We start from the raw sequence: 134,441 nt of genomic DNA on the forward strand, positions 1-134,441 counted from the left end.
TCAGGGCTGGACTACCTCGAGATACCAGCCCAGGCTGATATCCGGTAAGCTTGCTTTTTCGGTCTTAAGTTTTGGCCCCCAAGGCCATTGCCACCTGCACACCTGCTTTCACCTACTAGCGCGGTTTTGACCGTTTGATCTTGTTTTCCCTATTTACTGTTAACGAACATGTTGTCAAATCTCGGGCTCGATACCTTTTTATTCTCCGAAATTTGTTTCACTTGTTCCACACACATCATATCCTTGCCTTTTTGTACTTGCTGTGCTGCACCCCCAGTACCTACATACCCCTGAGATATTTCCGTTCTGTTTTCCTGTCGGTTTTTCACGCCATGCACCCGTCATTTCTTCTCTTGTCTTCTAGAAGGAAGCACAGCAACGATGTGCTGCTGGGTGGACTGGAAAAAGGAAAGAAGAGGATATGCAAGGAATGAAAGGAAGAGCCCCTCACCTCCCCCTTACCAGCAAAGCATACATAATACCTTTTTTTCTCGTTGATTTTTTCTCTTCCGGAATTTGTTTCTTTCGTTTTTTCCCTTACCGCATCTTGATCTATCGCGCTCTCTTCTCTGCCCTTTCCACCTCTTCCTCGCACCCCTACGAAAGCACCCGTGCGTCACGGCAGTGGCTGCATGTTCAACCAGTCCTGTCTGGGTTTTACCTCTGTGGACTGCGCGTTTGCCCGACTCATGCGGTACACCTACAGTCTGTGTGAACAGCAGTTCGCTCGAATGCATTACCTCCACCGGCTGTGTATCACAGCGCCCGTTGTCTGTCTCACAAAGAAACTCGGTCGCACTCTCGGAATTGTTGTGCGGCGTAGACAAATGCGCACAGCGTTAGCGACGCTTGCGAGGACCTGTCTACTCGTCTGTTTTGTTTCTCTCGGATTTCCTTTCACTTTCCCCACTCCTGGCGTTCTAGTTATATCTTGTTTTTGTAGGACAGGCCCTTCATTCATATCTCTTCTACTGACGAGGCACCAACCGTCTAGATACAGTCAAGAGTCCAATACTTCCACACTGAACCTCGACAGCTCGACGCAGTCGACGGGAGTCATAAGTCTATATTCCCCCAGCCAGCCGTCGGTTTTCAGCCAGGCCACCACGTACCAGGGCGACAACAACGGCTCCTTTTACCCACCGTCTGCTTCGCCGCATATCTTTTCGAGTCTAGACGTCCGCACACGGCTTGGCACCGCGTGAGTTCTGCCGTTACCTTTCCTAAGGCCCTGCTCACCTGACTTTTATTTCCTTTATCTTCACTTATATTCCCTCCGCCTCATGCTACTCTTTGCCCCTGCTTCAATCAGCACTTCTCTATGTTGTTCTAGTGGCTTCGTTTCTATTTAGCCACGAGTTTGACCATGTCACTGACACTGCGTGATACCAGAAACAACAATCCATCGTCTGGTTTGGGACATGCCCACCGAGCACAATTGCCACATCCAGCTGCCCAGATTTCCACACGGGACCTGTACTCGACTGCGACACCGTCCTTTAGACGGGCTACAGACCACTCCACTCGGTCGCCCTCGTTCCCGGGAAGTCACCGTCACCATCCCCTCTCGCCAACGCCCAGCCCCAATCAGACCTATACGGCACCATACAAGATGGATACCGGTACCTTTGGGGGCAAGCCTCAAATCCCACCGCTGATGGAAACGACGTCGTTTGGCAGCCTTCAGTATGTGGATGGTCCTGGAGCCGGTCAACCCGTCAAGCTGGAGATCAACGGTACCATTGACAAAGGGTTTTTCCTGGCCGACAAAGAGTGGACATGCTACCGGCGCAACTACTTCTCTTGCATATGTTCATTTGCCGTTTCGCCACATTACCCGGCGTCGGGCTTGGCATTTTTGCAGACCGACGGCACAAGAAACATAATTCACGGGTTTTCCATAAGCATCTCAGCCGTCGTGTCCGACAATGACAACCATGTCATTGAGTTGGTCCAGCACACCCCAAAGAGAGACAAGGGGCCCACTGCGCGCCCTGAGAAGGTGCATCTCCTCCCGAAGCCGCCCCAGCCAGCACATCACAACATGGGTATGTACAGCGCAGACGGTGGTATGTCCGTGGGTGGCCGGTACGATCATAGCTATGGCCCGCCACAAGCCGGACACCCGACAGAGCACACGTTTGAGCGGATCCAGTTCAAGCAAGCAACAGCCAACAATGGGAAGCGCCGTGCCGCGCAGCAGTACTACCACCTCCTTGTCGAACTTTGGGCGGAGGTAGGCGCACCAGGAAGTAGTGAGTGGCGTACCGTCAAGATTGCACACCGCAAGTCAGCCAAAATGATTGTACGAGGTCGGTCACCGGGCCACTATCAGGCCGAACGGCGCGGCAGTACCAGTAGCGGCCCTGGCGGTTCTGCTGGTAGCCTGGGCTACGGTGGCTCGCAGGTGATGGGATCCGACTTTGGCTCGACCGGGTCGACTCTTCTTCCCGCAGCCTACGGCAGCTCGTACGACCCGCGGTCTGGTCACTACGGTGGTGCATCACGGCACCATCAGCAGCAGTCACAGCACGACGTCGATATTGACCATCCAGTCATGACGGCCGACGAGGTGAAAAGCATCGCGGAGCCGAAGGAATACCAGTACTTCCCGACGCCCATCTGCGATAGTACGCACGACGCGCGGCACCCGGTGGATCTGTTCTCTCACTCGCATCAGCGAGGCGACCACGAGACAGCGCTCCCTCACTTGAGCACGAGTGCGATGGATGCAACAAGGGCAAAGAACGACGGTTCTCACCATGGACATAATACGTTCTACCCGGGCGAGAACTTTTACCCAAACCGCTGCGGCCGTTACGAAGGCAAATCGAGCTCCAACGGCTATTACCCGTCTCTAGCTGCACCAACATCCAGCGTTACCATGTCATGAAAAACCAACTGAAAGTGGTCACAGCACGAACAGCATGCCACGACTTGATTTTTTTTGGGCCTCCACCAACAGACCGGTTTTGTTCGGCTTGGGATTATGTCAGCGCTTCCGTAATGTTTTTATAATGTGTAACGACTCTGTTTAGATGATATCTGTGACGAATGAGGGGAGGGGAACAAAAAAGAGCATACAAGACGAAAACAGGACGGAAAGGTGAATTTGTGAGGCAGAGTCACGGATACAACACTGCAATCCGAACAACTCGATCTGTCACACTGCATTGCATCACCCTACCAGTCCGAAGGACATCGACAACGACAACAAAAGCAAAGGGCATTTGTTTTTGAGGTGCTATCTTGGATGGACGATAGTGCAAGGAGGGAACAATCTGGAACCAAAAACTGCTGGCATATTTGGAAGGATACGAAGAAAGAGAAGCGAAGCGGGGCGCAGGAAATTTTATCTGATTTTGGGGGTGCACTCGGGAAAACATTGGCATTGTACGCAACTGAATACCCGCGCGCTCACTTCTTTTGTCTTGGCCTTTTAGCATCTCATTTGGATTTTTGAATTTTTGTTTTCTCGCTTTTCATCATTGTCGTATCTCCCTGTCGAATTTGATTTGATTTTCTTTTTCGCATCCGATTTTGTCCCGTGGTGACGATGGCGACTGGTGGCTGTTGGGTCTGGCCTGTCCAAAATCAAACCCAAAAAAGCCTAGTTCACACATGGTTCAATATTGGGCATGTATGTTGTATTTTTTTTGTTTTGTCTCCTTGCTTCCCGCCCTCGTTGCTCAGCCTTGTCGGGGTCAAGCCCCTGCAAGAGCAAAACGATAAATTCTGGACAGGGGCCAACAAAATCTACTGGCCACCCTTCAACGGATCAATTTATTTTGTGGTCTCACTTTTGGCGGGCCTTATCACACCGCAACTTTGCTTTTCTCGGCCAAAGCAGAGAGTACTTGTCACTCATTGCGGCAGAGACATTGATGAGAAATGGGCATCGTGCAGGGGTGGTGCTGGGGGGGTCGGTAGGTGGCCTGAATGGAGAGCCATAAAGAGAAAACTTTAAAAAAAAAAAAAAAAAAAAGAAAGAGAGAAAGAGAAGAGAAGAAAAGAAAAGAAAAGAAAAGAAAAGAAAAGAAAAGAAAAGAAAAGAAAAGAAAAGAAAAGAAAAGAAAAGAAAAGAAAGACAAAAAGACAAAAAAAGACAAAAAAGGCAAAAATCAAGGTCCTACCCGGAATCGAACCGGGGCTACTGGAAGGTGTTCTGCGACGAGATCAGAATCCAATGTCCTAACCGCTAGACTATAGGACCCATTGTGTTGGGCTTTGCCCGTTGTGTTGTGGTGCCGGCGCTGCAAACAGGCTTACAAAGGCAACAGTGCAGCCAGCGATCGCATATGGCCTGTGACATTTTCTGACCATTCCAATGCTACGTTTTGCTTTCGTTCTGCGTCAATACAACATACTTGCGAGATATATGCGATTTGGGAGAGAGAAACAGACAAAATAAACACCGAATGCCGGGCCGCTACCCACTCAAGGGAGTCGCTTCACGGCCTTGTATAGCATTGCAAAAGTCAAGTGCAATATTGTGTTGGTAGCAACGCATAAACGCGGCTGCAGTTTGTACAAGTTGATAGCCACAAATCAAAAAGAGCACATCAGTCCAGAGCAAACAGTGTCCCATTTCAAAGCCCATTCCCACCAATGGCCGAAACCGAAAAATACAAGCATATATATCGCGCCGTAAAATACAACTGAAGAAAAATGTGTGCGAAAGAAGAGAAACAAAAGCAGTGCAGAATAAGGCAGAAAGGCGCAAAACATGCATCAAGACACCTGCAACACTTGCAAAGGGAAAACAGAAAGACTACGCCCCGTCTAATCGAAATCCATTGCAAACTCGTCGTCCTCGTCCTTCACGTCGTCCTCGTCGTCGTCATCGTCCACATACACTGGCTTCTTCTTGGTGGCTGTGGCCGCCCGTGCCGAGCGCTTAGGGGCAGCCTTTGTGGCTGCCTTGGCGGCCGGTTTGGCTGCTGGTTTGGCAGCCGTTGATGCCTTGGACGCGGCGGCCTTGCCCGCAGGCTTGCGCGGGGCAGGGGCCGCCTCCATATCGTCCATGCTGTCGTCGCTGTCAAACAGAGCCGCTCTCGCTTGCGCCTTCTTGGTGGCGTACGCCTTGGCCGCCGGCGACAGCTGCGTCGAGGCCGATGCGCTCTTGGTCTTGGGCTCCTCCTTGGCCTTGGCCTTGGCGCCGCCGCCGCCGCCAGGACGGCCGCGGCCTTTCTTGGCGAGCGTCGATCCTGTGCTCAGCGCAGTCGCGTTGCTCGGCCGCGCATCGTCGTCGTCATCGTCGTCTTCCGACTTGATGTCGTCGTCGCCCTTGGTGGACTTGCGCGGCGACGACAGGGCAAGGGCCTCGTAGTTGGTATCGTCGTGGCTGTCAAAGTCAAACGACTTGGTCGACGGCTTGGCGCGGACGGTCTTGGGCAGCACCGAGGAACCGCTACCACTGCTGTCGCCCTGGCTCGTCTCCGGCCGCGACATGGCAAACAGGCTCAGCCGGCCATTGGCCGATGAGCCGGACGTCTTTGCCTCGGAACCGCCGATGCCCTTGACCATGGACCCGACATCGCCAAGCATCTCGTCGTCGTTGTCGTCCTCGTCCATGTCGGATTCCGAGTCGAGCGTCCACGTCTTGGCCTTGGTCGCCGCCGCCCGTTTGGTGCGGCCGCCAGCAACCGCACTCGCAATGGTCGGGATCACCTCGTCCATTTCGTCGTCGTCGCTCAGGTCGACGACGCGGTCAGCAGCTGCAATGGGGGCGGCTGCTGTCTTGGACTTCTTGGGCTTGGCCAGGGCAGCAAAGTCGTCGTCGGAGAAATCGTCCTCGGCGCCGTCGGCACCCAGCTTCTGGCTGGCGGGCTTGGTCTTGGGCTTCGCCGAGAACATCTCCGCAAACCGCTCGGACGTCTTCTCCACTGGCTTGGCCGCATTGAGCGCCTTCATCGCGGCCGACACCTTGGGCGCACGTGCAGGCTTCTTCTCCACGTAGTCGTCCTCGTCCTTGACCTTGCGGCCACGGCCACCGCCAGCACCAATCTTCTTGGACGCACGGCGGCCCATGCGGCGGATGCTGGTCTGGACATCGCTGTCAAGCAACAGCTGGTTCTCCCACTCCTTGATGAACTCGTCGAGATCCGCGCACCACAAATCCTTCTCGCTCTTCGAGTTGAGTTCGTCATACTGCTCCTTCTTGCCATCAATCTGCTTCTTGAGCCGCTCCAGACGCTCCTGCGTGAACGACCAAATGGCCATCGAGAGCAGGTAGTCATAGTCGCGAGCAGAACCACCATCCTCGTCCTCTTCCTCTTCCTCGACATTGTCTTCGTCGTCCTTGGACTTGGCCCCCTTGGCGTCCCCGTTGTCCTTGGGGAAGGCCTCGTACTTGCGCTCGCGCAGCTCCTGCACGATGACGGCCTTCTTCTTCTTCGACACAACCAGCTTGCCCTCCATAATCTCCGAGATGAAGCGGTATTGGTTGCGGATCTTCCGATACTCCATGTGGTAAACGCGCAGCCAATGCTCCTTGCGCTGCGTGTAGACACCAAAGCGGTAGTTGTAGTACTCCTCCATGATGTCCTCGACCTTCTCGTAGCGGCGGATCTTGCCCTCGGTGTCGAACGCGACCAAGTTCGTCGTACCGATGGTCTTGGAGAGCTTGAAGCGCTCGATGAGGCCCTCGTCGAGCGCGCTCCGAATGTGCTTGTCGTCCATCTGGATGATAAAGTGCACATTGCGGTGGTCGTTGAATTCCTTGTAGTCCTTGATCCAGGAAGGCGACTTTTCAGCGCGGATGACCTCTTCCAGTCGGGCCTTGAAGTCGTCAGTCCAGACGCGGACGGGCAACTCCGTCACATTGATCTCGTTGGGGTGCTTGTCGTCCTGGAAGACGATGCCGTTGAAGCGGAACCGGCCGGGTTGGGTCGGGTCCTGCTCAGGTGTACCCTTCCAGCCGCGGAACCAGGGAACCATGGGCTCAAAAGGCGCCTCTTCGCCGTCCACATTACCAAGGCGGCCCATGCGGCGCTTCAGATTGTTGACAATGTCCACGGGGTTGTAATTGGGAATCTGCGTGCTCCAGCCAGTACCAATGCCGTCGGCACCGTTGATGAGAACCATGGGCACAATCGGCGCGTAGTTCTTGGGCTCAATGATGCTGCCCTCATCCACGTTGTTCTCCAGGACAGGTTCATCCATCGGGCTAAAGACACGGCGGGCAAAGGGAGACAGGCGCGTGAAAATGTAACGAGCGCTGGCAGCATCAGAGCCGCCAGAAAGACGAGAACCAAAGTTACCACTGGGCTCGAGACAGTTGACATTGTTGGAGCCGACAAAGTTTTGCGCCAGGCCGACAATCGTCTGATGCAGCGACTGGTCGCCGTGGTGGTACGAGGCCAGCTTGGAGACCGTGCCAGCGAGCTCAAACACCTTCTGGTCCTTGACGTAGTTCTTCTTGAAACAGGTGTAGATGACCTTGCGCTGGCCAGGCTTGAAGCCGTCGAGGACAGACGGGATGGAACGCATGTTGTCCGCCATGCTGAAGAGAATGAGCTCTTTGTTCACGAAATCAGTGTACGTGATGCTCTTCGTGGACTGGTCCAAGAACGTGCCAGGCACAAAGTTGCCAAGCCACTCCTTCCGCGCATCCGCCTTCTTCTTGGAGAAGGCAAGGTCGAAAAGCTGCGCCTCGTCACTCTGCATCACCTTGAAGTCCTTCAGATGGGCGTCGAGGTTGGTAAAGTACACCTGGGCATCCTCGTTGGAACTGGAACCCAGACCCTTGAGGTACTTGTGGTCCCACCGCTTCACTTCCGCCGCATGGTTCTCCTTCCACTCGTCGTACTCGGGGATCGTGTAGAAGGCCTTGGTCTTCGTGGGCTTTTTGGGGTTGGGGCCTTGCCAAATTTTGACAACGGGCGTGATGAACTCCTGGAAGAAATCCGGAATCAGGAGCAAGGACGGAAACTGAACTTGCAAGAAGTTGATGAGCAAGCCCTTGATATGACTACCGTCGTGGTCCTGATCGGCCATGATCATGAGGTGACCATAGCGGAGACCCTTGGTGTCGGTATAGACCTGCTTGTGCTTCAGACCAAGGAACTGCTTGATGTTCTGAATTTCCTTGTTCTTGGTGATCTGGTCGATTGACGCATCGCGCACGTTGAGCAGCTTACCGCGGAGCGGGAACACACCGATGCGGTCGGGATCGAGAACGGCACGACCAGCAACGGCTAAACCACGCGCAGAGTCACCCTCTGTGAGAATGAGCGTGCACTCGTGGCCGTGCTTTGTGCCTGCCAAGTTGGCGTCAACAAGCTTGTCGTTGCTTATACGAGAGCGCTTGTTGCCATCGCTCTTGGACATCATCTTGTCGGCCTTGCGCTCGGCAAAGTGAATGATGTTGTTGATGGCGTCCGAGTTGCGGATCTTCTTCAAAAAGGCGTCGGAGAGGACACATTTGCTGCCAAAGGCGCTGACTTTCGTAGTCATCTGCTCCTTCGTTTGCGAGTTGAAGGCCGGGTTGTCGATAAAGCAGTTGACAAAAATGAAGATGTGGTTGCGGATGTGGCTCAGCTTGAGAGAGTGGCCCTTCTTCTTCTTGTTGAGGTCCGTCAGCAGAGCAGTGCAAATCTGGTCGGCAATGTAGTTGACGTGTGTGCCACCAGACGTCGTGGCAATGGAGTTGACAAAGGACACCTGCTGGAAGGTGCCGTCGGACACGGTGAAACCGATTTGCCAACGCCTGTGCAGCTTCGTGTCCTCGAACTGAACGGTGGCGGTATCGGGCAGCACCTCACCCGTCACTTCTTCGTCGCGCTCCTTGGCAATGGCCTTGGCGTACAGGTCACAGTACTTCTTGAAGCCGACCTTGAGGTGCTCGCCGTTGAGGTACACCTTGACACCGTCCACGACACCAGCCATGTCGTAGACGCGGCGGTAGATGAGGGCCTCCAGGTCATCGTCGATGCCGTCAGGCATGTTGAAGCGCTTGTAGTCGGGCGTGAAGGTCACGCGCACAAAGTCGGAGGTCTTGTTCGACGTGATCTTCGCCTTGTCCATGACAGACATGTTGTTGTGCCATGACTGCTTGTAGCGCTTGCCGTTGGTCGAGTCCTGGCACTCGATTGTGAAATCGGTGGAGAAGACGTTACATAGCTTGGCACCGTAACCGTTTCTGCCACCAACGGTCTTCTTCTCGTTGTCGTCGTAGTTCGAGCCCGTCAGGAGGTGGCCGAACAGCAGCTCGGGAATGTACACCTTCTCCTTCTGTAGACAGGGGAAATAGGGCGATTAGCGACTGTACATTGTGCCCCGATGGTCTCTGATCTCTGATCTCTGATCTCTGATCTCTGATCTCTGATCTCTGATCTCTGATCTCTGATCTATGATGTGTGCGCAAAACATACCTGGTGCATTTCAACAGCAATACCTTTGCCGTTGTTCTCGACGCTGATCTCGCCCGACTCGCGGCTAACAGTGACCTTGAGCATGGTCATGCCAGGATCGCGCTGCTTGTTGTCGGCAGCGTTGACGAGAATCTCGTCAAAGATCTTGTACAGGCCGGGGACGAAAGAGACGTTGCGTTTCTCCATCTGGGTCGTCTCTTTGTTGAAAACCCACATGGGCTGCTCGAGATGCTCGACGGAGCCAATGTAGGTATCGGGACGCTTGATAATGTGTTCGAGCTGTGTAAGTTTCTGGTACATCTCCGACGCAGTCTTGTTGGACGTGGGCTGCGACGGTGCGGGCGCATCGTCGGCGCCGTCAAAGTGGCTAACGCTGTCGTTGGCAATCTCCGCGAGCGGCTTGCCGGCCGACTTGGGCTTTTTTGCGGGAGGCTTCTTCTGTTTGCTGGCACTGGGCGGGGTCTGCGACAGGTTGCCAACGCTGCCGGAGCCGAAATCACCGTCGCTGGCATTGTCCTCGTCGTCGCTCGTGGGTTTCGCTCTCTTCTTTGACGCGGCCGGCTTCCCCGCCAGCTTTGCCAGTGCGGCCTTTGTGGGTTTCTTTGGTGCTGCCTTTGTCGCAGCGGCTTTCTTTGCGGGCGCCTTTGCCTTCTGTGAGCAAATGTCAGTATGGCCCACGTGCACGTGCAGTCCAGGGGATCGGAGTGACACCTACCGGCGCCGGCGAGTAGTCTTCCGAGTCGTTGTCCATGTCAAACGCCGGGTCGCTCATATCGTCGTCGAAATCCATCTTGGCGATGAACAGAGGAGCGGTCTGACGGGGGAAAGCGAATGGATGCGCCCCGGGAGCGCGGTTGGGTGTCGAAGACCGGCTGTGAAATTCGCACGTCGTTCGCGGCTCAAAGAGGGGCAGTGGCCGCGGGGAGTGCTGAGACAGGACGTCAATGCAATACGTCGAAGGAAACAGGGCACGCAAGGATCTGGTCCTGTGAACCTGGCGGACCGGCGATGTCGAGAGCGTGGTGGGTGCCGCTGTTGTCGAGGGCGTCGAAGGCGTCGGGAGTGTCGAAAGTATCGAGAGTATCGAGGGATGGTGTGAGAAGTGTCGCCGTTGCAGATTTGGGACGACTGGGAATGAGCGGCCGGGGACGGTGAAAAAGAGGGGCTCACATAAAGCAAGTGCGACCCTCTGGCTTGCTGTTTTGTTTTTGTTTTGATATTCCAATTTGGGAAGCCACGGCCGTAATGTAAACAAAGTAGGAAGGCCCCTGGTCGCCATGCTACCTTTTCTGTGTTTTGCCCCTAACAAGCCCTGTTTGGTTCATTTTCGCCGAGGTGTTTCGGCCAAAACGCGTCAGCGACACGACTTAGTCATCAAAGCATTCTTTGCCTGGTCAGTTTAGGAGTGTCACGTGCCGTTGTCGTTTTGCATGAACCTTCCCCTGAATGCCAATTCAGCTCAGCCACAACAACAAGCCACAACTGCCACCACAACAGCCGAAACAACAACAAACGGCTCTGCCTCACGTCGTCGGCAAGCAATGGGATATGGGAGGGAGGAGAGGGGTGAAGCAGGGTAGACAGCAGGCACCGCCCGGACATGGCTACACAAGAGGATAGCCTCCTCGCACTGCATGAACACAAACACGACCACGACCACAAACACGAGCATCTTCTCATGCGGCATGCCCCCCTCCCTTGTCGAGCACGACGAGACGGGGATGGGGAGGATGGCAGGTGCAAAAGCAAGAGCATGAGCAAGAAGGGGACTGACAGATTGCGACGGACCAGCCTGCCGAAGGCACAGCTGCCATTCCGACACCAAAGAGGCGCGAGAGCGGTCAAGTTGCGTGCAATGATGAAAGAAGACGACACACCTGTGTCATGCCATATCTTGTCTTGACCTGAGGCCGGTGTCGGCAGTCTCATCTATCCCTTCTCGTGCCATTGCTTAAAGGGGATAGACACTATTCTCGTGGCCCGTCTCGTCGCCTGTTCTCCGTTTGTCCGCTTGCTCCTCGTCATATTTTTTTCGATTTTGCTGAGGTCCCTGAACACGCGTTGTCAGTCACTCCTGTCCGACTCTCCCGCTCACGAAGCACGCAGTTGCATAGACATTGCTCTTGCGCTTCTTGTGATCCCTCGTTATTCGCTTATCGGGTGTGGTACAGACAGGTCTACCCGCCGACGTTTGCCACATCATCCCGTATTCGGAGGCTCGGTAGCTGTCCCATGTTGATTACACAGTTTAAAGCCCCTGGGCAATAAACAAACAGGGAAGAAACTCTCGTATGGATTGTTTGCTTTTTATTTTATTTTTTTGAAATTGTGTTCCTCAAACCCCTTGTGAAAGACTTTTAGCAACGAACGACGCGACAAGAGCTCGACGCAAAGCGCTGCCGTCGTCATTAAGCCTTGACCAGAGCTGCCACCTGCCAGATGCCATTGTTACCAATCCAGTCGCCGCGAAAGAGCCGGCGAATTGTGATACAGTGCACGGCAGAAGGAGTACAAGCTCTTGATCGATCCGGCAGACAGTCGCATCTTGCACACACCTGCTCATCCTGTAGCTTAATTCTGGTCGCCGGGATCTCTTTGCCTAGCCAGAAATGGAAGACGCTATAATACACGACATCATCGGTCCCGGCGGTATCTCCCTCCAACCCATTCCTTTGTCTAATTGCTTTGCGGGTTTGTTTTTTTGTTTTTTTTTTTCGAGAAGAAAATAGTCAATATGCCCAATTCCTACAGCTGCCTTGCCGTGGTGGACAGCATGAATTCTGCTTTAGCGAGAGCCAGGCACCAACAAAAGAGGTGATTAAACAACATGAACACTGCAACAAAAACCATACGAGTCTAAAAAACAGTTTATTTGTCGACGACGTTTGGCCTTCGCCACAGGCATCTAAGGCTATATTCAAAGTAACGTAACTCTTCGCTTTTGCTCGCATTACTTGATGCAACAAGCCCGCTACCTTGGATAACCTTTGTTAATCTGTCGAATTCCCGTTTTCACCTCCCTTATTCCCTATCCCGTTACCTGTACAATTACTGGTCAAGTCACACAGATGGTTTTGAATCAAGACTCCTCGACCTTTGTGGCACTGGCTTGCTGGAAGAATCCACGCCGGGTCATGGACCAACCCCCTTCCCCCCTTCTCCATATTTTAGTGGCCATTCTTCCATCTTCTTGAAGCACAAGGCCGCTGTAGCGATTATTACACAAACGGTACAAAAACTTTTCAACTGAAACACTGCCCGTTGAGAATACGAACAAAGTTGCTTTGAAACCAGATTATCTCTTTAAGTTTTTTAAGTAGTTTTTTTTTTGTTGTTTTCTTCGTCTCTCCCCGCCTGGTACCATAGTCCCTCTCTCGCCTTAACCTTCATTTGTCTTTTTTGTGCTCCCTAACTCAGACGAGACAAGGAGATAAGGAGACAAAAAGGTTAAAATGAGAGACCGTTTTAGTATTATGCTTGTTGCTATTTTGTTACCTTGGCGCCATCTACGGCGAGGCTTATTCTCTGGTCTTGGTGCCATGCTGTGATACAGCTAACGCATGAGATAATAAAAGTGGAAACTGGAAACACGCTCTCCATGAACCAGCAGATCGGCTACAATTTTCGTCCTGAGGAGAACATACTCTGGATGATTTTGTGCCATCCGAATAAATTAATGTTGAAAATACGCTGAGAGAGTAAGAAGGGCACGTTTGTTCCAAATACACACAGTCAAGGGTACCGGCGAGGATGAAAAAGTAGGACATCAAGTACGCGCCACAACAGACGCGGATGCAATATAGCAAGTCAACGGCCAAGGGGTCAGAGGGATGTAGCGTCAGTGCGCATCCTTTTTATTTCTATCTCTTTGACTTCCGTCCTTCCGCCGTTGCACGCACAAAAAAAAGAGGGAAAGAAAACGAAAAGGCAAAGGCGAAGAATTTTACTCGTACAACAGATCCGATCTCTACAATCTATGTCAGGAGCACACCTGCAAATGTAGAGGTGAAAAGTGAAATCAGAGCCAAATCCTTGCAAATCCAGCAACTCCAAACATATCGACCGTAGCTTGCCTTGTTCATGACTGAGAGCTGAAAATTTCCTATTTTACTTCTACTTTGCAGGTATACACACAAAAGGTAGATAGTTACTTCCATTTAAAAAAACAATACTCTGGAAAATAGATGATCTTGGACAAGGCGGCGAGCTGGGCCGTCGTGCTCACCGACTTCTGATACTGTTTTCTCAAGCTCACTGGCCCGTAGACTACTTTATTCTGGCGGTGTTCGAACGTCTCTTTCATGCATCATTCTTAATTAACGAGTAGCTGCAGATGCCACGTGTGTCGAGTCAAGCGAGCAGGCCGTCAGTTTGTCTCTTTTGCCCTAGGCTGGACGACCGGTCTCGTATTTGATTGATTGATTTTTCGCCTCTGGTTTGCCCTTTCATTTTGTTGGCCGTCCTTTGTTCTACAAGGACTTTGCCGGTACGTATGGGAACACGTCGGTCCACGGATGGACGGCTGGCAAAGGCAGGCAGGAAGGAAACGAGGGGAGAGGGAGGAGACGATGGCAGGGAGAGACAAGGGCTCGAAAAGAAAGAAGAAAAAAAAAGATGAGACATCCAGATATGAATTCCACGGTTAGCCACCAGTTCATGATGTGTCGGCGCTGCAGGTAACCGTGCCACTCGTCTCGTGCCTGAGAGAGGGTGAAAGGAGGTACTGAATTTTTCCAAGGTTGCAGTTGTTCGATTCTTGCATTTGAACTTTCGATCCCTTCTGTTTTGGCAAGCTGCGAACTCACCTCTTCACCTTCACAAAGGCGGTGACCCGCAACTACCCGCCATCTCATCTGTCATTTTCACCTCGCCTCTTGGCCAGCCACAAACTCACATCTCTCGGCCAGACCGTGGATTCAAATAGAAGTCATGGCGAGGAAATGGTAAATGGCCAGTGACGTGGGGCTCCGGCATGGGCGACGGCGCTGTCTACCTGCCTATCCCCATCGACAATATTGGACTATTGGAAAGAGGCGGGCCGGGGGCGAAGGGTCTTCTTTGTGGTTGCTCACTTGTCTGATATCATATTTTGGTATTTTGTATTTTGTATTTCGTTTTCTGAGCCCTTCCGCCTGTCATTGATTTTTTTTCGTCATATTTGTGTCGTCTGTCCCGCCCTGCCTAGACTGGTTTCACGGTGTTGCCGACTCTTCGCTAACTTGCGTCTTCTCAGGCTCCAGTGATGCTCACATTCTTGTCCAGTGTACCGCCGTTTGTGCCCTTGTGTTTTGATTTCGCCGTGATTCGCTCCCATTTGGGAAGGGTGATGTGCACCTCTTCATCTCCTGGTCTCCCCATCTGCCTCGTAGCCAGTCCCTGTGTATCCCAAGGTCCATCTCTGAACCCGCCGCTAATATTCCGATGCATACTGCCTTGTCACTGGCAAAGTTATTGGCAGTAGGAGGCAAACCAACCGTGGCAATATCATGCTGGTTAGCGTATGCACAAGCAAAACAGGCCAGCGGACTGTTTATTTGGCTTCTCTTTTGGTTTCCATGCAGCCAGCCTTTCTTCTCTGGAGCCCAATATGCGGCATGCGAGTCCTGGAGGCCAACAGACAAAGGGCCCGGCCCAGTCGATTCTCACTTCTTCTTTCTGCTCTCTCGTTTCTCTTCTTTTCCACTCCTCGTTGTATCCGTTTGTTGCAGCTGTTCGGTCCACGAGGGTAGCTAAGACCATGTCTTGTTTCTTGTTGTTATTATCCATTTCCCGCCATTCTCGTTGTTCCTCTTTCCCTTCAACCCCAACAGTGCCCGTCTTTGATCCGGTTCGACAAGATTGTCGACGGCTCTCTCGGCCTCTTTCTCGCCTCTGTCTCCCTTTTCCAACGAAAAATCGACTCTGTCACTTTTGTGGGCAGCAAGAATTAAAGTGTCGCCAACCGCTCGTTTTTCCTCGCTTCGTCGCCCGTTCCGTGGTCGTGTTCGATCACTTGTCATTTTATAGCTTGCTCCGTTTCTCAAGCTGCCTAACCCTCTCCAAGAAAGCCCGCCCAACACCCCAGTCTCCGACAATTTCGGCGGTGATCGATATGTGCAGGGAGACGGCCGCCAATTTACAGCAAAAAGACTGCACAAGGGTCCAAGAGTCGCCGTTGATTCGCACGTCTTCCAAGTATTTTCTAGAAAGGAGGCCCGACTCCAGTTGATCATGAGACATCGTAAACAAAGAAAGGAGAGGCGGCAAGGGCCAAGCACCCAAGCACCCAGGACAGAACCCACTCCACAATGCAGGCCATTGCCTCTACATGCTGCTGTCCTTGGTCCGTCTGTTGCTCAAGCACGCACACCGACAATAAAAATGAGGTTCAGGTGGCCCAACGCCTGTAGAACATGATTTTGGGGCAAATCGAGGCGGCATCTGCAAGGGCTGTCTCTGACGAGATGGGAACCCCGTCATGGGCGCGCGAGCGAGAGAGACAGACGAGAAAGGATGGCCAGATCGGTGCCTGACACCTGCAAGGCGGAAAATAAGGTGAGCAAGATGAAGGTACCGTAGACGCACAGGTGTAGAGAAACCAGGACATGGCGGCGAAGACAGCAGGAGAGACGATCCGGCAAGGTGTAGGTCAACGTGGGCCGGAGTTCGGGCACAGACGTTTTGTTTCACACATGGATACATCCGAGAATAGAAGGAAAGACGGACTCTCAACATTGAAGGGGAAGTTGCAACAACAAAAAAAGGAAATTGTTAAAAGTGGAAGGGGCAGCTGGAAAGTAGGGAACTTGAGGCAAGAGCCACCAGGCGGTACCTTCCACACCTTTGAATATTGGGGGTGGAAGGTGAAGCCTCACCCACAGCGGACAGGCCGTTCTTGCCCGCTTGGTACGAGCGTACTGTCTGTCATGAAGCACACCCGCCCTGACCTCTGGTCGTTGCTTCCTGCTGTTCTGCTGTTTCTCTCCACCGCTCCTACCCAGTATGGCTTTGTATGCGTGCGACCATAGCCATATAAGCCTTCGCCCCCCTCGCTCTCTTCCAGCTGCCTCTTTTCTCTCCCCTTCTCATAGCCATTTTCACACTGTCACCGGCCACCTTTTCACTCCTTGTGCTCATTGTGCTCATTCTACCCTATCCCGTTTCTTTCTCCCAGTCTCGTCGCGGTTGTCTGGTCGAGCACAACATCACCCTTGGTCACTGGGAACCCCAGCTTGCACCGGTGAGCCACCCCCTGGCGCTGTCATTCACCTGAGCGCCAAACAAACAAGAGACGGTCAATACAGGCACGTCAAAGGCCGTCTTACAAGACGGCACTCTGGTGCTCACCACTTTCACCTATATCACATTGTCGCACTCCTCCCCTCTCCTTTGTCTTCTATCAGTTTCTCTACCGCTTCGCATTCGCTCAGTTGTTCTTTTCTTCGCGTTTTCATTTCTCCCCTCGTCTTCTCCCGCCTCTCTCGTTCGGGTCCATTTAACTCGGCCTCCTTGTCTTGTCACGTTGGGCTGCCGTCATTTTCAAACGAGAGGCTCAAAATATGTCCGTGTCAACCCTCTTGCACCCAAAGGGACCATCTGAGCAGGTCACAACATCTCCATCCCAGGGTCATCCCGGCCAGACATTTGGATCTCCATCGAGCGTCTCATCTCCATCGTCCTCCTTCGCATCAACGCCGATGGCTACGATGATGGAATCACCGGCCACGGCGTACAGCGACAACCTGTACCAGGTGGCCAGCCGGAGCCATATGGTCAGCGGGTCGTCCCAAGGCCCGTTTGTCGAATTCGCTCGAGCGCATCCCAAAGGCGCCGTCCGTTTCCGCCCGTTCGAGCACGGCCTCAATGCCACTGCGAGACGGAGTATCGAGGAGTTCCAAATTTATCCATTCGAAAGCATCGAGGAGTTTTGTCGACACATCCCGTATGCCAGCGGCAAGAAAGACTTCTTTGAAAAGACAGGCCGAGAAAGCTTCGAAGGTAAGAGACCCTTGCATTGCTGAACGTCTCGACCCATGCTACTTGTTGTCCAAGTCATGCTCACCGATCAGTCTTCCAATATGTCTTCAAGGTCCCAGGCGATGACAAAGAGTACCACGTCATGTGGGACTACAACGTCGGCCTCGTTCGCATGACCCCGTTCTTCAAGTGCTGCAAGTACAGCAAGGTACGTGACAACAGCGTCGGTGTGGAGCATGAGCACCCAAAGATGAGATGAATCAATTCCCATCGGACGGTGAACGGGCCGCGGCCGAACTACTAACACGATAAAAATATCAGACGACGCCGGCAAAAATGCTCAACCTAAACCCGGGGCTCCGCGAAATCACGTACAGCATCACCGGGGGTTCAATCATGGCCCAAGGTACGTCTCGTCTTCTTTCATGGTGTTGGTGACAGTCATGCCCACATACTCACAAGCGAAATAAAAGGCTACTGGATGCCTTACTCCTGCGCGAGAGCAGTCTGTGCTACATTCTGCTATCACATCGCCGGGGCCCTCATTCCGATATTCGGACCAGACTTCCCGTCTGATTGCTTGCCTCCCCAGTCGTCCGATTTTGCACGCATGGTCATCGACCCAATTCTTGTTGCAGAGGCAGCTCGAGAGACGGAGCTCATGCGACAGGACGTTATTCGGGCGATAGAAGATGGGGCCACGACGTCATCTTTCCATCAGAGTCGGATCCGACAGCCGCATGGCGGCTCGCAAGGCACATACCAGCAGCCAGATATCCATTCCCGTCCTTCAAGTATGCATCGCCGAATCCTACCACCGCCCGAATCTCTGTACGTCCGCCACATCGCCGACGCGCTCGAGGACGGAAGGCCACAACTGGCTCCAATCAACTACTCGGCGCCGCAACATGATGACCTTCTCCTCCCATCGCCTGTAGAGCACGGGAGACTGCCTCCCCTAACTCGAATGCCTGTTCCCTCTTCAGTCACATTGCCAAATCTCTTCCGCCGTGACGCGCATACACGGAATCGACATGGCCACGTGAGAAACAGCCACAACTACACTACAGACCACACTCACCAGCGAGAGCACCAATCGCTGCCCTCTTTGAGAACGGGTTATGAGTGCGACATCCCCAACTCAACTGAAGAGCTTTCCAGACACACTCAGCCAAGGCGGCCACATTTGGACTCACCGCCGTCGCCCCGTCTAATTTCATCAGACCAGCAGGTACGCTGGAGACCGAAAGTGGAGGAAACGCAATCGTCGGTGCCGCGGGTCGGCAGTGCCCTTCAAGCGACTCTTTCGAATCCTGGCTTCGAGCATCGAAGGGGTGTCGCCGACAATGGACACCAAGATGGCCACTTTGCACCATCGTACTGCTACCCATCTCCACCACGCAGACAACACGCTCATCTACGCCATTCCAGCGAGGACGAGAAGAAACCACACTCGGGACCTGTGCATGTTGTTGTCAAGGACGAAGTGAAGTACGCGACGGCCCTAGAGACAGACAAGAAACCAATAGGGCCAGCCGACAACCAAGGGCACGATGTGCATTACCATCCCCTACAGAAAACGCCAACTAAGCGCCGCAAAGCCAAGGTCAGTGGTGGTGTGGCGGGGCCATCGTCGTCATCTTCGTCCTGGAATGCCACCGATGTGGATGCGGCCGAAGTGCTCGTCAACTTCAGTGTTAAGATGCAGGCACCTGACACCTTCAATGACGGCCGCCGTCCAGACACAAAGAAGCCCAAAAACGACCCACGACTCATCGCAAGCATAGCATCGCTCCTGTGTGACGATGAAGTTCCATGCAACAAGCGGCGCAAGTCCTAGTCGGTGAACAGGAAAGGGCAGAGAGAGGAAGGCACGTGTGATGGGATCCATGGAGTCTGGTGATAGGAAAGGCAAAGACTGTTCGGTTGAATTAATTTGGCCATTTATCTCGAAAAGTTTCGAGCTCCACTGAGTCCGTCACAGCGGTCTTTTTGTATATCGTCATTGTGAATTTTTTTTATTTAATATGCGATTTCTTGTCTACTTTGTTTTCCTATTTTACGTTTTCTGTTCATTCTCGATTTATTCTCGGTGAGGATGAGGATTGGATGGTCGGTGGACGGAGCCGAGAGGCGTGAGGCATTGTTCTTGGTTTTTTACTTGGTATTGTTCATTGACATTTAATTGATTTATTACTTATTCTTTTGGTATATTTGTCGTTTTTTAAAGGTAATTTGGTATCAATGATAATTCAAAGTCCTCCCTCACTTTTCGGTCTGCTCCCCTCGTTCTGCAGCCTTCTTCTCTTTGAATTCACGCACCCACGACTCGGCCTGCTCCCTGGGCACGACAAAGACGCGAACAACCTCGTCAACAACTTCCACGCTCGCCTGCGCCAGGATCTTGCCCAGCGCCATCTTCTTGCCGACCTTGACCAGGCTGCCGGCGATGGTCTCCATATAGCAGTCAACGCCCGCCGGTGCCGCATAGTCCTTGGCCGTCGTGTCCCACGGCACCGGCAGGATGTACGCCAGGTGGTCGCCGAGGCTCTCCGTCTCGTTGAAGGCCTTGATAAAGTCGGACTGCAGCTTCAGCGGGTACAGGAGCACCGTCGGGTAGCTTACCGTGCTCTTGGACACGTCGAGGTCGTACGTGCCGTCGTCCTCGGGCTCCAGCCGCACCGCGGCATCCTCCATCTCGGGCGGCTGCGCCGTTGTGCGCGTGCGCACACCACGCAGGCGCAGCACCGCCCGCAGGCGCTGTTTCTTGCGCGTCTCACGCGCCACGCGCTCGTCCTCGCGGCGCTTGCGGGCCGCCACCATCTCGGCGCGCGCGGCAATGTCCTTGCTGAGGCGCAGCAGCGACGCGTTCTGGGGGTCGACGGCCAGGCCGCCCGCACAGGCCTCGTCGGCCTCGTCGGTCTTGTCGAGGGCCAGCAGCGCCTTGGCACTGCGGAACCAGGCCTTGGTGTTGGCCGAGTTGAGGCGCAGCGCGCAGCCGCAGTCGAGCGTGCACGACCGGTAGTTGCGCAGCTCCAGCTGGCAGGCGGCGCGGTTGCCGTACAGCTGGGCCAGCAGGGCGTGCTGCTGGGCGACCTGGTCCGGCGTGTCCGGGTCGTCGGGCAGCTTTCCGTCCTCGTCGGCCTCCAGCTTGGGCGCCTCGCCGCGGGCACGGCGCTTGTCTTCGGCAGCGAGGAGGGCAATGCCCTTGCCGTAGAACTCGCGGGCGTCGGCCCACTTGGACTCACGGAAGCACTCGTTGCCGCGCTCCTTGAAATCGCCGGCGTTCTCAAAGGGCGTGCCCTCGTAGGCAAGCGCCTGCAGCGCGGCGATGTCGTCGTTGTCCTCAAGGTCGGTCATGAAGAGGGGCGACTTGTTGAGCTCGGCGAGAATCTCGTCCGCCGTCTTGCCACTTGTGAGTGCCCTGGCCGGTGGCAGCTCCGGGCCCGCGACGGTTGGTTCTGATGCCGCATCTTGTGCCGGCCGTGATGTGGAAGCAGCTGGTGCTGGTGCTGGTGCTGTCGATGGTGCCGGCGCTGGCTGTGCCTCTGCCTTTTTCACCTTGCCGTCGTTGTCAGTTGCTGGGCTGGTCTCTCCCAGCTTCAACTTCTCGGCCACCTCATCTGAAATTTCTTTCAGCTGCACCATACTGGATACTTGTGGTAAGTTGCTTCTGTCAATTTATGAAAAAAGTATGTGTTATATGGGCGAGTTGCTGTTGATGAATTTTCTGACTGATATCGGCGTTTGTCTCTAGCCCAGTTGTGACCTCACAGTGGGTGACAGCCTTGATGAGTAAGCTAAGTTTGGCCATTTTAGTGGTCTTGACACGACAGCCTCGCCTGAAAATTCAATGCTAACGACCAAGTAAATTGAACGACATCCTATCCAGCTATGTATTCCGCCAAAACCAACCCAAAAATAAAACAAACGCAAAACTTTTCTGTAAAAGTGCACCATTACGCTCGCAACCGCAGAAAACCTTAAGACAAAATCCCAGACAAAAAAATCCTTTGCCCAGAAAGACAGAGCGCCATGCTCGAAAGCTCAAGAAAAAACCAACTCCGAATCATCAATGAACGCCAAGCCAGAAACGCGGTGTCCAACGAACACGCTCGCTGAATGAACAAACAAATAAAACAGAAACGACCAGTAGTAAACACCGGACGGGAGCGATAAAGCACAGAGGCATTAGGAGGGAGGGTCTCTGACAAGAGCGCTCAGACAACTCTGCCATCGCCTTCGGAGGACTGGGCAGTCGACGTGTGCAGGGCGGCCGGCGGCGTGCGGTCGAGCGAGAAGCACTGCAGCGCACCGACCAGCGCGACAAGTGCAGCACCGTACCACGCCAGGGCGGTGCAGTCGATGCGGCTGCCGACCGTGTACAGGTAACCCGCAATGGGCGGGGCGACCATGCGGCAGGCGGCGCCGGCGCTGGCGGCCATGCCGTTGACTTTGCCGAGCACCGAGGGCGAAGGCGTGGCCTCCTTGACGAGGATGAGCAGCAGCGGGTAGACCAGGATGGCAAAGAGGTTGCGCAGGGCCATGCAGGCGTAGATGGCCGGGTACAGCCACGCGGCCGGCACGTACAGTAGCCAGGGGACGACGACATAGGCGAGCGGATGCAGGATGGTGACCAGCATAAACAGGCGGCCGACACCGAACCAGGATGCAGCGAGCGGGAAGACGACGGCCTGGACAAAAAGGGCAATGACGCCGTTGATGGCCATGATCATGCCGACGGCGCGCAGGGAAAGCCCGAGTCCGCCCGGGGAGTACAGGGGGTTGAAGGAAAAGGAGCCACGGGTGCTGTCCCCACTTGGAAACGGAACAACACGGTCGTCCTCAAAGAAGATGGGCAGCGTGGAGTCGTAGGCCATGCTGTGGTACGAAAAGATGGCAAGCGCCAGCACGACAGCCAGGATGCGACGCGAGAAGATGTTGACAGAGGTAGCGCGATTTGTGGTGTTTGGTTTGTTGCCAGCAGCGAAACTGGCCGTGGGCTGGCGGGTGCTGGTGGTTGCGGTCGCGGGGTCGGAGGTGGACGTCCCCTCCTCGCGGTCACGGTCGCGGTTGAACGTTCCATACGTCTCGGCACGCAGGTCGACGGCGGGTCGCTTCAACGCGTCCGATGTCTCCAGCAGCGGCGTCTCGTCCGAGACGTACGTGCTGCACTGTTGCTGGCTGTCGTCAAAGTCGAGGGCGGTTTTGGATGCGACCACAGGCGGCTGCAGGTCCGGATGCGTTTCTTCGAGGAGAACGTAGCCCATCAAGATGCTAATGAGTAGCAGGAGCGCGCAAAGCAGGTTGGGCAACAAATAAGGGAAACGGTCAAACAGGCTCCCACGGGGGAACAGCTCGGGGAAGGACGCGTGCGGGTCGGCAAACGTGCCGCCAAGGGCAGGGCCGATGATGGTGCCGATGCTCCAGACGAAGGGCATAATGGAGTATGCGCGGGCTGCAAGACGTTAGTTGGACAAATTCGCAAATGGGACACACAAAATGTACGGGGGAAGGGGGAGGGACTCACGCTCATGTTCGGGCTTCTTGACCAGCTCGCCGACCATGGTCTGGATGACGCCAATGTTGCCGTTCAGCAAACCGCCCATAACACGGCCCAGCAACGCCACCCAGATGTTGCGGGCCATGCCGACGACGATCATGCTCAGCATGGTGCCGATGCAGCCGACCAGCAGCACGGGTTTGCGGCCGATGCGGTCGGACAGGCCGCCCCAGTACATGCCCATGACAGCCTCGGCGAGCGAGAAGGAAGAGATGAGGATGCCGGCGTAGAAGGAGGCATCGCTCTCGTCGCCGATCTGGAAGTGCTTGACAAGGGCCCAGGCGTAGGGGAAGATGGACGTGAGCGCAATGGGCTCGGCCAGGCGGACAATGGCTGTGACGAGGTTAGCTTATGGTGTGTGGTGGTCGTGGCGTTGTCGCGGGTTGGTTCTTACCTAGAATAAATAGCTGAAAGGCAGGAAACGCATCCGGGTCGCGACTTAATCGTTGTTGGAATAGGCCCATGGCTCTTCGTCTCGTCTCGTCGTTTTGTCTTGCGGCTGTCTGGTCTATATCGTACGAGGAGATATAGAACAGTTGACGACGGGGCTGCCCTTTGCTCTGTAGGTAAGTATTTTCTGTTTCACAGAAGTCTGCGTTGTCTCTTTTGAATCTTTTTTTCTTTTTGTTTCTCGCGTTACAAAATAATGTACGAAGACAAACAGTTTAGTTTCACTTGGAACAGGCACAAGAAGACAATAAAGATATATTTTTACAGGAAAAGAAAAGTAAAGAAAAGGGAAAAAGGAGGGTAGAGAGAACAGAAAAGGAGGGGGCAGGTTGCTTCTGTATTTATCTTGTCTTGCCACAAGGAAAATATAAGAAAAGTGTAGACGGGGGGTCAGGAGGGCCGATGGAAAAATGAAAGGAAACGAAAAGAAAGGTGGGTGACGGACGGCGGACGACAGACGGTGGTCGGTTGGCGGTTGTCGGCGTCTCCTTCAAAACAATCAATTTCAGGCTTATCTAGCTCATGAGCTAACTCTGTGCACTCGAAAGGAGGGGCAGGGGGGAGGTCTTTGGCTGCAATAATCTCCTGCACGACGGCATGTGTCACTAGACGGTGAGCAGACGGTATATAGAAAACGGGAACGAAATAAAAGGACGAGAATATGGAGGGGGCAAAAAAAAGGGTCAAGGGGCATGTTAAAACGTAACAACAAAGCCAAAAACGCGAGAAGAAGACGAACAGAGGTTCTCGCCAGGCTATCGAATCGGATAGAAAAGAGAAAAAAGGCGGGACCAATGCAAGACCAAACCGACCAGGCGGCAGACAGCGGCGCTAGCATATGCAACGGGAGGCTTGCAGGGAGGGGGTCTAGAGGGGGGGTGTAGGTACAAAGGCATACTGCGTACGTCGTATTACGCCGTGCTGAGATCCACTGAGGGCGTTTTGTTTGCTGGTGATATGTGGATTTTCGGGAGAATCTGGAACGGATTCGCAAAGATACCATGAATGGACTCGCTGCAACGTTATCGTTGTACGTCCTAAGTCGCTCTTGTCGATGCAGATGCGAGCAATTCAGGCAATACAGGAAATGCAGGCGATACAAAGGGATTGCTGCTTTATTTTTCTAGAGCACCGCCGTGTATCATTCTTTATCGTGGCCGTCGCGACACCAGCCTGAAGAGTTGGACGAGCACAAAATCGCCAAAGTCGAGATAAAGAAGTCGAGGAAAGTCGTCTGGGCTTCGATTTAGATTGAAAAAAAGGGCGGAGAACGGGTGTGTACTCAGTAGGCTGCAGAGGTCATTCCGACGAGGAGACATGTGAACAAAAGTGCATTGCCCAATGGTGGGACTTGTGTGTTGATCCCGAATTGGTTTAGAACTGGGAAAAAAGACAGAAAAAAAAACAAAGTTAAGTTGCCAGGGCGGGTGGCAAAAAGACGAGAAAAAGACAACACAAGACGGCGAAACAGTGGCAAGAGCACCCAGGTCATACTGTGAACGTCTTGGAAAGCGCGTTCAACTGCTCTTTCCCGTCTTTTGCTTTTTCGTGTTGTTGTCGGTCGTTTCTTTTTCTTTCGGACATTTCCGTTTTCTCTTCGTTGCAGTGCATTGGAAAGGCGCGGTCTCTCGGGGCGTACTCCTCTTCGCTCTTTCCCCTCTCATAAACGCCGTTCAAGGATGTGCGAAGAAGGTCACAAAAATGGCATGGGCAAGTGCGACTGACTCGTTTTTCGTGTTCTTGCTCCATTCGTCTTGCCCCTCTTCGGTCGGACGCCGTATTTCCTGTCCTGCTAAATTTTCAGACTGGGAAGGAGGGGGCCAGGCCCGAGACCCGAAGCTAGCCACGGCCTCTAAGTCACAAAAGGACGCTACGAGGCTCCTTTACAGGGAACATTGGGGGCGAGACCTGGCCGTCGACGCTACACAACGACAACAGCCGAAAACGGAGGTGACAGGCATGCAGAAACAAGCCAAGCCATGAGAAGGTGGTGTGGACGGTCAGATTAGGTTGTGTCGAGCTGCATATTGCATGACTCTTCAACTACGCGAGGTGCGACGAGATACTACATGGAATTGTGTGAGGAGGATGTTTTCTTTAGTATTTATGGTATTATAGGTTGTGAAGAATGAATAAATAGAGCATAAATATGAACAAGAACGATACAGTCAAATGGAATTTATGAGAGCTGCAAGTCACTAGCCCTTTGGTGTACTGCATTCTCCTTTTTATCTTGATGTACTATACTCTCCATTTTATCCTTCACTCGAAGATCTTGTTTTTTATTTTTTCCTTCATTCCTTATTGCAGAAAATTCATCCTTGACCATAACCTGCTTCTACAAACCGCTGCCCATCGTCTGTGGTGAGTGAGATTATGCAGCTCATCTGCAGCGCACGTCCACGACTGCACGCACGTACGTAACAGCTGCAGCAGAAAATGGCGTGCGCAGCATCCAGCCCTCTCTCGGACGTAATTACACGGCACGTCGTAGATCTCTCCCGTGAAGCGGCTGGCTGTTGCGGTTGGCTATTGGTCGTTGGCCGAGAGTATTAGCGACCGAGTGCTGCCAAGATAAGAGAGAGCAAGAACCGGACTGCAGACATCGTCAACCGTTCCCCCACGCAAAAGTACAACCTTTGTGTCTTCCACGATACAAGGAAATACGGCATCCCGTCGTCTCTCCCAAGCTAAACCGCTAATCGGCGGATGAGTAGTCGGGTCGGTGATGAAAGCGAATACCCGCTGCAGCACGTTTTGCCAGATTTTTGCCAATTGTTATCTTTTTAAGAACAGTTGCGCATGTGGACGTACATATACATAGATATAAAGATGCATGTTAGCTGCAGTAGTTCCCGCACGTGTCCTTTGCGTATTCCTCCAATCGAGGTTGCGCTTCTTCGGTGGGGGTCACAACGTCAACCTTCATGTCGAATGTTTTTACATCTCCCTGCCAAGATATGTTTCCGCGCGAGACTCATCCCGCCATGCGACATTGTTGCTTCACGGGTGTCTGACGACACCAGACTGAATCATATCGCGAATCTGTCGAAGCTGAGCGCATCCGTATTATTCTATTCCATGTTATATAACCGTATTCACACGCCCTTTTAGTGCACATATATCATCGTGCCGGCATCGCCAATCACCGACCAGAACTCTTCCACCAGCTCGCGGCCCCCTGACGGCGCACCACGCACCGCCAGGTACAGCCGGCTGTCCAGTGCCGGCTCCCAGTCGCCTGGGTTGCCGCTGGCCACGAACCCGCCCGCCTCGGACAGGATGCACCACCCGGCGCAGACGTCCCACGCGTAGCACCCGCCCTCCCAGTAGCAGTCCAGCTGGCCGGCTGCAACGGCACAAAAGTTGAGCGCCGCCGAGCCCAGAGACCGCAGGCTGTGGACCATGGCATTCTTGCCAATGGCCCCCTCCTTGGCGGCCTCCTCCTTGGCGGCCGCCAGGCGCTGGAACACGCCGACCTTGAGGTCAAAGTTGGCGCCCTGCCGGTCCGAGCCCCACTCAATCGCCACGAGCGCCGAGCCCAGCCCGCTCAGCTCCGGCGCCTCTTGCACGTCGCCGCGGCCCACCAGCGGCAGTCGCAGCTTCTGGCTGGCCACGGTGCTCCCGTTGCTCCCGTCCGGCCCCGGCGCGTTCCGGCTCAGAGACGCATTGCGCTCCATAAACGAGCCCTTCCCCTTGATGCCCGTGTACAAGACGTCGAGGAACGGGTTGTAGACGACACCGACGACCGGGCGGCGGCCGACCGCGAAGCCGAGGCTGATGCAGGCGTGCGGGAAACCGTGGACAAAGTTGGTGGTGCCGTCGATCGGGTCGACAATGAACGTGGGCGCATCCGTGACGCGCGTCTCGCCGGCGACGTACGTCTCCTCGCCGACAAATTCGCACGTCGGGTAGTCGGCGCGGAGACGCGCATAGACCATGCGCTCGACGGCCTGGTCGGCTTCTGTGACGAGATCCACGGCTGAGGCCCATTCGTCAGCACGGCAGTTTCATTGACACCCTTGCTCCGGGCCCCTAGGCTTCCCACTCACAGTTCTTCTTGGTGCCCTTGGGGATGTTGTTGGGGTCCGCCGCCAGGATCATGCGGCCCGCCTCAAAGGCGACCGACACGAGCGTGTCATGCACCGCCTGCAAGTCAATGTCGGCCATTGTCGTGTGTGAGTGGTGTGGAGGAGGCTGGGTGTTGGTAAAGATGTAGCAATGCTATTTTCAGCACAATTGGCGAGGTGAGGATCAAATTAAGAAAGGATGACGGATGAGGCTCGACGAGCGACTGTGTCGGCCGCATCACTTAGTATCTCGCGAAAATTATAGTGGGGTTGTTGGGGAGGGGTCGCTAAAAGACGGCGCTTGGCACGTCAAATCCCAATGGCGAGAGGTGATGTCACAAACGCGACAGCTCATTCGACGAGTTAAGGATGCTGCGCACATCACGGCAATGAGAGACGCGAAGTATGAATGAGAATAATAGGATAGAGCAACACCAAAAAGACTTTAAACCCAAGAAACGACACATACCAATGACACAGCAGCTCGAATAAAAAGGAAACTCAGAAAAGAACACCCGCCAAAAAAAACCTGTGTTTTTATACGCCAGAAACGCCTTTCCGCCTTTTCAAGACATGGGATTCTGCGCGCCTTTGCACCAGCCCACTGAAACCCAAAAGCCAATGTCAAAAATAAAGCCAAACAAAGCCAAAACAGATGGGAAAACGAAGCCAAGAAGCAAAACCAAAGTATACTCAATACGACCCACATTCCAATGATTTCAGAGAGACAAACAGTGGGTTAAAAAAGACGGTCAATAAAGGCAGAACCTGCGCATCTCATATCCCTGTTGGAATCGTGGCCGCGGGTCTTCAATTGGTATTCGACCAGCCGCCCACGTCGCCTGCCCACAGCCCCTGTGGCCACTATACCGTCGTTCCCACAGTGTCTATACGTTCTCGTGGAACATGGACCGGCGCTCCGTCGGGCTCTCGGGATTGTGGCTGTCGTTGTGGCCGTCGTGCACGCCCGTATCGATCATTGGTCGAGGGCTCACGCCGCGCAAGCTGATGTTGCTCGGGTCAGCAGCGTCGTCGTCAAACGGGTTGGGGGCGCTGCCGCCGCCGCCGCCGCCACCACTTGCGCCCGTCGCCGGGTGTGGGCTGCGTCCGCGCGCGCGGCCGCGCTCCTCAAAGGCGTCGTCGCCATGCGAGGATGTGGCAGCTGGGACGTTCATGTCGTAGGACGAGCCGCCCATGCCGCCACCGCCGAGATACGCCGTGTCGGCGCGTGCGCCGCCGCCGCCGCCGCCACCCACGTCCAAGCGGCTGCTGTTGGCGTGCGGGTTGCCGCCGGCGTGGAGGCCCAGCTCTTGCTCTTCGTTGTAGTAGTAGGCGTCGGCCTCGGCGCCGACACGCGAGTCCCAGGCATCGTCCGGGTCGAGAGGACCGAAGCCATGGCGCGCGGCGCCCCGGCCCGATGTGCCGGCACCCTCGTATGCGCCCGCTGCGGTGCGGTTGTTGCGGCCGCCCTTGAGGCTACGGAAGCGGTCCTGGAACCAGCCGCCGATGCCGCTGGGGGCCGGCTGCACGCCGTAGCTCGAACGCGAGGAGTTGTAGAACGGAATAAAAGACACCCAAGGCGGAGGTGGGAGCTGCGTGGCGAGACGTTAGTACAAGAAAACAGGCGACAACGGCAGACGTACATGGAGTCGCCTGAGACATACCCCTAATCTCTGTGCGCGGAGGCGAGCAAATACGATCCAGCCAACACCAGCTGCCAGAAGCAAAAGCACAATCACCAGGACGACGATGCCGCCGGTCTTCATGATGGGCAATCTCGACCGTGGCTACTTTGCGGTGGGATGAGAGGTCGCGGATGGCCGCGTGCGTACAGACGTGCGTACAAGGTTCACCGACGGCAAGGTGGGATGTCGCGACTACACAAGCGATGATGTCGCTCTGTAAAGGCCCACGCAACCGACGTTGATGAATTTGCGGACTGGTTGGCGCGGGACACTGGTGGACAGTCGCACGGACAAAGGTGGGCCAGGCCAAGAGCAATCGGCAGATGCGCGGCGAGAGTTTTGTTGCCGCTTGGGAGTGCAATAGGACGATGTGAGAGCCTCGCGCTCAATGGTACGGTACGTTTGAGGAGGGAGAGACCGACAGAGAGAGAGAGAGAGAGATGGCTGTTGAGAAGAAAAGTGTCAAATTGAAGCGTCAAAAGCAGTGAGGGAGAAAAGGGGAGCTGTAAGATTTCCTAATAACGGGAAGGAGGAGTGCACGACGGCGGAAGGGACGACACAAAGCGGAGGTCGCAACTGCTTCCTGCTGCTCTGGTTCCAGTTTTGCTGATGCCTTGATAAGCGCAAGCGTGCGTCATTTGTACTGTATACATAATATATGTTATGTTTGGCAGCTATTATCAGGTATAGTATACTTAAATCTTACTTTTCGATTCTAATGAACAGCGCCATCCCGATCCTTCCGTTCTCAGTACAACGCTGTCTCAGTGCAAGATGACCTGGAACCTCTGCTGTTCTTCACTAAATTCACCCTCAGCTGCGCCGCACTGCTTGTTCCTTAAATGCAACGAATTAGAAAGCTCTTCAAAATTATCCTCAAGAGACATAAGAAAACGCATCGCATAAACGCAAAAGGTAGAATTTTTCTTTTTTTCCGTCGCTATGTGTGCGTCGTTTTCCTTGTGGAAGGGCAGTCGCACTGTCCGCTACGCAAAAGTTGGTTCACAGGATGCTGCATATATAAACTGTCCATTCAGCCGTTGGCAGTGAGGCAAAGCCTCTGGAATAGTATTGTGTGAGAATGAGAATAATGTATAGAGACTAAAGGATATGCAACGCAGCAGCATGTTGGTCAGAGCAACCCCGAGAAACAAAAACGAGAGGTGGTGCAAAATAAAGGAAGACGAGGGATGTCGAGAATCGGGACAATACAAGAAATGCAAAAAGACGATAATCACAAGAGTGACAAAAAAGTAAAAAATCATGGCGCAGCCTTCTCATCACCGGCTGTGCGTGCATCCCCCGGCCATTCCCCGGCAGTGAAACGCTCGTCTCTCGCTCGTCCTCCTCGACGCGGCCCAACGCGTTCTGGAATCGTCCAGTCTCCATGTCGTCGTCTGTCGCCGTCTTCGCCGCGGCCGCTTAGCAAGCACAGCCGTCTTTTGCGCCCTGGTCGCGCGCGCCCTGCAGGTTCACCCGGTTGGCGTCGCCGCCCGCCCGGCCGCCTGCACCGGCCGCGCCACCGGCCGCACCGCCCCGCGTCGTCTTGAGCGAGGTCTCTGGGATCGCATTGGCAATGGCGTTGAACACCTCGTTGACGTTGGTGCCCGTCTTGGCACTTGTCTCGAAAAACAGCAGGCTCTCCTCGTCGGCGTACGTCTTGGCCTCTTCGGTCGAGACCTTGCGGGCGTCGGAGCTGTCGGCGTCGTCGGCGTCGTTGTTGTTGTTGTTGCTGCTGCTGCTGCTGCTGTCGCCGCCCGCCGCGGCGCTCGCATCGTTTGTCAGATCGAGCTTGTTGCCGACGAGGGCAATGACGATGCCGGGCGAGGCCTGGCGCTGCAGCTCGGCGACCCAGTGCTTCGCCTTGATGAGCGATGTCGGCTTGGTAAGGTCGTAGACGACGAGGGCGGCTTGAGCATTGCGATAGTACATGGGGGCGAGCGAGGCGAAGCGTTCTTGGCCGGCGGTATCCCAGATCTCAAACTTGATCGTCCGCGTGGGCAGGTTGCACTTTTGTGTCAGGAAGGCAGCTGTCGGGCGGGGGAGCAGGAAAGTCAGCATTTGGTGGACAAAGCCCATTGATAGAAAGGGAGACACAGCATTACATACCGCCGATCGTCGGCTCCTTGTTCTCCTGGAAGTCGTTGTTGACGAACCGCAGGACAAGAGAAGACTGCAACGTAGATGACGTTAGCCAAGTGCTTCTTCCGACATCCTGCATACACTTCGCTGTTCAATCAAGCTCCAAACAAAATAAGCGCACCTTGCCAACGGCAGCCTCGCCGAGAAGAACCAGCTTCACGCTGCTGCTCGGCTTCGATGCTGCATCCACCATGATGACGGATGATGTGGTATGATTCGGTCAACAAACGATTAAAGACGAGAACTGCAAGTCGGCAGGGTCAAACGGCCGCTAAATGGGAGACGTCGGAAGTCTGAAGGCTCTGCGAGGATAGGAGGCCGGCCCCTTTCGGTTTGCAAGTGTCGATCGGGGTTGTAAAGGAGAACGATTGGTGACGATGCCGCTGGAAGTTAACGGCGGTAAAAGTCGGAGCGGACAAAGTATCCGTATTAAGAGCTCGTTGGTGGAAGGAGTATTAAGGGCTGAGAGAGGCCAGGTATGCGAAGACGATGCGGAGTTGGCAATAGAGACGAAAAGGTCGGAAAGTCGAACGTCCACGATCGAGGCAGCCTGTCCTTTGGATTGAGTGGTGGCGGGCAGTGGCGGCGTCACGCAAAGCAGACCAACGTAATCGGGAGGTTTGGAAGCCAATCCGCCTGGGGCCTAGTGCGGCACTGTCCTTCGCTGGCAGCCTTGGGACGGAATTAGGTATTGCCGGAACCGGGTGCTCTGATTAGGAAGGAAGAACGGAGCAATTACGTCGTACGACAAAAGAAAGATCGCTGGCAGGCGCGACCGACAGGGGATCCACACGCTTTGGCGCCTGCCTTATCTTATCGTCCTGCAGGCTCTGAAAAAAAGTTTGGCTCCACTAAAAAAGCGAGGAAGCTACGACTGCGACGAAAGTTTGGAGACTCGGAAAGAAAAAAAAAAAGAAAAAGAAAAGAAAAACAAATCAAACTCCATGCAGGCATAACCCCATCGCGACCCTCTTTTTTTTTGCCCTTTGCTTTTCTTCATTCTTTATGTCTCGATTTCTCGGCAAAGTCTTTGGTGCTGTGGGTGCCTTCTCGTCACGCAAACTCTCCTTCAACTCAGCGTCACAAGATCAAGAGTCAAGCCAGCCGAGCGGACAAACCGACAACATGGCGATCGACGAGGCTGCGCCAGCCGGCAAGAATCCCATGAAGCGGCTCTTTGAGGACGACGACGACGACGATGAGGACGGGGCCAACGCCTTTGGCTCGGGCGCCGCAGGCAAGGCTGCCTCGTTCACAATCAACGAGGAGTACGCTCGGCGGTACGAGCACAACAAGAAGCGCGAAGAGAAGCAGAAACGTGAGCCGACACCCCACAATTCGACAATTCAACCTCAATTGTCGTTACGGTGAACTGCATGCTGACAGCTGACATACTAACTATGCAGTGGAGGAAAAGTACGGCAAGGCAGCGGACGACATGGACGATGACGAGTCCTCGTCCGACGAGGGCACCGAAGACGAAGACGGCTACCTCCTGACCGAAGACCTCGACGCTCGCATGTCAGCTGCCCTGCAAGCCATCAAAAACAAGGACCCGCGTGTGTACAACGCGGACGCCAAGTTCTTTGACGCCGCCGAGGCCGAGAAGGCGGGAGAGGAGGCCGCAGCGGCATCCGCCCGAGACCCCAAGGAGAAGCCCATCTACCTCCAAGATTACCACCGTGAGCGCTACTTGCGCGGCGACGTCGGTGCCGACGACGACAGCGACGACGACAACACAAACGGCCCCGGCGGTGCATCCCTCACAAAGACCTACCAGCAGGAGCAGGACGCGCTCAAGAAGGCACTCGTCGACTCGATGAACGCCGCCGACGGTGGTTCTGCCAGCGACAACGACGACGACGCCGACGACGCCGACGCATTCATCAAGCCCAAGGCCTCGACCAAGGCCGCCAAAGAGTCGGCCGCCGCCTCGGGCGTCCACCCGTCTCGTGTCGGCCACATCAAGAAGATCACCAAGGTCGACGTCGAGAACGCCGACAAGGACCCGGCCCTCTTCCTGTCCAACTTTGTCTCCTCGCGTGCATGGGTCCCCGACGACGAGACGACCGGCCCCGGATGGGAGGCGTTTGACTCGGAGGAGGAGGAGGACAACAATCGCGAGCGCGCCGAGGCCTTTGAAACCGCGTACAACCTGCGTTTCGAGGACCCGAACAAGAGCAACGAGGTTCTCAAGTCGTACTCCCGTACCGTGGTGTCCGAGCGGTCGGTGCGGCGCGAGGAAAAGACGGCCCGTCAGCGGCAGCGCGAGCAGGAGCGCGAACGGCAGGAGGCCGAGAAGCAGGCCCGCCGCGAGGAGCGGGCGCGTCTGCGCAGGCTAAACATTGAGGAGGCCCAGGAGAAGCTGGCCAAGATCAAGCAGGCGGCCGGCGTGGCGGGCCGCGACCTGGCCGAGGACGAGTGGATGGGTCTGCTCGACGACGCCTGGGACAACGACGCTTGGGAGAGCAAGATGCGCAAGCATTTTGGCGACGACTACTATGCCGAGAAGGACGCTAGTCTGGAGGACGAGCTGGAGGCGGACGGCGACAATGCGGACCCCACTGGAAAGAAGAAGGGCAAGAAGAGCAGCAAAAAGAACCGGCCCAAGAAGCCCAAGTGGGACGACGACATCGACATCAAGGACCTGATCCCTGACTTTGAAGACGAGGCACTACCCAACGTCGCCCTGTCGGACGATGACAATGAGAATGATGAAGAGGAGGCGGGCGACGACGACAAGGACGACGAGGACGACGAGGACGACGAGGACGACGAGGACGACGAGGACGATGAGGAGGGCCACGCGTCGAAGCGCCGCAAGACCGGCAAGGCCCTGAAGAAGGACCGTGCCGACGCCAAGCGTGAGGCGCGTCGCGAGCGTGCGCGCATTGAGGCGCTCGTTGACCGCCAAATGGCGCTCGACGACCCGACCGCCCTGGCTGCCGCCGGGCCTGCGACGGGCGTCAACACCGAGCTCGGCGGTCGGTTCCGCTACCGCGAGACCAGCCCGCAAGCGTTTGGCCTCACGGCCCGCGACATTCTGCTGGCGCCCTCGGATGCGGCCCTCAACGAGTTTGCCGGCCTCAAGAAGCTGGCCACCTTCCGCGACGAGGAACGCAAGCGCAAAGACCGCAAGAAGCTGGGCAAGAAGGCACGGCTGCGGCAGTGGCGCCGCGACACGTTTGGCGCCGACTACGAACACTCGGGCCCGACGTTTGGCTTTGAGCGCTTTGTGGACGAGGCGGACGAGGCGACCGCGCCCGAGGCCGAGGCATCGGGCCACAAGAAGAGAAAGAGCGAGCACCAAGAGGAGGGCGGCGACAGCGATGCCGACAAGCCCAAGAAGAAGAAGAAGCGGTCGCGGAAGAGCAAGGGCAAGGGCAAGGCTAGTGACGAATAGATGGTGAGCTGTGTGTGGTTTCCATTCTGGAGTTGCATGTTGCCAGGGTGCAGCTGGATTGATTTTGCGGATTTTGTCACCATCGTGTTTTTTATTTCTTGTTCCTTTTCTTTGTTCTGTTCTTCATTGTGATTTTGAGGCGCACATAGGAAGGTTTGGCAAAACCACGAAGGCTGGTTCAGTGTACTTTATTTCTGAATGTTTACATCATTGTACAGCCATTGTTTACTTCTACGCGAACAGGCATCAAACCACAGAAGCCAAGCATGCTGGAATAAAAGACGTGTGACACGTAAGTCGATCGTTCTTTTGGCTAGCTATCCCCGTGAAACGTAAGTCGGTCGTTGTATTGTCTAGCTATCCTCCAGGACATTGAATCCCAAACGCTCGCGACTCATCCATACAGAACCCAGAAATAAACGTTTTGATGTCTTGTGCTGTTGGCGTCCATTTCTCACGTCTTTGATTGTGTGCTAGTCCGCGAGCTCGAAAAGTGTTAGAAAACACCGGCAAAAGTGTCATTCGCTAAGAATCGAAAAGGGCAAGAACACCTTGCTGAAGCTGTTTTCTCCTTGAGTCCCATTTACCTAAACCTTCCAAAAATCCCAAAACCAAAATGATATCTTGCTGATGTAAACGGAGTAAAACAAGACACAAAAGAATATACATCAAGTCGACAGTGGTACTGAATAGGCGTATAACAAGCCTGTTCCATGGACAGGTTCTCTATCCACTGCCATGGTGCAGGCCGCCGAGGCCGCCGTTGCCACCTCCAGGTGCCACGTTGTTGTTACCAAAGATGCCGGCAAACTGGTCCAAACCGCTCATGCCGGACAGGTCTTGGCCCATTTCGGGAGGCTCCATGTTAAAGGGCATGAACCACGCCGACGACTGCTCCTGCGGATGGCCAAATGGATGCATCACAGCGACGCCGGAAGGCACAGCATGATCACTTCCGCCAGCCATTTGTCCCGCGCCCTGACCGCTTCCTCTTTGACGGCCGCTGCCACCTCCTGAGCCGGAGGCATCCCAACCCATGCTATCCAATGGACCGTGTCCGCCATTTATAGCGGAAGCGCCAGTAACATCCAGACTACCACCGTAGGCGCCAAAGACAAGTTGACGGTCGAGTTGTGGCATGATGCCACCGTTTTGCTGTGCCAGGGACAGTGCCAGCAGGTCAGGTTGGTAGAAGGCTTGCTGCTGCTGCTGCTGTTGCTGCTGTTGTGGGTGGTGAGGATGCGCAAAGGGGTTGACATTAACCGGATGGAAGGATGCGGCAGCCTGCGACTGTGGCATGGGCATCGGGTTGAAATTGGTTGGCGCTCCCGATTGTCCGCTCAGTGAGCCCGAAAAGTGCCGTCCATGATGCATACCTTGGGCCCGGGGGTGATTCTGTTGCTGGAGTGCTGCGTGATGTTGCTGCTGTTGTTGTTGCTGCTGCTGCTGCTGCTGCTGTTGCTGGAGAGCATCCGGGTTTCCTACCCCAAGATCGGCCATACCCGGGTCGACTGGCTGCTGTTCCGTGGTACGAGACGACACCGCACTGCTCGATCCCTTCTTAGCCACGGACTTTCTCTTTGCGTTTGAGCCCGTCCTGCCACCAGCCGCAGCTCCGTCTCGTCCGGGCTGGTTGCCGTTTGCACCGCCACCAGCACCTGCTCCGGCGTGACCGTCTGCATTTTGCGGGGCCACAGCAACAAAGAACTCCTCTACCGTGTGCAGCTCGGGCTTTTGCTCGAGCACGGCATCGTCCCCCCTTTCCTTCTTCTTATATGAGGCCGCGTCGCCAAAGTCGGAATTCGACACGCCGTGGGGGTACCGGTCGAACCAGTCGCCGTACTGGAAGATGGGTGACGATGCAGCTGCGTTCTCGTTGGCAGGGGTGCCTTGACGCGCCGCATCCGCGCACGACCGGTATTGCTCTCTCAGGTTCTCGGCCATGAAGTGAAACATGCCCCAGTAGCGCTTCATTTTGGACAAGAACTTGACATTGGTGGCGAGGTTGCGCTTCGACGGCGCCTCCATGGCCGGGTTGCCAGAGAAGATGCCAAAGATGTGGACAGTGCTGGACAAGAATGCACAGTACCCGACAAAGGGAGCGGCGACGAGGAAGCTCTCGGCATCTTTGAGGAGTTCGGATACGCGGTTGGCAGCGGCAAAGGCCTTTGCGCCAGCCTTGGTGACAAAGGACTTGGGGACAGCGTCCTGCATCGAGTTTCCAGTGGGCGACGACACGGCAAAGCGATTCATAAACAAAATGTTTTGGTGGATCGCAATGTGCAGAAACAAAAACTGGTTTGCCATGCCCTCGGCTTCGTGCAGCTGCAGATTCTCGGTCGAAAAGGTCAGGGACGGCGGCAAGCTCGAGAGCATCTCGTCAACTTGCTTGGCAAGCTTCGTGTAGCCGGACTCGGGGCTCCACATAGGGTGCGGGTCCAGCTCCTTGCCGCCCTGGTTGAGGTAGTTGATAACACGGCCCCAGACAGCGATGGCCCGGATCATGTATGCCGCCACCCCCATGTTGTCTTTGGCGTCAAAGAGCTGGCCGTCGTCGGTTCCCATGTCGGCCGCTGTCGGTGTCACGGGCTGGCCGGCCAGATTCTCTGTCGAGCCAGGCATGTCCAGCTGAAAATATTTCTCCTTGATGGGCAGTTGAATCTTCACCGACTCTTCTTTGACAAACGTCGGGCGGTCTGTTCCAGAGGAATTAAACCGGTCCATCAGGAAGCACGCCCACATTGTCCGTCGTCGAATTTCACGGTCGATAAAGCTCAACGGTGCACCGCCCGGAAGAGGAAATGGGTCGCGCTCGAGGTCTTTGTGGAGCTGCAGGGCAAAGGCCATGCGAATGGCCTGGCCGCCAAGCGCCCAGCTGCGACCGCCGTGGCAGGTACCGAATTCATGAAGACCCAGAATGAGGAGGCACGTCAAAATGGTGATATTCGGCCACTCGTATCGCCGTGTCACAATTTCACGCGCATGCAAGGCCCATTCTTCCCCCCGCAGAAAGTTGGGCACATTTCCAAAAACAGGGTGCGGCGAAAAACGAGCCGAAACAGCACAGACAGAAAGGATTAAGACAGGAGGTAATGTCCCAGCACTAAACGTCATAAAGAATTAGCTATTACTAGCACGTCGTAGCATAAAAGTCAAGAGAAATTGAGAACCGTTGGCAGCGTACCTTAGTTTCCGCATGTAGCTCGGCCGATGGAGGAGATGGTAAGCTTGGCCGTAAATGTTTTCAAAGAACACCTCCGCCAGGTGCTCTTGCAGTTCGCGGGACGGAAGAGCGTCGGCGCCTTCTTGGAACAGCTTGTTCTCTTCAGATTCCTGCTGTAAGAGCATGGTATGCGGGCGAGCCACGCTGCCGGTCCGGTTCTTGGAGCCGATGCGAGCCCAATGATCCAGCTCGGGCCCAAACGCCTCGTCGGCCACACGCTTCTTGCTCGAAGAGCCCTTTCCGCTGGACGCACCAGACACGGAGGCCGTCCCGTTAGTGGCGCCTGATGCGCCCGCTCCTGGGATACCCGGCTTGACCACAGCACGGTTAACCGATGTCATAACTGCGGGGTCCTGCTCAGCCTTGGGGACGATCTTGATAATGCGGTCTTCCATGCGCTTGAGGCGTTTGTCGAGCATGGCCATGTAGTCGGTGCGGGGTGCTGCCTTTCTGGCCGTGACTTTGTAGACACATGGGGTGCGGGAGCGCAGACAATGTTTGCAGGCAGGCTTCTCGCCAGAGCACCGGATCTTCTTCCTGCGACAAGCTATGCAGGCAAGAGGGAGCCGCTTGCGCTCTTTTCCCGCCTTGGTCTTGAGCTCGCTCCACGCTGGGGTGGCGTCAGCACTGCCCGTTCTTTCGTCCTTGCCTAAGAACGATGGACGGTGGCCTCCACTGCCGCTACCACTACCACCAGCCCCGCGCACCTCCATGGAGGCCGGATCATTCAGTACCAGGCCAAACTCATCTGAGATGGGCTCTTCCAGCAAGGACGCCCCGTGGTCATGTTCGCTGCTACCTTGGCTGCCATCGTCGGATGCAGCCTCTTCCGTACCAGCTTGGCATGACTTGGATGACGCGTTGTCGTCCTGGGTCTGTGAAGAGGATGGTTTCGCCTTGGCGGCTTTGGTCGTGCTTGATGTTTTCGGCTTCGTCTTTGGTCCGCCAGGTTCGGCTGCTGTCGGCTGCTGCTTTCCGGTCTCGGTCAGAGCAGGTTCGGCAGTGTTGGGGGCGGCGGGCCCCGTCTCCAAGACTGCCGCGTCCGTGCTGTCGACAAGTGCACCCCCAGGGAGCACAGATGCGGGCGATGGTGATGCGAACAAATTTGTAGAGTCATCTGTGAGGGCAACGATCGTGTTGCCGTCATCGTTCAAGCCCGGGTAGGGCGAAAATTGAAAGTCATCGAAACGCGGAGAGGCGACCTCGATCATGCCCGCGTCAACGTTGCCAGCATCTTGGCCGGCGCCAGCTGCAGGATCCATGGTCACGACGGCAGCAGTTGATGGGGTGGAGTTGTCGACTGTCACGCCCAGTGTAAGCTGGTCCGGGGCCAGGATGCCGCCGTCGTCATTCATCGGCAGCCAGGTAGCGCCGGAATACAAGACGGTAACGGGTGGTTTAACTTTGAAGATGCAGGGAGAAATTCGGTTTGGTTATGCAGTATGCATCGGAATCGATAAGCAATTCCAGTACGAATGTATGCCGTATCGCGACAGGCTCGATCGTCGAAGGCGCCTCGTCGCAGCGGATCCGCAAATGCAAACACAACAATCGATCCCCGGCAACGACTTATTCGAATTTTTTGGACTTTTTCGACTCTGCAGTCTGTGCGTGCCGCGCTCGTGTCGTTTGCGGGTTGACTGTCGGCTAGGTATTGCACAGCTTCTCCGGTCAGAAGGTGTGATGCAGGCCGATCGGTAGAAACTTGTTCTTGGATGCTATTTGGAGGAACGGTACCGGTTAAGAAGTCGAAACAAAAAAGGCCATTGCGTCCTTCCAATGCCTTTGCAGATTCCGTGCCAGTTAGCTGTAGGAGGCCGTCAACGGAGTCCGTGATAGTACAGAAGTGTTGACGGGGCTGTGGGAAAACCAGTTGAAGTTGTCGAAGCCGTTGGGATTTGTGCGAGAATGTGTAGAAGGAGTGTTCAAGACTCGCGGCCAAAAGAGACAAAGTACTCAGGTACGCCCAAAATAAATTGCCCGACAATTTTCAAACAAACCGAAAACAACAATAAATGCGCGTAGGTGTCAAGCTTTCAGGAAGTCGTGCTTGCTCGTTGTATTGGAACGCCGCGTGATTGTATGTCGGACAGCGACCTGTCTGGTTGCTGTCTCGATGGGTGTAATCCGTATGCCGACACTGCTTGTGCGCCAAACTCAAAGGCTGTTGATCGGCGCGAGAACGAGTCGCTGCCTCAGCAGAACAGAAACGTCGGAAAGATGAACAGCGGGCGGTGAGATAAGGCTGCCAGTATCAGGGAGAAAAAAAGGAGGAAGGCGGGAAGGTGGGCGAACAGCGACACTCGAGGACGAGTCTGGACTCGTTTGGGAGAAATATTGCAGTGGAAAGGAGGCTGGAGAGAGAGGGGGGAGCAAGCGAGCAAAAGAGGGCGTGAGGGAAAAATGCTGGACGCGTTGGACGGAAGGCGATGTACTAGGCGGCGCAGAGTCAGACGGGTTGGCCAACGAGTAGCAGACGTGATAGTTGTCGCCAAAAATGCAGGGAACTGCGCAAGGAAATCGCAAATGCGGCGAAAAAAGGGAAAAGAGAGGAAAGTTGAACAAAGGAATAGAGAGAAACCATAGAATGTATGAAGATGAGCGAGCTGCAACGGAGCTAAACTAGACAGGAAAAAGTTTAGACAGTTGGAGAGCCCTGGCCGAGCGGAGGAGCCCCAGGATTGAAAACAGTGTGGAGCAAAGCGCAAGCTGTTGCCAGTAATAGTCGATCACGGAAACCGGGGTTGGCTGGCAGAGGCAAACAAGGGCGCCAAGCCAGAACCCAGGGCCAACTGATGTTAAATCGTGGACCAAAAAAAAAAAAAAAAAAAGGCGCCGCGTTCGGTAGGCGTCGCTTTGGGACAGTCGAAGCACAGGGGAGTCGGTGGACGAGGACAAACGGCCGAGGAGTATTCAACGGCCGGACACGCGCGGCTCGACACAGATCGGACTTGTACTGGAGGGCGAGGAGCAATAGAAAAACGATCGTCTTTGGGGCGTTGGCAGGCACAGTGGAGAATGCCGTCGAGGCCGTTGTGTTTGCGGGAGCACCGCGCGCGCCTTGGGACAAAGTGTGGCAATGGTGCGAGCGACGTTGGTACTTTTGTGTCTCTGTCCAGCACTGCGTACCGCTCTTGAGGCCAAAAGGGAAATGGGGTGCGGGTGGGCGAAGGCGGGCTGTGGAGCGAACGACGCGGGATGTCGAGAGCATGTGCCTGGGGCGGCGTATCGAATGGTGATGCAGGGACTGCTCGGGGCCAAGACCAGAAGCAAAGACGCAATGACGCAGAAGTACGAATTTATCGCCAGCCTGTTGGACGTTGGAGAGAGCCAGGCAACCAAGCTGCCCGGTGCTTTGTTTCAGCAAAATTTGTGCCTTGGCAAGGGTGGCAGTCGGAGATTGAGGTCGAAGTGGGTGGCTTATGTTGTTGATGGCAAGAGATCAAAGCAGAGGATGTTTGGACAAGGGGAGGAAAATAGAGGGATAGAAACGAGGTAGTTGGGAGAAGAGATGCTGGAGAGATAAAAGAGATAAAGGAAAATGTCCCCAGACGTGCAAATTAAAGATGAGGAGAGCGGAGAAGAACGAATAAGGCAAAATAGAGGCAAAAAGACCCCGGAAAGGGGGAAGAATGACTACAAAAGAAAGAGTCAAAAACGAAGCCGGTGACAAAAGTAGGAGATCGAGAAATCGAAAAAACGACAACAATTCAAAAGGGGCTACGGTGTGTTCGAAGAGGAAACAGCAAGAGACAGAAAAAGGAAAGCGCATAGGACACTGGTTCAGTTCAAAACAATGATGGCAGGAGTGTTCTTGCACAGCATGAGGCATAGGAAGGAGCACTGGGCCAAATGGAGCAACAGACGGAAAGAGCGAAGGGGGGCACAGTCAAATCTGTGCTTTCCGTTCTGAGGAGCATAGCAGTTAATAATCACTACTCATAATGCGGCCAGTCTATCATAACCAAAGCCCTACAATAACAGAGAGGAGAGCAGAGGGCTGGCTGTACGACAGGCTACGCCATGAGGGCTGAATACGGTAACATAAAGTAAAATAAACCAACTGGTGGCGGCGTTTAAGCGGACCCCTCTTCATGGTAGAATTGGGGAATGGCAAGAGCTAACATTGACATGGGACGGAAGGCACGCTTTGTATTACCAGAAAGGCAGGCGCGACAGGGCTTCACGCCGCCGATCTATTTGTGACGGAAAGAGCTGTGCAAAGAAAGAAAAAATGAAGAAGGGCGGGGAAGTATGCAAAAAGCAAAAAGCAAAAGGAAGCAATAAGAGGAATGAGAGCACACTGACGAAATCTACTATTACATCCAGACCGACGGAACCGCAGGTGACCAACTTCGCTGAAAATAAAAGGCTATGGAGAATGAATTTACCCCATGTTGTGGAGAAGGAAGGAGGGAGGGGGACGCTCCTTCTCCACAGGGCGCTACGCCACATCTGGACGTTCTGCCAGTTTCGTGTCCTACGACAGGGAGCGATCTGTTGTGCCCCAAAGTCGACTGCAACCACAAGGCTCGACAATGGCAGCATCGATGAGAGTCCTCTGAACGCAGTTCGTATCCGTTGCTTCATTCTACAAATCGGCCGGTGCGTGTTGGCAGCCATTATACGCTGTGGGCGTACATCGTAATACTCCTTAGCTGCCTGGCCGAGGAAGGAGCAGTAGTCAGAGTGGCAGGCCGGGAAGGCGCGTACGGCGAGAAAAACACGGGGGACTAAATGGGTGGAGCCAAGGATGCCAAAGGACGCTGTCAGAACACAGATTGCGACGCAGTGTTTTCCCCTCCCGCCAATTAAACGTCATGGAGAATACCGAGAATCGACCGACCGGAGAATAAATCATGCTTTACTAATGAGTGCTTGGCTTGGGTGCGTCCAACCTGGTGGCCCTCTGCGACATATCAGTGCCGCCGTGGTGCGTTCCGCCTCGGTTTTGTCTGTTGTCTCCCCCCGCCTTGTTAGGAACAGCACGCGTCCGTTGCTGTCGAGACTGTCTCAGCGTAAAGGTAATACGAAGCAGGCATGGCTTTGCAGTCTTTGGTGTCTCTTGGCTTGATGGGCACGTGCCCAACGACAAAAGGGGCACGAGAGACTGATAATGATTCGCCCTCCCAGTACGACATACGGCGTCTATTGCCAGGCGAGCAAAAGAGTAAGACACTCCTGTCAATGGCACATACTTTGTGGTGTCAAAAGTCCAGTGCCTGAGTTGTGACAGTTTGAAGGAGTTCTCAACTATTCCGTCAAGACCCACTTATTTCCAGTCGGTAGCTACAAAGGCAGGAGCACTTCTGAGATCGCCAACTGCAATGGCAAGAGCGAGTCGCGACACAGTCCGAGCCGTGCCGAGCGCCTTCCTGCTGGTCGACCTTTATATGGACTGCACAAAAATCAAAAAACCCTCACCCAAGGTAGCAAGGCTCTACGACATCATCACATGACGCAAGTGCGTTGTCTACGTAGGTCCCATGCAAGGTATGACTTGCGAGTGGGCGAGAACGACCCGCTCTGGCCGAAGTCGCCCGCCGCTGCTTAACAGCGGGATAACATGGTGCCATTAGTCCCCGAAAAAGGGAAAGAAGCGCAGGAAACCAGAAACCAAGAAGCCAGACGGGCCAAGCAAAGGTAGAAGCGATCCTGCCAATGAAAACAGGAAAATGGTAGAGGATGGCCATCAGTTTACTGACTACCAAAATCCGCCAAAGAATGGTTGATGCCAGTGTTTTGCAAGTTGTGGTTTCTCGGTCATTTTACTCTCCGATCCAGTGCCATGCGTGCATTACCAGTGACCCACAAACAGGGCCAGTCGTACAGAGTACCAAACCCTTGAGCAGGCAGGTAGAGCAGTCAGTGTGATGCGGCTCAACTTGCATCGCGCTGCGACGCGCCGTGTGAGAGGTGTATTCGCACAAGCACACACACAAAACGCTTCATGGCCGGCAGCCGTGCCGGCAGCCGACATCTTTTCATGTTGCCTTTTGACTCTTATGACGCCGCCGCCCATGGTTGGATGCATGACTGCAGCATCGAACGGTCTCCGGCCGTCCGGGACCCATCAACCATCAACTCTGCCACACCTTCTGACTCGAAATAAACTGTGCCACCGAGGACGAACGGTTGCCCGCTGCCAACTCGTCGAGTCGCAGATATGATAGTGGGCAGCGGCGAGGACAAACTGGGCGCGCATGTTCATCACGCGCCGTCATCCGGGAATGTCGCCCATGGTCTACCAAAGAAAGGCGGGGGGAAGGTGTCCGGCTGCCGGCTAAGCTTGGGACGACCCAGGTCTGGGCTACAGCGTATGGTCGTATTTCTCCCTACGTTTTCAATGCAGACAGTTGCTACAACGTCAATTTTAGGTTGCCTGTGAGGCCTAGTCGCATTTCTCGATCTCGCAGATGTCGTGCAGTCGATCCGGCCAAGCCAGCCTCGCCTAATAGCGACGCCCTCTTGATCGAGACGGGCAAAAGCAAGGCTGACTCTCCACAAAATGCAGTCTATACCTGTACCATGCAGTATATCAAATAAATATACAGGCCAATCTACAAAACACGTCAATACCACACCTCTTCTCAGGATAAAATGAGAGCCATACCCCTCCTCGCCTTTTGTTCTTGGAGTCGTGGTCATGGCATTGTCGCGAGAATGCATCCGAAGCTTCGACGAGTCGTTCCACGGAGGCTTCTTTTACTAGAATATCAATATAAAAAGAGGTACCCACTCGCGGAGCATAAAGAGATGTGCATATATATATCTATAATATATACACAGCTCTTTTATACTTCATTTAGACAGCTGTTTGTTTTTGTCCAATTCACCCATAAGCGAACTTAACCGTACTACTCCTTCCGCATTTCCTACCGGTCGTTGCGCAGCTACTCGCGGGCCGCCATTGACACAATTTATGTGTTGCCTTTCTCATTTTGTTTTCCTATTTTCCCCTGACTCTTCTTTGCCCCTGTATGTTGCGCCTTTCACCTTTTCTTCTCGGAGCTTTACGCTCGCCATTATAGTCCCCGGTTCAGTTTTCAGTGTGCCACTGTATGCTTCCCGCTCCTATTTTATCAGACGACGGCAGGACTCAACACGCTGCTCAGTGCCCATGTATAGCCGTTTCCTGAGGCTCGAGACAAAAGATAGCCAAAGACACAACGAGAGGAGAGGCATATAATATTCACTCTCTGGCCTCATGCGCGACTCGTGGCTCGTAGTCCTCCTTTTTATTTTGCGCCCCCAAGCTCTCCTCAAAATGTCTCACAATCGAGATGACTTGTTGGCAATGAGGCATATAAGCATGTTTGCATCCCGCCCGTATTTATCATCATTGTCCACGCCCCTTTCTGCTGTCCCTTGCCCTTTGACTATGACAATCAAAAACACTCCGCATGCCAAAAAAAAGAAAGAAAGAAAGAAAAAAGAATAAAAAAAGGTTTCACAAGCAGATTGGGATGGGTGCGTCGATCTCACGTTGTGCTGCATCGCCATTGACGTGTCGTTTGTACCTTGTGATCCTCGGCTTTTACTGTTTCAAAAAAGCAGGCAGGCGCCATCCCAAAATAGGGTGACCTCGTCAGGCCTGCCAAAGACCTGGGACCACAAGTAAAGTCATTACTGTGTTGCCTCCAGTTTGCCTCCGCCCATCTTGCCAGACGCAACGTGTGCGCCCAGCACGTCAAAAATGCAACATTTGCATGCGTTGAACGAGGCGCTGTTGTTGTACACGACTGTTGCGCATGAACGCTTGTTGCACGATGTCGCTCCTTGTGTATCTCGAAATGCAACCTTTCTTGTGTCCTACGATAAGGCGGTGCGTCGTTGGTGCAGAACACGATTCTTATACATGGTCCGATGCGCCGCCGTTCCACCAATACGTCTCTAGCTTCGAGACAGCCTTCAGCGGACAACTGTATCAAGCACCTTGTTTATTAGTCTATCTCCTGAGCCAATGGAGTCCGGAAGGGCTTCTTCCTGCCCCTGTTTTTGATCTTAAATAAATTACGCTGTGGCGTTTTCTCATTTTCCTTCGCGTCCAAAAAAACCAATACGGAAAACAATAAGGACGAAAGGACATACTTGGAATGTTCCGCACAGGCCCCCCGAGTCGTTGACGGTCCGACTTCATAACAAAAAGGCCGTGCGGGGGGGCGACGAGAAAGCTGCATATGCAGAATATTGGTGTGCCGGATTGCGGGCTGCACGAAATGAGAGCCCAGGGTAGAGAGACGGGTATCAGGTTTGTTGGTTTACCCCGGATTCCACCAACCGCCTTCGTCGAGTTTCTTGTTTCTATTTATTGCCCCCAGGCGTGTCTTGGACAGGGATACTACCTGGCAAAAAGGAAGAATAAAAGATCAGCAGGGATACAACAGAATGGATGGCTAACTGGGCCAGAACTTTTTCGTCATCTGTTGTTTATGGTGTCTTAAACGCAACTGCATCTCCTCTTGTCGAACTCGCTGCCACATGACACACAACAACAGAAGGGATCGCAGTACAAATACGCGAGATGCAAGAGCTGGAAACTTGAACAAGAAATTAAAATGAGGTCCAAAAGGCCATGCTGTAATGGGTATGAAAATATACAAAAAAGCAGCGAAAAGAAAAGAAAGCCAACCCAAAGTGTGCACAATGCTTCCAATCCAAAACACCCAAAAATATGCCCAATGTCGGTCCTCGCTCAAACAATATAAAAAACAAAACCCACCTCGAAGCTCTCTACATGATGTGTGCCACCTCGTACTCTTCCAGACTTGTGTGTGCCCCCCCCCCCCTTTCTGTCGCCGATGTGGGCATGCTTGCTTGCATCTTCCCGTGTCGTTTGTCTGTAAGGCCCCACTCCACACCATATGGCAACCTCCCTCCTTCCTTGTCACCGGCTAATGTCGTCGACTCTTTTCTTCTCTTGGCGTAGTCTCGATTCGGCTGTATGTGTGACTCGATGGACTAATTGAGGAAGCCCGGAAGAAGCAAATGCCCGGGTGGCTGGTTGTATGCTGCATGATTCGAAATTTGCATGTGGCGTGAACTGGGTGACTCTCATTGCAGGTACACCGGAATGCCATACACGCACACGGCCGCCGAGGTCAAATACCGGAATCGAGGCGCGTCGCGTGCGTACACAATCGCTTCCACCAACGATGCCGTCGCAGCGCGCGACGACGGGCTCGCGTTGCGTTTTTTGGTCGAGGTCGAGGGCCCAGTCCGCTTTCCCGCCTTGTCCTTTTCCTCAAAGGTGCCTTGGGGCACGAGGCCCCACGCCTCAAACGCCTGCCCAGCGAAACGGTCAATGTCCTTGTCGGTCACGTCCCACAGCGTGCCCACCACGGCAGGGCACCCGGCCAGCATGTAGTCCCAGACGGGGCCGTGCAGCTCAAACTCCCCGTTGTAGTTGAGCCCCGCTGAGCTGCACCCCATCAGAAGAGTCGTCGCGCGGCACCGTTCCATCTTCCGCACTGTCCGGCCGCGGATGTACTGCGCGCCGCTGCCGTGGCCAAAGTACAGCAATACGTCCTTGTCGCGGAGGATTGCCTCGAACTCGTCTTCCGTCGGTGTGCGCCCCACAATGCGGCTCCAGGACGCGCCACGGACGTTCAACGTCAGCGGGCCGTCGAACGTGGCCTCTGTCGACGGCAGGTCGCCCGATGGGTTGAGCATGTAGGCGCCCGACGCAAGCGATGCGCGGTGTCCGCTGGGACGATTGGCTTCCGGTGGCTCTCTAAGCTCGTCCGCGTCTGTGGGATTTTGCTGTTGCTGCTCAAGGATCAGGCGTCGAAGACAGGCGAGAGATGGCACGCGCGACACGGCCAGCTCCTTCATGCACGGAAGCGACTCCCATGGGAAGACGTGGAGTGACTTGTCGAGCACGAGAATGCTATGGAGGTGATCGCTCGGTTCGCCGGCCGCCGTCGCCGAGCTCCGAGCCTGACCGTCGTGAATGGCGGAGTGGTAAGCAAAGAGCGCGTCAAAGGTCTCCACCACCATGGAGTCGAAGTCAATCTCGTCGTAGGCATTGTGCTCGCCATGGAATTGTAGAATGTCCACCACAAAGTACAGCAGGTCGTCAAGAACATCGTCGAAATCACAGCCCTCCGTCGTTGCGTCGCCAAGGCCGATGAAGAGGTCCAGAACACGGGGATCTAGAGCCACCCGTGTCGATGACGCAGCCGCAGACGAAGACGCCGCTGTCTTGCCAGTCCGCTTCTTGCCACGCGCGGGAGACCGGCGGGATGGCAGGTGCTTGTCGAGGATGCCTTGGAACGTCTTTTGGAACCGTGCAAACAGAGTTGGCCGCCGCACGTGCTGAGAGAAGATGCCGCGGAATCCACCGAGCCAAATCTGCTCCACGTTGTCGAGAAGCTCCTTCAGGCGGTTGTCGAGGCCTTCACGCTCTGTCCACCAGCACGACTTGGCCCCCTTGACAGTCATGTCGCGGGCCCCGTGGCAGCTGTCGTTGATGGACTTCACAATCTCAAGAAGCTCGGCCCGGCCCTGCTGGTAGTTGAACACTTCGTTGTCGGCGTCGCGTGAAATTGCGCGCTCCAGGGGGAGGCGGATGACAAAGGGGCTCTGGCCAGCTTGGAGCTTCGTAATGCACAGGTCGTGCTTGTTCTCGCTGAGCGCCATGGAAACCACGCTCCAGTCTTTGGGGATAATGTCAATGTAGTCGCGCTGGAACCGGCTGATGTGGATATCGGTAATCTTGGACACACCGGCCGTAAAGCTAGGACGCCTCGGTGTGCCACCACTCAAGCTGCCGGTAGGTGAGACGGCTGTCACGGCGGTTGCCGACGTCGGTGCCACTGCGGGCCACCAAGATGCCTCACCCGAAATCTCCTGTTTCGTCAGCATAGCCTTCTCAACAAGAACAGCCCGCCGTTCCCGCTTCCATGTCATGTTACGCGCCAGCTCGACAGAGCAGCTGGCGTAGCCAGGGTGACCCAGAGCACGCGGTTTGCTCCAGGACGTCGCCGAAAGAACAATCACGGCGCTCTGGAGCATGCTCGAGATCCGGTTGAGGGTCACGGAGTCACCGGTAACAGTAGCAATGGCCTGGGCTTCAATGAGGCAGTTTTGGGCTTCTTGCAGCATCTCCACAAAGCCAACCGTGTTCTTGGTCGGTTTCCCCAGAGCAGAAGCCATTCCTTTCACTTTGACAGCCACTGGCGACTTTGATAGAGAGACGCGGTCTCCATCGCCGCCCGCTGCGATAACACCGCTGCTAACCGCAGGGAACGAAAGCGTCGAGTCCTGGATAACGGAGAATACCGCATCACGGGCCATTTGTTCTGTACTGTGACCCAACAAGCAAGCAGCAAGCGCAATGTGTCCTGCCAGGATGCCGGACTGGCTCTTTGGCGAGGTAGTCCCAGTTGCGTCGCTGGCGCTGGCCCTCAAAATGGCCAGAGCCGCGGTCCAATCCTTCTTGCTCAAGTGGGACATGGTCTTTTGCATGAAGAGGGTAGTGCGGAGTCCAAGGGCAGCTGGGTTTTCTGCCAATGCATCAGCCACGGCAGTTTGTGAAGAGGTTTCGACGGCAGCCGTGCTCTGAGCCGCCGCGGCGGTCTTCTTTGCCGTTTTGGCTGCGGCAGCCGTCTTGCGGGTGCTCGGCATTCGTGCCGTAGAGTTTGCCGGTGCAGCCACCGCCGCTGCCGCTGCCTTTGTCCGTCGCCCCGACGTCGTTCTCGTATTCGTAACCTCGGTCGACGTCGGGTTTGGGTCGGTTTCCGGTGTCTTCACGGTACCCGGAAGTTCACAGACGCGCTGCACAATTAGTTCAGCCTCCTGCATCATTTCTTGCTCGTTCTTCTCGTCGTTCATCTCTCGGTAGAGGCCAGCAAGGTCGCAAGCAAGTGACGCCTTTCGGTTGGTCGCGTCCATGTTAGCCAGTCGGGACCGAGACTGGGCGATGAACGTGGCTGCTTTGTCGAGTTGGCCGGCTTTGAGGCAGACCGTCGCCATCCAGGATTCGGCTTGGGCGAGCGACAGGGACGCATTGGTAACGGTAGCGACCTTTTGTGCTTGTTCGGCGTAGTACATGGTCTCCTGGGCCATTCCGAGGTGGGCGTATATCGAAGACAGACGAAGCATGCTGTCGAAGAGAGGGTGGAACAGCGCCCAGAACTCGGGAGAAGCAACCGATGCTGATGCTGTCGACAAGACCATTGATGAGTCGGGCGTAGTGGCCGGAGATGCCTGCTCCTGGTCCGACGATCCTCGGAGAGATGGGCTGGGATTGAGTGACCCCTCTGATGCGGACGACAATGCCGAAATACCAGCACTACTCTCATCCTCGCCACTCAGCGAGCTATCGGCGGAAAGAGGTGGTCGCTCCATTGTCTTTTCCATTCGGCTCCAATCCTGGAACAGCATTCGGACGCCGTTTCTCGCATTTTGAAGAGCCACCGAGTGGTCGCCCTTTTCAAGGGCGACAAGTGACTGGAGAAAGCAAGCGTGGGCACCAAGCCTCCTTTTATGAGATCCGGTCATCTTGAATTGGTTTTGAGCCTGGGAAGCCCCGTCGGAGCTGACAGGCTTTGCCTCAAGCAGCTGCTGGCTTCTACGATGTCAGAGTGGTGAGTACATATTCCGGGTGAATAAATCATAAAAATAAACAAAAGAAAAATGCAGAGTCAACTTACGCTTCGTCGAACCGGCCCACCGCAATAAGGTACTCGGCGCGGGAGAGATGAAAACTGATTGTGGCTGCCATGGGAGCTGTCTTGGAACCATCAAGGTGACTGCGGATCGCCTCCAGAGTCGTCTCTGCCTTTGCATAGTCGCCCATACGGAGGTAATGCGAAGACAGGGCGAGTGCAGAGTGTTGCGCAGGCTGCAAGGAGTAGATCCGACTGTCGCCAGAGCCAGCGACAATGTTCGACAGGCACTGAGAGAGCTCCAGGACACGTGTAATGGCAGCGTCGCGTCCCATTGCCCGCATGAATTCAGCGACAGAAGTGAGGTGCGTTTGAAATTCGGAGATGTCGTCAATGGCAAGTTCCAACTCTGCAAGCGTCGGGTTTGCCTCGAGAACGGACTTCCAGGCCGACAGGGAGCCGTAGAAGGCATGCATGTCTGGGAATCCCTCGGAAAAGCCTGCCAGAGAAGTGGCCAAAGACTTGTAGTGAGGCACGTAGCCAGCAAGAGAAGCATCATCAGCAAGCCCTTGACTCTCAATGAGGCCCAGCGCGGCTTTTGTTTGTGGTGCAATTTCAGCAAGAATGTCCGGCTTGTCGATGCTAGCGGAGAAGAGACGGAGAAGAGTACGCAGCCGTCGAACCGGGAATTGCGTCGGGTAGTAGATACGAAGGAGCGCCTCAACGCAAGGATGCGACAGGTCAAGCCCGTCACGCGGTTGGGTAGACTTTGAGCTCGAGCTACCACTTCCGTGACCGAGATGGATAAAATAAAGCTGGTGCTCGAGAACCGCCGCATGCTCAAGATCCTCGAGGCCAACCGACCAGTCCATGTGGACCTCTTCAAGTCGGTGAATAGAGACCAGCGTGCGTGACAGAGCATCTGCTTGGTCGGTCGACGTCCATGCAAGGCTTGGAGGAAGCTTTCCGAGTGCCGCAGTCACCGTGTTCAGCGCACCATCGTCGACCAGACTCGAACGGATCGACTGCAATGCTCCCAGGGCATCTCCGATCTGACCAGTGGCACGAGCCAGCTCTGCCATGCGCTCCAGCTTGAGGATGAGCTGCGCCTTTTCTCTCTCGGGGCCGGGCCGGTTCTTGATGCAGTCGATTGCGCGCCGTAGTGCTTTCAGGGCATCGCGGTCACCATGGTCGCCTTCTTTCCGCCGTAGGACATTGTAGCTGAGGTAGTAGAAGTGGGATATTTTGACATAGTACGACGAAGAGGAGTCGACAGACTTCAAGTCACCGAGGTACTCCAAAACAGTCAACGAGTCGCTGAGAACCGAGTCCAGCTGCTCCCAGACCATGCGACCCTCCTCGATCATGGTCTTTGTCACGACGAAAGCCGAGTCAAGCGTGTGGCGGATGGATTGCGTGAGTAGCTGGCGCCGCTGCTCGTAGCGGAGAAAATCTTTGGTGCTGCTTTTGGCGGCGGGTGGTTTTCCGAGCCATCGGAGGCAGAAACGAGGACATTGATAGACGAATGATTCGAGGAGAAGCTTGAACGACTGTGCGATGGTACTGGGATTCGAATTTGCATTCGAATTCGTATTTGTGTTTTTCTGAGTTTGGTTCATCAAGACATTGACCGCGGACTTGCGAACCAGGCACACGTTAGCAAGCAGCTCCTCCAGTTCTGCTGTGTCGCCTTTGACGGATCCTTTGATTGCCTCCAAAACACCAGCGAGCAGTGTCTGGCTATCCTGTGCATATGTCTTGGCGGTGTTCTTGAGCTGGAGCGCCAAAAGCTGAGCAGAGGTCGAGCAGCATTTTGCGGCAGAGTCGTCGCTGGGGTTCACGAGACCAAACAGCTCAGATGCCCAGTGGATGGCATCGTCAATGTGGCCAGCTTCCCGAGCCACCGCACAGAGGTTTTGAAAGACGCTCGCCAACGGCGCTTTGGAGGTCCGTGACACAGCAAACTGTCCTCCTTGGATCAGCTCGAGAATGTTGTCGAAGCGAGCACGGCAAAACGAGTACGATGGTGCCTTCCCAGAAGCTCGGCTTCGTCGAGCATATGTCGAAAGGCATCGGGAAAGCGGCATCAAAATGTCTTTGTCGGCGTCGGCGGAGCCCTGCTTGGCCATCGTCCAGCACCGCAGTCTGGTCTCGAGGCTGAGGGTCTGCAACTCCAATGCGGCAAGGGGTGCCACGCTGAGCTTCGGCTCGATTGCGGTCGCATCGTCCTTGCCGGATATGCTGGGCGCCAGAGCCAGGAGAAGCTGAGAGAGGGTTTCCATTTGCCGCAGCATTTTTTGGAGTTCTGCAGGGTTCGCGGCGGTGGCCGTAATGCACATAGAGACGAGTTGGAGGGGCGACGATTTGCAGCCACGCCGAAGAAACGGCAACGCGGAGTCGATGTGTGCGGGCTTCTTGAGGGAAGCCAGGATTCGTAAAGCCTGGAGTTGGGACGCCACAATAAGCTTGATCGTTGGGATAGATAAGGCAGACACGTCTCCGTAATCGAGGATGTCGGCGGCCAACGATGTTGTCGACGGCGGTGGTGCCGCTGGTGCCGCAGCCTGCTGTGCAGATGACTTTGTCGTCTTGGCCGTTGGCTTCAAAGCCTTTGTAGGCCTTGCCGGCGCGGTAGCCGCAGCGGAAATGGTTTCCGTGGCTGTCGTGGACAGTGTACCCTGTAGACGCTTCTTGAGAACACGCAACTCGCGGCAGGCTTGATCGAGCATGTTCAAGCCGAGCAGCTTGGCCACAAATGAGGACATGCCCGCCTCTAGCTGAAAGTCTGGGAGCGCGACGGCTTTTGTCTCTTGTAATGTTCTGAGAGTCGAAAACGCGACACGTGCGCACTCCACCGTCGCCAAGCACTGAGCATTCTGAGCAGCAGTGAGTGCTGCGGCGGCAGGTTTGCCGGTCGCCTTTGTGGGTGATGTCGAGACGCGGTTGAGCGTGCGTGGCTGAAGTGGTGTCATGGGCGTCGACATCGACCGACGCAGACCGCCCCTTGCAGTCGACTTGGGAGGCACTTCATCGCCGCCGTTCGAGAGATGTTGAGCGCGTGAGGGTGTTTGTGGCGGTGCTGGTTGTGATGTCGCTGGTGGTGTCGGTTTGGCCGCTTCGGCAAGGGCCTTTAAGGCTGCATTGATGACGTGTGTCGCCAGCTGGGCCTTTTCCTTGGCCGAGAGGCATGGTTGCACGTCGGGTTGCCGGGCATCGTCACGCGCTGTGGCTGGTCGCCGCTTTGCTGCCGCAGTTCCGGGCCGCGACGACGCGGCTGTGGGTGGTCGAGAGGAGGGCGCAGCGCGTGCAGTCTTCGTCGTGGTGTTTGCGGTTTGCTGTCGTGAGTCGGCATCGTGAGGGAGGAGGAGAGACTTGAGAGAGACGACGGTGGCTGGCGTGCATGAGGCACTCGATGTGACGGCGTTGCGGACAGCATCGGCCTGCGCCTGGAGGGTAGCCATGCAAGCCAGCAGAATGAGAGTGTCGCGAAGAGTTGTGGCAGAACAAGAAAATAAAAAAAGAAGAGAACAAAAGAAAAGAAAAATGAGGAGGAAAGCAAAAGGGTATAACGAGGAAAGCAAAGGCAATAACCGGTTGATCCTTAATCATAGCATTGCTGACGAGAACAAGTCTAAGTCTACCCTCCAACGCAGAAAATCAAAAACACGCGTCTGATGCAGGGGGGCAAGACGTGAAGGTGAAGGTCGAGTGTCGTCAGATAGCAAAGGCGTGAATTCGGTGTGATCAAACAGTCCAGTCGAAACAGGCAAAGGCCACACACAAAGCTCGTCCAAACAGCTCAGCTCAGCTCAGGCAGGGGCGTTGGGCGACAGGGGCAGAGTCGCACCTGCCGTCCATGCCCATGACCGACCGAACGGCGCGTACAGGGAAGGTCCCACCGGCGGTATTGTTGCTTGTACGCGGAACAACTATCGGCCCCGTGTTGGCACGGCAACCAGCGCTAAGGAACAAGACAGGCCGCGACGCTCCACAATTCGATTGGCAGAGAACGGCGGCAATTTTCCAGATGGAAGTCTTCAGCGAGTTTCGTTCAACGTCCATCGTCCCATCGGCCGACGACCTTCGTCTTTGTCGACGTCCAAGTGCCAGCAAAATCCTCCGCGGTAGTTATCAAAATGAACGCAACAACGATCCGTGGCCTCCGCGCAGCGGCTGCGCGCCACATTTCGTTGACATCTCCCCGGCTAATGTCTCTCGCCGTTCAGAGACAATCCTACAGCTCGCTGCCGACAGTTGCACAGTCCTCGTTCTGGAAGCAGCTCGTTCCGAAGCCGCTGCGCCGTGGCAAGGACGGCACGCTGCCCGTGGCCAATGCCGTCTCCAACGCGCGCAACGCCAAGGAGTGGAACCCCGCGACGTTCTACATCTTTTTGTTTCTGTTCATCGGTTCCATGTCCATCCAGATGATCGCGCTGAAGAAGGACTTTGACACGTTTATGCGGCAGTCGGACGTCAAGATCGGCCTGCTGAGGGACGTGATTGAACGCATCCAAAAGGGCGAGAAAGTCGACGTGGAGAGCGCGCTGGGCACCGGCGATCCGGCCAAGGAGGCCGAGTGGGATTCGGGTAAGGCAGCTCGTGCGACGGGCCACCGTTATTGTGTTTGGGGGTCGGGCAAACGGTACTGACACACACTACAGTCCTGAAAGAAATCGAGAGCGACGAAGTCACCCGCAACTTCCGACGCCAGGAAAAGAAGACAGCCGAAGCCGCACCTGCTCCCGAAGCGAGTCAACAGAACACGCAGAGCGGCCCTTCGACGACCAAGATCACATCGACCGCCAACTTCTATTAAGCAAACGCCCATGACTATAAACATGCTTTTTAAATTATTTACAGTATTTCTGGTCTATTCGCCCAATCATTATGAGAGCATATCCCTGAACAAGGCCGGATCGACTTGGCTGGTACCGTGACCTGTGCCTTGTTGGTAGACGCCGCCCGGTGCTAGTCTGTGCAGCTCGTCCACAAGTGGTGGCAACACAGCATCCGTGGGTACCTCAACGCGGACACCGGCCGCGCCCGGCTGGTTGTCGTCCAGGTCAGCAAAGAAGGCGTCTTCGCCCCGGACGCCACCCACGTTCACAACAGCAATGGGCATCCCGCGGTCCTTGGCCCGCTTCGCCAGACGCCATGCCGAGTATGTGGCAAGGGAGGTAGCCAGCACGAGAAGGCGGCCCGCCCCGTCCACGGCGGCCTCCGCGGCATGCTTGGCAGACGGCGAGATGCTCTCGCCAAACATGATGACCGCCGGCTTCAAGATACCCGGAAACCGGACATTGGTGCCACAGTCCGTCTGGTTGCTAGTGTGGGGCAGCGCCCACGCTCCATCCGCGTCGACCTCGACGGCCATCGTGGTGCCGTCGTCCGCGACTGGCGGGTTGGCTAGGCAGTGCGCACAGGGCGGGTAGCGGAAGGTTGTGTATGGCGCATTCGGCAGGTCCACATCGCCGTCGGGGTTGGTCCGAACACCGCGGATGGCAGAGAGACTGGCGGGCTCGCGCCGCGCTGGCGCCTCCGTGGTGGGGTCCTCGGGCGCAAAGGCGCCTGCCGCGATGGCGTCGGCAAGGAATTCGGCCCATATGGGGTTGAGCCGTGCCAGTTCGTCCTGGAACGTATCGCGGGGGTATTCGCGGTAGCAGGTGGTGCAGACGGTGGCCCGGAGATAGCCGTGCAGCTCGACGGTCGACGGAAGGTCGGGGTGGGCGGCATGGTGGAAGGAGTCCACGTTCTGCGTGATGACCGAGTGTACATAGCCAAGGCGGCCGAGGTCCCGCAGAGCATAGTGGCTCGTGTTGGGTTTGGCCTCATGCAGCGTCGTCCAGCCCAAAAAACTGCGTGCCCAGTACCGTTTGCGTGCCTCGTGACTTGCCAGGAACTCGTGAAAGTAGATGGGCCGGTACGTCTTGTTAACCCGATACGTGCCGTTCTCGCCGCGGTAGTCGGCCAGGCCACTGGCCACCGACAGCCCGGCACCGGTCAGCACCACCGTAGACGAAGGCAAGCCCGGCCGGGGTGGTGCCGTCATGAAGGCGCTGAGAGCCTCAACGGCCGCTGACGGGGTGGTGGCATGGCGCGGGATGATGCGCGGAGCTGCAAAGACCTCGGTGTAGGGGATGCGCAGGAGCGGCCTGCGAACGGCCATGTCGTGCTGAATGTGAATCGGCGTCCAGTGTCCAGTGTGCACCGTGGCATTCCCCAGATACCCTGCCCGAGAGACGTGCCGAATATGCGTGAAAGAAAGTCCTAGATCCGCGGCTGTCCGAAATTCCCCGGTCTGCGCGTTTCTCCAGGGAATAATCTGCCAAGCAAGCACAGCTGAAAGGACTTACAGGGAACAGCCTGCTCCAGCCCAATTGCACGCCGTATCGGGGAAGCAACCCGTGGGAGATTGGTGGCCGGCTTCGATGGTTGGAATGGGCGTCTATTGGGCGATGAGAAGGGAAGGCTGGCCGCGGCTAGATGAGGTGAAGGACGCGGTGTGCAAGCCATGCCTATAATTTTACAGCATACTGGTGGGGCCGGTAGCGGATAGATTTAGGGAGCCTTCGGATAGTTTTGGGGCGCTCCAGGCGTTTTCCAGCGCGTCGTAACTCATCGACTCTCGGTCCGGGTGGGGTACATCGTTAAGTGTATCGTCATGGTGGAGATCACCCATTGTCTTTCCTGGTGAGGCAGGAATGGGTTCGCGAGATAGCAGCTGCAGTATAGAGTCGAAGAGCATAGTCTTATCTCCGTCCGCGATCAACCCTCCTTCCGCGCTATCAGATGAGCGGGGGCGTTCCTGCCTGGTCTGGCCGCTGTCTACGCACGGGAGCGGAAGATTGCTGTGTCGCGAGAATCGAACCATACGGGTTGGCGCTTTCCGCTTTCCGCCCTTGTAAACTGGATTGGGGGCATCATACTGGGGACCAAAAAGATGATGGCGCAGCAGGAACAACCCAACAAAACCAAAAGAGTCAGCCCACTCCAGCTCGGCAACCTTCATTGCGCTACGGGGGAAGGCGCAATCGCGGTCCGCTAAAAAGGACAGTCCAAAAGCCTAACTGCCGCCAGCCAGGGCCCATTCGACCGCTTTGGTGACCGCTGTTCCACGGAAGAGGACAGGACCTGAAATCGACTACGGAGCCATTGTTTTCGTGCTACTGCGTATCTTCCCTACCATCGGCTCCGTCGCGGCGGCCTCGCTGCAGAAACAAAACCCAGCGCGCGTCCGCTTCTGCTTCTGGCTCGCTTCTCGGTCCATCACGTTCGCTCCTTCTTGGATATTTCATTTTGGCCCAGCTGCTTCCTGCTTTCCTCCCGCACCCTCCTTCCCTTTTGATCTGGCCAAAGCCGCTCCTTCTTGCGATTTCTATTCTTGTCCGTCCCCCGCTCTTGCCCCTGGATCCTGCCTCTGGATCCGCCACAACGACATCCTCTCGTACCGTTCACTTTTCACGTCCCACGCTGTCCCCAAAGCTTCACATTCTGCCTCGCAACACACACCCCCAACTGTCGCCCTCACAGAGCATGCCGTCACCACTCTGCTGGCACGGGCCGTCTAGCGGCCGGCCGCTGCGTCTGAATGTGCTGTGCAGGGCGGCAGCTGGATCTGTCCGAGCTCCGTTTCGCACCAGCCGCCATCCGCTCTACCCCAGCAATCAAAGCGCCCAGCACTACAGTAGCAATCGCAGCGCAGCCAACCGCAGCAACTGCCGCGTGTATTATTACTGCAACCACCACTCCAGCACCACCGGCCAACCGTACCGCCAACACCATTACGACTTTAGCCAGGCACTGAGGCCACCTCAACCACATCAATCGTCGTCGCAGCGTCGCGTGTTCCAGACCTCGTCGTCGACTGCGATTCCGACCATCTTCCCTTCCTCTACGTCAGCCACATTCACATTAACATCACGCGCCAGCCGACCTCCGCTGTCACCATCAGATCTACCAGCACCCAGATCTCCGTCGCTTTCCACGCTCCGCCGTCCATTGGCATCGTCTTCATCCTCAGTGTCATCATCGTCATCACCATCATATTCTTCGTCGTCGTCCTCGTCGTCGTCCTCGTCGTCGTCTTCCGAAACATTGGCACAATTTACACCATCTTTTTCTCGAAAACAACGGCGCAAATTCGCCCGCTGGCTGCCGGCCCTCATGGCTATCCAGGCACGGTCAAAAAGCGACAACGCGCACTCGCACGCTGCATCCAACGACAAGGATGGCGACAACGGCCACAGCCATGACCACGTCCACGCCCACTCGCACGGCCTTTTCGGCGGCCACCATCACCACCACGACAATGCCTACCTCACGTCCCAGAACAAGAACGATGCCGGCGTCCGCATCACGCGCATTGGCCTCTACTGCAACCTGGGCATGGCCCTGGCCAAGGGCGCTGGCGGCTACTACTTCAACTCGCAGTCCATGGTCGCCGATGCCTGGCACAGCTTGACCGACCTGGCGTCGGACATTTTGACGCTTGCCACGGTCTCGTGGAGCTTGCGTCCACCGACGGCGAAGTTCCCTACGGGCTTCGGCAAGGTGGAGAGCCTGGGGTCGCTGGGCGTGTCGAGCATGCTACTCGGCGGCGGCATTTTTATGTGCATGAGCAGTCTACAGATCCTGTACGCGCATTTCTTTTTGGATGCAGCAGCTGCCGCCGAGGTCATGGCCCACGGCCACGGCCACAGCCACAGCCACAGCCACGGGCATGACGGCCCAAGCCTACACGCAGCCTGGCTGGCGCTGGGCACCGTGCTTGTCAAGGAGTGGCTCTACCGAGCGAGTGAGTACTCACTCTTCCCCCCTCCCCACCCAGCCGTATAATACTCTAATACACGTATGAACATAAAAAAAACTAACCACACATCCTTCTCAGCTATGAAGGTTGCCCGTGAACGCAAATCGTCGGTCCTTGCATCCAATGCCGTGCACCACCGCGTCGATAGTTTGACAGGCATCGTGACTCTCCTTGCGATTCTCGGCGCCAACCTCATCCACGACGCGTCGTGGCTCGACCCCGTCGGCGGCCTCTTCATCTCGCTGCTGGTCATCCGCGCCGGCTGGGAGAACACGGCCGCCGCGCTCTACGAGCTGGCCGACCGCAGCATCGACGACGACGTGAAGCGGTCCGTGCGCAAGAGCGTCACCAAGGCGCTCGACGGCGGTGCCCTGCTCGCCAATGGGCAGCAGCATCTGGCGGAGCTGCGCGACGTGTCGGGTGTCAAGTCGGGCCAAAACTACCTGGTGGACCTGGAGCTCGCGGTGCCGGGCGACTGGACGGTCGAGGATGTGCGGTCGATTGAGGATGCTGTGCGCACACGGGTGGGCAGCTCGGTGCGCGGCGTGCGGCGGGTGCACGTGCGGTTTGTGAGGCTGGACGAGACGGTCGAGAAGTTTGACGAGTTTATCTCGGGCGACATCAGCCCACGGTCGAGCCCCGAGCCCGAAGACGACGACCACGACCACGATCATGACCAGAACGGGAAGCCACACAAACACTGATTGCCGGCAAACGACATCGTCTAACCGCCTTCAGTCACGTAAGTCTCTTGTATGAATGCCTTCCGCACTCCATTGCGGCCTTCCACTGTTTCGATATATGAGAAAAGAGAGATAGAGACAAAAGTAAAGAAAGACAACATATACAAACATCTTTTTCTTGTGAATAGCCACAGCTTCACAATGTATTGCTTCCAATTTCCACGTGTGCGCCAAATTGCTAAATCTCCAAATAAATACTGAGTACAAATACCAGATGAAAAATGCGGCCAGGCCCACCTAAGCTGCCGATATGCGGGCTCGGCGGGCTAAGCCTAAGAAATGGCCCAGCAAATGGAAAAATAGAAAAATACACATGCAGCGGGTGTCGACGGCAGTTTAGCCTAAATGGAAAGAGCGATGGGAGCGACGAGGCTGCCGCCACAGCCCCTCGAACCCCTCCGAAAATGGGAATTCCGACACCACAGAGCATCGAGACCTTGACGCGGCAGGGTACTTTGAGAAAACGTCGGCAGTTAGCGCGAAGCTTGCGGTCATCGGATCGCCCGTGGGGGGTGTTTGTCCCCTGTTTTGGTGTATTTTTTGCCCTCGACGACAAGCTATTACTTGACTGAATTGGAAGAATTGGGGAAACCGTTTTGGGGGTAGTTGTCGCCGCCTTTTTCGCGGTATATCAGATGTCTCGTGGTTTTGAATAGAAGCTCTGGAGTCCAGGCCTTTATGTATTAAACTCTGTTCTTATACACGTTGGTCTTTTCAACTGCGTTCGTCTCTCGTCCACATTTCGGATTATACTGTCGTTACGCTTCGCAAAGCGGTTGCTCCTTCCTCGCAACAACCCCTTCGCGCTCCTTCCACAACACACCCCAACCCACCTTGACATCATCGCAATGGCGGCAGGTGCTTCTCAGGGGCCCCTGTACTTGGGCTTCGATCTCTCGACCCAGCAGCTCAAAGGTAGGCAGCACAGACTTCCCATGCTTCCGGGGTTACTCCTAGCTGTGTCTTCGTTTTCGTCCGTGTCTACTCACGCCGCGCAGCCATTGTGGTCGCCTCGGACCTCAGCATTGTCGCCCAGGCCAAGGTCGACTTCGACGCCGACTTTGGCGAAAAGTATGGCCTCACCAAGGGCGTTCTCGTCAACGACGAAGAGGGCGAGGTCTACGCGCCCGTGGCCTTGTTCCTCGAGGCCATCGACCTCGTCTTCCAGCGCCTGCACGACCTCAGCAACGGCCCCGGCGTCCTGTCGCGCATCCGCGCCATCAGCGGCTCCTGCCAGCAGCACGGCAGCGTCTACTGGTCCGAGGGCGCCGCCCAAGAACTGGCCGACCTGCAGGCAGCGGCGGCGGCGGCGACGACGACGACGCGTGCCACGACTGCATCCTCCGCCGCGCCTGCTGACCGCCTGGCCGACCGCCTAGCCGGGTCCTTCTCCCGCCCGTGGGCCCCCAACTGGCAGGACCACAGCACACAGGACGAGTGCGACCAGTTCGACGCGCGCCTCGCCCAGGACGAGTCCAAATCGGACGGCCCCCACCGCCTGGCCGAGGTCACGGGCAGCGCCGCACACCACCGCTTCACGGGCACGCAGATCATGCGCATCCGCCGCAAGTGGCCCGACGTGTACGCCAAGACGGCGCGCATCTCGCTTGTGTCGTCGTTTGTGGCCTCGGTGCTGCTGGGCCGCCTGGCGCCCATGGACATTAGCGACGTGTGCGGCATGGACCTCTGGGACATCCCCCACCAGCAGTGGTCGGAGCCGCTGCTGGAGCTGGCGGCCGGCAACGGCGCGCGCGGCGCGGCCGACCTGCGGCGGAAGCTCGGCGAGGTGCGCGTGGACGGTGGCGGCAGCATGGGCCGCATCGCGTCGTACTTTGTGCAGCGGTACGGCGTGTCGGCCGACTGCGAGATTGCCCCGTTCACGGGCGACAACCCGGCGACCATCCTGGCGCTGCCGCTGCGCCCGCTCGACGCCATTGTCAGCCTCGGCACGTCGACGACGTTCCTGATGGTCACGCCGCACTACAAGCCCGACCCCAGCTACCACTTCTTCAACCACCCGACGACGCCCGGTCAGTACATGTTCATGCTGTGCTACAAGAACGGCGGCCTGGCGCGCGAAAAGGTGCGCGACCAGCTGCCGCCCGCGCCCGCGGGCGGCGATCCGTGGGCCAACTTTAACAAGGCCGTCTTGGACACGCCTGTGCTGGGGCTGCCGGGTGTTGGTGGCGGCGGCGGCAGCGGCAGCGACAAGGCCAAGCTCGGCCTCTACTTTTACATCAACGAGATCGTGCCCAACATCCCGGCGGGCACCTGGCGGTACACGTGCAACCCGGCCGACGGTAGCGACCTCGCGCCGGCGACCGCGGCCCACACGTCGGCGGAGCAGGACGCGCGACTCATAGTCGAGTCCCAGGCGCTGTCCATGCGTCTCCGCTCGCAGCCCCTCGTGCACGACCAGCCCGGTGCGACGGCCGACGCGCCGCGCCTCCCCGCGCAGCCGCGCCGCATCTACCTTGTCGGCGGAGGCTCGCTCAACCCGGCCATTGCGCAGGTGCTGGGCGAGGTGCTGGGTGGCGCCGAGGGCGTGTACCGTCTCGACGTGGGCGGCAACGCGTGTGCGCTGGGTGGCGCGTACAAGGCGCTGTGGTCGATTGAGCGCACGAGCGAGCACGAGACGTTTGACGAGCTGATTGGCAAGCGCTGGACACCCGAGGGCCAGATCGAAAAGGTGGACGTGGGCTATCGGCCCAAGGAGTTTGCGCAGTATGGCCATGTTGTGGGCGCGTTTGACAAGATGGAGCAGACGATCCTCGGTGAGGAGCAGGCAAAGCGCCACGCCAAGTAAAACCCTAGACGCGAACATAATAGACAGCGAAACTCGGCGACTATACGCGTCATAAAATACAATAAAAATTCAGGGCGTGTCATAGTAGTTTAGAAATACAATGTGATTTTTTAGAGTATTTATTTGTCGCGTTTGTGGTGCTTTGTAAAATAAATGCGTTTTATTGTTCTTTTTTCGTTTAAAAAGTCGCGTTTAAAAATAGCGTCGATCCGTGTGTCATGATCCGATGATGTCTCGAGCGAAAAGCCAACCACGTTTTGCTACGGTTTCTGCCGTCCTTCCCAGATACCGACCAGCGTCACCAAAACCACGCAATTCCAACTTGGACAAAACAACATCCATCACCAACGACTAACAACCGCGACAAACCGCGTAAAAAAAGCATTTGTTACGCGTCGTTTTCAGCAAAGAGCATCCAGCCTAGGACAATGACATCATGAGCCACTCGTCGCCGGCTCCGCACCGGCCCCGGCGCGACCACGACGCGACACCGCCGCCAGTGCTGCTACCGCCCGTCTCGCTGCTCCATTGCCTCGTCTTCTGCGTCTGCCTTGCACCGCAGCTGCTCCTGCAGGCGGGGATACGCGCAACCTTTGCGTCCATTCTGCAGGCGCTGCCGTTTCTTGTGCTCCAAATGCCGCTCGACGTTGCGCACCGGCAGCTTGCAGGCTGGCGGCGCGGCCGGGCCGAGCAGCAACAGCAGCAGCAGCGGCCCTCCCTATTCGAAGAAGTCGTGCTCTGCTGCGTGCGCTGGGCTTTTATTCATACGGATCCCCATGTTGGCCGCGTCTTCTTCTCGCGGTCGGTGGCGCTGCCATTTCACCGCTTTCGGCAGCTGCAGGCGCTTGGAGCCGGTCGGCTCGTACGGGCCGCTCTTTCTCACGCGCTGTCCTTTACCACATTTCTTCTGCCGCCCTTTGCGGCTTCACTCATGCCATGGCCACGGCCTCGGCCGGTGTCCATACTCCGCTGGCGAGAGCATCACGATGTAGGGTATTCACTGCAGGCCGCCCCTTTGACTCCATGTTAACATTGTTCGACAGGAACACTTCAGGGGCATGTGGATAACATATGATGCAAGCCGCCCGCCCGACATTGTTCTATTCTTTGTCCACGGTTGGTCTGCTATTTCAAGTCCACAAAAAGAAGGCCTTTCTGTCGGCTAACGCAATCGTACAGGAGGCGGCTTCGTTCTCGGGTCGTCGCACTTTTACTTGGAATTTCTGCTCGCATGGGCGGCTCTACTGATGGAAGGCAGTCCTGGGGACGAGAAGCCCGCTGGCTTCCGGAACCCGGCCATCTTTAGTTTAGACTACACGTTGGCCCCGGACGCTGTTTTCCCAACCCAGATCGACGAGGCTGCCCACGCTTACGCCCATGTCCTGTCTACGGCGGCCCAGGGAGATCCTGCGCGCATTGTGGTTGCGGGGGATTCTGCTGGCGGCACGATTGTGCTTAGCCTGCTGCTCCGGCTATCCCAGACCCCCCCTTTAGAACGGCCTCCACCCCCGCCCCTTCCCCTGCCGCTGCCGGGTATGGCTGTCCTCATATCGCCGTGGGTGACTCTGCGGTCGCAGCGATACCGCCGGTCGGCGAATGACTACATCGACGCCGAGACGCTTGCGAGTTACGCAGCCCTGTACGAGGGCAAGACGGCTGGCGCGCCAGGGATTTCAGGCGAAGACCCCGTCCTCTCGCCGGGCCATTGTCGCGACAGCAAATGGTGGCGTCGAGCCTGTCCAGCCAAGGGCATCTTTGCAACATACGGCGCGGAGGAGGTGTTCGCGCCCGAGATCCGCGCATGGGTCGACCGTCTGCAGGCCGACGGCGTGGATGTGCAGACGAGCGTGGACGATGGCGGTCTTGGCGTGCACGCATGGCCCGTTGCGTCGCTGTTTCTCGCGCGGTCGAATGCCCGGCGTTTCGAAGGGCTTCGTCGCGTCGTCGGCGAAGTAAAACGAAGGATGCGTTAGCTCGAGCGGCTACGTTACACACCCATGACGGGAAAACGCAATAAGGAAAGTCTTGGATTCTCAAAGGCGGGCACGCATCGGAACTCTCCCCGCAGCATTCACGCAAAAGACAAGGACCACGGGTCGCCGCTCAGATTAGATCAAGTAAAAAAAGGACCGTCACAGGCGTACCGCGCAGACATCAGAACCAGAGCTCGCAACAAACAAGCTCGGCTTCGACCATCGATGCGCGGCCTTGTGGTCGCCTCAGTTGCTCGTTTTTCATCACTGCGGCATCGAGGGGTTGATTTTGACGCTTTGACTTGCCCCGTCACTGTTGCCCCGTCACAGCTGGTTGTAGAGCACTTGCTCAGCGGCCACTGTTCGATGACGGAGAGCCACAATGGCGGGAGTGAACGCGCTGTACACCCGTATACCCACTCGGATTAGGCGACTGTGCTCTTGTGTCACATAAAACACGCTTTTGCGCACCTGCGTCGTTGTACACCGTTCGGCTTGAGCGGCTGGTTTCCTCGTAACCCCACCCGTCTACCAGGCTGCACACGATCTGCGGCTCAGCCATTTGCCATTGGGATCTGAGTATCCTGCCGTTGTAGCTTCTGCGCGTCTCGAGCGCCCCATCTTCCCGCTGCCTGCCATGCCGACCCCTGGCGATCATGGATAGAGAGGCATAGCCACGCTCGCATGGCGATATGAAGGCATGGAGACATGGAGCCAGAGAAAACGCGTCTAGAGGAGCAGAGAGGCGCAGTGTCAGTCATATTCGTTCCGCGGTTCCTCTTTGCATGCGTCCCGTCTGTTTGTAGGCGAGGGCAGAACCGTACGCATCGTGCGTTATTGCGCGCTTGCAATGCGCGATGCGCTGTTGCGCGGGCACAGAAGAGTAGATACGCCCTCTGTATTGAGTTGTGTTGCGGCAAGGACTTGATGAAGAGACAAAGACGGCAAAAGCTAGAGGCGTTGCTAGCTCTGGGCCCTGATTCAGGAAGCTTGGGCGTGTTGGTGGGGAGCGAGGAAGCGAGGAAGGAGGCTTCGGTATGTGCACCGCATATTTTGGGCCAATCAGAGACGGATATTCCACACCCCTCTGCCCCGCTCCTTGTTTGGAAGTCGCGCCTGGCGCCGCGTCGCGCATATAAACGGCCGCAATGTCCCACGAAAAATCCGATGGCCTGAAGGGGGAAGAACGCGGAAGGCCGAGAAAGGACCACGACGGAGAGCTCGACTCGCCCCTTCCCACTCCACAACACATGCCTCTTTCCTCCTTTTCTGGCCCCCAATAGCTTGTCCACCCCTCCAAAATACGCCAATTGCAGCGCCTTATTCCGTCTTATTCCATCTTTCCACGCCAAGGCTCCCCTTCTTTCCATTTGCATACGATACACAATACACACATTATTCCAGCGTGACTTGCCTAAACTGGTCGACGGTCTTTTCGTGAGCTCCTGCCGAATTGCCAAGCAGTTGCGCACAATACTCCGTACAGGCAACAGCTCTTTATCGGTGCAAAAGTCCTAGGACGGAGTTGAGCCCGTGAGGAGCAGATTCGAGGTAAATATATGCACTGTCCCCTGCGCGATGCCACCACACCGCATTATTTCGAGACGCATTGGCACCTGTCATTCTTTGAGTACGGGCAGCTGGCTCCTCCAACAACAATACGTTTCTGTGACAATACGCCCTGACGACAGGTTCTGAACTATTTCACCTGTGTTGTCGGTTCCTGTGATGTCGGGTTGCTGTTTCCTTTTTTGATTTGGGAACTCGCGGATGGCCAACAGCACACACGAGCCCCACTTCCACGCTCACCCGTCTTTCCTTCCCTTCCTGGCGACTGTACTAACACCCATTGGCAGCCAATCCAGAGCAGGCTTGTCTGTTCCTCATTCTACGATTCTTTCCCAGGCAGAGCTTGGGCAATTGCCAGCGGTAACTTTTAAGAGACTCGCATTGTGGGCCACACTGCCGCCGAAAGCAGCAAAGTCGCTCCAGCTCCAGCTCTTGCCAAATTAAAAGTCCGCAATTTCGCGCACAGGACACCATAGCTCCCTTTCAACTCCCAAACGGGTCAAGCAAGCTGTGAACAAGGCCAAAAGCCAAAAGGCCAAACCCATACGACCCGAAAACCCGCCGCTGTCGCCGCCAAAAAAAAAAAAGATCGATATTAGCAAGGCGGGCGCGCGCTCCCTCGCCCTGCCACCAATAATACACATAAGCGCCATGTCGGGCGACGGGGGGTACGCTCCCAAGTCTCCGGACCTGTCATCCTTTTTCTCGGATCCGGCACCACCAACTCAGCAACATCAACATCACCAACAGCAGATCCCTGCGTACCACCAGCAGCAACAGTACGGCCAGCAGCCTTCCTACCCGCCCCAGCAGCACGTACAGTCTCCCGTACAGCAGGGCTACTACCAACCCCCACCACAGCACTACTCCACCACACAACAGCAGCCGCCGCCGCCGCCGCCGCCCCACAACCTGGGCCAGTTGTCGTCGTTTCTGCAGTCACCGCCCCAGCAGCCGTCGACATCACCACAGCCGGGCCAGCAGCAGCAGCAGCAACAGCGGCAGTCGCAGTCTTATTACGTTCCACCGGGCCAGTCTGCGCAGCCGCCGTACTACCAGGGCTACTCTGTGCCCCCATACCAGCAGCAGCAGCAGCAGCAGCAGCAGCAGCAGCAGTACCAGCCGCAGCAGCAGGATCTCTTTGCAAACGACTCGTATCAAAGCGACCCGTTTTTGGCATTGCAGCAGCAACAGGGACAACAGCCGTCCTTTGACCGGCCGCAAAGCTACGCACAGCCCGCGTCGCCCATCCCGAAAACAGAGGGGATGCCGCCACGAAGATCAGCCGCCGCTGCAGCGGGCGGACCAGGACTAGGACCAGGACCAGGAGATGCTGCAGGCTCGCTGGCAGCCCCCGTGGGCGCAGCGCCACCTGTAGCTCACGTTGTTCTCACGTCACCCGTACGCACCAAGTTCCCGACGGCACGCATCAAACGCATCATGCAGGCGGATGAAGAAGTCGGCAAGGTGTCCCAGCAGACGCCCATTGCCGTCGGCAAGGCCCTGGAGATGTTCATGGTGAATCTCGTGTCCAAGAGCGCCGATGTGGCGCGCACCAAGAACTCGAAGCGCGTGACAGCACAGATGCTGAAGCAGGTTGTGGAGTCAGACGACCAGTGGGACTTTCTCCGGGACATTGTGAAGAAGGTCGACCCGGAGGAGAAGCACGGCCGTGGGCCGCGCAACAGCACGGGCGCCCAGGGCGCGGCCGGCGGCGATGCCAACAGCGGCGGACCCGCCAGCGGGACGAAGCTCAAGTTTGAGAGTGACAGTGGGGACGAGCAGCCGAAGAAGCGCGGGCGTCCTGCCCGGAAGAAGAAGGTATAGAAAGAAGCTGTTTGGGGCTTGCTGGGCGTTATTGATTTTTGTATTCAGGGGCGTACTTTGAAAGCATTGCATTCGTGATGGGGAATGGTGGTCCGTTCTCTAACTCTCTTTCATCACGTTGTTTTCATCTCGTTTTCATCATTTCATCTACATGCACGGGTTTTAAAATTATTTACAAAAGTTGGTCATGATCTCCATTGTCATTGACTCTTCATCACGGCCGCTCTGCCTCCAGTCGAAACTTGAGCTTTTCCATAGTCTACCGGTCCGTTGTTTCACTCGCGATACAATACATTTGCATTGCGTTTTCATAGATTCTGGCATCATGGCCTCTCCAAAAATGAGTTTCTCAGGAAGGCAAAGAGTCTTCCGTTGGCCATTCGTCTACGTCGCAACGCTTTTTCTTCCTTTGTGTCGCTCAAAAGTCAATGGCCAACACATTATTGTATGCTATCCTCCCTTCCCAATTTAGCCTTGCATAGAAAAACATGCAGACACGCAAATTACGGCTTTCTCGTGATGGGTCTCTAATCACAGGCAAAATCCTATGTCCTCGCATTCGTGTCCGTTTCTCGTACAGCCCTTAAAAGCTCTCTGTGCAGTGGGACGCCCTATCCCGAAGAGGGCCTAGTTGTCTCCTGCCTCAGGGTTGTTGTCTTGGTAGCCTTATCCCCTGCAGCGGGCCGTGTTTCTTACTCAGTGGCTCTTGTCCCTTGTCCTCTGTCAGACACCGTACACTGCTAGATACACTCTGTACTGGAGCAGGCGTACAGGCGCAGGCACGCCGACATTGGACTGGACACGAACTGAACAGTTTGGCAAAATCCCAGCTGCCAGCCCCACCAAGTGAGGCCAATTGAGGCCACTCGTCGCCATCTGAAGCATTGAAATCACGTCTACGAATTAGGAGGACCCCTACAACGTACTAGCTACGACGTATTATTGCCGTGGGCCGTGGACCGTGGGTCGTGGCTGCCTCTTTCATCCATCCCGACTCGAATGCACAGAATAAATGGAACGAACCACCTGTTCGAATCGGCTTCGGCACCTTCCACGCGGAGTGTTTTTGTCAACAGACGTCAAGAACGTAGACCTGACTTGCGCCTGCCGTCAATTCGTGTTTAACACGCACCAGTCGCACCTCCCTTGACCCTCCGCCAGACGCCCTTTGATCCTTCCAATTGTCTACGAGTAGCTCCTATTTGTCACCCCAATCGTTTGTTGCTCGATTTTCTTATTTTGTTATTTTATTTTTCCATCGACAAACACTCATTTTTTGTTTCGACGCATTCTTTGACACTGCTACGATTTACCATTTCCTCGTCTCGTGTTTTGTTCGCTCCGTGCATTGGTCGGCCGTGACCCGCTTGTTCCGCTACTTCCGTGTCCGCGATCCCATCTCAGTGCATTTCTGTGCATTCCACCGCCTGCTGTATTATCCCCCCCCTTTTTTCTCAACCTCAACTTCAATCACCAACGCGCAACACGCTCATAGCCAACACCCCGACTGCCAGCGCAGCTCTTCCGCCCCCCGCTACCCGCCCGACATCTCCGATATCTTTCTTTTCTTTCTGGAGCCTGCATTTCCTCTTTTGGGCGGCTTGTGCTCCTGCCCCGGCTCCAGCAACCACCACATGCCGATCTGTCGCGACGGACGACTTTGAGCTTCAGTCTGCCTCGAATCGATCGCTGGTTCCTCGCCACTCCTTTTGGACCTCGTCAACTTGCCTTCAGATGTCTTTCGATCCTCTTTGAGCTAGCCCTCCTAGTCCGCTTTCTTCTCTCGCGCCGGCCACCTTCAGATGTCTCGTTTCCACCGACGTTCTCCCTCCCATCTCTCGAGTTTCCCGGCGCTCCAGCTGTAGACACACCATCTCGACGAGGTCACCACAGCTCGTCTCGTGTCTGTCTGCTGCCAGCCCTCGCACATCAACCTCAGCCGCCGCCCAACCTCCACCCATAGCTGACACCCCCGAACCCCACTCCGCCCAATGTCGTGGCATCTGCTCCAGCGGTTCCTCGACAGTGACGTCTTTAACTCAGACCCGTTCCTCTCTGTGTCCTACCTCTCGTGAGTGACACTCTGTCCCTCCGCTGGCAGCTCTTCGCACAACTAACCGGCCGATCTATAGCCGCTATGCCGACCACATTGGCATTCACCATGTTCTCTGCAATAAGCTGCGCCAGTTCCCGTACGAGGACATTGAGTTCTTCCTCCCCCAGCTGTGCCACCTTATAATCAGCGTCAACAATGAGTCTATGGCTCTGGAGGAGTTTCTCCTGGACCTTTGCGAAGAATCTGTGACGGCCGCACTTCTCGTCCGTCTCCCCTTAACCTCTCCTTTCCTCATGAATCTATGACATCCGCAGCGTTTCTGACTAGCTAGACCTTTTGGCTCTTCCAAACATACCTCCACGATCTCTCCTCGAACCCCCAGACAGATGCCTTCCAAACTTGTCGACGCGTTTACAACAAGGTCCAACATATCGTTTTCGGCCTTCCAGACACGTCCCGCCAAGAAAAGATCACCGAAAATGTCCTGCCAGTCACCGTCCTTGCCAGCTTTGTCCTGGCCAGCATTGGCCTTCCTATGCTCCCGCAATGGGCAGGGCCCATGGCGATTGCACAGGCACGCAAACCGGCCCCACCGGGAGAGTCCTCGGCGGCCGGCGGCGCTTCTGACACGGAGCAAAACGATCCGCCAAAGAGGCCGACACGGTCTCAAACGGTCACACCCACCTCCACCAAGTCGCGGCGCACAAAGGATATCAACCGGGCTTCCAGCGGGTCCAGCATTGCTACGGCCACAAGGGCATTAGAGACGGTGACCAATATCCCGACACCGAACAGCCCTCCCGAAACAATGCGTTCGCCGCCCAAGGATCAGTCGATCCGGTCACCGAAGCAGCGCCAAAAGCAGACATCCAGTTCGTCGCGACCTGGCTCCTCGTCAAGTCTTCACGCGCCTCCCGCTCGGCCCTCGGAGCCGAACCGCCGGTCGCTACCGCCAAGTGCGCAACACCAACACCTCGAATCGATCTCGCTTGAAGCGCGGCTCAGCTCGTCGTCCCTGCCCCTGCCCGATATGCGGTCGCCGCGTATGGCGACTCGGCCCCCTACGCCCGTATCAGCAGGCCTCAACCCACCAGACAGCATATCGGCGCTCTCTCGTCGGCACTCCCACCACCACGCCAAACCACGAATCGCCAGCGTAGGCGACATGACGTCCGAACAGAAGGCCCGGCTACTGCGACAGAACTACTTCCGATGCGAGACCCAGTTCTTGCGCGCCCTCGAGGACATCTCCAACCGGCTGGTCAGCGTCCCGAAGGCCGCTCGGCTGAGCGCTCTGCGTGCCGAGCTGGCCCTCATCGGCCAAGACTTGCCCGCCGAAGTCGACATTCCGGTCATTTGCCCGCCGTCTCTGGTGAATGGCATCCCTAGTCGCAGCCGACACCACCGCATCGTTCGCTTGAACCCGGCTGAATCCACGGTACTCAACAGTGCCGAGAAGGTGCCGTATTTGCTCATGGTAGAGATTTTGCGCGAAGATTTCACGTTTGATCCAGACTCGGCCGACAACCAGAGATTGCTTGTCAGCCTTGTGGCAGAGCAGGGGTCTCGGAAACGCATATTCGACCTTTCAGACTCGGTTCGGAACCCAAGCACACGAGCTGCAGATGCAGCAGCCGCTGCGGCCGCTGCTGCAGAGGCAGCTGCGTTGCTGGAGCCGCCGATTGACAGTGTGTTTGAGCCGACGTCTGGCGATCTCGGAAACTCGCCTATGCTCAAGCCGTTTGACGACGAGGACGACGGCGCTTTCCCCTCTACAAAACGAAGCGTCTCTGGCTCTATCATGTCGCCGGCCCTCGCTGGCAGCGGATCACATCGCAGCCATCCCCTGAACAATCACTCTTCTTCGTCCTCTCTTGCAAACCGACACGCCAGCGGAGGTGCAGGATCGATATCATCAACAGGTGGTGCGCCGACCTCGTCAAACGCCACCGCACCAACCGCCTTGTCTGACGGAACTCCGCGTAGCTCTGCGGCCTCTACGTCGAGGTCCAGTAGTCCTGGGCCTCTTCTCCGCAAGATGACGCTTCCCATGATTCGGAATCAGCACAGTGCCGACCAGCCCGACTTTTCGGCACTCGCCACGCACATGCGGACGGCTTCGCAGATGCTGGCGCAACTGGACCAAACCAGTGGGAAGAGACCGCGGCAAGAGGTGGCTGCCATTCGTGCCAAGATCATCGCCAGCATGCAGAGCCTCGAAGAGCAGAGCTTTGACATTGACGACAACCATGGCCCGACGTTTGATACCATTGTCGCCAAGACGGGCGTTAATGTCAACAATGCCGTTGTGCCTACGCCGCCGGTCAACGCGCTTGGTCTAGCCAGCGAGGAGGGAGCCCGAGTGAATGTCTCGGACCCGGCCCTCGTTCGCAGCAGCGAGGAGAACGAGGATGCGGCCGCCTCTGCCGGTGCAGACGCTGCCGCGGCCGCGGCTGCTACGTCTGTGAACCCAAACGCTGGTATTGCGCGCATGGAGAACGACTTCAAGACGGGCGGTCTGCAGCGCAAGGGCGACCGGGACGACCCCAGTGCCGCCGTGTTTGGCGAGGCTTGGGACATCAAGCGCGAGCGCATCCGGCGGTCGTCGCCGTACGGCTGGATGAAGAACTGGGACCTGGTCAGCGTGATTGTCAAGACGGGCGCCGATCTGCGGCAGGAGGCGTTTGCCTGCCAGCTGATTGCGGTCTGCGACAAGATCTGGGAGGACGCCGGCGTGTCTGTGTGGGTGAAGCAGATGCGCATCCTGGTGACGGGCGAGTCCTCGGGCCTGATCGAGACGATTACCAATGGCGTGTCGCTGCACTCCATCAAGCGCAGCTTGACGCTCGCCTCGATCGAGTCCGGCCAGAACCCGCGGCGGCGTATCGCGACGCTCAAGGACTACTTTGTCAAGGCCTTTGGCGCGTCCGAGAGCGAGGCGCACCGGGCGGGCGTGGACGCGTTCAAGCGGTCGCTCGCGGCGTACAGCATGATCTCGTACGTGCTGCAGCTCAAGGACCGGCACAACGGCAACGTGCTCGTGGACAACGAGGGCCACATTGTGCACATTGACTTTGGCTTTATGCTGTCGAACTCGCCCGGCTCGGTGGCCTTTGAGGCGGCGCCTTTTAAGCTGACACATGAGTATGTCGAGGTGTTGGGCGGCATTGGGTCGTCTGACTTTGACGACTACAAGCGTCTGTGCAAGCAGGCTTTCCAAGGTGGGTGCCCGGACGATGGTGTTCGATGTTTTTTGTGTGTCTGTGTGGCATATGTATCTCGGGCTAACGTGTCTGACAGCACTCCGCAAGTCTGCCGACAATGTGATTGATCTGGTCAGCATGATGGGCCGCGACTCCAAGATGCCCTGTTTCGTGGCCGGCGTGACGCAGACGACGGCCAACTTGCGGCAACGCTTCCAGCTGCACCTGAGTGCCGAAGACGCCGAGCAGTTTGTCGAGACAGAGCTCATTGCCAAATCGCTCGGCAGCTACTACACGCGCCTGTACGTTACGTTTTTTTTGTCACCCGCCTTTTGATCTTGAAGTTATGCTGGTAGCAGTATGGCTAACCTGTGTTTACAGCTACGACACGTTCCAGTATAGGACCCAGGGGATCTACTAGTAGAGACCTGGGGGCGCATTGGCGGAAATGGCAAAGGGCGACGCCCGGTACCATATCCGTAGGAGGCATCGGCACGGCATCTATGAACCACGGCGTCTTTTTTTTCTTGTTTATATTTTGGTCGTTATTCTCTCACTCTTGTTTTCTGTTTTCTTTTTTTTTTGTTTCTTTTATTATATCTGGCTTGCTCTTCTTTGTCAACAGCAAGGCAACGACGATGAAAAAAAAACACCTAGCACTGGCGCGCTTGTTATACACATCATTTTGGAAAGAAAAAAGGAGGCAAAACCTTGCACATACAGACGATAAACCAGGCAGAAATGGCACTGGCCTATGAGCCCTTTTAACTACACGTTTTGGGATGCTGTTTAATATGCGAATTTCCAATTATGTGACCAGGCCAACTACCACGTCGTCAGCATTTACTTACCAGTGCGGTATTGTTGTTCCAGCACAAACTTGCTATTTTCACAAAGGAGCAAGACAAGCGCGTGGGTACGCTGTATATATACATGCTTGACAATCACTTGGTGAGCACGGCATTTTCTATGTTAGGCATATGGTCTTTTCCATAGTGATTGATTAGCATGCATTGTTTATTGACAAAAAGAGATATTTTACTCGTACAGAAAAGTAAATGGCTCGTAACAAATACACCACACATGCTCCAATGACACATGCTCCAATGTCCTTCCCTATCATGCCCTGTCTTTCCGTCTTTCCAGCTTTCTTGCAAAACCTTTTGTCAAAATCACAACCACCCTCCCTAGTGATTCGTTCTTTCATCCGGCGTGCCTACGACGTCACGCCCAGCCGCTCAAGACGCTCCGTGACCGCCTCCACCATGGCCGTCTCGCGCTCGAGCAGTTTCGTGACCTGGGCCATCTTGGCTTTGCGCACGTCCGCCGGCACCTGGAGTGCATGGCTGAGGCGAGACGAAGCGGCCGTGCCAGATTTGCCCTCGGCACCGGCCGTGCTGCCTGTCACAGAGGCCGGCGGCGAGGGTGTGCTGGTGCGGCTATTCACGGACACCAGCGAGGCCACGGATGACTTGATGTCGTCCGTGGATGTGTTGCCGCCGCCGCCGCCGCCGCTCTTCTGCAGAATGCCGTCGGCCTGCTTGGACAGGTCATCCCACAGGCCGCGAATCTGCACGACGCGGAGGCCAATGTCGCTGGCCGCCTTGGACGGCGAGGCTGGGCCAAGCAGGTTTGTGTTTGTGGTGGCGCTGCTGTCGGCTTCGGACGGGATCGCCCCCGCCTCCGCCTTTTGCAGGCTGGTATCGAGCGCCTGGACCTCTTGGGACCACACACGCTCCTTGTCGCTGAGCGGCCGGGCCGAGGCACGGCCAAACGTCCGCCGCAGCCGCTCCATGCGCTCCGTCAACGCCTTGTGCCGGTCCTGGGCCTGCTGCAGACGCTGCCGCAGGCGGACATCGTCGGTCAGGCCGCCGTCCTGGTCGTTGTCGGCGCCCTGGTCTTCGCCGGCAATCATGTCAATGCGGCGCTTCAGGGTGTAGGTCGACTCGACCTGTTCGCGGAGGTGGATCGGCAGGTCCTCGAGTTTGGTGAACATTTGCGCCGCTGCGTGGTTCAGCCGGCCCGTCTCCTTGCCCACGAGCTTGTGCGCGTTGGTGAAGATGGCCAGCGTCGCCGGCGACAGACGCACCTCCTGGTGCTGCAGCATCTGGTAGCGGCTGGAAAACAGCATGTTCTTGGCCTGCGACAGCTCCGACTTGGCGAGCAGCTCGGGCGGCGTCTCAAACGCCGGCCGGGCCTTCCAGAAATCGAGAGCGAGCACCGCCTTGTCTTCGGCCTCTTCGGCGGTGGATCGTGCCGCTGTCGTCTGGAAAGTAGTAGCGTTGCTGGTGTTGATGTTCTGGCTGCTGCTTCCGAATCCGGGGGCCGCGCCGCCAAAGCCGCCATCCTCACCTTCCGGGGATTCGAAGCAGATGGCCACTGGTGCATGCTCTGTCGCAGAGAGCAGAAAGTAGCCAAGATCAGGGTCCAGCAGGGATGTGCACGTCGCCAGGGCCTCGTCGCGGTTGTGCGTGTACACGCGCTGCCGCTGCGTGTTCTCTCCCGTGACGAGCTGCCGCACCCGGAAATCAGCCCCCGTGTCCGTGCTCTCCTGCAGCTCCTGCTCCAGGCGGAACACCCACGACGACAGGGAGATGTTGGTGATGCCGCCGGGGTGGGTGATGTAGAACGAATAGCGTGACGTGACATCGGGACTGAATGTGCACCAGCCGCCGGGGCGCTGCTCCGACCCCCGCACGACGTCGACAACCTGGAATGTCAGCAGAGGACGTGCAGACGAGGGTGCCGTATCCAGGGACGCTGTACTCGATGACCGGCCGTTCAGGATGCTGCCGCTCAGGCTGCTCTTGTGGGCGTGGTGACCGCGGTGTGGTAGCCACTGCGCCTCGACGCCCACGAGGTCGAGACAGATGTGCAGTTTGCCGGTTGTCGAAATCAAGCAGATGACCGGCAGAGACAGGCCCTCTTGGTCTTCTCTGTCAATCAGATCTTCGTACTGCAACTCGTCGCCTTCGTCGTCGTCGCCCGTCAGGAACTCGGTGTCGATCCTTTCACCGATGACAAAAATGTCGCAGAGCTCGCCGATCAGGCTCTCGCCCTCGTCGTCCGACTCGTCGTCCAGATCGACTTCCAGCGGGCCCTGCAACCGGGGAACAATGCTCGGGTTGGAAGGCCGTGTGTAAATTTCAGTGGGTGGCTCGTGGCCGGACTGCGCGGCCGAGTCGACAATTGTGGGCTCTTGGTTGTCGATCTGGGTCATCCAGTCCAGTTGCTGGCGGGCGAGTTGTCTGGCGCGAGGGGTGGTGTTCGGGTCGTCCTCGACAGCGGCCAGGTTCGAGACGATGGCGACAGAGAGGGAAGGGATCAAGGCCGTGGGCGGCGCAAAGCGCTTGGGCAACAGGGGACACAGCGCGTACACGTCACCGCCCAGCATGGCCAAGTAGAGCGTCATGGACGACCAGCCACCCGAGCTTCGGGGCCCAAAGCAGGCCGCTGCCACCTCCATGTCGAAAAAGTCGGGCGAGTAGCCGGTGTTGGTGTTGGCTGACGCGCCAAAGTCTTGGTCAAGCCACGTGCCATCGGCAAGCTTCTTCACATCGATCGACAGGGACGGCGCATCAAAAGACCACCGGTCGACAGGCGAGATCTCCCAGAGGCGGACAACGGCGTCTCGCGTGATGGTGACGATGGCGGAGCCATTGACTCCCAGCGGATGCCACAGGGCCGAAACGACGGGCTGGCGCGTCGTGACGTGGGTGGTCGGACCCAGAGTGAAGTAGCGCGTCTTGAGCGGGACGTCGGGGTCTTGGGCAGCCACGAGGTGGGACGGATCGGGCAGAACACAGATGTGGACGGTGTGCGTGGTGAGGATGGCCATGTAGTTGGCCTGCGGAGAGATGACGAGCTGCCGGATGTCGCTGGCGACGGGCGGTTTGAGTGTCTGCTTGCGTGTTAGTAGAGACATGGACTACGCACCACACCCTATCAGCAAAGGACAAGGAGGCTTACCCGGTAGGCTGGTGTCGAGGGAGCCGTGTTGCTCGTGCTCTTGGTGAAGCCGTCTTGTGTGGTTTCCCACGCGTCCTTCATCGTGACGAGATCTGCCCACCGGATTTCCCGTCCATTGGCAACAAACACCTCCGTACCCCGCCGGGCAATCGTCCGTTTGGGGCCCGGGATGTATGCCTGCTTCTTGGGGCTACCGTAGGCGGAGGCTGGGTGTGGGCTGGCTGTGGATGCGGCCAGGGATGATTTGCGTGCATTTGCTGCCGAGGATGCGAACAGGCCGCGGCCGTCGGTTGAGTCCGTGGACAGCCATGCCGGCGTGAACGAACGAATTTTCGGCATTTTTCGAGGATCTTGTAGACGGGGACGAGGGTCGCGAGAGAAGGAAAAGGCACGTTTCAGGAGCAGACGACAAATGTGCAGAGGCAGAAGTCGGAAACGAAGCAGAAGACGCTCCTTTGTGGTGTAGCTTGGATCGAGAAGCCTGGACTTGTGGCAGCGCAATCAATCTTCTAGGCGAATTGCTGGCCGCCTATCTCGCCAAAGGATGCCGGCTGTGTGCAACGAGGATTGTTGTGGCAGTCGTGGCCAGGGAGTAGGGAGTTTGCTTAGACGAGGCTCATCTTGATGATGGTGATTTTTTGTGTCTACCTGCCAACCACTTTTTGGGACCTGACTTTTTGGGGGCGCGTCGCTGCAGCAAATGGCAAGCGCGGCGGTCGCTTCTTCGCGGCTTGCATGGCAAGAGCGACTCAGGTGCTGTGGCTCAAGCTTTACCAGCCACAAATTGTCCCAATGGGCCCATTTGCCCAAGAAAGGCAGGCACCCCACTGTTCATTGGGACCGGACCTGCAGCCGCTAAATGTGACCTGTGCTGTCTGGGGCCTTGCCGCTACGACTTTCTTTCTGTCTGCGCTTCTCTGCTCGACGACTGGGCTTTTGCGACGAGCCCTCCAGCACAACACAACCATGGCTCCCGTACAGGAACAACAGAGCACGGTCGACCGTCTGGATCGGCCGAGCGCCTACTTCGATGCGAAGGTGGGTGTGCCTATGTGAACGTGCCGTCTTCCATGGTGATCTTTTGTCTTTTTGCTGACGTTCGCTCCCTTTGGCCAGAGACGGCGGAACAACCATCGCCACCGCGACGACATTGAGGCCGAGGCCCCTGCGGAAGACCCCCTCGCCAATGCGACGACGCTCTACGTGGGCAACTTGTAGGTTGCCACAGTTGCGCTGCGCGCTCTCCACGACGGATGAGAACTGTGAAGTTGACGAATAATCCTTTCCTCCAGGTCATTCTATACAACCGAAGAACAAGTCTACGAGCTGTTTTCCAAGTGCGGCGAGATCAAGCGTTTGATCATGGGCCTCGACCGGTTCAACAAGACCCCCTGCGGCTTCTGCTTCGTTGAGTACTACACGCACCAGGACGCCCTCGACTGCATGAAGTACATTGGCGGCACGAAGCTGGACGAGCGCATCATCCGCACAGATTTGGACCCGGGCTTCCAGGAGGGCCGGCAGTACGGCCGCGGCAAGTCGGGTGGCCAGGTGCGCGACGAGTACCGCGACGACTTTGACGAGGGCCGCGGCGGCCTGGGCCGGGCGCTGCAGATGGAGCGAGACGCGGCACAGGAGCGCGAACGAGAGCGCGAGCGCGAGCGGCGTGCCAACCGCGACCGTGAGCGGGAGGGCGACCGTGACCGCGACCGGTATGACCGGGGCGGGCGCAGCAACCGGGGCCATGACCGCGATTACCGCAACGGGGCCGGTCGCGACGCAGCGGTGGAGGGCGACTTTGATGACTTCCGGTGAGCCCCTCCAAAGAGGATGGGGTGCAGATGGTCTGCACGTCAAGGGTTAAAACTACGGGTTCTTGGGAGTTTAATGTATTCAATTCTTTCCAATGTGTCGTGCCTGCAGTGCACACCGACGCGCAAAATGAGGATCATTGGTTGGTCAGGTTCATTGTTTTTTTTGTAAGCATCCTTTTTGCAATTGCGATTTTCGTATTAAAGCGGAACGCCCAAAACGTTGAGTTCGTTTTCATTTCTATATACACATGATGATTGGTGGGATATCGTACAAGCCAGACCATACGCTGGCGGTAAGTAAAAAGGAGAATACACGAGGGCCAAGGTCTCCGTTGTCGTCGTCGTAGTCGTCGTTTCGCAACGTCGTTCTTAGTAACCCGGCGGGTTAATTCTCTGGGACACTCTTGTCCACTTCGGTAGTCCTAACAACAGTTAGTCAATGGGCCCATCGTCCTCTCCCTCGTCTGTCAAGAGCCCGAACGTACTGTGAATGCCCTTCCGATACCGTTTCGCCTTGCGGTCAAAGATTGTGTACTTGTCGCGTGCCTGCATCTCCTCCTCCTTGGGCATCTCCTCCTTCCAGCGCTCCAGCGCGTTCAGCGTCTGGCCCTGCTTCGCGAGCGCCGTGTCGAGTGTGCCGATGACCGTGTCGACGGCCTGCAGCCGCTTGCGTTGGCGGTACTTTTGGAACCGGGACAGCCGCCATGGGATTTTCCTGTAGAGAGAGGACAGTTAGATGAGAGTCGGCAGGGCGGGCAGCTTGGATGTTGCTCTTCGTACCATAGAAGGCCGCCGCTGAGCGGGTTCGTCGCGCGAAAGGGGCCGAGACCAAACATCGTGAGGGCGCGGGAGTTGTGTGGTTTGGCCGAGTAAGGTGACGTGGACTTCGAGAGACGAGAGGTTTGGCGGTCGATTTTTTTCGAGGCTGTCGACAGGTTGACATGGTGGAGTCGTAAGGCTATTGGCCAATCACACCAAGCCATTGAGTTGAACAGCAGCAGCCGCGTCAGTATCGCTCTGGACAGCACCTCTCCACGGCAGCACGTAGAGATACACGACGTTGTCGTTCGACGATCAATTTGCATTTAAAGAATTGTAGATGATACTCCCTAAACGAGATTTCTTGTTCAACACAACTACTGTAATTGGATTGTGTTGAAGATTGAACGAAAGTCGCCGACCACGACAGCACGTGACTTGAACCCCAAGGCGCCAAAATAGATACAGCTTCATGCTGCTGCAGCTACTGTGTTACAGAGGCATCTTCAGCCAACGGGCACAACGCACAGCGTGCCTCGAAGTGACGACGATACAAGCTGAAGACAGAGGCACGACCACGACAGACGAACGACAGCAGCCAGCAAACCGACGGGAGTATACGCACGCGACATACACGACGGGAAATCCAGTCTTACCCCAGTTTCCACGTCTCTCCCCTTGCAGTCGGCCGTTAGAGTGGACCGCTTCAAAACCGCCCAGACCGCCATGTCCTACTACTTTGCCATTGTCGGCACGCAGGACAACCCGCTGTTTGAGTACGAGTTTGGCACGTCGAAGCAGGGCGGTGATGGCCAGGCGCACTTTGCCGAGCAGGCGCGCCACCTGAACCAGTTTGTCGTCCACAGCAGCCTCGACGTTGTCGAGGAGGTGCAATGGGGCGGCAACGGCCAAATGTGCGTGCCCCCCTCCCACCCCTACCTACTTACACCCTGCCGTCATCCAGTTGTCACGCGTCTCTCCCCTGACACTCGTTCCAGGTACCTCAAGTGCGTAGACAAGTTCTTCCACAACTACGTGTCGTGCTTCATCACGGGCTCCAACGCCAAGTTCCTGCTGCTGCACCAGCCGACGACGGCGTCCAATGCGTTTGCCTACGGCTCCGGGGCGGGCGGCATGGGCGCGGCAGGCGGGCCCCTGATGGGCGCCAGCGGACTCCTGGGCGCAGGCAACAATGCATCGTCTGCGGTGACGGCGGCTGCCTCGTCCCGCGCGTCGACATCCATCGGGGCGAACCCCACGAGCGCTGCCACCGAGGAGGCCATCAAGAACTTCTTCAACGAGGTGTACGAGAACTGGGTTAAGACGACCATGAGTCCCTTTTACAAGGCCAACATGGAGATACGGAGTCCGGTGTTCCGCACGCGGGTGGCCGCTGCTGGCAAGAAGTACTTATAGGACGGTTCAGGCGGCAAAATGGGGCACAGGGATGGAAGGTAGCAGTCTCGCTCCTAGACAGCTTGATGGGGTTAACAAGTATTATGATAGACACTCACAATTGATACCAGTTCCAACTAGACGCGGTCGTTGTTTACTTTTACAGCGCAATAACAGTCATGAGCACAGTGCAAGAACAGAATGCGAGAAAATATGTACCATGTTATGATTGGTGTCATCGTGCAGAGCGACAGCGTCGTCACGCGTCATATCTAGCACTAAAATCCGTTGCAAAACGCCCTCCCCAAAGTAACGCCCAGTACACAAGGTCGCACAGATCCTGAACCCTTGGTACCCCATTCGTAAAATCAAAACAGACACTCGAGGCACAAAGCCCCCCATTTCGTCCACCAGTTGGGTATCGAAGTTGTTTAACCGCCGAAACCGTACAGGGTACGGCCCTGGCGCTTCAGAGCGTAGACGACATCGAGCGACGTGACAGTCTTGCGCTTGGCGTGCTCAGTGTAGGTGACGGCGTCACGGATCACACCCTCCAGGAAGGACTTGAGAACACCGCGGGTCTCCTCGTAGATCACTGTGATGATTGTTAGTATTGGGATAATGCTGGTCTTGTGTTGTTAGGACAGGAAAACATACTGCCAGAGATACGCTTGACACCGCCACGACGCGCCAGACGGCGGATGGCAGGCTTGGTGATGCCCTGAATGTTGTCGCGAAGAATCTTCCGGTGGCGCTTGGCACCACCCTTGCCGAGGCCCTTGCCGCCCTTGCCGCCTAGAGAAAAGTAATGTTAACATCAAGTTGACAAGGCATTCATCATTCCCAGACGATGTCGATGTCAAGTAAACTTGACAAAGGCTTCAAGTCACATCGCGATGTTGACCCCAAGGCTGAGACCCATCACAGTGGATAGATCATATAGCCTTGTGCCCAATCGGTGATGCCTCAAGTGACAGGTGTCGATGCTTGGAAGAAATAGTAACTTACGTCCAGTCATTTTGATAAAAAGGTAAAGTGGTTGAAGAAAATAAAAGTAAACAGTTGTCGATGCGAAAAGACGCGTGGCGATGATGGATGATGAAATGCCGGATGTGATGATGGAGAAGAAAAGAGAAGAAAGGAAGAGGGGAAGGGGGAAGAGAGGGCGAATTTAAAAGGAAACGGGAAGAAGGGTGGGAGGGACGGATCTAAAAGGAAAGCGCGAGGGCCAGGGGGGAATCGCCAGAAACGGGAACAGAGGGGCGAAAACATGCAAATCCAGAGGGCCAAAACACGGCGTGTCAGACGGCTGGCTGATGCGAGCTGATCTGGGGGGATTCCACCGGGCAAGACGAGACCAGAAACAAAGAAAGACCACGGGGCTTGACGACTACGGCGGGGTGCACGGCTGCGCGACTAGGATGCTTTTTTCCCCTACAAAATACGACTTGTTTTGCGAGTGGATTGCAGCATTACAGAGAGATATTATGGCCGTTGCGGCTGCTAGACCTCTCTGGGCGATCGCTCCTTCTGCAAATTCGTTATTCTTTTTCTGTTGCGAGTGTTATTTTTTCATTCGTCACGTATTTTCCCCTGCTTGCACGGTCTGGTGGAGTCCTCTTGCCGTCTGTTGGGTTGCTGATTGTGGAAAGAGTGGGATCGCAAAACAACAAGACACTGGCACGGGTGGACTGCCGCTGAACCGCCCAGTCGCGCTTGGCCCGAGCGGGGCTCGTTGTACCCGTTCCTTGCTGCATGAGGCACTTCCCATCTGGATGCGGCCCCACAAATAAGCACAGCTGGGAGAGCTGTTGCCCATTTTCCATCGGACCAATCAGAAAAATCGGCACACAGGATCCACTGGCATTGCTGATCAAAGCAGCGCAATTTATGATTGGCTGATCAGACTTCAATGTCAACATCAGATCAAATCAGTCCAACAAACAGTCCAGCAAACCCGGATCGGGCGACGACACGTGTACCTGCCTTTGCGACGCGTCGATGCAATGGAAGGCACGAAAATGTAAACAATAGACCCACCGTCGAGAAGCCATCACGAAGCCCAAACCGGGTCTCAAACGACCCGCAACGTACTGTGTAGTGGACGACGGCACCTTGCTGTGTTGACGCAACTTCATGTCTATTACCGTGTCGACGTATCGATCTATCGTACAATACCGAAATAGCAATGCTTGCGCGGCCCACGACGAAAGAGACCCGGGAAGCAACGATATATAGAAGTTCCGGTGCCCCCGACATCTCCTTCTCTTCTTGACGTCTCTTTGTCCTCTTTTGCCATTTCGACTCTTCCTCTCCTGCGCCCTTGGTCTTCCAGCGTACCCATTGCCACCGAGTCCCTGCCGTGACCATGTATGCGTATGCGCGTGTGCCTTGCTTTTGCACCTGTCGTCGCGTTCTCGTGCCCCTTTGCCATCCAGCTAGAAATGATGCGAAACGCGAAACCCAGTGAGATGCAAAACGGCCCGCCCCATGCAAGAAAGCAGAAAGCACAAATGTGTGACAAAGCAGTAAAACAATCCTTCCGTCCTATTCTCATGGCGTCGTAAAGGTCCTTTCCAGTCCTTGCTATTATGTGAAATAAGTAAGTGAAGCCATGCCCCCTTTGCATTGACGTCGCCGAATCGAATGACAAAACGAAGCAATGAGGCAATGAGGCATTACCACATGAGCCGCCGTGTAGCTTTTGTTCAATCGCTCGTCGCTCGTCGTGCATCGTGTCTCAGGCAACCATGTAGTCTTCAAGTTCGTCCTCGTCATCCTCTAGGCTTCCTATCGCTTGTTTGATCTTCTGACTTGCCTATGGGGGAGTGTGTTAGTTCGCTTCGTTCGCGGCCACTTGAGACGGGGGAGGGGGACGACAGCTGACTCACCTTTGGGTCAAGGCTCAGTGCAATCGTAAAGTGGCGGACCGCCGAGCTCTTGTCGTTGAGCGTCTTGTAGAGTTTGCCGAGCAGGAAATGGACGGGGGCCTCGTCGGGGGCCAGGTCCTTGAGGATCATGAGCTCCTGCTGTGCTGCCTGCAGCTGGCCGATGGCCAGAAGAGCGCGGGCTTTGCGGAAGCGGGTCTGGGCAGCCTTCGGCGCCAGGTCGGTCGCCTTGCTGAAATACTGCAGGGCCGGCAGGATCTGCTTCTGCCGCTCGAGTACTTTACCAATGCAGCAGATGAGGACGGCGTTGGTGGGGTGGATGGCCGACGCCGTGTGGTAGTGCGGGTATGCCTTGTCAAAGTTGCCCAGCTTCTCGTACACGCGCCCGATGCCGTAGTACGCATTGTAGTGCCGCCGGTCGGCCGCGATCGCGTGGCGATACGCCGTCAGCGCCTTGTCGTACTCCTCGTTCAGCACATGCTCGTGGCCTTGCAGCGTGTAGGCGTAGGCAAACTTGGGGTTGAGCTGTGTGGCTCGTCGGAAACAGCGGAGCGCCTGCTCGTGATCTTGCGCAAGAGACCATGCATTGCCCAGAGCACACCAGGCCTGTGGCGATTGCCAGGCCGCATCGACGAGCTCGTGGGCCAAAAACGACAGGTCCGTCTCGCGCTTGAGGAACCACAGGATCGTCGAGTACACCTCCATGTCTTCCAGGCGTGTCGGCGACAGGACGCGCACTCGTCGGAAGCACACTTCCGCCTCGGCGTAGGCCGCAAGCTCGTATTGGGCACGACCCAGTAGGGCTTGGACCCACGGTGTATCGATGTGGGAGCGGGGAAGCGAGTTGACAATCTGAAGCACCTCTGAGCACTGGAACTGCGCCAGAGCAAGGTATCCGCCTCCCAGCTTCTTCATCAACTCCAAGACCCAGCGCAGAGCGTCCTCCATTTTGGCCATGTCGACATCGCCGGCCTGCTTTTGGGCACCCTGCTGGTGGAGCAGCGACGATTGGTGTTGTTGTTGGTGCTGTTGTTGCTGTAGTTGCTGCTGCTGCTGCTGCTGCTGCTGTTGCTGTTGTTGTTGCTGTGAGAGTGTGGGGGGCACAGATGCCGTGGCAATGACGGGGTCCCGGACCCGAGGGCCTTCCATTGGATCCATGTCCATAGTGCCGTCGTCGACGGGTTTTCTGTTGCCACTGACCACGCGGCCGACGGTGGAGCCGCTGGAGCCTGGCCGGACAATTCTCGAGATAGGAGGACGGGCCTTTTTCAGCTCTCGCGTATTCGAAGCACCCATCGCAGTTGTCGCTCCCGCATTGGTCCTACCTGCGGACGCCTTGTTGAACATGTTCAGGCGCGCGCTGCGGCGCTGCGGCACTCCCAAATCGTCTTGCTGGGCTGCTGCCTGCCGCGGTGCCACCGGGTGACCCGATGCTGTTCGCTTTCGTTCTGTGGTCGACGAAGAAAGAGAGGATGCTGTTGCTGCTGTTGCTCCGCCTACTCCTCCGCCGCCTGTCTGTGCGATGCCCGTCGCACCCGCTGCGCCTCCGTTCGTTGCGCTCGCCGTCGACCGCAGCAGCGACGAAGCCTGGTCTGCGGCGGATATATCGCCGTTGCCACTGCTGTCCGTCGTCCCCGTCCTGCCCCGCCGTGTGGAGGCACCTAACCGATACATAATCTTGGATGGCGCGCCAGGCTGCTGCTGCTGTTGCTGCTGCCCGTTATCGGGCAGACTGGGGTCCGCCACCACGGTTGGTAGGGGTGCCCCGGCTCTGCGCCGCACAGGCGCATGCGGGATGTCCTGCTGCATGCCGGGTGGCGTGGCCATAGTGTCTGGTGACGGCTGGCCACTGAGGCCGCCCGATGCCGCAACGCGTGACCGGGCGGCAAAGATCCTGGCCATAAAGTCGTTTTCCTCGGACTCGGCCGAGGTGCTCCCCTGGGCCCCGGCCCCAGAGCGCGTCGGCTGAAGTGGCTGATTCGGTGCCTGCTGGTGGTCAAAAGGGTCGCTCATTTCGTGTGCTGCCGGCTGCCGCGTCGATAATGTCGATGCGTTCGTGCCGGTACGTTTCAGAGGGAGCTGCGGCTGCTGTTCTGTCAAGTACCCAGGCGCGACATTCTGGCTGTCGTTTGGGGCGTCCGGCTCAAAGGAGCGAACGAGGGCGTCGTTGATACGAAACGTGTTGGATACCCGCACGTTTAGACCAATATCACAGAGGGCTGTAAAGGCGTCCCACATAAGCGGGTTTGTCCGCAGAGCATCTTCAAAGTAGGCGGCCGCCTTTTTCCGGTCGTCCATGCCGCGGTAGAGCTTGCCGAGGAGGCAGTAGACGGTGGCTGCGTCCGGGCCATTTGCTCGGGTCGTCGCCGTGTGCTTGCCTATCGTGGCCTTGTGCAGCCAAAGGTTCTTAGACTTTTCGAGGGCCACGGCGCCATCACGGAACCGCTCGAGGGCCAGACAGCTCTGGGCAAACACAAAGGCGCAGCCCAGGTGCAGACCCCGGTAGCCAAGTGGCTTGCTGAACTCGTATGCGGACCGGTAGTCGCCGAGTCGGAAGTGGCTGAGGGCGAGGAGATGGGCGGATTCGTTCGATCGTGCGTCGTGGGCAGAGAGGCGCTCGGCAAAGAAGAGGGCGTTGTCCCACGAGCCGTTGTCGAGATGGTAGTGGACGGCCTGTCGCAGGAGGCCCGTCACGGCCGCACTGTTCGGTGCCATCGTGGGATCGGTGCGGCGCTGTTGTGAGGAGCGTGAAGGGCAAAGATCGGGAAGTGTCGCAGATTAGGGTCTTTGCGGTCGTTGCTCCATGGAAGCCGCGTCGATATGTTCTGGTAGAAAACGGTGGACGTGTTTTCGGCGCGGTTGAAAGCTTGTCTCGTGCTCTCGTGGTACAAACGACAGCAAGTGGCTCTCTGGTTGCTCCTCCGCGGAAGAAAACGAAACGCACACAGCACTCCCTCACTTCGCCACCACAATATGTAGCATGTATAGACAAGACGAAGCCTTGCCTTGGAGGGGGGCAAGAGGACCAAGCGTAAATTCAAGCGGGTAGAAAGACGGAGCGGTCGGTTGAGGAGGGCGGGGACAAGCCTGCAACGGACGGCGAGCGAGAAGATGCACGTCGTCAACGAAAACGGCCCTCAAAAACGATGCGTTTGCGACGAGACTCTCGAGGGCCCCGTGAGAAGCGGTGAACGGCGTGCCAAAAGCCGGCCAGGGTGCGGACTGTGGGCAGAGAAACAAAGGAAGGGCCACACGTCACGGGCGATGAAGATCCAGACTCGCCGTGATGGCCGTGACTTTGGTGGTGTTGGTGGCGGCGCCTGCGTTGTGAGCTGGTCTTCTGTCTCGCGATGTTGTGAGCGTCTGCGTACGGCGTGCTGTGATTGGCTGCAGCGTGCTACCTGCTGCCGCCGAACGCCTACCAGAGCAACCCCAGCAACCCAACCCCACTCTAAACGCCTCCTGGCTGGAGGTACATTGTCACGTAAATTAAGTGTAGAGGTACATTCGAATTCCACCTCGCGCCTGCCTTCTCCGGCCACCTATCTTACTGCATCGTGCTAGCTGTTCTGTGCGTTTCCTCACGCTTCCTTGACCTCAACCTCAACCTCTGCCACCGCCACCACTGCTCCGTTCACTGCCTCCGCAACCTGCCTCTTCCCGACCGTCTTTGTCTGTACTTCCGACAGCTCTTTTTCTGAAGCTCATTGGCCCCGGCATTGGCACACCGGCCGCCCTGCATTCTCGCGGCTTGCGGACATTCCTAATCTCCTATTCGTCTACCCTCGCTTCGTTCCCGCTCTTGCTGAGTGGAATTCCACCTGCCGACACACCTTCGCCATGGCGCAAAAGGCAAAGAAGGACCGGGCCAAGTCCAATGCGACCACGCTGACGAACCTGCACTTGGGCTCGCTCGTTGTCAACGTCGCGTTTTTGCTGTTCTACCTCGTCTTCCGGTCCCGGTCGCTCGTCGCCTACGTCGTCGTGTCCCTGCCAAGCTTCCTGTGCCAGTTCATGCTGGAGCGCACGGGCCGGCCGCGCTACGATGCGCAGACGGGTGCGCTGCGCTCGTCGGGCGAGGACCTCGCGGCGGCCGGCCTGACGGAGTACATGTTCGACGTGGTCTGGGTCACGTGGGGCGTGTCCGTGCTGGTGATCCTGTTTGGCAACAAGCTGTGGTTCCTGTGGGCGATTGTGCCTGCGTACGGCGCCTACAAGGGCTACGGCCTGCTGGGCTCGGCCCGCCAGATGGCGGCCATGCAGGGTATGGGCGGCGGCGATGCTGGCGCTGGTGCGGCGCCCGCGCCCAACCGGAGACAGCGGCGTGCAGCCTAATCGAGAGCATTCTTAGATGGGCAGGCACGGTCACAAACAGAAGAGAGACTACGAAGCGACAGAGAAAAGGAGAGAGCGGAAGAGGACGAAAAAAAGAAAACAAAAGTACATACATGCTGCATCATTTATGCGCTAGTGAATGGTATCTATTTCCTCTATCCTCGATGTGTCTCTCGTGGCGCCGCCTCAATTTTGTGACACGGTAGCTCTTCCGTCCATTTCTGCAGCAGGGCTGGGCTGGCGTTGCGGACAAGGACGTGGATGTGCTCCAGAGCGCGCACGCTCTGGAGCTGCACCCAGTTCTTAAACCACAACACCCGCTCTTCTCCGTTGCCGTTGGCGCCATCCTCTTCCGTCAGACTGTCGGCAAAGTACCGCCTTACAAAAGCGGCCACGCCGGCGCGGCTCTCGTCCGTCATGTCGCCCGTGTTGGGGTCCGTGGGGATCAGCGTGCGTGTCCATACGACGATGTGGGTGATGTCGGACGTGAGGCCGTACGGCCAGTCGTTGACGAGGACGCGGTAGTCGCTGGGGTCGGCAAAGGGTGTCTTGGACACCGGCACATAGGGCGGGCTGTCGCCCCAGGCCTTGGGCAGGCGGTGGACGATCAAGTAGCGGGTGATGGAGCCGTACTCGGCCTTTGTCTCGGACGTCCACTTCATGTACCGCCGCAGGTCGGACGGCTTCCTCTTGAGGACCGAGAGGTTGTTTGTTTCTAGTGGAGTTCAAATGTATCTATAATTTAGAGTCGAGATACAACAACAAAAGCAAGCATCTGGGCCAAGGGCCACCCACCAATGACATTCTTCAAATCCTCCCAGTCGTGCTTGACATATTGCTCGTCAGTGAGAGACAGAACATAGCGGTCGGTGTCCGTCAATGGGAACGGGTGGTCCTCGCCGATATTGCCCATTGTGACCGTGTGCCGGTGAGTATGGGGGGTGTTAGTGACCGTTGCGCTGTTGAACTGGCCAACTTAACTCCAACGCGCTTCGTGTCTAGTGTGTCGCGGCCCGCTTGTGCCCCTCTGCTGACAGCCCAGGAACCAAGCATCGCACATTATGCGACGAATGAGAGGGGTAGCTCCGATTAGCGCATACTTTAATTTGGGTAACACATCATCGACAACCCGTATTCTGCACTCATGAAAGTGAAGCTGGTTCTGTCCATCAACAGAGAGAGAAAACGAGTATACAACAGTCAAGTATAACAGTCAATAAAGGAAGGGTCGTCATACAACGTTTATCGAGCTAGAATGTCGCTTGAGCGGCATCGCACTCATAAAGCACCATTACGTATTCGATTGTGCACTGCTTTGAGGAAGCGGGCAAGGTCGTCCATCTCCTCTGGCTCTTTCAGCCAATGTCCCTCCTGCTCGGCCCCTTCGTAGTCGTGCCACTCTACCGATGTGAATCCCACATTCGCCAGCAGTTTACGCGCCTGTTGCCCCAGCTCCATGTCTACGTATGCGTCGTCTCGCCCATGGCCAAGGAACACCGGCGCAGTGAGAACGGTGCTTGTGTTTTGATCCAACGCAAGGGCCGCCGGGCGCTCTTTTATGTGTTTCCGCAGCGGCGCCATGGCAATTTGTACAAATGCAAGTGGCTCAACGGGCTCGCCGTCGTCTGTCTGAGAAATCTTTACCTCGGCGGTAGCTTCGTCACCAAGGTACTTTGTGATCTCGCTCGCAAATGGCAGCCATGTGCTCATTACCGCAAATCCGCCCAGCGGCCGTTCGGGCTGTTTTGTGCTCAGCAACGTCCACAAGGCAACGGCACCGCCGAGACTGATGCCGCCGAGCACAACCCGTGAATGGGCATCTGAACCACCAGCCTCGATCGTCTGGAGCCGCCGGATCTCGTCCTCGACAATCGTCACGACATGTTGTGCGGACGCGCGCAGACCACTCTGCTGGAGATCCTGCCTCGCCGTCGGGTCTGCCAACGAGTGTGCCTCGAACCATGCGGGCATCCACTCCTCAAATGTGGCATTCCATGTGCTGGGTGATGACGGGAAGACCCAGCGCCACGAAGGCAGGCGGTCGGCGAGGCCGGGTGTTTGGCCGTCCGACAGAGTCGTCGCAAACAGTTCCTCGGCAAACTCCTCACCGGTGCTGCCACGGCCGTGGAGGAGGATGGCCGTATGGTCGTGGACGTGTCCATCGCGGGATTCGACAACGAACGTTGGGCCAAAGGAGGACATTGCCGGTGTGTTGTTTGGTTGATGCTGTGGCTGCTATGGAGTTGTAGAGTGGAAGTAAAAGGCTGCAGTTCCTAGAACTGGACGGGTTGTAATGAGGCAGAGCAGTCCACTCGGACAGAGCCGATATGCAGGAACATCCCGAGGTGCGCATTGCGACAGAAATGGGAAGCTGCAACTCTCACAACATCTTTTCTTACTCATCTCGCCAGATCCTTCGTAATGTCACGTGTCAGTGCTTCAGAGCTTTTTTAACAAGACAATGTAAACCAGCCCTCGATATCCACGATACCCACGATAAACACGGTGTGAAACGCGACAGTAATGCGCCTCGGAAGGAAGAACCTCGCCGACATCTAGCGACAACTGTCTGTAACGGGACTTTCTCGCCGAAGGTCGGCCGTTCAATTGCCGTGACGTTGGCGGAATTGATTATGCGCAAGCTTCAGGTCGTAGCAGCGAGTACAGCGGTTGAATCGGTTGTTTTACAGGCTGTTGTCGTCCTGTTCCGCCAGCTAGAGCAGTGCTGCAACCGCCTAGAGCCGGGCCATGTAGCGGTTTGGCTAGCGCACTGGCAGGTATCTAGGTTGTGACCAGACGAAACAAGGAAAGTACCGAGGGGCTGCCCCGGCCGCACAGTCAGCGCCTTCCTAACCAAAACCTTGGAATTCATTCCGACCTTTGAATGCCTTTTGGGAGCTAAGATGAATTTTATATTTATTTCTGCTGCAAAGAAAAATGGTAAAATGTTGCAGATCCGAGCAAAAAGGGAACGACGAAAAAAAGACAACGAAAGAGAGACATAAGCTCCCCCAGCTACGGCAAAGGAGACCACGGCCGATTGGATTCCCACCGTCGTCGCCCCGAAGCTAAACCGACCGCTCTTCGTCTCAGCAACACCATTCTCGCACCCTTCCTCTCAGTTTCCGCCAGCCCCTCCCCTCCTCCATCCTGCCGCTGGCTCCTTCCTTTTCTGCCATTTCTTGTCGTCCTCGCTTCCTTCCCCATACTTGTCACATTCCGCTGGCATCTCGCGATCTCGTCGTCTCCAGCCTTTTGCACGCCCTCCCTATCCCTGTCTACCAGACGAAGACGGCTCCTCGAGCTCCATCTCGCCACCATGTCTGATAGCCCCTTCTCCCGCAAGTACATTGACGGCATCTACGTGCCTGTCGTGTTGCTGATTGTCGGCACCTTGATTGTCAAGCGCGAGTACACCATCTACGCTGCCGCTCTTGGTCTCGTCTTTGGCACGGTCAAGTTCTTGAACCTCCGTACGTGGCCATCTTCCCTAGTAGCTTGCCATTGGCTCTTTATTGGCCTTGCTTGGTATCCATTGACTTCTCGCTAACCTGCGTCCATTGCCCCCAGAGCCAAAGAAGGTCCTCACCGACCCCAACACGCTCGTCGAGTTCGAGCTCAAGGAGAAGACCGTCATCTCCCACAATGTAGCCATGTACGTTCAGATAACCATGTGCCGCTGGGCTGACGTCGTACCAAACAACAGTTGCCACTGCCTGCTGACACGTACTCTCTCTCTCCCAGCTACCGTTTCAACCTGCCGACTCCCCGCTCCATCCTCGGCCTGCCGATCGGCCAGCACATCTCCATTGCCGCCGACCTGCCCGACGCCAACGGCAAGATCGTCCCCGTCCTGCGCTCGTACACGCCCATCAGCGGCGACCACCAGCCCGGCTACTTTGATCTGCTCATCAAGTCCTACCCCCAGGGCAACATCAGCAAGCACATGGCGTCGCTCGCCGTCGGCCAGACCATCAAGATCAAGGGCCCCAAGGGCGCTTTCGTCTACACCCCCAACATGGTGCGCCGCTTCGGCATGATCGCCGGTGGCACGGGCATCACCCCCATGCTGCAGATCATCCGCGCCATCGTCCGCGGCCGCGCCGCCGGCGACACGACCCAGGTCGACCTCATCTTTGCCAACGTCACGCGCCAGGACATTCTGCTCAAGGAGGACCTCGACGCCGTTACCGCCGAGGACCCCAACATCCGCGTCTACTACGTCCTGGACAAGCCCGAGGAGGGCTGGACCGGCGGTGTCGGCTTTGTCACAGGCGACATGATCCAGAAGTGGCTGCCCAAGCCGGCCGCCGACGTCAAGCTGCTGCTCTGCGGTCCCCCGCCCATGGTCTCTGGCCTGAAGAAGGCCGCCGAGGCCCTTGGCTTTGAGAAGGCGCGCCCCGTCAGCAAGCTGGCCGACCAGGTCTTTGCTTTCTAAGCGGGCCTCGTTGTCGGACCTTGCTCTCCGACCTTACCCTTTTCTTCACATCGGAGCCACCTTTGGGCTCCTCAGCTTCTCCTTACCTCCTCCTCGCAGTTGCTTTCGTCGCGCACTTGTCAATGGGTGTGACGGCGTTTGCGACCTGCACCGGGGGTCGTGTCCTATCAGGCGGCGCGACATGACCTCTGTATTACGATCGCGACACACAAAAATAGACACGAACGGGCGCGCGCATAGACTGACGGGGAAACTTATTATTGCCTAGTAATCACTGGAACCCACTTTTCGTTACTTCCTAAAACGTAACCTACACGACAATACACACTTTTTAACAGTCATATAATTCAAATGTTTCTTTTTCCAGTTGCACAAATCAATGCTACCCAGAGGATATATGCAATGTGACGCCCTTGTTCCAAACCTTTAAAGGAACGAAACGAAAAAAAAAGTATGAACGGCATAAGCAACGCTACTGTGTCTTCTTCGTCTCGGCCTCTTCTGCGTTTGCTGTCCGGCCGTAGCCTGTCCGAAGGTAAGCGGACAACAGCTTCCAGAGCACCCAAGAGAAGCCGAGGAGGATTGCTGCCGACGTGCCGACGTTGACCCATTGTGCTTTGCTCGAGTCCAAGACGGGAACACGGATCGGGATGGTCAAGGCGTCCGTAGAGGATGCTGAAGTCGATGCACCCAGACTCGGGTCCGGCTTCAGGTGCCAAAACTCTGTTGTCTCGTCAAAGAGTCTGTCGTAGCCGACATGGACACGGTCGAACGGGTTGGTCGTGAATTGGACGTCCTTGTCCGCCTCGCATGCCCAGAACACCACGGGGTACGGGACCTCGACGGACCGGTAGCCGCCGTCGGCGGGGAGGAGGTAGCGCAGGTGCAGCGGGATCTCGGCCGTCCATTCCGAGGACCGCTGCTGCTCCTCGGTCAGGCCGACCGGCGGCGCCAGCTCGATCAAGGCCGCCGAGCCCCAGACAGGGACGGCATAGTCGGGCGCCTCGAGGTCGACGGGCTGCGTCATGTGGTGCAAGGCCGTCAGGTTCTTTGATGCCAAAAAGAGGGCATCGCCCAGCTGGTACCGGTCCGCAAATATGGAGCGCGGGAGCGTCAGGTACGTGTGAAGCTTGCAAGAGCCAAACTCGCCGTCGTCGGGGTTGTGGTGGTGGGGCGGCGGGCCGGGGGCCACACGGAGTTGCAAGGTCGGGTGCAGACCCGTGGGCTGCGTAAACGTGGCAGAATACGACGCACCGCCGGCTGCCGTGCGGTGCCGCGAGGGAAACGCAAACATGACCGACTTCGGGCGGTCGTCCTGGCCGAGGACAGCCACTTGCCCGGCCATGCCAAGCTCGTGAGGGCCGAGAGTAGATGGCATGTCAGCGCCCATGATGCCGATTTCTGTCCGGGTGGTGCCCGGCTGTGCCGCTACATACAATGGCCACATGGCAAGCGGCCACTGTGTCGTGACTTTGAGCGTGCGCGAAGATGTGTCGTACGATAGGTCCAGCGCGCTGGCACCGTCAAGCTGCTCCGCTTGTAGACTGCAGAGACCTCCATCGTCAGCGGTCGACGGGCACCAGTCGGCCTTGACATACGCGGCGAACGCGGTACAATCGGCCACATCCGAGTAGAACTGGTACGTCTGCCGGTCGTCTCCCAAGTAGTTGAAGGATTGCTAAACAAAAGTCAGTCCACACGCGCACTCATATGGGATAAAAAGAAACATTGGGGAGACGGACACCAATCGACTGGCAATCTATGCGCTGTCCAAATGCATTTTTTAATAATGAGCAGACGGCGTCTCTTGATGCCTCAGTTAGTTCCAGTCACCTTTATTGTCACTCCAAGGAGGTTCAACCTACTGCTTCTCCTCGGACGCACCGGGGGTCGGCGTGTAAAACACATGCAGACCCGGAGACAGGGTCGACAGCAAGGGGCTCACAAGCTCGACGCCGGCAGTTCGTGCAGCCCAACGCACGTGCAACGCATGCACGTTGTCTGCAAGCAGACGGGCCAGCGCGGCCGGCAGTTCGTCGAGGCCGAGTGTCACGCGGTCCTCGCGCGCCGCCTCGATTGTCGGCCCCGTCAGCGTTGCGTCGACTACACGCAGTAGCGCAGGGTCCACGGGGCTCTCTGGCCGATGGAAGAAAGTTGTGCGCTGACGCATGATGGCGCTGTGTCTCGGTAAAGGAAGCGGCGAAGATCTATCGTCTGGTGTCCCACGTCGTCCTCAGTAATATTGCCCGCCCGTGTCTCAACGACCAATCTCCCAGCAAACCACCAAACAAGCAGAGCACCGCCTGCTCACTCTTCCCAAATAAGCTTTCGAGTAGCTCTTAGTGTGACCGGCCCGGGTATTGCCAGGGGAGATCTAGATTACCACCGCTCGGTATTGAAACGGGTGGTGTGGCTTTTGGGACGTTCGTTGCGGTGTGTGGGTAGCCATGCAGAGCGTCCAGTGGTTGGCAGAGACGTTGCATGCGGCTGGGCTGATGAGGCTTGTGGCTTGTTGGCGTGTTTGGTGTGTTTGGTGTGTTTTGGTATGGATGTTTCAGCTCTTCGTCTGTCGTATTTCGTAGTTTGGCACGCGTTTCTCACCCCTTTCTGCCGAGTCTAGCGACCGACAGCTCCTTCCCGTTGGGCATTTTGGCGGCCCTACGTCGCTCTTTCCCCATATGACGTCGGCCATAGGCTGCAGCAGCAGCGCCTGTGACCACCTTTCCTCCCGAAAGCCCCCTGGAACGGGCAGACAGGATCACTTCCTTATTTGGGTGACCGACCTAGGACGATCCGCCGCTAAACCCAATCTGCTACCGACTCGACAACTCTCTGCCCTCTCAATTGGGCTGGCCGAGTCGGTATCCCCGTTTCCAAGGCTGCGCGCGCCCTCTGATTGGGTTGTGCCAGCAGCGAGGAAAATACGGTTAGGAACGTGGTTAATAGCAACTGAGTATTGCGAGGCTCTGTGGGCAAGCAGAAAAGGGCAGGAACGACACTGCAATCCGCCCCGCCACAACGACGATTACAGAAGGCCCGATGGTCGAAATCGCCAATCTTGCACATGGTCGTGACTTCTGTTTCCGTTTTCATGCTCACCGACGGCGCATTTGCCGTTTATTGTTCTTTCCTCCTCTTTAGACTGTAATTTCTTTCTCTCTCTTTCCTTTCTCGGCGCTGATCCGTATTCTCGTTGGCCAAAACATCTCCTGAGATATTCCTGTTCAAGTCATATCCTCACGTCTCGCATCTCATCAAATATCATTGCTCGCAGCCATTGCGACGTACACCGGCACCGTTCTCATCACCACACTCTTGACGAATAAGATGTACGCCACGTACACGCGGAGCAACTGACACACGGTCACGCTTTCGTGACAGCCGGTTCCTTGACCCGCCCATTGGACTCTTTTACGAACGCCTTCACACCTCCTCTTGGCGTTGACCGGAAAACAGCCGACGCTTGGTGTCCGTTCCCGGCATACTTCCCTATTGACATTGACCTTTCTTCCCTCGCGTCTCTTGCATCTCTTGCATCTCTCTCTTGCATCTTGTTGTCGTATTTCTTCACCCCTATTTCTTTCCTCCTTTCGGCTCTCCCGTCAGTCGGCACGTCGTCCTTATATATCGGTCAAGATGGGCGACCTTCAACCCCCATACCTGACCATCCGGACGCTCAGCAGCGGCGCCGACCGGAACAGCCTCACAAGCACCGACTCGGCCTATGCGTCTGCAAACAGCGATTTCACTGTGCCGTCGACCACACACGATATCGGCCGCGTCAACTACCACGTCAAGCACCTCGACTCCTTTGCCCGCACACTCGAGGACTCAGCCAGCCGCGCATTCCCAAACCGCGGGCGCTCTCATCAACGGTACACCAAGGTCGTCTCCTTGCTGCTGCACTGGAAATCAGACGACTTGTTTGTCCTTCCCGAGCTGGAGGATCTAGAGAAGTGCTTTCGCGAGGAATACGGCTTTGAGACGGACACATTTCCTATCCCGTCCGAGAACGCTCATCTTGAGCTCATGATGCGCATTGGCGCCCTCATCAAGGACCACGAAGCAACCGACACACTATTTATTGTCTACTACGGCGGACACGCGCGCATCGACGAATCGAGGCAAAGCACTTGGTGCGCAACACGGAATCCAAACTCGCCCTGGCTGCAGTGGTCAGCCATCCAGACCCTCCTCGAGCGCTCCGTCTCGGACACGCTGATCTTGCTCGACTGTTGTGCCGGAGCCGCCAGTGCCACGTTCCCCAACGGGAAGAGCATCACAGAGACCATTTCCGCCTCCAGTTGGGACGCCATCGCCCCGGATCCGGGCCGGTACTCTTTCACGAACGCGCTCATCGAGGTGCTCCAGGAGTGGCGTGTGCGTACGTTCTCGGCTGCTATGCTGCATGCCGAAGTGCTTGCTCGGTTAAAGCATCCTCGCCCCATCACCATCAACGGCAAGCTCTTCGAAGCTCGCTCCACCCCAGTGCATTTCATGATGACGGCCAACCACAGAGCCCCGAGTATCGAGATCAGTCGCATCCTCCCTCGTAACCGCCAGCTGCCTTCGCCGCCAGCAGAACAAGACTATGGTCCCTATCTCCCAGGCCCTTCTGGCGGGCGTGGACCGCTCAGCGAGCCGGTCAGCGACCCAAACGAGGATGAGCCGCATGTCATGATTTCGTTGGCGTTGGAGGACGACCAAAATCTCGATCTGAATGCTTGGGAGCAATGGCTGTCCAGCTTCCCTGCCCTTGCCAAATATGTCAAGGTACAGGGTGTTTTCAAAAGCCACTCTACCCTCCTCCTCCTCTCAGTGCCAGTGATGGTGTGGGACCTACTTCCTGAGAACCGTGCTTGTTCTTTTGTGGCCTTCATTCGGTCCAACAACCTCATTGCCGAGAAGCGATCCACCACCCCCGAGAGCGTCTCGACCACAATACCAGTGCCAGTGCCGACAGACAGTGCTGCGGCAAAGGCACCAGAAAGCGGCAGCACCAGCAATGTCGATGTCTCCAAGGTCAGTGCCACCGAGACTGTGACCGCCGACGTTGACGCTGAAGACGAGAGCGACGTTGAGAGCATCGACGGATACACCAACTCCGTCATCTCGGGTACCACATTCACACCAACAGCACCCAGTGTCCGTATGAGCATTGCGACCACCGCCGTCAGTATCGGCGACTCGATCTCCCAACGTCAATACCCTCCGCTGCGTCCTCCGCCAGTGACGTCTGCATCGTCCTCCTTTATCTCACGACCTGCACCAGGAGGCATTCAACGCACGCTGTCGCAAGGTTTCGGACACGGTGGGCCTGCCACTCCTTTCGATCAAACGCCATCGATTAGGAGTGTTAGCCCCAGCCAAGTCCGTCCGAGTGGTATGTCGTCGTCAAGAACCGCCATCGTGAACCAACAACGAATTGCGAGACGAACAACGTTTGACCGTGCGGGCGCGGCAGATGGTCCGAAGCTCGCACAACATATTGTCGACCGCCTCGAGGAGTATTTCCAGCAGCATCCCAACCCGAGTGTCGGTATTGCCGAGTTCTTCGCCTCCAATCTCGGGGTTGAAAAGCGGGACATTGATGTAAGTACTTTGTGGCACCTGTGCTGTGTTCATGTTGACGATCGTCTTGCTAAGTATTGAAAACAGCTTTGGTTCCATCGACGGCGGCAACAAGAGTCGATGACGCAGAACCTGCAAAATCTGAAGATGGTTGACCACCCATCGTTTGACTATGGCGATGGAAGCGGCGCCAGCATGATCCTCCCGGGACAGTTGAACAGACTGCTTGACATCTTCCCTCCAAACAATCTTCTCTTTGTTGATCTGCGGTCCCCGACCGACTTTGACAAGTCTCACATCTATGGAGCCGTCAACTTACGAACTCCCGTTTCCTTTATTGAGCAGGGGTTCGATCTCCTTGACAAAGTATTCACAGACGACCAAAGTCGCAGGAACTTTGTGCGGGCACCGTCGTCCCGGTGCATCATCTTCTACGACCGAGTTCTGGAGTTCCCTTGGGAATGTCCCATGGCGGACTCTCTGATCGGTCAACTCCGCACCCACAAGGGCTGGACGGGTGACTACTATGTCCTCAAGGGCCATTACCGTGAGTTCTCGGCGTCCTTTGATAAGTACATCACGGGCGACAAGATGTCACAAGCGGCCAAGGACTACGTCGATAGCCTGCGGCAGCGGACGCCCCTCTCGGAATCCGACAAGGAGCGTACGGAGCATAGCTACGCCGAGTGGAAGGCACTGGTTGAGCATGAAAGCCGAAACTCGCTGCCGGACTCGACTGCGCACCTTGACGAGCGGCGGCAAGCTGTTGACCAACACCAGGCTGAGCTCGAGGCGGAGCTTGAACGCCGCAATCCAGTGCTCTACCGGAAAGCCTTGGGCCTGCGGCAGATGCCTCTTAAGAAGAGCTACTCGACGACGAACATGCACAGCATGACGAAGGGTGGCTTCAGCGACAAGTACCTCGAACACAACCTGCGGACGGAGCTCGTCGGTCCTCTGACACGCGGCCTCGAGAAGATGCACAGCCACGATCAAAGCTACCTCGGCCACAGCGACTCGCCGCATCAAGTCACACCTGGCTACGACAAGCTGGGCGAGCTTACAGAAACGTCGTCCCGGCCGTCGGCGTCTGATGAGTTTGAAGAGATGGATCCCCGAGACGATCTGCTACGGGACAGCCCAGGTTTCCCAAAGGCAGGCCACCATGCTGGCCTGGGTGGCTCCAGCAACGACGTGGGCACGGGCAGGGGCGGCTCGAATGCGGCCGACCTCCCACGCAGCCGTGAGAAGTCGTTCTGGAAGCGCCTGCGTGTCAACAAATAAACAACGGCGCCACCAAAAGCAGATCATTCGGCTATTCATAAACGGCCGGCCCTTTTCCACCGCCATTCAACTTCATGTGCCTTCTCGGTGTGCTACCCCGTAGCGGTAGGGAGGAGCATCCTGCAGGACCACGCAATCTGTCGTGCGCAACGTACGCTGGCGGTAGTTGCCGCAAAGACAGAGGGTTGGTCACTCTGGCCGCCATGTTTTCCTTTGAGTCTTATTCTCCTCTTTCTCCTATGTTTTTGACATTGCCATATTTCGATCATTTTGCGAAACAGGCGTACGGACATCATTTCGGCACGCCCCCTAAGGAAGGTGTGGAGTTTTATTCTGGCGGAAAAGAGCCCCATTCTCGGTCGAGGTCCGACAGTGTGTTTTTTTTTGTTCTCTTGTTCTCTTGTTCTCTTGCCCTTTATTTCGCTTGCGATTATGGGTTGGAAACCCTGTAATTTAGGATATACTTGGCATGGCGGTGTAAAAAGCCTTCTTTTTTTGAATACCATATGAGCATATTATGGAGTACGCTGTACTCACATCCCACATCCCACGTCGCACAGGCACGCATGCACGCATGCACGCATATATGGTTCCTGTCTTATGATTGTTCATGATTGCAAAGCGGTTATTACGATCTGTGGTCGCACGCCGGTGGCTGATGACTCGGCCATGACGGCTCGTCTGCCTGGCAGAATATCCGATTTTGCGAAGACGCAGACCCCGAGTGCAGCCAGCAGCCAGCAGCCAGCAGCAGGGCGTCGAGACGCGGTATTTGGGATGAGCGGTGAAGAGGTGAAGAGATGAGAGCCAGGAGAGAGGAAGCACAAGGAGGACCGGGTGCGGTTGGAGGGGGACACGGCGCGGCTGGCTGTTGGATGAGAGCCGTCGTCGTGTGGTTGCTCAAAGTGTGGTTGCTCAGACACTCGAATCTTGGTTTCGTGTCTCGTCACATTTCCTCCAAGCCACTCATCCATCCACCTGATGAAGACAGACAGTGCATCGCCCACCCCTCGGCACACCCTCATTTCCTTGTTGTGGCCGGCCAGATGGTCATGTCGATCGACGAGACCAGCATCGTTATGTGTCTTACTGTCTGCGTGTCTGCGTGGCCTCTTCCATTTGCCCATTTGCTCATTTGTTTGAGAGGCAGAGAGCAAGGACCTATGGTTCGTATCTGGTCCATTGATATCGCCGAGTTCAAGGACCACAAGGACCACAAGGGGCAATGATGGTCACATATATTATTGTCCTCCGGCGTCGTTTGTCTCGCCTGCCTTTGTTCTTCTTTTTTGCCGGTCTCTGTCACAGGGTTTCATGTCATTTGACATTCCGGTTTTTGTCTCATTTCTCGGATCGAGCACGTCTTTGCCGCAACGACACCAGCGTCAAGACAACTGACTGACTGGTCTCTGCTCCAGGGCTTACGACGTCTTCATATTTGCTTCTGTTTTCTTCGACGGGTCCGGCGAAGCTGGCCGTATGGCCTGGGTATGGTGGTTTGTTTTGTTTTACGATTCTCCGATAAACCGACGCCTTGAAAAAGTGACTCAAGCACAAGGCATGTCCTTGTCATCCTTGCCTCCTTGCCAGGCATCTCACCTCCACCTTTTCATATTTATTTTTCTACCCCTTTCAGTTGCCTCTCCTTCCTACCGTCATCATCAGGTGGCAGTTGGCAGCCACCCCCTGTCGTCCTTTTTTGATATTGACAAAGACGTTGCTAATCGACCAACGTCTGTTTTGGCGTGCCTTTGTGCATACAGGAGGCGTTCTTCGGATGCCGGAGTGGGATACACAGAAACACACGGTACGAGTACGTCGTACTCCGCACACACACATGTACGTTTTGTTTTGTGCCAAATACTTTCATAAAATGCGAAGAAGCAAGCATCAGGGGCTCGTACAGTACGTTTGTGGGATGATGCCTCGAGTCGAGCTTCGTCTGCCCTCCACAGGGCGTATGGATGGATAGATGAATGGATTTATCGACGGATGCATTAACCTTGACACAATTCCCGAAGGATGCAAGGCAATACTTTCCTTCTCTTGCAGAGATTTCAAACTGCTTCCTTTACGCAGGCTCGAGCTGCTCGCAAATTGGGCACATGGTAAAGAACCTGCACGAGTACAAGGACACTCTGCTGCTGCATCTGCTGCCGTTATTTTGTTTCTTGTCAATTTGTGTCTGCCCTTTTGACAACAAACGATGTACTAGCTAGGCTGTTTTGTTGTCGCTCATTTAGGGGAACCCGTCTACGTGCCGCGACAGCCTCCTCTATCCCTACCCGCCAAGGTTGTTATTCTTCCCCCCTGTTCGTTTCTCGCCGCTCTTTTCTCCCTTGCATATGTGCTCTGATTAGCATTTTCTTTCTCATTTGTCGCCAGGCGCACAAACACACAAACTCAAGAACAAAAAACACACGACAGAGGTTGCTGCAGGTCGGCGTGCTTCAGGATTGTTTGAACGGATTGGTGGCCATGAGGCGACCAATTCATTTCTGGGTATTCTTATTCCACTACCTTTCTCGCCTCTGTTTCAAGTATTTTTTCTGCTTTTCCCCTTTATTATTTTCCTTTTCCCCTTTGGAAAATGTCCGTTGCCGTCTGCAAGATTGGCGATACCAGGTTGTCAACGAGTTCCAAAACGAAAAACGAAAAGAAAACGAAACTAGTAGACGACCGTTGTAGGCAGTACTGTCTGAAAATGCCGCAGTGCTGAGAGGTCTTTGACCGTCTCCTTTTCCTGCCCCCTTGCTTGAGACTTTTTTTCTTCTTTTTAATCCCTGCAATTTGATGCTCGTTCCTCGAAGCATCACATGTCTCTCCGTCCGCACCATATTTGCTCTCAGTACTTTATGTGCATCACCACCTCCGCCCTGTCCCCTCCCCAGTCGAAGGACGGGGCGGAGTATTCCTCTAGATGGCTAAGCGGAAAAGATCCGATCGGACAGCGGACAGGACGTATTTCCCGTTATGCATGAGGAAATCGCAAGAGGGGATGCACAAAAGGAAGGATGGAAAAGTTTATATCTGACAGGGCCGGCAACACCTATAGATGTTCAAGCTCTCGTCTTGCACTGTTGTGTTTCGGTCACATTGTTCTCATTTCCTTGATGTGTGGTAAGGTAGCGAGGGTGAGAGGAAAAGGGCCGAGTTGGGACCCTTGCAAAGGTCGCTTTTGTTCTCTTTATAATTTTGTGCCACCCAGTATCGGCTCCTCAAGGAAAAAAAGAATCTACAAGGAATATAAACACATCTTGAGACAACAATGGTGAGTGCTGCATCTCATTTGTGAGGGGTGTTTCCTTTTTTTTCCCGCTCAATTTTGCACATTCCTGCCCCTTTTGGTTCACTCTCGATTCCACCATGCAACGTTGAATTAGGGCGGGCTGCATGTTCCAGAATTTAGACCCAATCTGCAAAGAGATGGAGGGAGATGCAGAAGGACGTGACAAAAGGTGGGTGGGTAGCACGCAGTTGAGTGGCAGATAGTGCAGAAGCCTGCAGTGACGTGCAATGCATGAACGCAATGTGGAACGCACTCCACCGGGTAAGAAAAGACAACAAAATGACCTAGACATGACAATCAAGGACGTGATGTCGACACAAGGTTTCGGAAAGGAAGATCTTGAAGATCAGAGCACTGTCTGAGACCGTTCTTGACCCGGACCTCGGAGAGACGGACATGCGCTTTGGCACTCTGAACGGTGCGCTCCGATACTCTGTTGTTTCGTTTCGTTCTTGTCTTTTTTATTTCCCATCACCCTTTTCTCGTATTTTGTTTCATTATTTTCTACGACGCATTCCCAGCAGGATGTACCAAATCCAGAGGTCTCAGACACCACGGACGATTCTCTTGTCTCTGACCTTTTCGCCTTGATGGTAAATGTAAATATGCATAAAATAAAGAACGTATTTTTTTTTTTAAAAAAAAACCCCCCGAAAAAAAGAAGAAGAAAAAACAATACACAAGCATATTCCAACATCATCACATACCAAGTGCAACGCCTGTCGTCGTACTCTACAACTACTCGTCCACTGACACGACACACAGCAACCGTCATAGTCGCCACTCGTGCGAACAAGTGACTACCACGTCTCGATTGACGGCTGTCACTGTACAATGATCCACCCCTACCGAACAACGGCGTGACCATGTCCCTCGAGCCGTTACTGAGTGGCACGCTGTTAAGGGCTCTTGTAAAGTAAGGCCCAACACGCATGATCGACAGGCTGACAAGGCTCGTGGCCAGGCTGCCAGGCTGGCGGCATCCGTCGAGACAGACGAGAGGATATTTCTTTCCAGGTTCGACACCGCCCTCAGCGCGTTTTGGTTCCCTTTTCGTCATGCATTTGTCCTTTGCTTGCGTCTACATGCATAGCTCGCGAATTGACGGCGTTTTAGGCTGGGCTGGCTAGCTAGGTTGGCATTCGCACTCAATGCCTTTTTGACTGTCAGCTGTCGTCCGAGCCCGGATGGGTATCATATGCCACAGCACACTGTAGCTAGCTAGTCAAGTGGCAAGTGTACACTGTACTTTTTTTGTCTTGACAGCCGTCTCGGTGCTCCAACTCGGTATCCGAACCGATGGACTGACACGAGCTGAGCCATGACAAGCAATGACAAAGTGGAGAGAGACTGACGAAAAAGGGGGCCATGCAGGACAAAAAAACAAGTTCCTTTGAAATGAGGAAATTACCAGAAAGACAAACCCCGTAAAGGACAGAAGAGAAAAGATGGAGAACAAAAGAAAAAGAAAAGACAAAATAAAGAAGTAAAAAAAGGAATAAAAGGAATAAAACGACAGCAAGGAGCAAGGAGCAAACCAAAACATGCCCCATTTTCTTTTTCGTTTTGCGCCGTATGTCATACTCCATAATTACAGCTCTCCCAGCCCACGCCATTTGCAGCGTGACTTCCCAGGGTCCGTGATCCGAGGCACTTTCTGCGAGGAAGGTACGCACAGACCGGGCTTGCGCTCAGTGGCGCCTGCTGATCCTGGGTATGCCCTGCAACGGACAGAAATGGAAGTCGCAGTCGGTACTCATGGCGTTGGTGGCTCTGTGCAAGGTTGGAAGGGACATCCGGAGGCCACCCGGAGGGCACCTGCCTTGTACATCAAAATGTACGGGAGGCCGGGGTGTAACGGGTAGTTACTGCCGTCCACACACGTTTGTGACATATCCTTCACAACTGCATACGGAGTACTTTAAAAGTCCTCGTATTCCTGCGCCGTGTCGATACCCACGACCCAATAAAAAAAGACAAAAAAAAACGAAATTGAAAAACACACAAAACATTCTCTAACCTGCCACCAACGTCATGAGGAAGCGGGAAAAAAAGTACGTCGTATACCGGATTTTCTCCGCCAATGTTATGCGCTATGTCTCAGGGAGGAAGGAGCGAAGCGTCGCGTGTATGGTGCATGAAGAAAAGGAAAGAAGCCGAAAAAAGGGAGAGCCAAAGATGAAATTGCCATAGAAGGAAAGAGGCAAGATACGCCGTTGGAAGATGAATCGACATCCCTGGGCTTTTCGACCGGTGTACGCAGGCGCCTCACTGTACAGAATACAGGGACATCGGCCATCGACAGATATTGAGTAATCGGAAGCCACTGGCGCCTTCGGTGCCAACAGATCGCTTTGGTTCGTTGGCCTCTTTGGCTACTTTGACGTCTGTGGCTTGACTTGAGCTTATCCATAATTACGTACGTACCAAAATCACTAGGACGCCGCCTGCCGGTTCTCGCTTGTGAGCATGACTCTTGCCAGTACTTCAATACAATGCCGACGCGTCAACTGTCTGTCGACGTGATACATCAGTTCACATTGCTGCTGTCGCAAGCAATGTGACCAGTAGCGCCTGACGTGTAATTACCGGCTCCTTCCCGCTTTCCTCTCTCACCGATATTAGTCGTTTCCGGTCCTATTCCAGAGGGCTGGTTCAAGCAGGTTTAGGGGGAAGGGGCCTTGCACCCCCCCCACTCCACCTCCTCCTTCCGCCTGTGGATCTGTTCTGGACCTTCCCTCTTCAGCGTTTCTGTAGTGGCACTTTTGCACCTCATGAACTTTTGCCTTTTGTTTCTTCTCTTTTCTTGCTTTTTCGTTTTCAACGGTTGGCTGCGTCGTACTGTACCACTCTCCAAGAACTAGGGCTTCGCCGTTTCATTTATTCTTCCATTTCATTGGAATTTTGTGGAATCCGTGGGGATTTCCAATTGTTTCCCCCTTTCAAGGTCGCGTTTCACGTCGTTTCTCTCTTCCTTTTCCGACTCTCTACCCCATCACCTTGCTCTGGGGTATTTATCATCGACAGGGCAGATGGTGCAGCCGTTTTACACAGGTCCCATTCCTGTTCGGGGAACGCACATGGGTCGTGATAAAATGTCTTGACCGGTGATTAAGCGTGGCTCATAAACTGCGCTCGACTACTCGACTGCTCGACTGCACCACTGCACCACTGCAGAGACAGCTGACAACAGGACAGTTGACAAGACAGTTGACAACAAGACAGTTGACAACAAGACAGTTGACAACAGAACAGTTGACAACAGGCAAGCAGGACAGGTGGAGAATTGAACGGGGAGCACGTCAGATCCGAACAAGGAAGAAGTATTTCGTAAGAAGCGACGAATCAGGGTCGCCAAGTCCCCGTCAACCGTTTTCCCCCTCATGACATACATATCTTCAAGCCTATCAAAAAGTCCCCTCGACTCTAAGATCGACGTTGGCCGTTACCGTGCGGATCGGCAGCGCACTAGCTCTCTTTGTCACTCTTTCCGTGGCTCAGCCTACATAGGACAATCAAACAATGTCCATGCTGTCGTCAAACAGAAAAAAGCATCCTTCAAATCCCGACGGTCTCGACCGCCAAGTGCTTTAGGAGGACGAAATGACTTCAGACTGCAAAACTCTCGCCAGACATGCGTCATTCTCGTACGGTCGGGTTTCTTGGCTCTCGGTTTTGCATCAGTGACAGATGTGAGGGTCCGCCATTGACATTTCGAAACAGAAAACCAGTACCCCCAAAGGCCGAGTCGACAAAACGAGCAATACGCACTGTTTCGTGTTTTTACGTTGTGTGCTGGTGCACAGCCTCACAGCCTCGCCTTCTCCCATCCATTTCGTGTACAGAGTCGTCTCCCGTGTCCGGTTAGCCATCGTTCAACTTCCATCTTCCTCTGGGTCCGCGACATACTCTAGCTACTTGATACGGGCATTGGCTTCCAAACACTAAACTGCCGCATTACCAGGAGCCAACTGCCAATCGCTGTCGGGCAAAAGTGTTCCAGAAGCTTGTTGAAAACGCGGGACTTTTGGTGACGACGGCTCCTAAATAGGCAATCTTCCTCTGGTCTTTATCCTCCGTCCGTCTGGCCATGCCTATCGGAATTCAGGAACTAAGTAAATCCACACATGGAGAAGTTAGAAAGACCCTCCCTGGCCCACAAGGGTAGCTTTGACATACCCATGCCTCGACGAACCGGCAATCTTGTGCATCTATGCAAAGGCAATCCGTGTCCGGGGCGAGGGCTGGTGCCTCGGCTGTCCGGAGCGACAAAGAAAGTGATACGATGGCTCCATTTTCGAAATGTCGGGGTTTGATCCAGTCAAATTGGTACTTTTGTACGTCGTACGGGAGCAAAACTTACGACTCTACGTCTTTTGTGCAACAGCTATATTGCCAAAAAAGGGGAAAGTGACGAACCAAACAACGGCGAGACAACCAAAAAAAGAAAGAAAGAAAAGGAAAAAGAAACAAACAAAAAAGGTGCAATGTCGTTCGAAATGGCAAACATTACGAGTGTCACCTTGTCACTTTTTTGGTTGTCCAATACCGTTGAATGGCATCCTGATATAATGCGACCCTGACCTCTGTTGGTTTGACTTTTGACGTTTGGCTTCTGACAAGCTCGGGCCACCCATCATGTCAGTGCGAGATGGAGGGACGCAACAGAACCGGGTCCAGACTCTGGCCCTTGGTTTCTATTTTCTGACTCTCGTAGGGTGACGCTAGGGAATATGGTATCCTCCTTCATACTCCAGTCACAGTGCAACCCGGAGGGCGGCGTTTTACGTTTTGAAGGTATGGTATGATATTTGTATGACACTCATACCAGCGATTCCACTATTCCATACGGTGTGCTCTACGGAGTAATAACGACGTGCTCCACTACGCAACTTAGTTTAGCTCCACGACGGCATGCAGAGTCGAGTATCGGGAATCTACGTCGGCAACGAGGCGGCCATGCAAGACCATGCGAGGAGGGTAAGGGGTGGAACGAGACAAAAACAAGGACGAGAGAAGGGAAATGGGTTGGGGGAAGGTCGTCGTGGCAAAAGGAAAGGACAAAAGGTAAACAGGAGAATGAAAACAGTATACAGAGTAATGACCAAGACGATGGCCAAGGCATCTGAGCTCAGGCCACGGAGGCAAAGTCATACGTGCCTAGAAGGGAGAGGTTCCATGACACGAAAGCTTGGAGAGAAATGTTCAAGGATGGAATGCAGTCGGTCGTTCGATGCCGTTTAATGTATACCATATTTCCGCGGGAAATGACATATGTCGAACCGCCACAAAGGACGGGGGACGGGAGCACTGTCGATCAGAAACGGGAGTGGAAACGAAATCTGACACGTGGATGGTCGACGTTGGATGCCACTGTTTTAATAATAAATTAAATCTTGAGTAGATGGCAAGGCATTCGGAGTAGGTGAATTGGTTTCTGTCACGTAATAAGAGCTATACGTGTGATTCAACGTCGTTATATCAGCGTTGTTTTGTTAAGAAATGTTAAAACTAAAATCAAACAAATTCAAAGCAAAATAACAAGAGTAAATCCAAGACCAAAAGTAAAAAAAACCCAACAAGCACAAGCCACAACAGTACAAAGCAGTAGAACGGTCTCTATTTCGCGTCACGGCCACCCACCGCCTGCCCACCTGACCTAACCTTGGCCACAATGGTACTTTCCATCGTGCCAAAGGCACTCTGTGGTCCCAATTTTCGTAATTAAGACAGTTGTGGCCGGATTCTACGATGGGCATACCAGACCCAGACCAGACCCAGCCGACAAGCTTCTTCGGGAGGTGTACAGAGGTGTATGCAGCCGAGTACAATGATGCACAGGTACACTACCGCAGCTCAGACACGCAAGCACGCGGGAACACGGCCTGTGGACTCGCGGTCCCGGGAGAAAGCCTCGTTTCCATGCTCATGGCGCGGAAAACGGGAGCAGGTCGACGGAGAAAGGAACCCACGAGGTGCAAAAGGACAGGGTCGGCTCTCCTTGCCTCTACGGTACGTCTCTGTTGTTAATTTGACGAAACACAGCACCATGGCGGCACAGCGTGGTCAGAAAAAACGACGGACCAGTGGAGACAGACGGAGACAGGCGAGGCAGCACAGACTCAAACACAGAAACACGAGCGAAACCGCACCGGATACCACACGATGTGCACCACATGACGGGGCACCACACGATGCAGAGTACAGAGAAACAAAAAATGCACAAAGCACACCGCCAGTTCTTTATCCTGGCCAAGGATCTGTCTGTGCGAGTCTCTCGACGTATTGATATATCGGTGTATCGGTGTATTGGTGTATGGGTGTATCGATGTACACGTGTACCGGCGGCTATCTAGCAACGACACCGTATCTTGTCCAGATAAATTGACGACAGGCGGACTGGTGATTTGTCTTGTTTTCTTTGTCTCGGATGTGTTTACTTTCATTATCTTCATTTCCATTATCTTTATTTCCATTATATTTATTTCTTGCATTCATTTCTTGCATTTTTTATTTGCACCTATGTTTTACCTTTGCTTGTCTAATTATTTCTTCAATTGTTTATCCCCCTGTGCAAATTACATGCACAGCAGGATGCGAGTCAGAATACGAGGACGCGCCTGAGGCCGGCTGCCACCGCCTCGGAGCCTCTTCATCTTTCTGACACAACGTATGACTGGTCGATGACTGTATTCTTTGATGAGACGTGGCCACGGAACTTGCTCAACAAAAGTACCAAATAAACCAAACCAACTACATTTGACGACAAAGATCCCTCGTCTGCTCTCGTTCCCAATGTGCCATGTCGTTGCCCTAACGGGTGCTGTAGTTACGTTGCTTTCCTTGTACCGCTGAAACTCTAGACGGCAGCCCTCCAGATGCACATGGTATATGGTATCTATAAAGTACGGAAGAGGTGGCCAGCTACCACATGATTTGTCGAGCGAGAGACGTCTGTCCTACTATGCGGAGACCATTGTTTAGGTCAGCCGTCACTGGATGCGCTGGAAATGCGTATGGCAGTGTCGTCGTTGTCTTTAGCTTCTTAGCCTGTCATCACAATCGGCTTTGGCTTAGCTTCTTTAGGCTTTTGCCGAGCCTGTTTCTCGTGTCTTTCGTGTTACGTCGTAATACGTCAAAAGGACAAAGGTCGCTGCGCTTTCTGATTTTGACATGTGGAGCCGTGCCGACTGCCATGCCCAGAACAAAAACGACCCGAAAGTGGAGAAAAAATACAGGGCAAAATAAAACGACCGAGTCAGACCTCGAGCTAAAAAGCTAAAAATGTTGCGGACAAGGCCCATGGATAACTTCAGGGCGGGTCCGAAAAGTGGCCCGGGGCCGTCAAGAAACGGGGAAATATAGAGGAGGATCGCTGTCAAAAAAACAGGACCAAAATAGTCGGTGGGTTTTGGGCCTCGATTGGTGGTCCGACACCAGTTCCAGGTGGATTGTCTTCTTCTTATTTTTGTGTGTGTGTGTGTGTGTGTGTGTGTGTGTGTGTGTGTGTGTGGCCGGCTTGTATGTGGTACTCCGTAATTATGTCGTAAATTCGTAAATTTCCAAATAGGCAACTGAAGTGCCAATGAATGACACCTGCACAGGAATAAGGAATGAGACGTAAGGGGCATCCCGTCGAATTAAACTGCTGAGCGGCCGGCCTCCTTACACGAAAGCGAGATAGTTGACGTGCAGTTCTCTTGAAATCTCCACAACTTTGGAGAATCAAAAGACAAACAAAGAAACGAAGAAAACGAAGAAACAAAGGAAACAAGAGGAGCAAATAAGGAAACAAGGAAAATACACCTTAAAAATGCAAGTACAACGTCAAAAAAGGGGCTGTGGAGTACTGACAGGCAACCTGGGGGACCAATCGCAACTCCACCAGCAGACTCACAGAGTACCCGTAAAATGTGGGCAACCTTTATTTTGGCAGCCTTTTCTTCATCCACCCTCCACCGTAAATTCCGAGTACCACCACAGGTCCGCATCTTGGGAGAGTGGCGTACTGTAGCCGTGCACTAGGTTGCATCGTTCCTGTTGGCTAGTTTGGTCCCTGTCTCGTCTCCCTGTGAAGCTCACTTCTGTCGATGTTCTGTGGCTTGTGGATGGAGCCAAGGGAGGTGTTGGTTGGGGTCTGACTGACGGCTGACGGCAGGCCAACGCGAGCCTTGTCTGTTGGAAGTGACGCAGTGGGTGTGTGTCATTCGTTTTTTGGTTGACACCCGCTCAGCCTGCAATCGCGGGTCGTTCCCTGATGTCACCCTGCTTTGTCATTCTCCGTCGACTGCTGTCTGCTTTCTGTGTGCGACGTGGGAAGGAGTTGTGGGACTTTGTAACTTCACCCCTCTTCCTTGTAGGACTGTCCTTCTTTGCACCACTACATCTTTTCAATTTTCCCAGTCTCACGCACGCGGATCAATGTAGAAAAGGCACCATGTGATTGTGCTTGGTCCTCTGCCGTCGTCCTTCTCCCTCTCCTGCGTAGGACAGTTGACTCAGCACGAGACTGACTGCCTGCCACTACTCCGTACAGGCCTGGTTTGGACCCACAGGCAGGGTGTTGCTGAAGATTACCGATCCCGTGGCCCCGTGCACGGCTTCTGGTTCTCCGAAATCCAAGTGTCAAGGCGTAAATACTTTGTAGGGTAAATCGTATTTTGTATCTTGTATCTTGTCGGTGTCTGGACTGTTTGTGTGTATTAGTCTACCGGTCTGCTGTTGAAGGAGAAAAAGAACTCCACTGCCCACTACACAATCATTTTGTCCTGCGCACGCCCCCCTTCTCCCCCTTTTCTTTCTTGTTTCTCCCATTACGTCGTAGGTACCGGGGGTGCCCAGCTAGGGCAACTTGTCAATCACCACGAAATATCCACTTGCGGCTGGGCACGCTGGACAAAGTAGGACAGCAAGAGAGTAAAGAGAGAAGCTGTAAAAGATACTCCGTATTCGTACACTCCACGGAGAAAAAATGGTCCCACTCACACCACAGGTGGTCAAAACTTTCACGGTTATCGTATTTCCGTACCATCATTCTCCTGTCTTCGTACGGTGTCGTTCGTATGGGGGAACAGCGGTAGGACATTCCTAGTGTCGATCAGATTAGACACTGGCGCTAACCGGTGGCCTGCCAGTGATCGGGAGTTGGAGGATTCCGTTGTCAAGCTGCCAGAAGTACTTGTACGTCGTATTGGTCGTCGGCTTTCGGTTACCAGCTCTCAGCTCTCAGCCAAAGACGTCAAAAGGACAGGAAAGAAAACGACGACAAGGGAGCGACTTACGGACAGTTTCACAGCCAAGTGCCCCGGTATTAGCGAAATCATTTGTCTTTCTCGGAGCTTCTTCTCCTGCCTGCATTTTGTCTCTCTTTTTTCTTTTCTTTTTTCTTTTTCTCCATTGCCCACTTCGTTTGTCCGTCAACAGGGCAAGACAGACCAAAAAGGATCATCTCCGCCGCTAGCCCGCAAGGGGCAGCACACTGCGCTGTCCTTGGAACAGGCCCCTTGCAGAAGCGTAGTCTCTTGCACGAGTGGGCAAAATAAAAAAGACGGTTGATAGTCGGGCCATCTTTTGTTGTTCATTGCTCGTGCGTTGCGTTATGTCTCGGAAATTTTCGCGTGACAACCACGCTGTCGAATTGGAGTCGGGGGAGAGGGAATAAAGGGCCAACCCAACACGTGTGAGGCCACAGACGATCATTTCTACTTGTGCTTCGTGGCGTGGAAAACGGTTGCTGGTCTCGCATGTTTTCTGTGCGTGTTGGAAGTGGTGTTAGTGCCTGCGTGTCTCTGTCTCCTGGCATGCTTGTACTCACCACAACAGCCTCTTCTATCCCTTCCTTGAACCGTTTTGGTTATATTATGTTCGTTGCTGCCGTATAACGGGGTTTCTTGCGTGATGCACTATTTTGTTTTCCCAGGTGCCCCTGGACCGCGGAGCATGCCATATTATTTGCATTCTGCCCTTGTTGCTGAAAACCCTGCGTGCTGCGGCCGAAATAAACTGATGCGTGCACCGGTGAGGCGAAGATGCAAATGGCGCCAAGGCCCAGCCAGGCCAGGCCCAACAACCGTTATCCAGCCGTTATCCAGCCGTTATCCGGCCGTCGTTTTTAGCAACCTTTCTCGAACAAAACTAGCAGGGTAGCCCTGCCGCCGTGGCAGCCTCGTGAAGAAACCGAATTCCACCGATGGGGAGATGTTTGCCCATTTGTAGCTTGCCACTCGAGCCTCTTCGAGCTGTTGCTTGCCTTTCGGGTGGTGTTTCTCTCCATGCTTTGACCGAGATGGCCATTGTCGATCATGGGCAGGTTCCGGCACCTCTGCCATCCGTAACGCGTAGTCTCTTGTCGGTCGGCTCTCTAAGAGACTGAGCTCTCCGAGTTCTCTGAGCCGTATCATTGCCCATGCCACTCTTCCTTGTCTTCCACCCCCTTCCCCCCCAATTTCCTGTCTAGCCCTGCTCCGTTTGACGTGTTTTTTGCCATGTTCTTTTCCTCCTTCGTTTCGTTTCCCACACTGCCAGTTTGGCATGCGCCTCCATGCCCCCCAACTGCGCGATTCAACTCTGGCACCTGCTCGGACTCCAAGACAGCAGAATCCCATTTGTCCGTCTCGCACAGGCAAAAGGGCAAAATGCCACACTGCCAAAAGGACCGTCAAACTGTCAGGAAAGGGCTTTGTGTGTGTAATGGCTCGTATGTTTTGTACCGTATGAGGTGAGAGGGATGTGGGGGGGGCGAGGTCGACGGCACGTCGAGTATCAAGCACACACAGTAGTTTCCCCTCGCGTCATTTGATTTCGTATTGTCGATGGCTTAGACCAAGGTATGTGTATTTTCTTCTTCTCTCTTTTTTTCGTGGGAGCAAAACGAGCATTTTCTTTCCTAGTCAGCTCTAGGCTGGCCGTCGTATGGCTTTCTTTCTTCTGTCCAGGTTCCCCATCGTACCTGCCGAGTGCAGTTGCCCTGTTTTGCATTGAATTGGGCAACCGCGCTCAAGGTCTCTTTTTAGTGCATCTGAGTTTGGCAGGTGGGCTTGGTGCATTGGGCCACGAACAGCAAGCGCACACTGCGACATTCACACACATGTTACTGGGAGCTTGTTGGCACCCCCCCCCTCCCCCCCCCAAAGTCATCCATCCGCTCCTTCCCACGCCGTAGCTCTTTTTTGACACCTCCAACAACAGGTGCCAACGCCATGTATCGCACCTACTCCGGCAAATCTTTCACTGAAGCTTACATTTGGTGCCGCTAGCGCCTGCCCCTGCAAGGCACGCACACCAGTCGGTCTTTCTGTTTTACACATACTCTCCAAATGCTCAAACCGTTGAAATTACAGTGGTACTGTAGCGGAGCTGCGTCTGTGTTGGCTGCTACCTTCCCAACCCCTGTCTGCATACCTGGCCTGATTCCAGGGAAGGGCCTGCACGTCGTACTGTCAAAGTGTGTTTTATTTAGAAAGTGACAAGGGTAGAACCATAGAGGGAAGGTGCGGGTCTTGTTTCATGCTCTGCACGGCCAATTGGATATACCTCGTTTTGGTGCATATCGTCGGCCTTACTTTTGTCGGTGAGCAGGTCGACCGAAACGTCAACATCACGCATGTGAACCCTTTCGGACCGTCCCTCGGACCTCTCTTCAACCGTTTCTCTATTTCTGTATTTGGAAAGGAGACAGTAAATCACTTTGACGTAGCTGACGATGTTAATTACACCCAAGACAACATAAAATGCTACTCCAGCATCACACTTTGATTTCCTTTTCTGTGGAGTCGAGGTTGTTGTTTTCTTTTCAAAATAAGTCGTACGACATACATTGCTCGGGGACGGAAGTCTATTGCCTTCTCGACAAGCATTATACTTACAGAGTTGCAGCCATTTCCGCCACAGCACGAAGTACTCCGTACCCACTCCCAGCCTGTGCTTTTTCAGGCCTACTCCGTAAACGTACAAAAAAGGGGGCATGTCCAAACAAAAACGACCAGACAAGGACAGGGGCCATACGGAGTATGCAGAGCATCTTTCTTGCAGCCCCGTAGCCAAGCCTGTAAGATGCCATGGTTTCGTAAGATGTAAAATGTAGGCGTGTACAGAGCACGTCTTGGAGGACGTCTACGAAATATTCCGCTCATAACGGGATACAACATCCTGGTGATGTCTCGGGAGTCCCATCTGCCACGTCGTTCTTGTGTATTGCAGTTACGCCTGGCCAGCGGCCGCTACTGTATTCACCAGACTAAACTGCTAGAAACGAGCTACGAGCTGGCTATGATTATATCCGCCCATTCTCAACCCCTGGCCGCTCCTGTTGGCCTGTGCAAATAGAATGAAACGTGGATGATCATGATGTGGCTGTGGTCTTGCTTTTTTTTTTCTGCATTCTTCTCTCTCATTCTCGTGCAACACATCTCCTTTTACATGGCTCACTTCATACCTTGCCCTGGGCCTGGACTGGTGACACCTGGTTCTTCTGACTGACAACGTCAAGTTCGACGCTGAGGCTGGCTGGCGGTGATAGATGGCCTGACGACCAGTGGAGCAACCGGGAAGAAAGAACCAAGGAGTACGACAGAAGGTTCTGAAACCTCATTGGACAATTCACCTGAAGATGGACGGAACATCCATGCTCTGAAAGTACGGCGAGGCCAGGGAATAATAAGTTAGGAAGGTGATGGACCTGCGAGTGATGAGGACGCAGTGGCAGGTTTACCTCTGGCTTTTGAGAGTATCCTGTGTCTGCATTTCTTCACAAATGTAAAGACAGCCATAGCATGATGCACAATACTGCGCTCTGGCCTTCATGCTTACACCTCGTTCTCATTGCCCAGAGGCTTGGGTCAGATCTCGCCTCTGCCACTCCATGGTGCCCTTTCCACAGCATATGTATTTTGCTTTCTTCTTTTCTTGAGCAGAGCACCTTGACGCTTGATAGTTTCTTTTTCAGCATTGTCCGCCACCTCCTTGCTGACCAGCATCAGCATCGAGCACCTCCCTCGTTCCCCAGTCGTTTGCCTCGGCCACTGTTTTGGCTTCTGCTTGGCAGACACCCTTTTTGTGCTCAGTCCACACGCTGCCGCCGGCGTTCGTGCTCTTTCGTGTTGCCCTTTGAGAATCTATGCTTTACCAGTTCCGGGTGCCCTGAGCCTGGATGCGTCCCCCACGGTTCCCCTTGATGTTGGGTCCGTTCCGACATTCTGCATTGCCAAAGGCCGACTTTCTCCAGTTTCCCCTTGTTTTATTGTTCTTCTTGTTTTTTTTCTCCTTTTGCTTTTCTTAGACTCCAACCGTAGTTGTCGATTCCTCGGTGCATGTCGTGCAAATCGCAAGCGGAGTCGATCATGGCGGCTCCTCCTGGCATGTCAAATCCAATTACAATCTTGGTCGATCAGCAAATCCACGTTACAACCCGTTGTTTCTGTTTCTGTCGCCCCATGTCCGTGCCCTGTGCCAGTGTCTAGGATGTCTTATTGTTTGGGGAGCCCCTAGCGTGTCTTACTTTCCGTAATGATCCCTCCATTCCCAAGCACCAACACAAGACTTGCAGCCCAGTGCAGACATGTGTCGAGCAAGGACCGTCGTACGGAGTAATACGACATACTTGGTCAAGATTCATGCATCATGTATCGCCGCGCTGCGCCCTTCTAGACACAGAGTGATGATGGCCCAGCAACCAGTCACTGAACGGCCTTGCCTGTCGGTGGCCCAGTCCACACGCCGTGGACTGGACTGCCCTACGCAGGGACGAGGCAGCCGAGAATGTGCAGCTAAACATATGCTCCGAGCACAGGCGATCTCTGGGATAAAAGGGAACAAAAGGGCATCGGGGCGGCGAGAGAGAACGAGCTGAAAACAGGTCAAAAAGGGGTAAAGCGCCCGAAGAAACGAGCCTAAGCACTCGGAAATGTGAAAAAATGAAGCAGAAAAGGAAAAAGGGACATAGTGGCAGAACTCTGTTTGGCTTCTGGGCTTTGCTTCTGGGCTTCTGGGCTTCTGGCCATGTTCTACTCATGCGCGATCGCTCCAACAGGCTAAGCTTACCTAGCAGGGCGATCAGAGACCAGTGACTTCCCCCACTTACTTGGAGCGATCTGACCAGGGCTGGACAGGACAAGGAACAGCGCGACAAGGGCTGTCCAGGGCTACAACACTGTCCGTTGTTTAAAACCTTTCTAGTGCTTCTTTTTTAGTGTAGTACCTTTGGGTCATTATTTACATGTCACCCTTTTGGCGTTCAAGCCTTGGGTCGCCCCTGCCTGTTGCTTGTGAGATAATTACCATTCGCCATTCGCCTCTTGGGTCTGTCCTCCCAAGGCTGGCCCGGCCTGGTCTGTCACCCCATCGAAGTTTCCTCGCACGGCGTCCGTCACTCGCACGCCACCCCTCTCCCCGGTGGCTCCTTCCTCTACTAACACGCCCTGTTTCCCTTTCCAGCTGTCCACCAGCACCTGCCTCTGCACAAGTAACAGTGACTACTTTCCTCAGCGTGACAGGGTTTTGTTTACTCGTACCTTCCTGTCTTCACTCCCCCGATGGGCACAAGTCATAGTGGGCCTATATTACTACGCGCACGCATGTCCAGAACTTTTTTCTTTTCTCCGTCTTCCTCTTCACGTCAACTCCCGGCCCATTCTACAGAGCATATCCTCCACCGTTCTCGACCACTACATAGTCTGCCAACCTGCCGCCCCCGGTCTCACCCTTTTCATTCCTCTGCCTCGTCTTCATTGTTTCTGGCATTTGCACCAGGGCTTTTTCTCAAAAGGTTCTCCTCTTGCTTACTCCTTTCTATATCTTTCCGTATAAAGGGATATTATTTCCCGTTACTTCTTGTTTGTTTCTCCTGGTCTGGTTAGAGGACGATCGATCGATACCTTTCCTTCTTCTCTTCATTCTTCATCTTAGTCTCGGCTCTCTCCACCGTGATTATCGGCTTTCACCATCCTTCGACATATATAATTTTGCCAACACTATTTCTTCATCCCCCTCGCCGTCCTCCTTTCTCTCTCTACTGTATTAATACCCGCTCTTGGGCACACGATATCTCAAACACGGACGTGCTGGACACAGTCTACCTCCTTTACAAACACCACATAGTCTCGACTTGGTTTGCCGCATCTCTTAATTACTTTCCGCTCCGCACCTCCTAACAGCTGCTTTCTTCTTTTTACTTCGACGTTGTCGTCTCATCAGAGCGCTCGCCTCCGACACACACGCAGACTTCCCTCGAGGGCATGGCGTAGCACCACCTGCGGCATCGAACAGCGTCCTGATATTCTAGGCACCCAAGCCAACACCCATAAATCACGCAGTCAGTGACCGACATGACCGTTGCCATTATGCGAGGTGTCCCGACTTCACGCCCGGCCTTCGAGCCGAGCAGCCCCAGCGCATTGCGCAACGGCAGCCAACTACCATCACAGTACCCCGGAGTAGCAGCTGGACGATACGCGGAGTCGACGTCTTTCTCTCTACCGCCAATTCGCGAAGCACTGAGCTTTTACTATTCTGGTCCTTCGGACAGCACCACAGCATCGTCGAGGGCGACGTCGGTGCCGTCGGGACCCCAAAGGCGGTCTCACTCGCCCAAGTCAGCAAACGAATCACTCGCTGGATCGCGAGACAACATCTATGTCCTCTCCAACGACAACGAACGGGAGACGCGCAGACCCGTTGGCGACGCGGAGCGCGAGGAACGCTACAACCAGATCCCCCGAGGATACAGCAGCGGCATGTCGTACCACCACAGCGAGTCGTCTGGCATGACGGAGGGAGCGGCTACCACCTCTGTCGGATCGTCGCCGCCTTCGTCGTCTGCCTATAGTGCTATGACCGACGGAGAGCCGTGGTCGTCCAGACGGTATACAGACTCTGCCAGCCACTTCTCGGGCTCCGGCCGGCCCCCTCTTCCCGCTCTCCCTCACATGATGGACGACCACCCGCACCACCAGCCGCACGCGCCACACCCACCGCATCATGCACACGGCAGTGTGCCTGGCCCGTACCAGCAGCACCCTTCTCGCACCCAGTCTTTGTCCGGTGGCTCGATCGGCAGCTTCGACCGGGCTGTCTTCCCACCGTCCGCTTCGTCGTCCGGTGCCAGTTCCTCGTTCGACCGACACCCGTCTAGACCGATGTCTTCCTACCACCGTCATCAGCCAGACAGCTACTACGGCAGCAACGAGTTCCGTGGACGCGGCATGTCCAGCAGCCAGGGCGCCATGAGCAGCCACGGTGGAATGCTGGGTGGTGTCAACAGTGGCCGTCTCGACAACAACAAGCAGCGAAAGCGGCGTGGAAACCTACCCAAGGAGACAACCGACAAGCTGCGGGCCTGGTTCTCCGAACACCTCCACCACCCGTACCCGTCTGAAGATGAAAAACAGGAGCTCATGCAGCAGACGGGTCTTCAAATGAGTAAGTCAACTTTGAGTTTTAGTTTCGGACGGTTGTCGTCCTTTTTTTTTCAATTTGTGCTTGGTTTTTTGCGATTGGGCATGAACCAGCAACGGTTAACTAACCAATTTTTTTTGTCTTTTTGTATTTACAGACCAGATCAGCAACTGGTTTATCAATGCACGGCGGCGCCACTTGCCGGCCATGATCAACAACGTCCGCGCTGTGTCCGGTGCCATGTCTGGCGGCCGTAGTGGTGGCGGCGGAGGCATGGGCTCGAGTATGAGCGGTAGGGGCGGCGTCATTGATGGTGGCCACGGCAGCTCCAGCAACGCTCCAGGCATGAGTCCCGGAGAAATGCGGCACAAGGGTTACGCGCTTCCCAATGAACGGATGTACACGTCACCGGAGCGTATATACGGATCGTATGACCGGCAATTGGAGTCACGGCCACCATCTCTCTACCCAGGCAATGAGCACCACCACCTCGTTGACCCACGCCACATCAGTCCGGCCAGTGACGACGACTATTGAGCGCGCGAAAGCTGGTAGGACCATTCTAGTACCACGACGATTATGAAATGCTGTAACGAGGCGTCAAAAACTTCTATACCCCATACACGCTCGTCTCGGAATATACAGACACATGCTTTTTAGACATGATATAATAATTTTCAAACGACGAACAAAAGACAGCCCAAAATGGGAAATTCAAGTGCATACGAAGTAGTATGGGACCGCAACGAATCAACAGAGGCAGTGTCACTGACATGTGTGGAATTTCGACGCTCTGTTGCAGACCGCGGCTCCGCCACGTCCACCCTTCCAACATAGCCTGAGCCAAAGAGAAGGAATATGTCCTTGTCAAATGTTTTGCAAGGGAGAAGGACCGATGACAGGCTCTGACCAAGTTACGTCCTGTACAAGGTCCTGGCAGAAGAGGGCGCTGAAAAGGGGAAAGGGGGAAGCAGGAGAAAGGACGACTTTCATGAAAGTGACGAGGAAGACTTGTTTCGAAACATGGGGGAGGGGTGAATAACCCATCCCGCTGCAACCCGCAAACCAAGACCCCTTGAACCATCTCTTTCTCGTTGCCTGCATCGGGGAATTTTTGACACCATCCTGGCTAACGTCTTCTCTGGCCTCGCCACTTGATTTTTCTTCCCTCACCAAGACCGAGTCTTGTCTGGTCCACAGACGGCTGGAACTATTGGCCGTCATTGTTTTCGGGTCTAATACAATTAATAACGAACAGACAATAAGGCATGGCGAGGACTACTCTTTGAAGTGCGCCAGGACAGCGCAAGGGAAAATACAACAACTAGAATAAATCCGAAGAACCACATTTGATAGAGACTGTTGGACGCAAGGAAAACGCATGCTAGACTCGGCCAAGGTCACCATGTATTCGACGCACGCCGTCTGCATCTTTTCTGCACTTTTGTGTTTGTGTGCGAATATTACCGCAGTGTCGAAAGGTTCAGAAAAGGTGGATATACATCGTATTCTCTGTGGAATAATTGAAATGATAGGACATTGCAGCGAACGCTCAGACAAGGCGGGAAGCATCGCAAGGAACTAAATTTAACCCTCAGTACGACGCATTTGTGGCGTAAAATGAGAAGACAAAAGAAATGGCAATTCTCTCACTGTACATACACCCAGATCCAAGCGACACTACATTGGCAATCAAAAATAGAAATTCAGAGAGTCCTTTTTTGTTTTCGTTTCCTTTTATTTGGGGGGCTCGCGTTAATCTCAGCAGCAGCCTACTCAACATCGCCCAGGCCACTGCTACATTGCTGTGTTCTTCTTAAACTTCTTGAAACTAAGGGATCCTTTTTATTATTACAAACGATGTACATGTACGGCTTAGGGAATAGGGGATAGGGGGGTGCGTGGAAATACAACGTATGAATGTGCATGGGCTAATATGAGTCGTACACCGTAGTGACAGAAAATAGAAACCCCTTTCCTGTCTTCAAATGCATGTCAGAAACAAGTGCAACAAGACGCTCGGCCAGTGGACAGGCTATTCAGAGAAGCAAATCCTCGCTGGCCAAGACCTAACTGCCCTGCTCCTCCCCTGCTTGCCTTGCCTGACAGGAAGATGGAGCGGGTCTTCCCCCTGGTCCATCCATCATCTCCTGACGATACGATGGGGGATGTCATCCAAAGTGGACTCTCGTCCCCCAAGACACCGCTGTACATGGACAAAATAAAAGTAAATACAATACGTTGTACGTCCAAAAACGACGTTGTAACGAAAAACTAACTATTTTTATACCAAATAGGTACAATTGGAAAACAGGACAGGTAACTGGCCCATGCTTCTCGTTTTCGGGCGTCGCGGACTCATTCATCAAAATCGACAAAAATACGGAGCCCAAGAGCAGATGAATGGCAGTAATGATACCCTTTCTGTCTCTCTGTGCAACGAACGGCATACAACATACTCCGTACGCTGGAGACAGCCATTGCAATTTGGTTAGAACCAGACCACCTAAAAACGGAGAAATTCCTCAATTCCTCAATTCCTCCAGCGTCGTATTCTTGCTCGGCTTGGCCTGGCCTCACACCCCGGCAGCTTCCGAGCAGAGAGACAAGGGGAGACAGGGGGCGGGAAGATGGGCCACTTGGAATGCGGAGGAAAGAACATGCATCGTACGGAGTATTCCTGTACGACATACATAATACGACAGTAGTATGTGCCCAGATGACCGATATACGTTGAAACAGCCAAAAGGGGCCAACAGCCAATCAAGAAAAGGATAGGCCGTCCTGAAGATTTTGTGTGTGAAGCTCTCTCGACCAGCACACACGTCTTTCTGTTGTTTCTCTCTCTCTCTCTGAACATACTCATCTGCGTCCTCTCATGATTAGCTCTGCCAGTGCGATGTTATGTTATATTCTGTTCACGAATACGGCGTACTTTGGAGAGTTTTACTTTCCTCTTGGCATATTCGCTCCGCTACGCGCCGTGCTTCGATGATATGCTGTCCAGCATAAACTGCACCGTACGTTGCACAGAAATCCTCACGGAAAATGACGAGTCGTCAGATGGTCAAGATTGTGTCTCCGAGAAATGGCTGTAGATCGGTTTCTGCCAACGTTCTGTGTTCTGTGGCACAAGATATGTCATGGTTGACAAAGCACATGTCTCCGGTTGCCGTGTACACAAACCATGGCGGTCAAGACGCAAGACAAAAGGCGCACGACACAAGATGCAAGAAGACGATGCACAAAACGCAAACACAAACTCGAAACGCAAGACAGGCATATGGGATCGAGAAACACATGGCCAGGCAGCGGGAGCCGACGGCACGTTGTCAAGGTCCAACAATCGGCATGTGGCAGCAAAGGGTGATGGGCACAGCCATGTTGCTGATGGACCAGTCCTTGGGATGTCGGCGTCGCGTTGTAGCTCGTTCTACCAACGACGCATACAGCCACCCCTGCGTCTTCCAAATAAATGATTTTTTTTTTTACAAAAAAAAGAACATATACTGGGTAGTGACACCGCATAGAAAACATCGCCTGTCACCTGAAAGAGCGGTGACGGGTCAGCGTGTACAGAGCAGCGTCATACAGAGCACACAGCATGGGCCTTGTACAAAAGCAGCCAACCCTCTTACTGTCGTAGGTTCTCGGATACGTCAAGTGCTGTGCGAGTGTGCTGTACGAGAATGAGCATCTCGTGTTTGTTATATTTGTGCAAGTGAGGGCCTGTCGCACGCATCTGTTATCTTGCTGTAAGCATTGAGAAGGACGTGGAATATAGAAATATAAACTAAAGCACGATTATTAAATAACTACAATCAGACCAGAGCGTGTTTGTATGGACTGCCTTTGTGTAATGGAAGCCGGTCGGTGTGTCTCATATAAAATGCTACTCGCAGGTAGATGGCCTGGCGTCTGGATTATTTGTTACCTTATTTCCTTGATACCTTGTTATGTTGTTAGTCGCTGTTCTGCTTTATGAATTCGTATTTGTTCCATTTCTGCAAGATGTATGTTTCGGTCACGGCCTTTTCTTTTTACAGTCAAATTTACAAACGCCCTGCAAGACTCCCGTTGGCAAATGGCCTAATGTCCCAACGAGAACATCCGAGGCTGCGTGCGAATTACTTGTGATATTTGAGGGTTTTCTTTTTAGTGACATACTTTTGACACTTGCGAGCTATGCTTCTCCACTTCGACCGCCACCTGGCCGCTCTCACAGGACCCTCCTCCGCATGCAATACAGACATTCCCAGTGCTTGGCATGACTGCATACTCAGTAGTGAATGGACATGTCCTCCGACATACACACCCTGATGAAATATGCCGCATGTCGTATTTGGACGGTTCTCGACCTTCCGAAATTAGACATCTGTCAAAGTGTCAGCTAATCTTTCTGCTGTCCAAGATCGAGCCTGTTGCGCTATTTTTTCTTTCTTTTTTTCTTTTCATTTTCGGTGGACTACAGCTGTCGAGCCCAGGTCTAACCGAACGGAACAATGACTCTGAAACGCTGCGAATGGGGGCCATGTACAGAGTACATGACGCAGTGGACACATACATCGGTCTTTCCAGACAGACGTTCGATCCAGGTCAACAAGGTCCTCTCTTTGCTTTCTTTGGTTTCTCTGTTGTCTCTGTCCACTGCTGTCTATTGTCGTCTTTTGTCTCGGGACAATGCGTCGCTGAACGAGACAACGAGCCGGCGATTTACGGGGGGATGGCAAAATGAACTGGAAAGTACTGACACGGACCTCGTCTGTATTACAGTCTGGATAATTTCCATAGGCCAAGATACGGTGGCTGTCGACTCTACTGTCTGTACGACACGCTGTCAGTTAGCACGAACCAAAGAAACATAAAGGAACTAAACGAGAGCTTGCTGCCAGTCAACAATAGACGACAGACGACTGCCCCTTGGCAGACAGAACGTGAGCTTTGCCAACTGCATGATATCGTCCGCAAGATATATGTGGTATCCGCGTTGGACGTGAATTTGTCGTCTGTCCTATTGAAGCTGCACACTGCCCATCTGTCGAACAGATCGTAGACGCATAGATTGTCTTCACTTGGCAAGGGAATCCCTGTCTGGGATGTAGACCAAACAAATCCTGCTGAAGTAGACGACAAAAACAGATACAAAAATGAAAAGCACAGTTTCGTTCAAGGCCCTTACAAAGTACACATCTGTCTGATATTATACCTGGAGCACAATATACCTCATATACCTCATATACCTCGCACTTGAGTAGTTATACTTGGACTCCGTACGTGGCACATACTGTGTACTCCGTCCACCAAAAAAACAAGTAACAAAATAGATGCACCCCTTCTCTTCATGCAGGTCTTATGCATGCAGGCGCTTGAGCCCCCCAAAATTAGGTCGAAAAGACCAGATGCAAGAGGAAAAAACGACACAAACTTCAGCTACAGTAGTGGGTTACATGGAAAAAAGGATGTCGTACGACGTATGTAAAATAGAAAATAAAGCAACCGCATTGCCAAATGGACCAGGGGCGACGACTGGATATGCGCTCTCTTCCCGCTATTGCTGCCATCGCTAGTGTATGGCCAGGACCAGGGTAGGTTGGACAGGGACAAGACTGAAGACACAAGGGAGAAAAGGACGACAGGAAAAAAAGACAAGCAGAATGGAAGAGGGATCAAAGATCATGCAGTTGTATCGGCGTGCTGTCAACAATGTTTCGGCAGCGGGACATGTCGTACGGGCGGCAAAATGTTGACGAGGTTGAAACGACCGCATAGGCTGGCTGGGTCAATGAAAGAAGACATCGAACGCCAGGGTCCTCCCACAATTAAATTGCCTCTGCACAATTGCTCAACATCCCGGCAGCCTGGTTTTCAGGTTCAGGATTTCAGAACAGACAATATTTCCCTTCTGCCGTGCCGTGTCCTCTGCAAAGATCTGGTCCGCCCGTTTCCTATGTCCCCCACCCATGGCTAGGACCTCTCCACTCTTTCTGTCGGATGAATGTCTGGCGGGTTGTATCGTGAATGGAGAACGATCAAAAAAAAGGGGAAGGAGAGACATGGATCGATGGATAATCGCCCGGCCCAGTCTCAAACATCCGAGACTCAGGAGAAACCGGGGGAGCTGGCAGTAAATCATGCCGATCCGCGGTTGAGCCTGACTTGACAGCTCCGTCAAGGCAAACGAGGAGCGCGAATTGTTGCCCTAGACGGGGACATTGCAGAATGGAATGCAACGCCGCTTTGCATGCATACACAAACACAGAGACAAACAAAAGATTCTGTGCATCAGTAGTGCCCGTGTCTGCACTTGGCTCTTTTATTTCAGCGGCTGTCAACAAGGAAGCCCCTGGTTTTGTTCGGCAGCTGGTACGAGAATGGACGTTGACGGACGGCTGTTTCGAGGTCGGAAGGTGGTTCGGGTATACATCGTATAGACACGCATACGGAGCACATTCGTAGCCCTATGCCGTGAGATAAAGACTCCGAAATCTGAACAAAAAGGCGACGGTCCATCTGCACGCGACGGTCCATGCGATGCTCTGATGTCAAGTTGTCAAGTTGTCAAGTTATGCCGAGCGGCTTTTCTTCTCGAGACCTTCTTCTCATTGGGCGATGCGCTGACCACAACGACAACTCAGCACATCCTCTTTTTCGAAACGATGCACCAGTCTTCCTGCATCAGAGCGCCGTTCTTGTCCGCTGAGATATCGTCCTCAACGTATGGGACTGCATCCGTGATTGACCAGGGTTCTTCCTTTTACCCCTTCGCTCTTTGTCTCCTTTTTGTGTTCTCTGTGACCCCCATCCTGTGTGGCGTCTGCATCCCAGCCAACTGATGCTGTGTGCGGGTCTCGTACCACGACGGCCTTCTCGAAGCTGAATTCGTGCACCGTATTGGCAGTGAATGCTTGAAGGTGGCCCGCCTGATCCATTAGGCTGCACTGCCGATTCGCAGCTGGCCCTGTCATTTCTCACCCATCACACAGGCCACTGCCATCGCGTCTCGCCTCGCCCTGCCTGCTGCATGGCCCTGTCGCTGGATCTTGGTTGCATAATAGTACAGAGGACGGCGTACAAAGGCAACAAGAACGACAAGGTGGGACAGTGCGGCACGAGACATCTGGTACAAGCCACAAACGTGGACGACTTGCGTGCCTGGTGTAACAAGAGCGGTGAACGACGAAGAAAAGAGGCATTGAAAACCACAGCAAAAATATGTGGGCAACGTTTTCAATGCGGAAAGCAAGGCCTAGAGACGCTGGGCAGTGCGGAGAATGTCACATAGTGTTTCAAGAAAGAAAGAAAAAGCAAGCAAGCCCAGAACAAAAACAAAGGAAGAAGAAAACCCGAAGGAAACGATCGCGACGTTGCTTCTGCGGCTGCAGCAGGCGACTCGCGGGCGACTCGGCCACGCTCAGTCCACTCGTCCCCAGCTCCAGATGTTCAACCCGACCTTAACGCCCTGGCGCACGCGCAGTCCGGCGTGCCACGTCTCTTCGTACGCTCGGCCTGTGCTGTCTGGCCGGAAGTTCTCCCAGAATACAGCATTGCCGACCACCGGCAAAAAGACGACGCCTGTCGAGTTGTCCGTGCTGGAATATTCGGCATCGTCTGCGCCTGCGTCATCCGCGCCGTGGCCTGTGTTGTCGGTATCGGTACCACGCCCGCGCCCACACCCAATAAACGCGCACCACCGCCGGTCGGTACTTCGCCGCGGTAGACGTGGAAACGCCGTCCCGCCGCCTTGCAGTGGAACCGCTTCACGGCCATCCACGCTGTCGTCCAGGCTCCCGTCGTCCACAAACACCATCAGGCTGGACACCCGGCCCCAGCCCCCCGTCGCCGCTCCTGATCGGCTCCAGTCGTAGTGGTAGCTGTAGTGCCCCGACGGCGCCTGGTACCGCTGCACGCGCAGCCGCTCGATCCACAAGTCGTCGCGCCAGCCCTGCAGGCGTCGTGCCCGTCCCTCGATGCAGCGCACCACGTCTGTGCGGGGCACGACGGCCACCTCCGAGTCGCGCACCGTGGCGTTGCGCTGGACGGTCCCGCCGCCGTCGTGCGTCACCGTCGACGCCTCATAGATGGGGGCGCTATGAATCAGTTAGCACCCGCGTCCCCAAGGTGAAGGTCTATGGCAAACGTTTCCGTCCCTCCCACTATGCCTACCTGATCTCAATGAGGTGCCGCCGCTCGGCGAGCGACAGAAAGTTCTCGACGTACAGCACCAGCGGCGCCTTGCTGAAGATGTGCACCGTATAAGCGTCGTCAGGACATGTCAAGTCTTCCGTCTCCAAAGAGTCGTCCTCCAGCGCCAACAGCGCTTCGTTGATCGGCGGCCGCGGCGTTTTGCGCAACACCGGCGCATCCAGCACCGAGGGGGCCACCACTCGCAGAATGGGGTCTAGCCAGAAAAGCACTGCCGCCAAGCAGACCAAGGCCGCATATCCAAACATCCCGGGAGGGTTGACGAAACCAAAAATAAAACAAAACAAAACAAAACAAAAAATCGGCGTTTGTTTTGGCCTTCTCTTTCTGGCGATAAAGAGCAGAAGTCGGCATATGGAAGAAACGGAAAGCACGATCGGCTGCTCTCCGAACGCCCCGTTAGGCGAATACGAGCTTAGTTCTCACCAAAAATACAGGGCGGATTCTGACCGTTTTCTCGTTGTACTGGATTCGGCCATTGGGATCCATTTGGATGCCCCACGGCTGTCGACTAATATGGCACACGGCGTAAAAAAGCACATTCTCTCTATAAAAAAGGGTCAATAAATGTGTCATGAGCGATGGTTACAAAAAAAGTTCTTGGTATCTAAAAGTATTCGTCTAACAGAGTCGTGTTGGGTCAATCGTTCCTTCCTCTGTGCCAGCAACCGCTTTCCATTCCTTTCGCTACTGATCGAGCCTTCTTCATCGGCCGCAAATTGCACGACGATGCTCTGTATCAGGTAGGAGCGAATGACTCGGCCTCGTAAGGGGCTCCCACCCCAAACGCAATATCGTAGCAATTCGTCCCGTCTTCACTCATCATCTCTCCCCCATCATGACTGGTTGTCGATCGTGCTCCAGTCCGTGTTGTCAAAATCGCCCGCCTGCAAAAACGTCGTCCACGGATCCGGACCCTCCAATTGGCCGCCAGTTCTTGTGTCACCCGATAGCAGAACCTGGATCGTGGCCTCATCCAGTCCGGCTGTGACGGTCTCGTTCATTGACGAGAAGTCATGCGGGGGCTCCATCGACAGCGTCACGCCGCCACCCGGCTGTGCATGCTGTCCATCGCTGGACGCGCTCGACAGCCCCATGAACGCGGCCGTATCACCCAGGCTAGCGTTTGCGACAACGGACGGTGAGGTTCCGGCCCAAAGATCAGGCAGCGAAACGGTCGGGAAGAAGTCGTCGACCGCAGGGGCCAGCTGCTGCGGTTTTGGCAAAGACATGCTGTCCGGCACGGATCCCACACCAGGTGGGACGGTGCCTGGTAGCGAAGATGTACCGAGCCGGGACAGGCTCCCCTGCGTCGACGCCGAGGGTCGCGAGCAGCTGCGGCCGCTGCTGCCGCTACTGTGGCCGGTGCTCGACGACGGAGGCCCTGCGTGCACGCTCGACCCGACGTCTTCGTCCGACGACTCGTCGGACGGTGTGGGCGACACATTTGCTGCGCGGCGTGGCAGGACGACAAATGCACCGCCGTAGTGCGAGCGGAAGGCGTCGATGGATGGCATCTCGGCCGCTTCGGGGGATTGCAGCCGTCGCCGCTTCTTTGTCAGGTCGCCGCCATTCGTGTTGGTTGTTGTTGTTGTTGTTGTTGTCATCGTCGTCGATGCATGTCGGCTCGCCTGGGCTGCCTCCATCTTGCGGCACGAGTCACATAGATTGGTGGAGCCGATGGGGCAGCACTGCTGCGACTTCATGATTTTGGTGTTGTGGGTGTTGATCAGCGGCAGCCGGCCGGCCATGGGCGGCTGCTGCCACGAGTGCCGCGACACGGCGGAGCGGGCCAGCACAGGTACATAGTGGCCTTCATCGACAGTCCGGCTGCTGTACCGCGCGAACCAGGAAAAGTGCTTGGCCGTGGCCAGACCGTTGCGGTCAATGTCCATGATGGCCTGGTGCAGCAACAGGCGCGTGACCTTGTTGGCGCGTCCATTGTCCATGCAGCGCATAATGAACGCAATGTAGCCCGCCGTGGTTTCGGCCGCGTCGGTGTCCTGCGTCTGGTTCTTTTCATGCATCATTGCCTGGTAGACGAAAACCGACGTGGCGCAGTACAGCGACAAGGAGGCGAGGGGACTCTTCTAAACAGCACAAACAAAAGTATGAGTACGGAACACGCGCTTGTCTCTCCCCTGATATTCTAAAAGCCGCCAACTGACTTACATAGCTACCCGCCATGTGGCTCGTTCTTTCGATAATGTTGACAATCTCCCGGGCAGCCGTCGACATGCGGTCATAGCAGCTCTGGACGACCGCCTCCGGCATGTTGTGGGCCTCGGCCCGTTCGACGGCCGCGTTGTGCAGACAAATGACCGCCGCGTGCAAGTTCAAGTTGGTGTGCACAGCGACCGGGTCGTGGAAGTTGCTTGGCAGGCGGTAGCGCTCGGGCAGAAACACAAACGCCGACGACAGCTTCGTGTCGAGGCTGCGGTGGCGCTCCCAGAAGGGGCCATACTCAAAGTCCTCTGGTCGGTCGCTCGGCTTGAGCTGCACATGAAGCAGGATTGAATTGAACAGATGGCACACAAGGATGGCGGTGGAAAATGTCGAGTACGTCGACCCTGAAAAGATGTTGTCGATCGTGCAAGACACTTGAGGGATGCCTTGCGCAAATGCCTCTTCGGAACTTGGCAGGTGTGTCGTTGCCTACACAACATGTGAGTTACAACGTCTGCGAGGAACTGGTGGAAGCGATCCTGGCAAAATCCACTTACATCGTTGGCATTAATCAGGGTAGGCCAACCGGTCGAGATGGAGGCATGGCTGTCGACACAGAAAGCTCCCCAGTACACACGTCGTCGTTCCTCGAGCTCAGTCCAGTCCGCCGGGGGCTGCAGGGTGGACGCAATACGATCGCCAGAGGTTTCGTCGTCGAGGCGGTTGAGGCCCATCATGCCGACGAGACGAACACAGCGCGAGCAGCTCATCGCCGCCCGCGTGAAGAAGAGGCGACGCGCTTCGTATGCGGCCAGAAGCGCCCATGCCTGCGCATGGCCAATGGTAATGAAATGCTCTCCATGGCCCTATTTGCCTGTCAGTACATGGCACCTACCGCGACAGCTGACGTGACGTTTTGTCCTCCATTGTTACCTTCATCTCGTCGTTTTCGAGATACTGTCGGGCGCGACGATAGAAAGCATCGTGAAAGCCAGAATACTTGCGGTACACCTGCGAGGACATGGCCCAGATGGCGTACTGCAGGCCCATGGGCGGCCGCAGGTGCGGGGCCGAGTGGAACGCCTTGAGGTAGCGAGCCTTGTGCACAATGGGAATGAACATGTGCTGGTTCTGGAAGTAGGCTGTGTGTCTACCACGGGGGTCCGGATCAGCACATTGTGCAGAAAAAACCAACATGCGACGAAGGAAACAACAAAGGCAGACTTACAAGACCTCAATGATCTCATACGGGGGCGGTGCTTCGGACATGCCGAGGTCCATGAGCTCCGTGGAGAAGGCACCCTCGCCAACAGGGACGCCCGGACCCGGACCTCCATCATTGGGTCCGCGGTCCAGTTCAGTTTCAGTGATGACTGAGAAAAGACCGGTGCCGTTGCGGACTGCAGAACCACTGGCAGATTCAAAGTCGTGCTCATCGGCGGCAGTCCTCTTGCGGTCGAGGCCAGGTGCATCCTTCAACAAGCCTTCCACCTGGGCTGCGGGCGTGTCAGTGCGGAGCAAAACTCATAAGAGTGCCCGAATCGGGGTAGGAAGCAGAGACGGGCAGACGAGGAGGGAGGGTATCGAGATCGGACGAACATACCTAAACGAGCCTCAATGTCCTTGACATTACGGCGCTTGAACATGGGCTTGCGGCGCGACTCCGGGTACACGCACACAGTGCCATCAGTGGCCTTGGTGCAGCGACTGCATGCAGGCTTCGTCCGATCGCACTTGAGCTTACGCGCACGACAGGCCACACAGGCCAAGGGCTCCAGAGCCTGTTGGGGCTCGGGGGACTCGTCCCGCAGGTCGTCGTCCGAGGACGTGCTGTCGTTCGCATCCATGGTGGCCAGTCGGTACCAAACAAGGGCAAAGGGCACAGAGGGCACAAAGGGCACACCCCAAGAGCTGGCTGCGAGCGGGAGTGCTGGTTTGTGAGTTGGCGTCTCGAAGGCGAATGGAGTAAGACTCGCCAATATTCAAACGGCCTCGGACACGCTCGGAATGCCGAAGAGGGGTGAACGGCTGCGAGTGTGTGTCTGGCCGGAGCGAGATGTCGAAAGTGGGAATGAATAAGGCCCCTCCTCTTCGTTGGGATGTGAACGAAGGTCCGGGGAGTTCTTTAAAAGGCAAGAAAGGTGCAACGCATTTGCAGATTGGCTTTGTTTCGCTTCTTTCTCCTTTCCTTTTTATTCTTTCGCCGTCGTTTGTTGAGAGTCCTGGTCGTCTAGTGCTTTCTCGGGATCTGCTCCTGCAGCCTTGTATCAAGCTTATAAAGGCGATGGTGCGACGCTTTGGTAAGTGAGCCTTGCTTTTCTTTGACAGTCGCCTGGGTGAGTTTTCCTTTTCACATTTGTTATGCCCCTTGGCTACCGTGCCTTTTTATCTTTGAGACAAGAAGAACAAGCGACACTGAAAGCTGTCAAAAACTATTTGCTGACGGCCCTCTCTCACACCAGGAAAGAAAGGAGACACAATTTGAAATTCAAGGTTTGTCATTTTACTCGCGTCACAAAACACGCTGTAGGATCCTTTGCTCTCACCGTACTGGCGATCGCAAGCCCGCAACTCCGGCGATCGCTCAGAGCCAGTCAGTCACCAGCCAATGCTCACTTCAACTCCGGTATTTGGGCGAACCCCACTCTTTTCTACACAAGTGAATAGCCCCAGTCATCTCGGACTTCTTCGTCGGCAGGATTTTCGTCCGAAGACCGACTAAAACTTACGTTGTACTGACTCGTGGGTCGACATGTTTTTTTTGGCTGTGGCGGAGAACCTTCCACCATCCCGGCAGCGGCAAGCCGCAACGCATCAAAGGCTCAACCACGGCCCGCCGGCATGCCCAGAATCGGCCAACCCGCCCCGGGTCCCGTCGGATTAAGACGCGTAAACAGACGTCTACGTCCGAGATCTAGTATGTCATGCTTCCCCTGCACCGTCGTATTTAAGCTTCTGCCATAAGCGAAAAATTGCCTGGCAAGGCTTAGCTGGGGTGTCAGATGCCCCGGAAAAAGTTAAACCGGGCTGCGTTGGCAAATTGGCCAGCGAGGCGAGTAATTAATCCAGCCCTGGTCGTGAGACGCAAGGCGCAGATCGACGCCAGTTCATGACAAATTTCGCGTGCACAGAATACGGAGGAAATAAGACGTCCAGGACGCGATTTATCATGCGCCGAAAATAGGACACATGTCGTGTTGAATTGGAAGAAGAGCCGTAACGACGTCCCTGATTTGATCCGGTTGGTGGAGGTCGTCTGTAACGTCTCATGCGAAATATTAGTCGTAAAAAAATACGAAAACCAGATACCCAATTCCCAATGTAAGTCCGTTGTTTGAGGCCGTAATCCCGATGGCTCTCATCTAAAGTCCCGGTCGCTACCCAATGCAAAGAAATAAGAAAAAGAATCCCAACGCTTCTAAAAATATTTGAAACCAGCCGACAAAGGGAAGTTGACACATAATAGAGCCAAAAAAAAATAGTAAACAAAGGAAAAGGGCTCAGCCCTGGATCGCAGTGGCCATCCAACCAAGCTCGTCAACCAGGTCGTCCAGCCCGCTGCTGGAGCCGGCGCCGATGAGACCATTGCCGGGAACCAAGGTCGCCGTGCTGCCGGTCAAAGCGGCGGCCACCAGATGGTGGCGGTGGTGATGCTGATCGTGGTGGTGGTGCTGCGACTCGGACGCAGCGGCCTTGCTTCTCTCGCCCTGGAATGGAAGCTCAAGCGGAGGAAGAAACAGTGCATCCGGGCCTCTTGCCGATAGCACCGAAGATGCAGCGTCAACCCCGTCGCTGTCGTCCTCGTGTGACTGGAACGACGCGGCGCCCATCGAGGACGTGGACATGGACATGGACATGGGCGAGAGCGACATGGGCGATGGCGGTGCCAACACAGGTGGGAATTCTAGATCGAGATTGAGCGGCGGAAGGTCGAGCGTCTCCGACTGCATGGCTTCTTCGACGGTGGGTGGTTCGGCGGCGACCTCTTCAGCGGTCTCAACGGGAAGCCCAGAGTCGCCCACAGCAGGCGCAGCAGTCAGCTCTGCCATCGGCTCCGGGATGGCCGGTGGCGCCCGTGTGGGCGCTTCAGGAAGAGGCCGAGCAGCCACAACATCGACCACCTTCTCCTTTTCCTGTGTCTTTGGCGTAATGGTGCGTGACGGCGGCGGTGATAGGATGGTCATTGGTGCAGTTTCCGACGTGGTCGATGTGGCAAAGTTGTGCTCATCGTCGTCGATTAAGTCATCAAAATCTTGAGTGTTACCATCGTCCTTGTCGTCGTCCTTGCCATCGTCCTCGTCCTCGTCGTCCGTTTCCGACAGGAAAAACGACGATCCCTGGCCAGCCATACTCGTGTCCACAGCTACGGCAGGCACAGTCGAAGTGTTGTCGCCAGTCAGGCTCTCGAGAGGTGCGTCGTCGACAAGGAAGCGGCGCAGAGACTCGGGCGAGATATCCCGAGACCGGCTGCCCTGTGAT

General features: G+C 55.2%; 39 protein-coding genes and 1 non-coding gene across 40 annotated transcripts in view; 18 read left to right on the forward strand and 22 right to left on the reverse strand.

The window, feature by feature from the left end:
• Positions 1-1,366: 1,366 nt before the first annotated feature.
• SPSK_09140 (NDT80 protein) lies at positions 1,367-2,893 on the forward strand (the record flags this gene model as incomplete). Its single annotated transcript, XM_016735719.1, has 1 exon — positions 1,367-2,893. The coding sequence occupies one exon, from the start codon at positions 1,367-1,369 to the stop codon at positions 2,891-2,893; it is 1,527 nt and encodes a 508-aa protein (XP_016588506.1).
• Positions 2,894-4,124: 1,231 nt separating this feature from the next.
• Positions 4,125-4,213, reverse strand: SPSK_11262. The gene has a single exon. It is a non-coding gene; the product is annotated as a tRNA-Gln (tRNA).
• Positions 4,214-4,782: 569 nt separating this feature from the next.
• SPSK_08285 (DNA topoisomerase II) lies at positions 4,783-10,164 on the reverse strand (the record flags this gene model as incomplete). The annotated part of the gene is made up of 3 exons (XM_016734889.1): positions 4,783-9,234; positions 9,375-10,025; positions 10,090-10,164. 3 exons carry the CDS (start codon positions 10,162-10,164, stop codon positions 4,783-4,785), a joined length of 5,178 nt encoding a protein of 1,725 aa, XP_016588507.1.
• Positions 10,165-16,912: 6,748 nt separating this feature from the next.
• On the forward strand, positions 16,913-17,589 carry SPSK_09812 (uncharacterized protein; the record flags this gene model as incomplete). The annotated part of the gene is made up of 2 exons (XM_016736382.1): positions 16,913-17,351; positions 17,423-17,589. 2 exons carry the CDS (start codon positions 16,913-16,915, stop codon positions 17,587-17,589), a joined length of 606 nt encoding a protein of 201 aa, XP_016588508.1.
• Positions 17,590-17,666: 77 nt separating this feature from the next.
• SPSK_09156 (uncharacterized protein) lies at positions 17,667-19,170 on the forward strand (the record flags this gene model as incomplete). Its single annotated transcript, XM_016735735.1, has 2 exons — positions 17,667-17,736; positions 17,804-19,170. The coding sequence occupies 2 exons, from the start codon at positions 17,667-17,669 to the stop codon at positions 19,168-19,170; spliced, it is 1,437 nt and encodes a 478-aa protein (XP_016588509.1).
• A 425-nt stretch (positions 19,171-19,595) lies between these two features.
• Positions 19,596-20,978, reverse strand: SPSK_09246 (TPR repeat protein; the record flags this gene model as incomplete). Its single annotated transcript, XM_016735822.1, has 1 exon — positions 19,596-20,978. The coding sequence occupies one exon, from the start codon at positions 20,976-20,978 to the stop codon at positions 19,596-19,598; it is 1,383 nt and encodes a 460-aa protein (XP_016588510.1).
• Positions 20,979-21,550: 572 nt separating this feature from the next.
• On the reverse strand, positions 21,551-23,357 carry SPSK_08926 (MFS transporter; the record flags this gene model as incomplete). The annotated part of the gene is made up of 3 exons (XM_016735511.1): positions 21,551-22,788; positions 22,861-23,226; positions 23,288-23,357. 3 exons carry the CDS (start codon positions 23,355-23,357, stop codon positions 21,551-21,553), a joined length of 1,674 nt encoding a protein of 557 aa, XP_016588511.1.
• Positions 23,358-26,453: 3,096 nt separating this feature from the next.
• Positions 26,454-27,513, reverse strand: SPSK_09509 (myo-inositol-1(or 4)-monophosphatase; the record flags this gene model as incomplete). The annotated part of the gene is made up of 2 exons (XM_016736081.1): positions 26,454-27,325; positions 27,396-27,513. The coding sequence occupies 2 exons, from the start codon at positions 27,511-27,513 to the stop codon at positions 26,454-26,456; spliced, it is 990 nt and encodes a 329-aa protein (XP_016588512.1).
• Positions 27,514-28,300: 787 nt separating this feature from the next.
• Positions 28,301-29,179, reverse strand: SPSK_09670 (uncharacterized protein; the record flags this gene model as incomplete). The annotated part of the gene is made up of 2 exons (XM_016736242.1): positions 28,301-29,005; positions 29,078-29,179. 2 exons carry the CDS (start codon positions 29,177-29,179, stop codon positions 28,301-28,303), a joined length of 807 nt encoding a protein of 268 aa, XP_016588513.1.
• A 1,341-nt stretch (positions 29,180-30,520) lies between these two features.
• SPSK_09643 (Rab family, other) lies at positions 30,521-31,433 on the reverse strand (the record flags this gene model as incomplete). The annotated part of the gene is made up of 3 exons (XM_016736215.1): positions 30,521-31,128; positions 31,208-31,313; positions 31,362-31,433. The coding sequence occupies 3 exons, from the start codon at positions 31,431-31,433 to the stop codon at positions 30,521-30,523; spliced, it is 786 nt and encodes a 261-aa protein (XP_016588514.1).
• An 812-nt stretch (positions 31,434-32,245) lies between these two features.
• Positions 32,246-34,643, forward strand: SPSK_08629 (protein KRI1; the record flags this gene model as incomplete). The annotated part of the gene is made up of 2 exons (XM_016735220.1): positions 32,246-32,558; positions 32,647-34,643. The coding sequence occupies 2 exons, from the start codon at positions 32,246-32,248 to the stop codon at positions 34,641-34,643; spliced, it is 2,310 nt and encodes a 769-aa protein (XP_016588515.1).
• Positions 34,644-35,369: 726 nt separating this feature from the next.
• Positions 35,370-39,221, reverse strand: SPSK_08351 (uncharacterized protein; the record flags this gene model as incomplete). The annotated part of the gene is made up of 2 exons (XM_016734951.1): positions 35,370-37,746; positions 37,828-39,221. The coding sequence occupies 2 exons, from the start codon at positions 39,219-39,221 to the stop codon at positions 35,370-35,372; spliced, it is 3,771 nt and encodes a 1,256-aa protein (XP_016588516.1).
• Positions 39,222-41,146: 1,925 nt separating this feature from the next.
• On the forward strand, positions 41,147-41,365 carry SPSK_10214 (uncharacterized protein; the record flags this gene model as incomplete). The annotated part of the gene is made up of 1 exon (XM_016736759.1): positions 41,147-41,365. One exon carries the CDS (start codon positions 41,147-41,149, stop codon positions 41,363-41,365), a length of 219 nt encoding a protein of 72 aa, XP_016588517.1.
• Positions 41,366-46,920: 5,555 nt separating this feature from the next.
• SPSK_08265 (separase) lies at positions 46,921-53,938 on the reverse strand (the record flags this gene model as incomplete). The annotated part of the gene is made up of 2 exons (XM_016734870.1): positions 46,921-50,440; positions 50,523-53,938. 2 exons carry the CDS (start codon positions 53,936-53,938, stop codon positions 46,921-46,923), a joined length of 6,936 nt encoding a protein of 2,311 aa, XP_016588518.1.
• Positions 53,939-54,613: 675 nt separating this feature from the next.
• Positions 54,614-55,293, forward strand: SPSK_09808 (uncharacterized protein; the record flags this gene model as incomplete). Its single annotated transcript, XM_016736378.1, has 2 exons — positions 54,614-55,064; positions 55,139-55,293. 2 exons carry the CDS (start codon positions 54,614-54,616, stop codon positions 55,291-55,293), a joined length of 606 nt encoding a protein of 201 aa, XP_016588519.1.
• Positions 55,294-55,362: 69 nt separating this feature from the next.
• Positions 55,363-56,643, reverse strand: SPSK_09319 (SIR2 family histone deacetylase; the record flags this gene model as incomplete). The annotated part of the gene is made up of 1 exon (XM_016735893.1): positions 55,363-56,643. One exon carries the CDS (start codon positions 56,641-56,643, stop codon positions 55,363-55,365), a length of 1,281 nt encoding a protein of 426 aa, XP_016588520.1.
• A 357-nt stretch (positions 56,644-57,000) lies between these two features.
• Positions 57,001-57,486, reverse strand: SPSK_09954 (uncharacterized protein; the record flags this gene model as incomplete). Its single annotated transcript, XM_016736521.1, has 1 exon — positions 57,001-57,486. One exon carries the CDS (start codon positions 57,484-57,486, stop codon positions 57,001-57,003), a length of 486 nt encoding a protein of 161 aa, XP_016588521.1.
• Positions 57,487-58,010: 524 nt separating this feature from the next.
• On the forward strand, positions 58,011-59,990 carry SPSK_08806 (cation efflux family protein; the record flags this gene model as incomplete). Its single annotated transcript, XM_016735393.1, has 2 exons — positions 58,011-59,271; positions 59,365-59,990. 2 exons carry the CDS (start codon positions 58,011-58,013, stop codon positions 59,988-59,990), a joined length of 1,887 nt encoding a protein of 628 aa, XP_016588522.1.
• An 887-nt stretch (positions 59,991-60,877) lies between these two features.
• SPSK_08821 (xylulokinase) lies at positions 60,878-62,835 on the forward strand (the record flags this gene model as incomplete). The annotated part of the gene is made up of 2 exons (XM_016735408.1): positions 60,878-60,944; positions 61,028-62,835. The coding sequence occupies 2 exons, from the start codon at positions 60,878-60,880 to the stop codon at positions 62,833-62,835; spliced, it is 1,875 nt and encodes a 624-aa protein (XP_016588523.1).
• Positions 62,836-63,271: 436 nt separating this feature from the next.
• SPSK_09131 (uncharacterized protein) lies at positions 63,272-64,808 on the forward strand (the record flags this gene model as incomplete). Its single annotated transcript, XM_016735710.1, has 3 exons — positions 63,272-63,823; positions 63,879-63,951; positions 64,015-64,808. The coding sequence occupies 3 exons, from the start codon at positions 63,272-63,274 to the stop codon at positions 64,806-64,808; spliced, it is 1,419 nt and encodes a 472-aa protein (XP_016588524.1).
• Positions 64,809-67,028: 2,220 nt separating this feature from the next.
• On the forward strand, positions 67,029-68,204 carry SPSK_09422 (cbf nf-y family transcription factor; the record flags this gene model as incomplete). The annotated part of the gene is made up of 1 exon (XM_016735994.1): positions 67,029-68,204. One exon carries the CDS (start codon positions 67,029-67,031, stop codon positions 68,202-68,204), a length of 1,176 nt encoding a protein of 391 aa, XP_016588525.1.
• Positions 68,205-70,195: 1,991 nt separating this feature from the next.
• SPSK_08364 (phosphatidylinositol 4-kinase) lies at positions 70,196-73,884 on the forward strand (the record flags this gene model as incomplete). Its single annotated transcript, XM_016734964.1, has 5 exons — positions 70,196-70,275; positions 70,337-70,523; positions 70,592-73,481; positions 73,561-73,765; positions 73,845-73,884. The coding sequence occupies 5 exons, from the start codon at positions 70,196-70,198 to the stop codon at positions 73,882-73,884; spliced, it is 3,402 nt and encodes a 1,133-aa protein (XP_016588526.1).
• A 795-nt stretch (positions 73,885-74,679) lies between these two features.
• SPSK_08442 (uncharacterized protein) lies at positions 74,680-77,771 on the reverse strand (the record flags this gene model as incomplete). The annotated part of the gene is made up of 2 exons (XM_016735039.1): positions 74,680-77,364; positions 77,433-77,771. 2 exons carry the CDS (start codon positions 77,769-77,771, stop codon positions 74,680-74,682), a joined length of 3,024 nt encoding a protein of 1,007 aa, XP_016588527.1.
• A 627-nt stretch (positions 77,772-78,398) lies between these two features.
• SPSK_09688 (nuclear cap-binding protein subunit 2) lies at positions 78,399-79,247 on the forward strand (the record flags this gene model as incomplete). Its single annotated transcript, XM_016736260.1, has 3 exons — positions 78,399-78,470; positions 78,549-78,646; positions 78,725-79,247. 3 exons carry the CDS (start codon positions 78,399-78,401, stop codon positions 79,245-79,247), a joined length of 693 nt encoding a protein of 230 aa, XP_016588528.1.
• Positions 79,248-79,678: 431 nt separating this feature from the next.
• SPSK_10016 (mitochondrial 54S ribosomal protein YmL31) lies at positions 79,679-80,082 on the reverse strand (the record flags this gene model as incomplete). Its single annotated transcript, XM_016736579.1, has 2 exons — positions 79,679-79,961; positions 80,027-80,082. 2 exons carry the CDS (start codon positions 80,080-80,082, stop codon positions 79,679-79,681), a joined length of 339 nt encoding a protein of 112 aa, XP_016588529.1.
• A 649-nt stretch (positions 80,083-80,731) lies between these two features.
• SPSK_09801 (TRAPP subunit TRS20) lies at positions 80,732-81,421 on the forward strand (the record flags this gene model as incomplete). Its single annotated transcript, XM_016736371.1, has 1 exon — positions 80,732-81,421. One exon carries the CDS (start codon positions 80,732-80,734, stop codon positions 81,419-81,421), a length of 690 nt encoding a protein of 229 aa, XP_016588530.1.
• Positions 81,422-81,831: 410 nt separating this feature from the next.
• Positions 81,832-82,418, reverse strand: SPSK_09880 (histone H4; the record flags this gene model as incomplete). The annotated part of the gene is made up of 3 exons (XM_016736447.1): positions 81,832-81,995; positions 82,058-82,195; positions 82,409-82,418. The coding sequence occupies 3 exons, from the start codon at positions 82,416-82,418 to the stop codon at positions 81,832-81,834; spliced, it is 312 nt and encodes a 103-aa protein (XP_016588531.1).
• A 1,722-nt stretch (positions 82,419-84,140) lies between these two features.
• Positions 84,141-87,003, reverse strand: SPSK_08482 (anaphase-promoting complex subunit 3; the record flags this gene model as incomplete). Its single annotated transcript, XM_016735078.1, has 2 exons — positions 84,141-84,218; positions 84,292-87,003. 2 exons carry the CDS (start codon positions 87,001-87,003, stop codon positions 84,141-84,143), a joined length of 2,790 nt encoding a protein of 929 aa, XP_016588532.1.
• Positions 87,004-87,399: 396 nt separating this feature from the next.
• On the forward strand, positions 87,400-87,743 carry SPSK_10069 (uncharacterized protein; the record flags this gene model as incomplete). Its single annotated transcript, XM_016736627.1, has 2 exons — positions 87,400-87,643; positions 87,682-87,743. The coding sequence occupies 2 exons, from the start codon at positions 87,400-87,402 to the stop codon at positions 87,741-87,743; spliced, it is 306 nt and encodes a 101-aa protein (XP_016588533.1).
• A 385-nt stretch (positions 87,744-88,128) lies between these two features.
• SPSK_09945 (uncharacterized protein) lies at positions 88,129-88,623 on the forward strand (the record flags this gene model as incomplete). Its single annotated transcript, XM_016736512.1, has 1 exon — positions 88,129-88,623. The coding sequence occupies one exon, from the start codon at positions 88,129-88,131 to the stop codon at positions 88,621-88,623; it is 495 nt and encodes a 164-aa protein (XP_016588534.1).
• Positions 88,624-88,778: 155 nt separating this feature from the next.
• On the reverse strand, positions 88,779-89,536 carry SPSK_09752 (uncharacterized protein; the record flags this gene model as incomplete). Its single annotated transcript, XM_016736322.1, has 2 exons — positions 88,779-89,338; positions 89,419-89,536. The coding sequence occupies 2 exons, from the start codon at positions 89,534-89,536 to the stop codon at positions 88,779-88,781; spliced, it is 678 nt and encodes a 225-aa protein (XP_016588535.1).
• Positions 89,537-89,901: 365 nt separating this feature from the next.
• On the reverse strand, positions 89,902-90,825 carry SPSK_09631 (uncharacterized protein; the record flags this gene model as incomplete). The annotated part of the gene is made up of 1 exon (XM_016736203.1): positions 89,902-90,825. The coding sequence occupies one exon, from the start codon at positions 90,823-90,825 to the stop codon at positions 89,902-89,904; it is 924 nt and encodes a 307-aa protein (XP_016588536.1).
• Positions 90,826-91,942: 1,117 nt separating this feature from the next.
• Positions 91,943-93,061, forward strand: SPSK_09468 (cytochrome-b5 reductase; the record flags this gene model as incomplete). The annotated part of the gene is made up of 3 exons (XM_016736040.1): positions 91,943-92,096; positions 92,194-92,278; positions 92,368-93,061. The coding sequence occupies 3 exons, from the start codon at positions 91,943-91,945 to the stop codon at positions 93,059-93,061; spliced, it is 933 nt and encodes a 310-aa protein (XP_016588537.1).
• Positions 93,062-93,533: 472 nt separating this feature from the next.
• SPSK_09006 (protein pbn1) lies at positions 93,534-95,231 on the reverse strand (the record flags this gene model as incomplete). The annotated part of the gene is made up of 2 exons (XM_016735587.1): positions 93,534-94,739; positions 95,007-95,231. The coding sequence occupies 2 exons, from the start codon at positions 95,229-95,231 to the stop codon at positions 93,534-93,536; spliced, it is 1,431 nt and encodes a 476-aa protein (XP_016588538.1).
• A 1,466-nt stretch (positions 95,232-96,697) lies between these two features.
• SPSK_08417 (homeobox domain containing protein) lies at positions 96,698-99,916 on the forward strand (the record flags this gene model as incomplete). Its single annotated transcript, XM_016735015.1, has 2 exons — positions 96,698-98,653; positions 98,720-99,916. The coding sequence occupies 2 exons, from the start codon at positions 96,698-96,700 to the stop codon at positions 99,914-99,916; spliced, it is 3,153 nt and encodes a 1,050-aa protein (XP_016588539.1).
• A 608-nt stretch (positions 99,917-100,524) lies between these two features.
• SPSK_09925 (uncharacterized protein) lies at positions 100,525-101,043 on the reverse strand (the record flags this gene model as incomplete). The annotated part of the gene is made up of 1 exon (XM_016736492.1): positions 100,525-101,043. The coding sequence occupies one exon, from the start codon at positions 101,041-101,043 to the stop codon at positions 100,525-100,527; it is 519 nt and encodes a 172-aa protein (XP_016588540.1).
• Positions 101,044-118,525: 17,482 nt separating this feature from the next.
• Positions 118,526-120,131, forward strand: SPSK_09077 (uncharacterized protein; the record flags this gene model as incomplete). The annotated part of the gene is made up of 2 exons (XM_016735657.1): positions 118,526-119,618; positions 119,752-120,131. 2 exons carry the CDS (start codon positions 118,526-118,528, stop codon positions 120,129-120,131), a joined length of 1,473 nt encoding a protein of 490 aa, XP_016588541.1.
• A 6,874-nt stretch (positions 120,132-127,005) lies between these two features.
• Positions 127,006-128,044, reverse strand: SPSK_09528 (prolyl 4-hydroxylase; the record flags this gene model as incomplete). Its single annotated transcript, XM_016736100.1, has 2 exons — positions 127,006-127,681; positions 127,758-128,044. 2 exons carry the CDS (start codon positions 128,042-128,044, stop codon positions 127,006-127,008), a joined length of 963 nt encoding a protein of 320 aa, XP_016588542.1.
• A 588-nt stretch (positions 128,045-128,632) lies between these two features.
• On the reverse strand, positions 128,633-131,809 carry SPSK_08426 (C6 transcription factor Prf; the record flags this gene model as incomplete). The annotated part of the gene is made up of 6 exons (XM_016735024.1): positions 128,633-129,886; positions 129,969-130,451; positions 130,520-130,828; positions 130,896-131,112; positions 131,191-131,458; positions 131,566-131,809. The coding sequence occupies 6 exons, from the start codon at positions 131,807-131,809 to the stop codon at positions 128,633-128,635; spliced, it is 2,775 nt and encodes a 924-aa protein (XP_016588543.1).
• A 1,653-nt stretch (positions 131,810-133,462) lies between these two features.
• The window catches only part of SPSK_08809 (uncharacterized protein), a gene marked incomplete at both ends in the record, with an annotated part of 1,977 nt that continues 998 nt past the window's right edge, over positions 133,463-134,441 (reverse strand). Inside the window, one exon of the mRNA XM_016735396.1 lies at positions 133,463-134,441. This exon is cut by the window's right edge and continues 662 nt beyond it. Within this exon, the coding sequence (XP_016588544.1) occupies positions 133,463-134,441 (979 nt within the window).

This window comes from Sporothrix schenckii (genome assembly GCF_000961545.1).
Source record: "Sporothrix schenckii 1099-18 chromosome Unknown Cont44, whole genome shotgun sequence".
Classification (NCBI taxonomy): domain Eukaryota; kingdom Fungi; phylum Ascomycota; class Sordariomycetes; order Ophiostomatales; family Ophiostomataceae; genus Sporothrix; species Sporothrix schenckii.